Consider the following 144,179-nt stretch of genomic DNA (forward strand, 5'->3'; position numbering starts at 1 on the left):
ATGAGCTGGGGAGGCAAAATATAAGTTGATGATGAACTTAGAGCAGAACATCCTGAACTTATTGTTGTTAAATTGTCGCCCGTTGTTAGTGACTATCGCATTGGGAATGCTGAATCTGCAAATGATGTTCTTCCATACGAAGTCTTCTATTTTTGCCTCAGTAATGGTTGCCAAAGGTTCTACTTTAGCCTACTTTGTGAAGTAGCCAACTGCAACGATTGCATAATGAACTTTGCCATTCCCTGCAAGCATTGGGCCGATCAAATCAAGTCCCCATTGGGCGAAGGGCCAAAGGCTGATCATAGGAGTAAGCGGCTCGGGAAGGAAGTGAGGAATAGTTGCGTAGCGTTGACACTTATCACATGAGTGGGATATTTTAATGGCATCTTGGTGGAGTGTTGGCCAGTAATATCCTTGGTGAAAAGCCTTGTGTACTAGGGATTGAGATCTAGCATGATCTCCGCAGACTTCTTCATGTATTTTTCGAATGACAGTTTCCGCCTCTGTAGGCGTAAGGCATCTTAGGTATGGTAGGTTAAAACCCCGCTTGTAGAGTTGGTCATGAATGATTAAGTAACGGGTAGCCTTGTATCGAATTTGCTTAGCTTGGACTTTGTCATTTGGAAGGGTACTATGAGTAAGGAATCTATAAATCGGGGTAATCCAACTATCCCCCTGTTGTAAGTTGCACACTTCCGCAACCATAGTGCTTGGTACTGCCAACAATTCGACCTGAATTTTTCTCCCAATCTTGTCTTCCACTGCTGAGGCAAGGCGAGCCAAGGCATCTGCATGACTGTTTGTCGCTCGAGGAATTTGGGTGATCTGGTAGTGGAAGTGATTGAGCAACAATCGTATTTGTACCAGATATGCTGCCATGAAGCTATCCTTAGCGTCAAAGTTGTTGGTGACCTGGTTAACCACCAATTGGGAGTCACTGAAGATATCAATTTGTTTAACCCCAAGATGTTTGGCCAAACGTAAGCCTGCTAGGAGGGCTTCATATTCGACCTCATTGTTTAACATCTTGAATTTGAAACGAAGAGCATACTCCATTGCCACTTTGTCAGGGGTCATAAGGACTAGTCCTGCTCCACAACCCTGTTGGTTGGATGAGCCATCAACATATAGGCTCCATGTTGGGGATGTTGGTTCTGTTTTCTGAGCTTTTGAGGGTAATGAAACCACTTCTTTAGGCGTAGAAACAATGTCAACAGGATATGTGAAGTCGGTGATGAAGTCTGCCACTGCTTGGCCCTTCTCCACTAGCTTTGGTTGGTAGGAGATGTCAAACTCACCCAATGCTATCGCCCATTTAATCATTCCACTGGAATCTGTCGAAGAGGATGATTGGTAAGCATGATGATGGAGTGTGCTTGGAAGTAATGGCGAAATTTTCGAGCAGACATAACCAATGCTAGAGCCAATTTCTCAATGTTGGAGTACCGTGTCTCCGTATCTTGTAAGGCCTTGCTAGCTTAGTAGACAGGTCGTTCGACATTACCATCTTTTTGAATGAGAACGGAACTTACTGCTGAAGCCTATACCGACAGATAGATAATGAGAGTGTCACCAACCTCAGGTTTGGAGAGCAAAAGGGCTTTACTCATGTAGTCTTTGAGGGTCTTGAATGCCTCAGCACATTCATCAGTCCATGTAACGTACTTCTTACTTCCCTTAAATGCTTTGAAGAAAGGAGCACATCTGTCTGTGGCCTTAGAGATGAACCTAGTTAATGCTGCCACCTTGCCAGTAAGGCTTTGGATGTCTTTTGAAGTTATCGATTCCTTCATGTTGAGGATTGCTTTGATCTTCTCGGGATTAGCCTCAATGCTTCGTTGGCTTATCATGAAGCCTAAGAATTTGTCAGAGCCTACGCTGAAGGCACATTTATTGGGGTTCAACCTCATTCGATACCTCTTCAGAATGGTGAAAGTTTCAGATAGGTTGGTGATGTGTTGTCAGCATGTCTGCTCTTGACTAGCATCATCAACGTAAACTTCTATGCTCTTCCCAATCTGTTCGGTGAACATTGAATTGACCAGTCTCTGATAAGTCGCTCATGCATTCCTTAGGCCAAAGGGCATGACTTTATAGCAATATAGTCCCCTGTCAGTAATGAAGGCTGTGTGTTCTTGGTCTGGAGGGTTCATGAGGATTTGGTTGTATCATGAGTAAGCATCCAAGAAGCTCAGGAGTTCACACCCTGCTGTAGAGTCTATAAGTCTGTTTATGAGAGGAAAAGGAAAGCTATCATTCGGGCATCCTTTGTTTAGGTCGGTGTAATCGACACACATTCTCCACAAGACCTTTTGGAGTAGGAGACTTTCCTTGGTCGGATTCTTCTTAACAAGGACAACATTTGCTACCCATGTTAGATAATTGACTTCATGGACGAAGCTTATTCCTTTGAGTTTTTCAACTTCTGCCTTCATTGCCTCGTATCGTTCAGCGTCATAGGATCTTCGCTTCTATCTCACTGACTTGGTCTTGGGGTCAATACTTAAGCGATGACAGATGATATCGGGAGAGATGCCTGATATGTCCTTGTATGACCAGGCGAAGACCTCAGTGTTCTCTTGCAAAAAAAAGATTAATGCCAACCGAATAAGTGGTGACAAGGTGGTGCCAATCTTCACCATGCGATCCGGATAATCTTTTGAGATAGAGACCTTCTCCAACTCTTCAGCGGGTTGTGCTTGCTGGGTGAAAGAGTTATCTCGAGGATCGTTGGGTTGACTGTTGCCACCGTGAAGATCCAAGTTGGCTTCATCTAGGCTGGTCTTTATGACTTGGTCATGTATAGAAAGGGTTTCCTTGGGCACAGACAGGTAATGTTGCTTGACCGAAGTGTTGTAACATGATCGTGCACTAAGTTGATCTCCTCTGATGTAACCATTGCCATAGGGAGTTGGAAATTTCATCAACAACATATGTGTGGAAACCATGGCCTTGAGATCATTGATGCCTGTGTGTTCCAAGATGACATTGTATGTCATTAGGCAATCAACCACCAAGAATTTAGTGGTAATGGTAGCTGTGTAAGGGCCTATACCAATGGTGAAAGGTAAGTGTATACTCCCCAAAGGTTGCACGATATTACTGGAGAAGCTTATCAAATGGGAAATCGAGCGATCGAGCAAGTGTTCAGCTACATTAAGTGCCTTGAAAGCTTCAGTAAACATGATATTGACTGAAGCCCCCTTGTATACCAGGATTCGTCGTACTTCAAAGTTGGCTATGTGAGCTTCCACGATTAGTGGGTCATTGTGAGGGTAGATGATACCTTTTTCTTCCTCAAGGTAGAAACATATTGGATCCCAGTTTGGCTTTTGATGCTTGCCTCCCTTGATGTCTTCCACGTGAAACACTTGGTGGTCAGACCTTAAAGCTCGTTCACTATTTTTCATGGCCCTGTTGGAAGATTTAGATATGGGTGTGCCACCACTTATGGAATATATCACATTCACTTGGCGTTGGTTACGGTTACCCCTTGAAGGGTGAATGAGGAATTGATCAATTTTTCCTTCAGGTGTCAAAGCTTCAATATGATCACGAAGGGTGATACACTTCTCGTCGTCATGGTCGTTATACTCGTGGTAGCAGCAAAACGTGTCTGTGTTCTTCGTGGACTTGTAATCCGGGTGCCTCGGCTTTGGCTTTGGTATCAGGTGTGTTATGCTGGGGTAAATGACCACGCATGTGGCATTCAAAAGTGTGTATGCCACATACCTCGAGGTAGGGGCTGTCCTGACACGTGCTTGACCCACTGTGTTGACTGCCTGGGGTCGGGGATTATCGTGGTGATACCCTTGGTTATCGCGGTAGTGTCTCTTACTCCTTTTACTAAAATGAGACTGGTGAGGATGGAAATCTTTCCTTTTGCCCTGAGATTGATATGTCTGTTAACTTGGCAAAGTATTAAGTAAGGCAGGGGGAGGCACCACTGCCGTTTGGAAGGTTGAGGTCTTCTTATTTGGTTGGATCTGGCTTCCACTCCCTACTTGCTAATAAGGGGTGGCTGTGGGGGGTTTCCCTTGATATGTCCTTGCCTCGGTAGAGGCATGGTTGTAAACATGTGCCATCACCTCAGAGTAAGTCTTCCAAGGGTTGGCATTGATCATGTACTTGAAGAAACAATCACGTAGGCCTGCCGTGAAGGCCTTGAGGGTGGTCTTGTCATCTGCCTCAACACAGCGAGAATACTCATGGATGAAGCGACTGGCATACTCTCGTAGTGACTCGTCCGGCTTCTGGCGAATAGTGTACAAGTCATCTGCAGAATGCAAGCGATCGGTCGGGAAAATGTGTTGAGAAACAAACAGTTTTCTCAATTCCTCAAATGAGTCTACCGTCTGAGATGGAAGACGGTAATACCAGTTTAGAGCTCTGCCAAAGAGGGTGGAGAGGAAGAGAAGACATCGCTCTTCGTTGGTGTGCATCCGGTATGCCATGGTGGACTCAAAGAGGTTAAGGTGTTCAATTGGGTCCTCATTTCCAGTATAGAGTTGCAAGCCAAGCTTCTGCTTTGTCTTTGCTTGGAGGGGGTGTCGAGGATCCTCCATGTAAGAGGGCCAGGCCTAGGTTGGTTCTAATCAGGTATCTCAGCTTGTCGTTCAGCCTTCAACTGGTTTACTTCCTTAAGAAGCTGTAGGATATGAGGGTCCTGAGTGGAGTCATGTACCATTGGAGCTTTCTTTCATAAATCTCCATCTCCTCTTGGAAGTAGGAAGGTTTGATCAAAAGCATGTGATTTTTCCCTGGACTCGCCGTACTGACTTTCAAGGTATGTCTGTCGAAACATCTCTGAGTCCCCTATACCTTCGTGTTTCTTTAGGACTTGTTGCCCCTTCCCTAAATTGGTAGCCGGCTTGGGACGTGGAAGGGGACCGAGTCTTTCAAAAACTCTTGGGTTATTGATCTTCGAGCTTATGTGGAGGGGATTCTCTCGACGTTGCTTTAGGAAGTCTCGGCAGTCACGATAAACAGCTTTCGATCCTTCCAACCTTTCTGCAAGGAGGTGTCTTCCTATAGTAGGTCTCCTGCTTCGGGTCGAAGCAGCTGGGTTGAAAGAAGTCTCATGTTGATCAATGTTTTGATTATTAGCTCGCTCCTCATCAGGGATACCCATGTCGAAGGAAGGTGACCCTCCTTGTTGGGAGATATCCAGATGATGGTTGATGTCAACAAAGGTAACGAGTTCGTGAGTTTGAGTACGCCTAGTTTCATGAAGCTTTTCAAAAAGCTTCTCATACTGCTCCTGGAGGACCTCATGCTTTCTTGCTATCTTGTTGTTTTGAGATTCAAGCTCATCGACTTTAGCTTGAAGAGCAACCCTCTTTCCTTTTTTCTTTCGTTGCTTCGCACTAGGTGCAATAGGGGTGTCATTCTGTGTGCTGTGGCTTCCTTCGCTCCTCATGTTGGAGAGGGATGCCTGGTCAAAAGAGAGTGTACGAATGGTGGAAACCAGCTTAACAAAGTTGAAGAGAGTGAGAATAAGTGTTGTTCCCACAGACTGCGCCAAATGTTGATGCACAAAATCAGCAAGGACTTTGGTATAACAGAAAGTGTTAAGTTTGTGACCTTCGCTAGATTGCTCCGGTCACTAGTTTGGATAAGTAAGTAAATGGATAGGGACAGGGAAGCAAACACAAAATGTACGTGGTTCACCCAGATTGGCTACATCCACGAAGTAGAGGAGTTCTCATTAATTGTGAAGGGTTTACACAAGTACATAGGTTCAATCTCTTCTTTAGTGAGTACTAGTGAATGATTTAGTACAAATAACATTAGGAAATATTGTGAGAGAATGATCTCTATTTATAGAAGAGAGTTTCTAGTTTCATTCTGACATTGACACGTGTCGTGTTGTGATTGGCTTCTGATGTTAACACGTGTCGCGCTATGATTGGCTTCTGATGTTGACACGTGTCGCGCTGTGATTGGCCTCCTGGTTGGAGGGAAACTCTTCTAGGTCCTTGACGGTATAACGTTGACCGGTGCTCAGTAGTTTTGGGATTGGTCAAATATGGTACAAACAAAAGGCTTTTAAAATCTTGACATGCGTTAAAAACCTCGGTCAAACGAAGGTATTTGTTGGGCGAAGGTTTCCTGAAATATTTAATTTTTACGAAAAATTGGTGGGAAAATAAAGTTTGCTTGACGAGTTTTGGAATATTTTGCCAAGCAACCTTTTTTTTGGGTACAAATTAGAGAACTTTTGAGGTTTGCCCCAACGGATTGAGTAATGTAGCTGACAAATCTATTTATGTTTGGCCAACGATCTGCACCTAATTCATTGGCCAAAGTTGAAATTTTTTTTTCCCTTACTTTTTTTAATATAGTTTCAAACGGTCAATTACCGTCCTTCAACAAAATCATCAATGTCAATTCAATGTGTGATTTTACTATCAATTACCGTCCTTCAACAAAATCATCAATGTCAAAGAATATATTATTTTTCGTCCAATTCAGTTATTCGACTGGTCCTTAGCCTTCCTCAAATTGGAGCATATTCAACTTGGGCAACATCTCATCTCCAGATAATTCTCTTGGTCTAGTTCAATAATTTGTTGTCCCATCAAATGTTTCAGGCCTGTTAAGCCACTAGTGATCCTAGGGGAGCCATCTTCGATGACCCAAGTAGCATACCTTCCCAGCATTCAAAAAGAACGATGTGCCCTCATTGCATGTTGGGCAATGCCATATACCTTTTGGTGCTCCAGCACAACAACATATCATAAGTTGGGAAATCATTAATTGTCCACATAACAACATCTCATAGAGTGAACATTTCTTCTAGGGGAGCAAGTTATAAGGAAGAACGACCACCGGCCAAATGATGTGCTCATTTGAAAATTTTCCAAACGAATTGAAGCCGTTAGAAGCAAGTCCAAGTCTGACATTCCTTTGCTTTGTGGCAAAATCGAGGTAGATTCCATCAAATTGTATCCACGCTTCGCCGTCAGCCAGATATTGCAACACATCATCATCATCAACCGGTTTGTCCTTATGCCACCTCATATCACGTGCAATACGGGTCAACATGTACAATCTCGGTAATCTTGGTGTTAGGGGAAAATAACGCAACACCTTATCCATAATCTTGTTTTTTCGATATCTCAGCTCATTGCAATTGGGACATTTATCTAACTTCTCGAATTCATGGTAAAACAATAAACAATTGTTCATGCATGTACATATCTTGTCTTTTCCCAACACAAGATCTTTCAAGACCTTCTTCGAGTCAGAATGCTTTTGCAGGAAATGCATTTGGTTTTGGAAGCAAACATTTAAAAATCCCCATCAACATATCGTAGTTCTGATTGGTCTTGTTATTACACTCTAATTTCATGTTCATCAAGTCTACGACGGCTGTTACGACAAAAAAAATCTTCATAATTGGGTTTCAATTCTCGCTCAGCTTCCTTCAACAATTTATCGTACTTCTTGGGGGTTGTGGACGGCTCTTCGTCCATATTGATCACAGCATTAGAGAAAACATATGTCCATCACTTGGTCGTCATTAACACGACCAAATGAAGAGGGTTTATGCTTAACTATCTCACTCTCAGAAGACTAAAGTGTGTATCATCCCTTTCGAATTTATTACATGAATTTAATCAACATAATTAATTTCATATAAACGGTTATGAAAGTTTAACAAATTTCACACCACGAATTCCTACACTAATGCTGCACAAATTAAATTCATCTTATCTACATATATTCAATAACACAAACTCAAAATTTCACATCATACACGATTTCCACATTTATCAATATCACAATTAAATAAACTCAAACTTACTATTTATACTTAAGAGACAAATACATTAATTTCCTTTAATTTACTTCCAATCCAATCGCAAACCTACATAAATCAATATTAATTAACCACACATCAAAGACAAAATTTGTTTGGACCCAAATTTACATCATCGGCCCGTGCGATCGAGGCCATTGAATGTAGGGGTGGGTTCAAAAAACCGAAAACCAAACCGAACCGAAACCGAAAAAACCGAACCGAACGAAAAAACCGAACCGAATTGAAAAAACCGAACCAAACCGAATTCTTTTGGTTCGGTTCAGTTTTAGTGATCTAGAAACCGAACCAAACCGAACCGAACCGAATTAATTAAATTAAATTTTTTATTTAATTATTTGTTTTGGGTATTATTTTCTAAACCCAATTTGTAAATTAAAATGTGCTAAACCCAATGTGTTGCCAAACTTTAAGCTCAAAATATTAAAAAAAAAAGGCCTATAAAAACTCTAAACCCTAACCTATTATTTATCCCCCATATAAGGTTCCGGAACCAAACCTCCTCCTGAAGTACCTACATCCATCTCCGTAGCACTGTCTACTTCTGCCCCAGCTTTCTTTTCCAAATCTACTCTCATATCACATGTAACAGAATCCATAAACATTTATTTCGGGTAGATTACTTGGGTAATTTGTGATGGAAAAGAATCCAAGACACTAAATAAATCCACCCACGCATTACTTTTTTACTAATCCAGTTGTCAACATCCAGTTACAAGCAAACAACCTTGATCTTTGAACAACATCATACAATTTAACTTTTCTAAGTCATTTGTACGATTTTTGTGTTGTGAGGTTGTTAGTTTGGACTTTGGAAGACTTGATTGATGATTTTAGTTCAACTTTAAATGCTTAGTTTCATTGTCTTTGATTCTAGTTAGAATGCTTATGTTATGATTGTGTTGGATATGTTAAAATTTAAAATTTCAATGTTTTTCATTTTTTGAAAAAAAAAAAAACAAAAAACCGAAACCGAACCAGAAAAAACTAAACCAAAAAAAACCGAACAAAAAAAAACCGAAAAAAAAATGAACCGAACCGAACCGAACCGATTTAAACCGAACCCACCCCTAGTTGAATGAGCATAGCTCCTAACCATCGGATGAAAAATGAAGATAATTTTGTTATTATTGAAAGATAATATTATGATTTTTATCATAATAATTATCGTTTAGCAAATTATCTTGATATTTTCTTATACGGGAAGCAGTACAATTCAAATAGACTTAGGACTCCTATTATCAGATTGTACAGCATGGTGATGGTGTATTACGATGAGGTTTGAATGGTCAAGATGCATGGTTTGAAGTCAAGATAACGATGCAAACTAGAATATCATTGGTACATGGAATTTGGATGACAGAGATCCATGGCATTTAAATATTATAACCAATCTTTGGATTAGATTTGTGTTCTGCAAAGATGAAAGGAGCACACGACATTGACCCGAGGAATCTTGACTTTGAGGGAAATTATCAAAAAGGTTCTTTATCACAATATCCTGACGCTGAGAGTTAGAATGGAACTAGAATACTTTATTTCAGTGGCTAAGCATTACAAAATCTATAAATAGAGGTAGTGGTAACGACAAAAAAGGACTTCCAATTCAACACATAACTGCCCTGCACAAATTCTCTCAACAACCTTGAGACTTTTTCCTTTTTTTTTTTGCCGACACACCTTCAGTTTGGATAAACAACACTGTGAAGGCAACCGGTGATATCTTCAGTCTGCATAGATAGCACTGTCACCATAGAACCAGCGGGTTTAACAGCATCTTTAGTCGGCATAGATAGCACTGCGTCGAGGGTGACTGGTTGTCTATCCAAGTCTCGATCGAATAGGATTTTCGAATCCTTATTGGTCGAGGTCATCTCATTAGCCTTCTCGGCGGAGTGAGGTGCTACAAGTTATTACATTCGGCACATTGAAAGCCGAATTTGATATTGAACTTCGCAGAACTAGCAGCCTTGTCTTCAGGCTCTAGAACCCGAAGGCCGTTTCTCAGCTTCAGTCGTGAGATTTAAAAGTCAGCAGCGCACCTAACGCAACATAACAAATTTTACTCCTCGGCCGAGCTCGCCCGACGAGTTGGCACGCCCCTCATACAACCGAATGACGTAGTTAACTTACTAATTACTGGGCTTGTGAGCCACGTAGGCTTGGTAGTTTTTAGGGTCAACATTTTGGTACGCCTAGTGGGACCCAGCGCTAATACTATGAAGTTCATATGATATATCAAGATTCCAATCTGGCTCAACGTAGCCGATTGTACGAGCTCTTAGCATAATTGAAAAAACACAATGAGGAATGTAAAAGATCTTTGGAAGTGGAAAAAGTTCTTCGTGGCGTAAGAGCCAGGCAAAAATCATTCGCCTCCATGTTGAGAATAGAAGCTCCTGTTACCCTACAAGAGCAATGGATAAACGAAGACAGGGCTTGATTTAATGCCTGGCTATCAAGAGAATATTTTCCTTATGTTTTCGACTACCAATCAATTCCATTTAAAGAATGGTTGGTTGAAAAGACCAGGGGGCAATTTTTTACTCCGGCCAAAACCAACATTCGGCCTAAGAAAATTGTCGAGACGGCCGAAGCAAAACCTAGGCCACTTGTTGTTTCGGTCGAGACTGAAAGTATGGTAGACCTAGAAGAAAAAATTCAACTCCCTGAGCTATATACAAAAATTGACTTGGAAAAAGATTCGTCAAAGGAATGCTCCAATGAAGAACGAGGCCGAGATATTGGCCTAGCCCAAGAAACTACGCCAATTGATATGATTATTGGCAATAAAGCCTATATGGAGAAATCCTGTTCCGCTAAGTTATTTGAATTAAAAGCCAAAATTATGCCTAGGGGGCATAATAATTGTTCCACATATTCGGCAGCCGAAAATGCAAAATATTTTGCCGAGTCAAAAATATTTGAGAAAATTCTTTATTCGGCCTAGAGCGAAATCAATTTGAAAATTTTGATGAAAAAAGATATCGGCTTGGAATAAAGCATCGTTGGCCTCCTCCTCTTTATTAGTTCAGCCACTTTCGTTTTTTCTTTTGTTAAAAAAAAAAAGAATAAATTATTTTCTTAACCATCCGGCTTTTTAGGCCGATGCATAAGAAAATAAGGGGCAACATAGATATAATCGGCGGTTTAAATTTTTTTTTAATCTCGCCAAGGATGAGCATATATAAAGGAGCTGCTTGGTGAAATTTGATACTCGGTGCAGAAGAGAGAAAAAGTAGGAATTGTGGTTTGCTTCTCGGTGATCATGTCTTTGATGCATTGACTGGAAAAAAAAAACAAAACAAAACTTTCGGCTGTCTAGGCCAAGGCCGAGAGTCAGGAAGATGCTATGGTGGCCATATAGGTGTTGGCAAATTCAAGGTTGTGTATTGCCAATGCCATTCAATGCATGCTTGCAGCTTGGAGAACAAGAGTATAGCCAACTATTTTCGAGCTCGGCTAGCATGAGCTGGTGTTCGGCACTGGTTACCATAAGGCCGAGCTGTCAAGAATGGTTTGTCTCGGCCCCAATTGTCGACATCAGCCCAAATATCCGCTCTTAGCTTTTCTGGGCACACACACATATATGTATATAAAAATACATACATAAATAGGTAGTAGGCTAGCCTATGGACATGAGGCGTAAGGAATCATGATTTGCTACCAAGCTAGTGAGGAGTCATGATTTGCTTTCAAGTCAAGTCATGTCAGAAATTGATTCCAGAGCTATCAGGCTATGGCAGGGTGGATGAGGTGTTCTTTAGGCACAATCACAAGGAAGAGCAGAATTATTTTCTTGAGTCTATGGACACTTTTCTTCCTCGGAAGGCGGCCCACTCGGCGAGATGCTCCAGTACATTCGCGTAGTCGGCTGGTGTATAGCCACTCGGTTGGTGGATTCGGCCAGTTATTGATGTGACTTCGACTGGTTGTGGAGACACTTCAAGCAGTTTATTTTGTTGGTTTTCGGTGGTTATAGCTTAGTTTCAATGGTGCTGAAATAAAATAATGCTTGTGAGATAGAAGGCACTCGGCTGGCAATTACGTATGATCGCGAAGCATGCCACTTCGACAAATCATTTTGACCGACGATGGATCATGTTCGACAACCTTAACGTCGTTTCACTAATACTAACTTGGTGGGGATGTTTGGAGACATGGTCATCAATGGCATCAAATATTGCTTTTGGTCTGAAAGCTTCGACCAAAGGTTTGGGATACTCTACCATAGATTTTGATTCATGAGAGATCAAGTACACTTTTTGCGGAGTTAGTATGTGTTCGTTGGATTCATGTGGCGGTTGCAGAAGTTCAAATACAAGAATAAATTTCCTTAACCATTTGGCCTTCGTGCCGAAACTCAAGGAATTTGGGGAGGGAGGCAATGTTTGGACCCAAATTTACATCATCGGCCCGTGCGATCGAGGCCGTTGAATGAGCATAGCTCTTAACCATCGGATGAAAAATGAAGATAATTTTGTTATTATTGAAAGATAATATTATGATTTTTATCATAATAATTATCGTTTAACAAATTATCTTGATATTTTCTTATACGGGAAGCAGTACAATTCAAATAGACTTAGGACTCCTATTATCAGATTGTGCAGCATGGTGATGGTGCATTAAGATGAGGTTTGAATGGTCAAGATGCATGGTTTGAAGTCAAGATAACGATGCAAACTAGAATATCATTGGTACATGGAATTTGGATGACAGAGATCCATGGCATTTAAATATTATAACCAATCTTTGGATTAGATTGGTGTTCTGCAAAGATGAAAGGAGCACACGGCATTGACCCGAGGAATCTTGACTCTGAGGGATATTATCAAAAAGGTTCTTTATCACAATATCCTGACCCTGAGAGTTAGAATGGAACTGGAATACTTTATTTCAGTGGTTGAGCATTACAAAATCTATAAATAGAGGCAGTGGCAACGACAAAAAAGGACCTCCAATTTAACACACAATTGCCCTACGCAAATTCTCTCAACAACCTTGAGACTTTTTCCTTTTCTTTTTTCACCGACACAAATTCAGTTTGGATAAACAGCACTGTGAAGGCAACCGGTGATATCTTTAGTCGGCATAGATATCACTATCACCGTAGAACTAGCCAGTCTCGCAACATCTTTAGTCGGCATAGATAGCACTGCGTCGAGGGTGACTGGTTGTCTATCCAAGTCTCGGTCGAAAAGGATTTCCGAATCCTTATTGGTCAAGGTCATCTCATTAGCCTTCTCAACGGAGTGAGGTGTTACAAGTTATTACATTCGGCACATTGAAAGCTGAATTTGATATTGAACTTCGCAGAACTAGCAGCCTTGTCTTCAGGCCCTAGAACCCGAAGGCCGAGAATGTTCCTTCCTCGGCCGCAGTTGCGAGATTTAGAAGTCAGCAGAGCACCCAACGCAACATCAACAAATTTTACTCCTTGGCCGAGCTCGCCCGACGAGTTGGCACGCCCCGCATACAACCGAAGGACGTAGTTAACTTACTAATTACTCGGCCTGCGCGCCACGTAGGCTTGGTAGTTTTTAGGGTCAACAAAATTAATCAACAAATAAAATTAAACTAGACTTCAATTAATTCGGAGAGGAAGAGATGGAGGAAAGTGTGTGTGTGTGTGTGTGTGTGATAGAGAGAGAGAGAGAGAAAGAAGGAGAGAGAGAAAGAGAGATGTGGGGAGAGGCAACGGCGGGGGAAGAGGGGAGAGGTCGAGGAAGCAGAGAAATGAAAAATTGGGAGAAAGAAGATAGGCACGGACCTAAATGGTGAATTAGGGTTTGCTCGACGGAAGTACTCATCGGGCAACTGCTCTGATGCTGTCGAGTAAAAGCCTTTCCGCTCGTTTACAACACGTCAGCAAAGTCCTTTACCCAACAAACAGAAACAGTTTGTTGATGAAATTGTCCGTCGGGAAAATAGTACTTAGCAGACAAACTGTGGTTTCGTCCGACAAGCCTCAATGCATTTCATGCCAATTTTTTCTCTTGGCGCCAAAAACTTGCCCGACAAATTCATTCTTGCCTTACTACATTGTTTTGTTTCCTATAAAATTCCAGTAAACCTTAAGTGTTGACCAAATTCGTCGTACGAACGGGCCGTTTCGTCGGGTAAAAGATTGTTAACAGACGAATTTCCTTCCGTCAGGCAGGATTTCGTAGGGCAAGTACTATTTTCTAGTAGTGTATATCAAGACTTTTGGAATTTATATATGTTTTGTTTCACCAAAGGTTAGACCTTTGAAGGAGGAAATAGAAATCAAATTAATACACATATATAACCATCTTAGAATGATCCAAGTTGGATTATCTGATAATTTCTTATTTAGTTGAATGCGAATCAGTACTGCACGTTCACACATGGCTGATGGCTCTTCCTTATAAGCCGTCCTTATTCACAAATAACACAATCACAATGATTACATATATAACATGCCAAACAATTAGTAAGTAAACATTTTACTACATATGTGTATACAAGAAGATGTTTACTTACTAAGACCTTGACATGTTATATATGTTGTCTGCATGCATACGCATTCTAGTTAGCTAGCAGCCTATTAAATTACATATTATATAATAACTGGTTTACGTTTAAACAATCTCTCAAATAAGTTTATATGATAGACATTCTTAGATCTACTTCGCATTATATTTTAAAAGACCATTAAAAAACATTCATTGACTACTCAATTAAATGGGTGTCATTATAGTCTTTTAGTTGAAGTAATGTGTTAACACTACTAGAATTTTGACTAAAAGCCACCCTTTTCATTGGTGTCTATTGTCGAGTGTGGACACTCTAATTGGTGGCAAACCTCAATGGCCACCAAGCAGCCACAAAACTAGAGAACATGTCCTATGTAGAGGACTTTATTGTAACAATGGCTACCAATATTGCATTGGTGTCATCTGCAAAACAATGCCACCCTAATTCACATTGGTGGCAAAGTTGCAAAATAATATTAAAAAAAAAGGATGCCCTATGTGGGCACCTAAATTGGAGTATCATATTTCTTTTTCTGTTTTTGGTGAGAAAACAAATTAACTCCGCATGTGTAAGTTTATCTTACATTGCCAGTCCCAAGCCCGGATAAAGAAGGAGGGGGAGGGCGTCAGGTAGTCGACAGCCGGCACTCCACAGTTACGTCGAATCTTTATGACAATGAATCCAGAACGAAGTCACGCTAAAGCTAGGACGTCACCCATAAGTGGCGCGCTGTGTAGTCCGAGCACAGTGATAAGTGAGCAAGGGTCGCTGTATCTCCATCGGCACCTGGATGCAGTGTTAAATGAGCAAAGGGGCCATATAAACTTCTTTTCGAACGACTCCACTCAAAGTTGTTTGGGAGCATATGCTCCTATCAACTTTACACAGGACACACAAAAGAAGTACTTTGATCCTATTAGACGGGGGATGGTGAAGAAGCTAGGACAGAAGGGTAGAGTTCAAGAGAGTAGAATGAGTTTAGGAACGTGGAATATAGGAACCTTAACGGGAAAATCTATGGAAGTAGTGGAAGTTATGGTGAGGAGAATGATAAATATTATGTGCCTACAAGAAACTAAGTGGGTTGGTTTTAAGGCAAAGGATCTAGAAAACTCAGGGTTTAAGCTTTGGTATTCGGGCACAAATAGAACGAGAAACGGTGTTGGCATCATTGTGGACAAAACCTTAACACAAGATGTTGTAGATGTCAAGAGGGTAGGAGATAGAATCATGGCAATCAAGATTGTAATAGGACAAGAACTCATCAATGTGATTAGTGTGTACGCACCTCAAGTAGGGTTGGATACGAGTTCGAAGGAGAAATTTTGGAAAAACCTTGGAGACTTGGTGCAAGGAATTGCTCAGACGGAGAAGTTATTTATCGGAGGAGATTTAAATGGACACGTGGGCAGGGAGACAGGCAACTATGAAGGTTTTCATGGTGGCCATGGTTTTGGGAAGAGAAACGAGGATGAGGAAGCTATCTTGGATTTTGCAATGGCATATGATCTCTTTTTAGCCAACACCTTCTTTAAGAAGAGAGAAGAACATGTGATCACCTACAAGAGTGGGTCGTCAAAAACACAAATAGATTTTCTTCGAATGTGGAAAGGGGATCGTATAACTTGTAAGGATTGCAAAGTTATACCGGTGGAGAGCTTGGCTAATCAACATCGTTTGTTGGTAATGGATGTACATATCAAAAGAGTGAGAAAAAAGAACAAGACTTGGAAGTGCCCAAGGACTAGATGGTGGAATCTAAAAGGAGAAAAACAAGTCATTTTCAAAGAGCAAGTAATCACCCAGTGTGTGTGGGATAGAGAGGGGAAAGCTATCCTAATGTGGGATTCCATGGCTAGCTGTATCCGAAAAGTAGCAAAAGAGGTATTAGGAGAGTCCAAGGGCTTTGCTCCATACCAAAAGGAATCTTGGTGGTGGAATGAGGAGGTACAAACAAAGGTGAAGGCTAAGAAGGAATGTTGTAAAGCCTTATACAAGGTTATGACCGATGAAAATGGTGAAAGGTATAGAAGAGCGAAGCAAGAGGCGAAGAAAGCTGTGAGAGAAGCTAAGTTAGCGGCTTATGACGATATGTATAAGCGACTGGATACCAAATAAGGAGAGTTGGATATCTATAAACTAGTTAGAGCAAGGGAAAAGAAGACAAGGGACCTAAACCAAGTGAGGTGCATCAAGGATGAGGATGGAAAAGTTCTTGCTACAGAGAACGCGGTCAAAGACAGATGGAAAGGTTATTTTCATAATCTTTTCAATGAAGGACATGAAATGAGTACTTCTTTAGGGGAGTTGAGTAACTCAGAAAAGTGTAGAAACTACTCATTTTATCGTCGAATCAGGAAGGAAGAAGTGGTTGTAGCTTTGAAGAAGATGAAGCATAGAAAAGCAGTGGGCCCAGACGATATACCGATTGAAGTGTGGAAAGCCTTGGGAGAGACAGGTATAGCATGGCTCACTGACCTTTTCAATAGGATTTTGAAAACGAAGAAGATGCCAAACGAGTGGCGAAAGAGCACCTTGGTGCCTATTTACAAGAATAAGGGCGACGTACAAAATTGCATGAACTATAGGGGTATTAAGCTAATGAGTCATACAATGAAGCTCTGGGAGAGAGTCATTGAGCATAGATTGAGGCAAGAGACACGGGTTTCGGACAACCAATTCGGGTTCATGCCAGGGCGCTCAACCATGGAGGCAATCTATCTCTTACGAAGATTGATGGACAGATATAGAGATGGGAAAAAAGATTTACACATGGTCTTTATAGATTTGGAAAAAGCGTATGATAGGTTCCCAAGAGACATTCTTTGGAGGATTTTAGAGAAGAAAGGAGTACGAGTAGCATATATCCAAGCTATAAAGGATATGTATGAAGGAGCAAAGACTACCGTAAGAACTCATGAAGGACAAACCGAAAGCTTCCCCATAAATGTAGGATTACATCAAGGCTCATCCTTAAGTCCTTACCTTTTTGCGTTGGTAATGGATGAGTTAACAGGACATATTCAAGATGATATTCCATGGTGTATGCTTTTCGCAGACGATATAGTGTTGATAGATGAAACTCAGGAATGGGTAAATGCGAAGCTTAACCTTTGGAGAGAAGTGTTGGAATCTAAAAGTCTTCGCCTAAGCCGATCAAAGACAGAATATATGGAGTGCAAGTTCAGTACAAATGGAGGCCAAAATGAGTTAGGGGTGAGGATCAGAGATCAGGAAATACCAAAGAGCGACCGTTTTCGCTACCTAGGATCTATCTTGCAAAAGAACGGAGAATTAGATGGAGATCTCAACCATAGAATACAAACTGGATGGATGAAGTGGAAGAGTGCATCTGGCGTGTTGTGTGATCGTCGTATGCCACTGAAGCTTAAGGGAAAATTTTATAGGACGGCAATAAGGCCGGCGATGCTATATGGCACAGAATGTTGGGCGGTAAAGTATCAACACATACACAAAATGGGTGTAGCGGAGATGAGGATGCTTCGTTGGATGTGTGGGCACACGAGAAAGGATAAGATTAGGAATGAGGATATCCGAGGTAAAGTAGGAGTAGCCGAAATTGAAGGAAAGCTGAGAGAAAATCGGTTACGGTGGTTTGGACATGTGCAAAGAAGGCCTACTGACGCTCCGGTTAGAAGATACGACTACAGGACAGAGGTTCAGGGCCGAATGGGTAGAGGAAGACCTAGGAAAACTTTGGAAGAGACTCTAAGAAAAGACTTAGAGTACTTGGATTTAACGGAAGACATGACACAGGATCGAGCACAATGGCGTTCTAAGATTCATATAGCCGACCCCACTCAGTGACTTGGATTTTTCAAGTCTCCAGTCGAGAAGTTTTCCCAACTCGGGAAATTAAGGAAACACTACCTCAACCTACATGCTCCACTCACAAAGCTTCAACATACAAGCTTCAACAAAAGAAAAATTCAAAGAACTTAGTGAAGAAGGCTTTGGTGTATTTAACACAATACGTTGAAATGAAACAAAGCTTATTTATTGATATCTCAAATAAGGTACAAATATGTACATATACATGAGTCATAATAAACAAACAAGAGGGAGCCTTCACAAAGGTTGCTTAGGAAAAGTCTCAGCAGTCGGTAGAGCCCCAGAAAGAGAAGGCACCGGAGGGGGATCATTCGGAGCCTCAGTACTGGACAGCACCCTAGAAGGAGGAGGCATCAGAGGTTGATCATTTGGAGCTTCATTATGCAGTACAGCCCCAGAAGACGAAGGCAATAAATGCCTTTGGAACAAACCCACAAACCTCTGATGATCATGTAAAACTCTGACCATCAGATTCCTTCATCTGGTCTAGCTTCCTCTTCATGTTTGTAGCATAGTTATGTGCGAGCCGGTGCAACTGTTTATTCTCATGCTTGAGCCCTCTAATCTCCTGTTTGAGATTCATCACTTCAGCCGCCAATGATTCAACTTGGCGGGTTCGAGCAAATAGGCATTGGGCCATATTAGACACAGAACCTGCACACTGAACACTGAAAGCCAAAGAATCCTTAACAGCCAACTCATCAGACCATTTGGAAAGTAGTCTGTTATCTTTGGGAGTGAGAAGGTTCCTGGCCACCACTGCAGCGGTCATATCATTCTTCATCACGGAATCCCCAACGGTAAGGGACCAGTAGGGGATAAGAAGGATGGGCGCCATATGTTGTCTGGAGAAGGCGTGGCTGCCTCTTCAACAAGGTTCAAGTCAAAACGACGGTCGGAGGGGCCAGACATTTTCAAAGGTGTTGAAGAGAGAAGAGGTCGGACAAATCAAGATCTTAGAAATGCAAGAAGGGAGCTTCTACTGGTGGAGATTCAAGTGTGCTTTGGAACTTAATACCAGCCTCTATTAAAATCTGCACTCGATGGAGCTTCAGAAATCGAAGAGGCGCCTGCTCAAAAATCGAAAAGGCGTTTGCTTTCTCAAAAGCTGGGCTGCTCAGAGACCACGAGGGCCGATCTCAAGAATCGAAGAGGCGTTTGCTTTCTCAAAAGCTGGGCTGCTCAAAGACCATGAAGGTCGATCGCAGAAATCGAAGAGGCGCTTGCTTTCTCAAAAGCTAGGCTGCTCAGAGACCACGAGGGCCAATCTCAGAAATCAAAGAGGCACCTACTTTTTCAGCCTTGTCAGCACCTGTCACATGCACACTCAACTTTGCAGAAATTACGGGCATTCTGTCGAAGATTTCTGGTGAAGTAGAAAGCACGTGAATATTACTGTTCAATCATCCACTTTCCACACGCAACATCAGCTCACGGGTACCACAGATAACTTTGCCAAAAATCTCTGACAAAGTTTAGATACATGAAGCTTGCAGCTCCCATTACATCGCTATAACCAAGAAGGGTAAAAGATTAGCAAAGAAATAGCACTAACAAAGTTTAGACACATAAATTTTGAAGGTCTAGCTACCATATTATTACCCACAAGGGTAAAGGAATAGGACCACTGCTGGATAATTGGAAAGTCTCTGCGTGTCAACCTCTGTGCTCCGTGGCAAGGTAAACTAGCAAACAGGCCTAACGTTTACTCACATTTGAGAAAACACTCCCAATAAGATTGCTTGCTTCAAGATCGAAGAGGCACCGTCCTCCGAATCTCGAGAGCCAGACTCCCAACATGATTACTTTCTCAAAAAGCGATGAGACACCACTCTCCGAATCTCGAGAGCCAAACTCCTAGCAGGATTGCTTTCTCAAAAATGGAAGAGGCACCGTTCTCCGAATCTCGAGAGACAGATCCCCGACAGGATTGCTTGTTCGAAAACCGAAGAGGCACTGCTTTTTCAACTTCGAGAGCCCCTTAGATAAAGCTTGTCTGTAATCCTCACACCGCTTTCTCAACTTCGAGAGCCAGATCTCCTTGGATAAAGCTTATCTGTAATCTTCACACGTAACATCAGCTTTCCAGATACCACAAACCACTTTTTCAAAATGCTCTGACAGAGTTAAAACACGTGAAGCTGGCAGCTCCCACTACCGTGCTATGACCAAGCAGGGTAAAGGAATAACATTACTCCTTATTGTTAAGGAGACTCCTATATATGTCGACCTTCATCCTCAACGGACAGGCAGACTTGCAAAAATGCTCAACCCTTCCTCAAATCTGAGTGGGCACTCCCAACGAAGCCTCTCGAAATACTCAGCTTTCTTTCCCCCCGAGAATACCTCTACAAACAAGCTACACCAGAGTAAGAATATCTCATATCATCAGGGTTAAAAGCAAGAGTATCCCATATCATGCTTTTTCCCTGTCTTTTCCTTTGGCCTTGTTCTTGCCTGCAAGACAAGGAGAAAGTGAGCAATCAGTCAGCACTTGGAATCAAGCTTCCAGTCCGAAACTAACTGCCTGGAACCCCTTACCTGATTACTTACCTGGCATTGCTCTCGAGTACTCATCTTCAACATCTTATGCTTCCCGAGAAGATACCATATCTGCCTGAGGAACAAATAGGGCAAGTGAGAAGGATACAAGGAAGCATGTGGAAACAAGCGCAACAGAACGCGTGCCGATACATCCACTACTTTGTCAACAGCAAAAGTATCCCATATCAGCAGGGTTGAACGTATTCTAGATTTGATGGACTTGTTTTGACCCTCAAATTCTTCAGTCGGCCTTATACTCTGGCGGAAACCAGAAAACCCTCCAGCCCAGTTCAAGAATAAGCCTGTGGAAAGTTACTTCTTCAAAAGCAAAAGTATCTCATATCATCTTTTCTCCTTTTCTTCTCTTTATCCTTCATGGTGCCTGCAAGATAAGGAGAAGGATAACAATCAGCCGGAACTCGAAATCAAACTTCTGATCTGGACTGATTGCTTGGAGCTCTGATTGCTTACCTTGTCTGTCACCTCTTTCAGCAGATCCCCTAGCTCGGCGACTTGGGGGACTCCTACTACATGGTTTGTATCGCGTTTGACCAAGCCTGAAACTACAAGTAAGCGTAAAGTGAAATTGATACATTACCTTGTGCATCTCCACCAGTTAAAGATACCACCCCTGAAGGGAGGAAGAGTACTTCCAAAGAAGATGCCACATATACCTATGAGACAGATAAGGCAAGTGAAGACGATACCACACTTCGGTACTTAAAAGTTTCGTGATTACGAGATCATTCTCCCACAATATTTTCTAATGTCATTTGTACTAAATCATTCACTTGTACTCACTAAAGGAGAGCTTGAACCTATGTACTGTGTAAACCCTTCACAATTAATGAGAACTCCTTTACTCCGTGGACGTAGCCAATCTAGGTGAACCACGTACATCTTGTGTTTGCTTCCTGTCTCTATCCATTTACATACTTATCCACACTAATGACCGGAACAATCTAGCGAAGATCACAAACTTAATATTTAAGATGATATTCTTTGGTGTATGCTTTTCGCAAACGATATAGTGTTGATAGATGAAACGCAGGAAGGGGTAAACGCGAAGCTTAACATTTGGAGAGAAGTGTTGGAATCTAAAAGTCTTCGCCTAAGCCGATCAAAGACAGAATATATAGAGTGCAAGTTCAGTGCAAACGGAGGCCAAAATGAGTTGGGGGTGAAGATCGGAGATCAGGAAATACCAAAGAGCGACCGTTTTCGCTACCTAGGATCTATCTTGCAAAAGAACGGAGAATTTGATGGAGATCTCACCCATAGAATACAAGCTGGATTGATGAAGTGGAAGAGTGCATCCGGCGTGTTGTGGGACCGTCGTAGGCCACTAAAGCTCAAGGGAAAATTTTATAGTACGGCAATAAGGCCGGCGATGCTGTATGGCACAGAATGTTGGGCGGTAAAGCATCAACACGTAGGTGTAGTGGAGATGAGGATGCTTCGTTGGATGTGTGGGCACACGAGAAAGGCTAAGATTAGGAATGAGGATATCCGAGGTAAAGTAGGAGTAGCTAAAATTGAAGGAAATAGGAGAGAAACTCGGTTACGGTGGTTTGGACATGTGCAAAGAATGCCTACTGACGCTCCGGTTCGAAGATGTGACTACGGGACAGAGGTTCAGGGCCGAAGGGGTAGAGGAAGACCTAGGAAAACTTTGGAAGAGATCCTAAGAAAAGACTTAGAGTACTTGGATCTAACGGAGGACATGCCACAAAACCGAGCACAATGGTGTTCTAGGATTCATATAGCCGACCCCACTTAGTGGGAAAACGCTTTGTTGTTGTTGTTGTTGTTGTTGTTGTTGGTGAGAAAACAAATTGTAATATCATTAAAATATAAGAATACAACTATAAATTTGCATAACTGACATTTTATACAATTTTGTACAAATGGTGGAAGCAAACTTTAAAAAGTCTTCGAACCCTTTGTTTCCAAGAGCTCAATCATCTCAATAACTTGAATCTGATCATCAGTTGCAGCCTGCACCCAAAATCAAACCCACAAATTTTGTAAGAATAACGTTTATCTCAAGTCCAACTGTTAAAGTGATTAGAGTTGAGGACAACACTGAGATATGATCATATAAATACCTGGGACAAGTAGATTTCCAAGGGGTTTGCAGTCATAACTTACCATACAAAAATCTCCACAAATTTGCTGCAACCCTTCTGCAACTTCAACTACAAACATATTAAATTGACAAGTTCATGAATATGCAGACCACCTTCAACCTTGAAACAACAAATGATCTCCCAATATGCGTGGGTATTCAAGAATAAGATAAAGAAAGCATAGATACCATATTTATGACTAATGGGCAGAAGACAAGATACAAACAAAGCATTTACATATGAATGAGGGGGAACAGAAATAAGAATGAAATATCAGTGAAGAGCGCGCGTATACTCACACATATACAACAACAACAACAAAGCCTTTTCCCACTATACTCACACATATAAATGCATTAATATTTTCTCTTTTATTTTCAGAAACTCAAAAAACCAGGAAATTCCAATACAAGAGTTTAGGATAGAAACATACAGTTCTTTCGAGAAGGAAAGCAGCCCCTGCACCTAAAGTGGCTCCAATTGAATCTGCAACAAAGCCAATAGGTAGCCCAAAAATATAATCACCACCAAGCTGAAACATTAAAACGAGGAATCACAAAAGGGTGCAAACTTGCAATTAAATAAAAAATAAAAAATTTCTTTTTTGAAAATCTTCCTCTCTGTTTCTCCCTAGACCATGAATTGATATTGCAGAATATAACAGTAAAAGAAAACTATAAGTGAAGTATGCAAAAACATATGCTAGATCATTAGTCCACCAGAATTAAAGTGGAGTAGCAACAATTGCTAAGGCATCGGACAAATGCTTACAATAAGTACTAAATGTTATATATTTAACACTTGTAGGATTAGACTGAATGCAAAACATATATATAAAGACATTTAATACACAAGTAGCTGTACAACTAGTAAGTAGACCAAAATGCTTAAAGTAAGTACTGAATATAAGGATTAGATTGAATGTAAGTGGTATTAGGATCCCATCTTAAGCGGAAAATTTGCTCCGGCTACAAGACAGTCCATTTCATCTGCCTTGTCAAGAGAAATCCCAAGCTTTTCTTTAAAAAGATCTGCGTAATTGAATGCCCCACCACCTGCGGCCTGCTCACCATTGTCATGAGTCAATAAATTAGCTTGTATACATGCCAGAAAACAGTGATACAATGGCCAAACCAAACAGTTGGTATTACCATAATAACGCACTTCGTGCGCCCAGAAGCTCCATGTTGTTGGGAGCCTGAAATCATCTACAACCATAAGCAATGACCCAAAACAGAAAATGATAGCTACAACTACTGAACAATCAGCTATATTCAGGGCATATATGATCTTCTTTCGTATTTCATTTTCAGAAGTTTAAATCTTCTGAAACTACAAAACTTTTGCAGTAAAAAATATGGGTACTAATTACTTAAGCTGAAGTAGTTCATTTACCTATAAAAATGGTAGTTTGAACTTGCAATCCCAGATTTCAACATGAACACTTAGTTTAACAAAACAAGGTTAAAAAGTCTCAATTAGTGAAAAAATGAATCTTCCCATATCCCAAGTTGATTGAAACGAAAAATGATACAAATGAATCAGGAGATGGAAAGCAATCAAATACTTTTTAAGCATTAAGCATACCAGTAAGGCGAAGTTGCTTGGATCGAATGAAGTCTATACAGTCATTGATTTTCTAAGTTCCAAACTTTGCAAAATGGAGCTTCCCTTCAAGAACAGGACGCCCTCTATCGCCATTAGAAGCTGCTAAACTCTCATTGAAGAAGACGAATCGTCACTCTTCGTTGAGAAATACACCAATTTTATCAGAGAACCTGCCAACAGACAAAACAATCGAAAAATCATGAGAATTTGAGCAATTGGACTCCAAAAATTAAATAAAAAGCCAGGGTTTTGAAATCTCTGTAATTCCAACGTTCCTAATTTCCATTTTGGGTCGGCTTCCTCTTGATTTGAGCTTTTATGTTGGAAAAGAACTTACACTGAAGGACAGCCCAAGAGGAGAGGATCATCTTTACCTATTGGGTCGAGGTCTCCAATTCCGGCAAGCTTGGCCGTAAATTGGCCGGAAAACCCGCGGTTACCGTTTCTTAGATCTGAAATTGAAATAATTCAGCTTCGAATTTGTTGAAACTAACTTGGGAGTTGGAAAGAGGACGGGAAGAGGATTTTGGAGGTACAAGTTGACGGTCGTTGGTGTTCTCATCATCGTCGTTTGTCTTCGACTCCCATTGTCGACGCTGTTGCGTGAAGAGAAGAGGGAGAGGAGAGATAGAATGAAGCGAAGGAGGCGTTGGACGTTTGTGAATGGGAGAGAGAGGATTTAGCTTTTTACACAAAAGCAAGACACCAATCTCAGCTTAAAAGACACCAAAAATAAAAGGACACCAATCTCAAATAGGAAGGCCACTCGTATTAGTGGCATTAACTAAAAAGACACCAAAAAAAGCCAAGAGTGCTATCTTTATGTCTATGGTCACCAATTGCAAATAGTGTGTAAATATTGTTGTCCTATTGCCATAATTCTAGTAGTGTAAAATATTTTCTTAACTACAATTAGGCGTCTTAACTGTTGTGACATATGTTCTTATCAACATTGTGATTGTGTAAATTCTAAGTAGAGATAAAATAGGAATTATTTGGAATCTAGAAGATCTTTCCTAATATACTTTGTATTACTTGGAAAGCAAGTTTCTCTCCTCCTTATTACTATAAATAAAGGCACAAGAACTGAGGAATTAATACACAATTCCTCAAGCCTATTCTCCACTCTCTTGTCTCCCTTTGTCGCTAGCTCTCCTTCCTATGTCAGTTAAATATAGGCCACAACACGTTATCAGCACGCTCTTCATGCTGTGCTAAAGAGAATTTATTCGTCTTCAATTAGGGGAGTATTACGTTTCAATTATTTTTAATTGATTAAATTTTGGTTTTCTTGAATTCATATACTTTTATTGATTCAATTTAATTTTTTTCTTATGTTGAGCGTGACACAAGCTTTAAAGATGGAAAGTCAACGGTTTTTATCTTGATATTTTTGCAGCCCTGATAGCATAAACATTCACCATAATGCATGACCCAACTTTTCGTTTTTCGAATTGTAGATTCTACATAAATTGTGTATGCATTATATTCATAATTATAAAATTATATGAATTGATATTGCATGAAATTAAACTATATATATATAATTGAATTAAATTAAACTTTAAAAAAAATTAGGGTTTCAAGACCCCAACTAGTGAGAAATGCAGCTGCGATGCATTAGAGCACAGCTCTGCTGTGCTGAGAACCCAAGAAAACGATGCCAATTGGCGTCATCCCCAACCTAGAAAGCCTTGCCAGAAGCTGAGCCCACAGCTTTGCCATTCTTTTTCTGGACATCACGACCTGCAGTTGTGTCCCCTTGGGGGTTTACTCCATCATCTTTGACGACGTCCCTTGAATTTCCCGTTGAAATTCATCGAAATCAATAGTTTCCTACATCAAATCCCCTCGATTCTACCTTTTTTTCCAACATCGAGGATTCTCCTCCGTCGTTAAGACCGGTTCTTCGATGAACCACCATGCATCGCACCTCACTCCTGAGGTTTCTCGACCAAGATTATGTTGCTAGAAACGCTGGCTCCAGTTTTCTTCCTTGGTGAACCCACCCACATCGTTGGGATTCTTAATTGGACCCTTTGGGCCTGGATCACCTCGGCCTACGATAGGGCCTGCACTCAAGGCCTGCTACCCCTCGCGCTCAGCCCACATGATACCAGCCCAATTGGGCTCGGTGTTCACATGTCCACGTCGCAGGAGAACTTATTCCGCTTGTTTATTGAGGATTCCCTGCATCGTAGCACACTGGATCGCACCCTACTTGGGCCTTCCCATCTGGGCCTGCGTCTACAGCCCTTATCTGTGCACATGAGCCTGGCTTTTCCAGCCCAATTTTGGGGCTTGGACATCCTATATATTTGTTTTTAGAATTTCAGCCACTAGTGGGCTTTGGTCCATTTTAGGCCACCAAATTTAATCACTTAATTTTTTTTTTTTAGGCTTTGTTGGGTTTATATTTTTTGCCCAATTCTTCCCATTGGCCCGATGACTAATAATTAATTAAATCACCAAATATTGTTGCCTACATGCATTTTTCAATTGCTATATTTTTATGTCTTGTATATATATTGCGTTTGTTTGCAGGTACTATAAACCTGAAGTTCATACTTACGAACTCGAAGTTTTGAAAAAGTGCCATAGAAACCTAAAGTTTCTTAACGCGCAACACTCATGTTGAGACCTGAAGTTCTCCATGCTTAAATCTGTTTAAAACCTGAATGTTCTAACGTTAATGTTTATGGAATTTTTATTTCTTAAAACACCAATCACATTCTTGTTTCCGCCATTCAGCGTATTGTTGAACCATAATATGTTCGATTTCACTGATTTGAAAGTTTCGAACAAGAAACTACTTTATGTAGATCCAAGACGTGACATCCCCCTTGACAATAACTAGTTGCGAAATCATTGTAGTCAGTTATGGTGTGGAAGAGTTAAATAAGCCTCTGCCATGATCTTTATTCGAAAACTTATCCTTGAAGCATATCAAATGGAAGTACTTCACGGCCGAGGACTCCATGGCTCTTTGACTCGCTATGGCCTGTTTCAAATCATGCAAAGATAAATTCTTGCCCAAAGCAAAACATGATTGAAACATGTACTTCCATGAATAGGTAGAATTCTGAAGTTTATATCGTATCAAATTTTGACAGGAAGAAAATCTTTCTCGTCATTCTATATCTACATGTTCTTAAAGTAGCAGTATAGAGAACAGAAGTTTACCAAATTCTCATATCTGATTACAATCACACTTGTGAGAGAATGGTACCCCAGTAATTCGGCTGGGAGCTACCGAATGGTATAGACCCAGTTTCGGCTGGAGTGTACCGAATGGTGGTGCCTTACTTTGGTAGGGGTACACTGACATGCATGTTTTGCCTCGACAAAGGTACACCAACGGGCATGCTCTGCTTTGGCAGAGGTGTACTGAACGGTATTGCTCTGCTTAGGCAAAGGTTACCGAATAGACCCTCTAGTTTTGGCTGGAGCCTACCAAACCCAAGTCTAGATCTGTCTCTCTCTCACAATCCTATTTCGAGTTTGTTTTACAATATATGGTAGAATTAGGCCTGGGAAGAGGTGGTATCATGCCCGAAGCATGATCCCTAACACCTAACACTTCAAGAATAAGGGATACTATTCCAAAACCTCAGCCTTGCAAAATCTTACTTTGTTTTGAAGAGTACCATTCCAGTAGTTAGTCTATGAGACTAATTTTGCTCCACCTAACACATTTGTCAAGTGAAATTTGGCATGGAAGACCCTATTAGCCGAACCCCCTTGTATGTTTGGTTTACTTTGTGAATAATTTATTTTGTTCTTGGATTTAAGATTGTTGTTTGGATGTCACTATTATTCTCGAATAAGAGTTAATTAACGAAATTACCACATGTGACTATAATTAACTCATGCTTAGGTATGTTTTGTGGGGAAGTTAGTAGTCTGGTTATATGCTAACTTCATACCTAATCATTTTCTGACAGCCTTTCAGGCTTATCCAACCTGATTGTGGGGCATGGCACTGCCCTATATTGTCCAATGGTACTAATTTTACTATAAAGGGAAGCCTTATACTCATTCGTTTTGGAAGAATGCCTTTTTTAGCTTTAAGGATGTTCGAGAGCATTACTACCATATTGAAACCAATGTAGAAAATGGAGTAAAATTCCTTGGCATATTACCATATTGCACTTCCTATGAATATAGCCAGAAGCATATTCTAGAGAATATGGAACACTTAATGAGTGGATTACACCCATTCAAGCCCACTATGTGGCTGGCCAAAAGCCCGCGAATTTTCACTATGGATATACATTTGGGATATCTAGGATGATCCGTGATGCGCTGTTTTGGGCATCATTTTGCCAGAAGTAAAGACATCATACCTTGACGCATATTATACCTTAGCACCCTCCATCTTTTCTACAAATGATTCAAAAGGGGACATTTATGGATTGATTCAACCACCCTACGAATTATTTAGATACTTTATAGTATTGGTTGATGCTTCTACACATTGGTCACACGTGTGGCTGTTGTCCACAAGCTGCATTCCCCACACTGGTGGCTCAGATTAACAAGCTTAAGGCTCACCACCTTGATTATCTGATTAAATTTATTTGATTTGATAAGTTGGAGAAATTACATCAAAAACTTTCGATGGATATTGCATGTCGATTGGGTTTTGAAGTTGAACATCCAATACCCTATATTCGTACCCAGAACAATCCCGAAGAAGCATTCATTGAACGCTTTCAAATAATTATGCGATCGATTGATCATACCTACCAAGTTCTCGATCTCTACTTGGGGCTATGTAATATTGCAAGCACCCATATTGGTCCGCCTGAGGCTCATCATGACCCAATCTTATGAAACACGTGTTAGTTGGTTACTATAAACGAACCCGACATATTGCATCTGTGCGTAGTCTATATGCCATTTTTACGTCGCCTTTACGTACAAAAGAGAAAAAGGGTCCTCAGGGAAACATGTAAATCTATATTGGTTAAGATTCTCCTTCTAATATTCATTACTAAGAATCTTTGACAGGCGATCTCTTTACCGCTCATTTTGCGGATTGTCACTTTTATGAGACAGTCTTCCCATAGTTAGGGGGAGATAAGAACATCAACGTTCCTAAAAGAACGACGCTACTATGTCTCATCTCGATCCCAATCTAGATCATTAGAGTATAACTAAACACTTCCTTTGTTCTAGCAAAAATGACAAGATCACGTATACCAGCTACAAATATGTCTGCAAAGATGTGTACTAAATGTACGACGGACTTTCGTCCTGAAAGCAGGAACGCCACTATTGTGGCTGACCTGTGTACATTGGCGGCTAGCCAATCAATCTGTCCTACAACATAAGTGTGGTAGATCAATCGGTTAAAAGTGAAGGAACATGGCATGATCAAATCCGCCCCTCGATTGCTATCTCAATCCTTTTCATCTTATGAGATTAAATCTGGATTACTCCCAAGACCTGAAGTTCTTGGATTAAATCTGGATTACTCCCAAGACCTAAAGTTCTTGGTCCTGTATACCAGTTTGGATAAGATATGGAATTGGAATGAGGTTATCATAGATGATGTTTCATTTATATGGTAACTACCAATATAAATGAAAAGCGACGATAACAAACCACTTTTCGTTGATTAGTGTCGACGTATAACTGATTGGTCAACTACAAGAATCAATCTATGATGAATGAGATGAATGAAATAATGCGATATGATGTCTTGTAGCGCAAGGCTTCTCTCATACGCCATGTGATTAATTGCAGCATTACAAACGTGGTTTAGTATCTCTAGGATCCTAATACGAAAACTACATGGAGTTTCCAAAGAACTTACATGTACTGATTCAAATAGTTCTAGACCATAAGAACACCCTCTCAGTTCTCAAGAAGCCTTCACTTTGCTGATGCAGAACTATCCAGGCGAATGTGGTATACCCGTCTAAGTGAATATTTGATCAGTTAGGGATATATGCCCCTGTGTGTACGAAATCCAAAATTTCTAGAGTTGAGAATACTGACTCGCACCTAAAGTCGGACTTTAAGATGAATGATCTTGGGAAAACTCGACATTACCTCGACTTGAAGTTCCAAGCTAGTTCTGATGGTATTTTGGTCCACCACTCGAACTAGACCCAGAAGGTGTTACGTCTAAGTATACCTTGATCATCTGTATGCTAGATGCAAATGAGACCTTTATGGAGGGTATGAAGCATAAGGTTCCATATTGGAACGTGAGGCAACCATATCTAAGTACCATTGGCGTTTGTTGTACTTAGCTCAATGTACTAGAATCAGACATCTTATGTGTTGATAATCTTTTGGCATGAAGTAGCATTGTGCCTACACCCCACCACCAAATTTGGCATTAAACATGTTTTTTCGTTACTATAGATTTGGGCTTATCTATCCCTATGCATCTCAAAATAGATCACACCTACTTGATCTTTAGAATGATGCCTACCTTGTGGGATTCACTGAATCAGACCATCTGTCTGACCGCATAAGGTATGTTCCCACATTGTTATGTCTTTGCCATTAATGAACACCGCAATATCTTGGAGGTCAACTAGATAGACCTTTGTTGCGAAACCTTAGAATTGTTCCAAGACTTACTGTATCTCATCACGTGAGAGATATAGTTGACAACTCTTGTTGAGCATATTCAAAATCTCTACGATTTTCATCCATCGTTAAGTCCCAATAACAATCTATGAAGATAACGCTGTATGTATCGACCAGATCATGATACATCCAACAAGTCAATACCAAGCATATTGTGTCTACATCAACATCAGCATCAGAAGATTGAAGTCAAGTATTTTGATCTCTTACAACCTTACCGACCTCTACATGACGTCATTGTCGAAATCTACCTTCCAAAAACTTGTCCAAGGAATTGGTATGCGTAACTTTTTAATTTGCGATGCTTGTAGTTTCATTTGGAAGTTTTGTCAAACTCAGGGGAGTATCCAGAAGTGTACTCACTTGACCTTAATGTACTATTTTTCCTACGATTAGGAGCATTTTTCCCACTAGGTTTTTGCTACCTAATTAGGTTTTGACGAGACACCCATCCTGGGTTGGTTATACCTTTGTGAGCTCTTCTACTTGCGTCCAAAAGACGTATAGTTTTGACTTAATGCAACTTCTCACTTTTCTCCTTAGCCTATGGATTTTTCTCCCACCTTGGGTTTTGCCATAGCAAGGTTTTGTGAGTTTTACTACCCATGCATGCTTCCTTTTGTTTTGAGACTCACATTCGCTACTTGTGCCGACTAGATGAGACGACTTCATCTATTACTTCTACATTTGCCTGAAGATCTAATGTGCCATCTACTTGAGTATTTGCACACTCAAGGGGGAATGTTGTGACATATGTTCTTATCAACATTGTGATTGTGTAAATCCTAAGTAGAGATAAAATAGGAATATGTTGGGATTTAGAAGATCTTTTCTAATATACTTTGTATTACTTGGAAAGCAAGTTTCTCTCCTCTTTATTACTATAAATAAAGGCACAAGGACTGGGGAATTAATACACAATTCCTCAAGCATATTCTCCACTCTCTTCTCTCCCTCTGCCTCCAGCTCTCCTTCCCCTGTCAGTTAAATATAGGTAACGTTTTAAATTTGTCTTAATGAAGAACTAAAAAAAATAAACAGTTTGAATAATTGAAACAGCATTCCAAAAGGGGCCTAACAAGGTATCCTTTAAATAAGATTAATTAGAGATTCCTCAATAGAAATTGATACATACATATAATAGCGCTCAATGGTAAAACTCTGAACATAAAATCAGTGATTTGAACCGTTCATCTCCCTACATCCTCTAAAAAAATCAAGTTTTTGAAAAACAAAATTTGGTAAGAAAAATGGAGTGTAAATGTAAACGACAATCAATGGTTAAATTCCAGTATATATATATATTAAAAAAAATTATTTTAAACTAATAAATAATCACATGTAAAATATAATACAAAATTATTATATAATACCACACACACACACACACATATATATTTTCATGAGTTTTAAATTTTTCTTATTTTTTAAGACAAAATTTGTAATTGATTAATGAAATAGAGATAGATAGTTAATAATATATGGAATGGGACATTGTTGAATATTTTTTCTAAAGGGGTATAAAAAAAAAACTGAATTGTTGCAGGCCTATTTGATTGAACGATCTAGAGTTTAGAGAGAGAGGGGGGGCCTGCCATTATTAGTGAGAAGAGAGATTGATTTAATTGTGAGGTGTGTTTGATTAACCCCATTGTGCTTTTATTTATAGTAGTAGGAAGGGTAAAACCTTTCCCTTTAGGATTACAACATGTAATAAGTAATCTAGTCCTAATAGGAATATAGATTCCCTAGGATTTACACAATCACATTCCTATTCTAAATATGACTGCAACACTCCCCCTCGAGTGTGTAAATACTCAACAAATCATCGCATCAGATCTTCAGCAGATAAGGTAGAATAGTTGATGAGGTCATCGGCACAACGGGTGATCGCGAGTCTTAAATTTAAGTGAAGTATGCATTTGCAAAAACTCACAAAAACATTGCTATGCTAAAACCCAAGATAGGCAAAAACCCATCGACTAAGGAGAAAAGTAAGAAAATATGCATAATGTCTAAAACACTCGTCAAACTGGACAAAGGTAGTGAACTCATTGATAGGAGCATATTTATGCGACTTAATTGACTTGTTCTCGTGTGTGGAGCCAAAAATATTCACAAGGCGACACGTGGGTTTTTTGGACAAAAAGGACAAAAATACCCTCGAGGCATACCAGGTCTCCTACACGCGAGCAGTGGAGAATCATCCATCAACCAAGTCAGAAGTACCCAAAATGGGTAACAATTCAAAACCTATTTCATATATGTTTTTACCTCATTTTTTCCTTATTCAATTAGCCATTTATTTCAAACATTCCATAACATCCTCAACCAATTAATATAATCAATATATTAAAGGCTAATTACATCACAAAATCACCCCAAAATCACACCAAGGGCCGGCCATTCCCATCCAAAAAGAGCCTATCATATTCTCTACCTTTTCCACCATTTTCCCTTTTTAATTACACTAATTAGCTAGCCAATTAAACCCATAACCATCAAAACATTCCTTTATGTTTAAATTAGCCAATTAATCATAATAAATTGGCTAATTAAACCTAAATTAAACCTAAAAACCCTAGCCACCTCCTAACTCTATAAATAGGCACCTATTCTCACCAAAAAATCAATTCCAACACTTTGGCAAAAATCCCAAAATTCTCTAAACACTCTTTCTCTCTAAATTCTAACTTTGGCATCGGAGGTTCTTCGGCCAAAGCCCCCCCCATTCATCGTGGGCGCGTGAGGCTTTTGGCCTTAACCTAAGGTGCTAGTTGTTTTGTAGGTGCAAAATCGTCCAAGATCGAAGAGGAGAAAATTTGCATCCACAAATTGGTGCTTTCATTGAGAGTTGAAATCCATACTCGTAGAAGACTCTCGCACAAAAAGGTTTTTTTCTTTATTTTCTAGTCCATTTGAATATTTTTCATACGTTCTTATTATTAGAATTTTTTACTTGCAAAGGTTCTTTGATAAAACGTATAAGCAAAATATAATGGCTAGAAATTTAGAAAATTCCACAAGTGAAAATTCTAATGTTCAAGAAATGGGATTGCGGAGATCCGTGAGGCTAAATGCGACAATAAGGGGAGCGGCATCATCATCACGAGCTTCCACCATGGGAACCACAGTGGTGGCTACCTCGGTAGCCACCCGCGGCGAGGTCTATGGTGCCTTCACCACGGCCACCATGGGAACCACCGCGGTGGCTACTTCGGTAGCCACTCGTGGCGAGGTCCATGGAGCCTTCACCACGGCCCGGAGATCCGTGAGGCAAAATGCGACAATAAGGGGAGCGGCATCACCACCACGAGTTTCCACCATGGGAACCACCGCGGTGGCTACCTCGGTAGCCACCCACGGCGAGGTCCATGGTGCCTTCACCACAGCCACCATGGGAACCACCGTGGTGGCTACTTCGGTAGCCACTCGTGGCGAGGTCCATGGAGCCTTCACCACGGCCCGAGCCATGCCATCCAAGGCTCACGGTACCAAGACCACAATCCAAGCCGTGCCATCCAAGTTTACGTGGACCCAAGCCCAAGCCTCGCATTCACATGCACCGCGCATTGAGCAGCCTGCTTTCGTTGAGCAGCCCACTCCCATGGCCCAGCCTGCTCTTGTGACCCAGCCTACTCCCGACGAGCAGCCCACTCCCGTGGTCCAGCCTGCTCCCGACGAGCAGCCCACTCTCGTGGTCCAGCCTGCTTCCGTCGAGCAGCCCAATCCCGTGGCCCAACCTGCTCCCGCCAAGCAACTTGCTCTCGCGGCCCAGCCTACACCCGCAAAGCAACTTGCTCTCGCAGCCCAGCCTGCTCCTGCCAAGCAGCTTGCTCTCGTGACCCAGCCTGCTCCCGACGAGCAGCCCACTCCCGTGGTCCAGCCTGTTTCCATCAAGCAGCCCACTCCCGTGGCCCAGCCTGCTCCTGCCAAGCAGCCTGTTCTCGTGACCAAACCTGCTCCCGACGAGCAGCCTACTCTCGTGGTCCAGCTTGCTTCCGTCAAGCAGCCGACTCCCATGGCCCAACCTGATTCCGTCGAGCAGCCCATTCCCGTGGCCCAGCCTGCTCCTGCCAAGCAGCCTGCTTTCATGACCCAGCCTGCTCCCGACGAGCAGCCCACTCTCACTGCCTATCTTGCTCCAGTGGCTTTCCAAGCAGCCCAAGTCGGCCCAAGACTATCTCAACCATCCGGACCTACCATCGAACCGGGGGCATCTCACCACATTTTTTCGCGGGTTTGACATTTCCCAACTCAAATCTCATGCTCGAAGTCTACCACCCTTTCACCGCCCAAGGAGGCGCATTCCTTCCAAGCTCTTCCAATCCAAATGGCGAACAACACTTGTCTCGACAAGTCATAGAGTTGACGAGCGCCCTTGCACAACAGACAACCTTGGTGAATCAACTTTTGCAACACATTAGGATCCAACGTGCCCTAGACGAGGTATCCCGAAGTAGGACAAGGGCAGACGGACATTTCCAGCAGCGTCCCGGCAAGCAGCCACGAGCCGAACGTTTGGGCAGTGTACATTCCCGTCTTAGAGCGCGAAGGAGCATGCACTATCGACTAGGCCCACGGAGGAGCATACATTCACGGTTGGGGTTATACTCCGATAGTCAACATGAACAACCTTCCGGGCAAAGTGTCTATTTGCAGCTAAGCCCACAAGGAGCGTCCTCCACCTCACATCAGAGTAGGCAACACGACGGACGGAGAGAAGCAGTCACTCAATCCAGCTCAAGTTCAACCAGCAGCATGCGAAGAACTCGCTCGCCTACTAGGAACGCATCACATGCACTGCATCCGCGACATAGACGAGCCAAACACATGGAAGAGCAGCCTAGACCAGCAAGTCATGACTGGGGGCAGCCGAGAGCTCCGCTACCCCAACAAAGGCAAATTCAGGAAGAAGTAGAGAGACTCTTGACCAAGCGATTGCATGATTTCCAACGTAACGAGGTCACCGACGAGGCACTACGACGGAACATAACCAACATAAGCAGGTCACCCTTCACGGAGGAGATTGAGCAGGCAGAGCCTCCACGCGAGTTCAGCATGCCACATTTCACATCTTTCAAAAGGGATGAAGACCCGGAGAGACACTTAAAATGTTACCAAAGTGCAATGATCCTTTATCGAAACAACGATGATCTCATGTGCAAGATATTCGCCACCACTCTACAAGGCGAGGCGCAAGATTGGTTCTACACCCTGCCGCCACAATCCATCCGGAATTTCTACGAACTTTCTTTGGTTTTCACCAAAGAATATTCATCCTATCGCTCGATAAAAAAGAAGTCTGACCATTTGTTCGACGTCAAGAAGAACCCAAAGGATTCGCTTCGCGACTATGTGAAGAGGTTCAAAGTAGAGAAGGCAAAAATAGTCGGATGCAACGACTCGATAGCTAGAGCAGCCTTCCAAAAAGGACTTCCAGCAGACCACCCGCTATTCAGAAAATTGATCATGAAAGAAGATCTAACTCTGGCAGACTCTTTTGCTTTAGCAGAGAAGCATGCACTTTGGGATGAGGCTCGCCAATGCACATTCAAGGACTTGAAGAAGTACCCGACATCACCTCCCTAGAAGCAGCGGAGGACTTATTCGCATGTTTGACGGTATCTAAAGTAGCAATAAGCTCTACCATCATGCGAGAATAGCTGGGGGCTCGACTACCTGTATTCTACAGTTACCTGCAGTCATCATCATGACGCACTATTCCGCCGAATCCAAACCGACGACGATAAAGGCGTAGACCCTAGCAGATGCAAAGTTTTCTGACGGACATAACAACTCGGCCCCACGATGCCCCGAAGGCAGTCGATCACACTTTAGCCGCACATATTCCCTCAATGGAGATTTCTGGCATTCGCATGTCAACGGCGCATCCAACTACAAAGGCTCGCGAGCAGCCGTGGTTCGTGGCAACCGACTACTTCACCAAATAGGTGGAAGCAGAGCCCATGATGACCACGATTCAGACGGACATATAGCGCTTCATATGGAGGAACATCATGTACCGATTTGGCATCCCTTAATCCATCGTCACCAACAACGGCCTGCAATTCGTGGGCAAAGATTTGGCGAAGTTCTTCCAAAAATATGGCATCAAGCAGCATATGTCCATGCCGAGATATCCTTAAGGCAATAGGCAAGCCGAAACATCCAAAAAGATGGATCTCATCTAGGAAGGTCTGTACAAGCTCAGCAGAATAGGCGGCAAGAGTGATTATACCCCCGCTACCATGAAACGATAAAAAGATCGAAAAGTAGTGGAGCGCCTACAATCTGAAGAAGTACCATGTGTGACCTCCGACTACATCAAAGCTCGAAGACTTAAGAAGCTCGACGGGCACCACCTCACAAGTCGATGACTATCCAGTTGTTATGCAGTTCCTACCTTACAGCTAAGTTCTCGTTCGTTTCACTCGTTTTTCAATGAGGAATTCAGAAGTAATCACAACTTGGCTCGGCTGCATGCTTACAACAAGTGATCACTCCAGCACTTCAAAAGAAGACTGTGCCCTTCTTAGGGACCCATCGCAGGAATTGCGCCCCCCGAGGGACCAACCATGCTCTCCAGTGCGAGAGGGTAAACCAATTCCCTGACACTCATATGGGTCGGCTCTCCAAGACGGGAGGATAAACTTTACACTCCGAATATCCAGACGTGGATGAGCCTGGCTGCCCTAGTATAACTAGATGCACGATGGCTTGCGCCGGGATTCCTAGAAGTAGCCGCAATGGTCTTTTTCAAGACTTAGCTAACTGAAGGATTTTGGGTCTCTTGGCCTAATCCGTGGGGAACCGGGCCCTAGAGACGGAGAGGGCACATTACGCAGTACATTCGATGGACGGCTGCCCTGGAATCCTAAAGCTGCTACCGAGTGCACTAAGGTAGCCTACGGATTTCGGAAGACTGCCTACGGCTTGCCCTTCGAGCAGTAAAGCCGCGCTAGACTTACACAACCGCACATTCTTGTGAAAGGTTAAACAAGCTAGCGCGCATATACGAAGTTTTATCCACTGCCGACATGCTACGTAGTCGATAAGCTTCACCTCTGCCAAGCGCGGAACAACCTACACCAAGTCCTAAAGTGTTGTGATACTTGCTACGCAACCTACGGAATTGAAGAAAGTCAAGGTTAACAGCCTAGTGGTTACGCGGACTTGTCTTCTTCTGTAAGTAAGGCATCCGGCTGCCAACCCTATGGCTAACAACTTTGCAAAGTTCTACACCAACACCTACAGCTGCATAGGCTACGCGAGCTTGTCTGCTTATAAAAAAGTAGCATGCCTGCCACTGGTCTATTAAGTCTAAAGGTTAGGGCATGAACAAAAGAAGTGAAGATGAAGAAAAACGAAGGAAAACATGTTTATAAACAACTAGCAAAGGTCGAAGGAGTTCAAGCAAAACAAGAGCTACAAGGAAAAACAAAGAAAATCCTAAATGCTACCTAAAATACTACACTACAGCAGCTTGGACATCCCACGACTACTCGGTCGCCACACCTTCAACAGCCGTAACACTCTTAGCAACGGCATCATCCGGCGCTTCACCCCCGGCTGCCCCAGTCTGGGCACTAACTTCTCCAACTACTTCACCAATGGAAGCCTTAAAAGTAAAAGCAAGCAAGTCTTTCGGAGAAATAGAGAAGGTCTTAAAACCTCAAGCTCATCATTCTCACCCTTCAGCTGCTCATTCTTCTTAAGCAGACTAACACAGACGCGCTGCAGCTCATCCACTCCCTTCTTAGCATAAGCAGCGAAACGAAGCTCAGAAATTGCAAGCTTAAGATCTTAAATCTGAGGCGAATCAATCTCAGCAGCAAAGGGAGCAGGCTTTGGCGCCACTTTAGCAGCAGAGTCCACCTTACCACTCTTCATAATAGCAAGTCTCTACAAAGGTGAACCGGACTTGGCTCCCAAAGAACGTCCTGGTACAGACTTCGGCACTGGGGGCATGATAAAACCTTTACGCTGAGCAATCTTATCCACAATTGTACTAGCCATTCTCAACATGGAAGACGCCACATGCTCAGATCTAGCAGCCTTATTTTTCTTCCCATTAGAAGAAGTCATGTCAATCATATACCTCTCGGTAGCAAGCGGACCCTCATGAGCAGCAGAAAAAGTCTTCAGTTTTTTCTTAACTAGGCATCTCATGAGCAGGCGGGGAAGATCTCTTCTTTCCATCTTCATTCATAGTAAGCTCCACGACAGCGATCAGACGAGCCAATGCATCCGCCTTGATCCTCTTTACCTCATCTTTCTGGAGCAGCCCACCTTTCTTTCAGCAAAGAAGACTAAGCAGCCAACGACATTCATGGTACTCAGCAAGGGAGCTCAACCCAGCATTCCAGCAGGTAGAAGGCCTGCATGCCCAACATTCCAGCAGCCCATGAGACCGGCAATCTCCTTATTTCTCTCAATCGCCAGCCTGGCCCGAGTCAGGTCCAAGAGCCCAAAGGACATGAGCCATGCGGCTCGCCTAACATTGTGCCCTAGCGCCACAATCCTCGACCCCAGCTGCACAAGCTGCCCTTGGCTCAAGCCAAGCCAAGCTGCCCAAGCAGTGGTCCCTGCCACGACATCTCCTCAGCTCATGCCGAGCCAGCTCCTGGCCCCTGCCAGCCGACGTGCCGCACCACCTCGACGGCTACCCCGCAATAGCACTATCCAAGAATAAGGCAAGAAAAATTAAATTTTTCTTACATTGGTGCGGCACGAGGAAGACGAAGAAAGCAACGAAAGACGGTCCTTTGCACGGGCAAGATGTATAAGATTGCTAGAGGAGGGGGAACAAATATCCTCTAAGCTATCTCTCTCTTGTAGGGTAGAATAAATCGCTCTCCAAAGTTGATTTAATAACCCACTTAAGGTGGACTTAAATAGGCTTTAAGAGAAATTTATTTCCCTTTCCTAGAAGGATCTAATTTCCTATTAAAGAGAGAATCTACATCAAAATAGGAAGCAGTCCTAAGTTTCCTAAAGCAAGAAAATCTCTACACCTGCCGCCCTTTTCTGCGAGCAGCCCAACAGGTGTGGGGGCATTTGTGGAGCCAAAAATATTCACAAGGCGACACGTGGGTTTTTTGGACAAAAATGACAAAAATACCCTCGAGGCATACCAGGTCTCCTACACGCGAGCAGTGGAGAATCATCCATCAACCAAGTCAGAAGTACCCAAAATGGGTAACAATTCAAAACCTATTTCATATATGTTTTTACCTCATTTTTTCCTTATTCAATTAGCCATTTATTTCAAACATTCCATAACATCCTCAACCAATTAATATAATCAATATATTAAAGGCTAATTACATCACCAAATCACCCCAAAATCACACCAAGGGCCGGCCATTCCCATCCAAAAAGAGCCTATCATATTCTCTACCTTTTCCACCATTTTCCCTTTTTAATTACACTAATTAGCTAGCCAATTAAACCCATAACCATCAAAACATTCCTTTATGTTTAAATTAGCCAATTAATCATAATAAATTGGCTAATTAAACCTAAATTAAACCTAAAAACCCTAGCCACCTCCTAACTCTATAAATAGGCACCTATTCTCACCAAAAAATCAATTCCAACACTTTGGCAAAAATCCCAAAATTCTCTAAACACTCTTTCTCTCTAAATTCTAACTTTGGCATCGGAGGTTCTTCGGCCAAAGCCCCCCCCATTCATCGTGGGCGTGTGAGGCTTTTGGCCTTAACCTAAGGTGCTAGTTGTTTTGTAGGTGCAAAATCGTCCAAGATCGAAGAGGAGAAAATTTGCATCCACATCGTGCACTTATGTTATGTTTCATTAGCTATTTTAGTGTTTAAAGTTACTTTTGTGTGTTTTCAGATTCTAAAGGCAAAATATGCATTTTGGAGCCTTTTGGAGCCTTTTAGAGCAAAATGGAGCTTGGAATGATTATCACATGCTTGGAGCAAAATGAATGGATGAATTGAAGACTTGAAGAAATTAGGATTCCTAATCAACGAAGGATTCCTAATTGACGAAGGATTCCTAATTGACGAAGGATTCCTAATCGACGAAGGATTCCTAATCAACGAAGGATTCCTAATTGAAGATGGATTCCTAATCACATGAGGATTCCTAGAAGAACAAGGATTCCTACTCCAACAAGGATTCCTACTTGAAGTAGGAAAGTTAAGCCAATGTTTCTTATTTTGGTTTGACCTTTCCTAATCCTAATTGTCCCTATGTTCCAGCAACTTTGAAGGCCTTTTAAGCATTCTAGGACACAAATTACACATTCCTTGCACCATTCAAGCCACAAACATCCCCATTCATAAAAAAACTCACCATTCACGCCAGAAACTGAACTCCATCTTCAACAGCCTCATTCCTTCACCATTCACCATATTTTCTGACCCAAAACCACCCTAGCCGCACCACCCATCAACCCTAAACACTTCCATACATCCTCCATCCATTCTAAATCATCCAAGAACCCAAGAACCTACCCATATTCCCTGTGCCGCAGCAAAGGAGAGGAAGAAGAAGTACTTGGAGATTCTAGCCGTTCAACATCGAATCGTTGGAATATTTAGGTGTTCTCTTTCTTATATTTACAATGTATGAATCTGTTTTCTTTTGTTCTGTGAACATGAGGAACTAAGCCTTTTGGCTAGAGGGTTATTCAATACCATGATTATGCTTGCAAGATGAATTGATTACGTCTAATTGTTATTTCATGAATTGTGAATGCAATTTGCTTAACCGTTTGATTGATGACTTATTTTTGTGTGTTGATTAAGGTGGCCAACTTAGTTTTCATGCAGGAATTTGAAGCTAAAACATAAGGAAGTTTCACCTAATAGTTACAACTTTATGTTTGCAAGTAGTGGAGGTCGCTTACAAACGATCGCGTTAAGTGAATTCTTGGCAAACGTTTCATGCTTTTCATAGTAACAATTGCCTCGTCAATGCTTATAGTTTTCATGAAGCTTAATGATCTTTGATTGTATCTTTATTGTGCTTTTCACGTAAGGAACTTTTAGAGAATGTTTTGAGTTGTTGCATGTGCATTCCCATCCAATTCACTAACTTTAGGAAAACTTGAAGGTTAAAAAAGTGCTATCACAGTTAACCTAGGGCGTTGAGATTCATAATTCATTGAAAGAAACAATTGGAAATGAAAGTTGAATGCAAGTGTATCATGTGTGGAGAAGAACCCTCTAGTTGATCTATCACCCATCAATTTACTTAACTTTGTCTTAAAATCTGTTTACTTTGTTTGTTTTAATTAATTTCGTCCAAAATCAAACCCACCTTATTTCTTTGAGTCATATTACTTAGAACTTGTCTTAGAATATGTTTTTAGGTGTTTTAGGTCATTAGGAAACCAAAATTCGTCCAAGTTGTGTTAGAGTCTCAAAACTGCCCAGAAAGTGGTTTTTAGGCAGTTTTGAGTGTTTGTTTGCTGTTTTGAGTCTTTTGGTTTGTTTTAGTGTTTTAGATATTAGTTTTGCATTCTTTGAGTCTAGTTTAGTATTTTAAACTTTGTTTTACAGATTTGAGTCAGTTTAGAGTGTTTTAGCAATCCCTCCTAATCCCTGGTTTAAGAACGATCCCTACTTATCCATACTACAATTGTCAACAAGAGGGTTAATTTGTGTGTTTAGTTAATTTACGCAGCACTCATCGGAGTATGATTATCCCAGGATGGGTGCCTCATTAAAACCTCATTAGGTAGCAAAAACCCAGTAGGGAAAAATGCTCCTAATCATAGGAAAAAGAGTACATTAAGGTCATGTGAGTATGCTTTTAAATACTCCCATTGAGTTAGACATAACTTCTAAATAAGAGAACTACAAGTGATTTAACTCAGATAATTTACGCATACCGACTCCTTGGACGAGCTTCTGAAATGTAGACTTGGGCAATGACTTGGTAAAGAGATCAGCCAGTTTGTCCTGGGAATAGATTTGCTTGACTTCAATGTTCTGATGCTGCTGCTACTAGTGTGAGTAAAAGAACTTCGGCGCTATGTGTTTGGTGTTGTCTCCTTTGATGTATCCCTTCTTCAGTTGCTCGATACATGCTGCATTGTCTTCAAAGATCATTATAGGAAGGTCAACGATTGATATAAGACCACTATTGCTTCGAATATGTTCCATAACTTCTCTCAGCCAAAAGCACTCACGCGATGCTTCATGTAGGGCAAAAATCTCAGCATGGTTAGACGAAGTCGCAACTAGCGTTTGCTTGGTAAACCTCCAGGATATAGCGGTGTCTCCAACGGTAAAGACATAACCCATTTGAGAACATGCTCTATGTGGATCAGACAGATATCCAACATCTGTGTAACCAACAAGGCGAGTATCAATCCAAGGGCCATAGGGGGCGGCAACACCTGGAGATTTACGGGTATTGAACAAACCCAAATCCGTAGTACCTTTGAGGTAGCGAAAAATGTCTTTAACACCATTCTGCATGTGGGCGCATTGCTGTATCTAGCCAATAGATTCACAGCGAATGAGATGTCGAGGTCTAGTGCACTGAGCTAAGTACAATAAAGCCCCAATTGCACTTAGGTAAGGATCGGGTTCCAAAATCTCTTCCTCATCCTCATTTGGACGGAAAAGATCTCGTTTAGCATATAGAGTCCGAACGACCATGGGTGTACTCGAAGGCTTCGTTTTATCCTCGTTAAAACGTCGCAACACCTTTTGGGTGTCATTCGATTGATGTACTAGGATTCTATCTGAACAATGCTCGATCTCCAAGCCTAGATAGTATCGAGTTTTCCCAAGATCCTTCATCTCAAATTCTGATTTCAAGTGTGTAGCAATTTCCTCAAGCTCTGCAGGAGTCCCAATGAGGTTCATGTCGTCGACATAGACTGTAACAATTGCAAATCCGGAATGTGACTTCTTTATGAACACACATAGGTATAGTTCGTTGTTTACATAACCCTGACTTGTCAAATATTCACTCAGACGGTTATACCACATCCGCCCGGATTGTTCTAATCCGTAGAGTGACCTCCTTAACCTAATTGAGAGAGTGTTCCATGGTTTAGAACTATTTGAACCAATCAATGGAAGTCCTTATGGAACTTTCATATAATTTTCCGTATCTGGATCCCCATAGAGATACGCAATTACCACGTCCATAAGCTGCATATTCAGTTTTTTGGAAACTACCAAACTGATTGGGTAGCGAAACGTTATAACATCCATTACAGGGGAATATGTTTCCTCATAATCAGTCCCTATGCGCTGAGAGAAGCCTTGCGCTACAAGGCGTGCTTTCTATCGCAGTATTTCATTTTTCTCATTACGCTTCCTCACGAAAACTCACTTGTAGCCAACAGACTTCACGCGTGGTGGTGTAAGAACGATAAGTCCAAATACCTTACGTTTCGCGACCAATCGAGTTCGACCTGGATTGCTTGTTTCCAGTTTGACCAATCAGTTCTACGTCGGCATTCATCGATGGAACGTGGTTCAATGTCATCATTGAGCATGATGTCAGTAGCTACTGAGTATACGAATGCATCGTCAACGATCATCTCATTCTTATTCCAAACCTCATCCAATATTGTGTAGTGGACCGAAATCTCACGATTCTCGAGAGGCCGACATGTTTCGTCTGAAGTATCACCGTAATCTAGAATAACCTCATGCGTTGGAACGGATGAGTAAGCGATGGTCGGATTCAAACTAGGGTCACTAGTTGGTGCCATTTTCCTCTTCCGGGGTTGTGAATCCTTTGAACCAAGGGGTTTGCCACGCTTCAGGGTCGGAGTAAATGATTGGCTAGCCGTAAATGTACCTTGCCATGTGGAGGGTGCGACCTCCCTATCTTCAAAGACGGTCCAGCCTTTCTAGGCAGGTTGTTGACGTACATAGGGTACATCTATCCTTTCAGGTGTGTTTGCAATGGGTATGTGTGATCTTGTCACCTTTGCTAGATTATTAAAAGCATCCGGCATGCTTTGAGCAATGCTCTGAAGATCTATAATTCGACAAACATTAGTTTCAGACTGGGCAATGCGGAGATCTAAATGAGACATAATGGGAGCATACCACGATAATTCGTGGTGTTCTACGATAACGTTAGCATGTTTATCTCCCCTTAACGACGGGAAGACTGTCTCATCAAAGTGACAATCTGCAAAATATGCGGTAAAGAGATCTCATGTCAAGGGTTCTAACTAGCGAACAATTGATGGCGAATCATAACCAACATAGATTCCCATTTTTCTCTGAGGACCTATTTTGGTATGTAGCAGTGGTGCTATTAGTACATAAATGGCTTACCCAAACACCCGTAAATATGAGACATCAGGCTCATATCCAGTGACCAATTGTAACAATGAATGTGGTTGGGTAGCAGTGGGCCTCAAGCGGACCAATATAGATGCGTGCAATATTGCATGGCCTCAGGCAGATACCGGCAGTTTGGTTTTCATAACCAAAGTCCGAGCTATCAATTGAAAGCACTTTATGAAAACTTCTGCCAGGCCGTTTTAGGTGTGAACATGGGGCACATGATGTTCCACATTAATCCCTACTGACATGCAATCAACGTCAAAAGTCTGTGACGTAAACTCTCCAGCATTATCCAGTCGAATCGACTTAATCGGATAATCAAGGTGGTGAGCCCTTAGCTTAATGATTTGAGCTAGGAGTTTAGAAAATGTGACGTTGCATGTGGACAACAAGTAAACATGCAACCATCGTGTCGATGCATCAACTAACACCATAAAGTATCTAAATGGTCTGCAGGTTGGTTAGATTGGTCCACAAATGTCCCCTTGAATCCTCTGAAGAAATTTAGGGGGGTTGTGAATAATCTTTGTATATGAAGGTTGAGTATTCGACTTCCTTAAATAACACTATTTACATGGTGGGAGTCCAACGTAGGGATGTAACTTATGCCCGTGTGAAGATTTGAGGATACGGCACATCATGTCACGTCCAGGATGTCCCAAACGATCATGCCAAAGCAACATAGTGTCCGGGAACTCAGGCATAAGGCCAGCCACACTATGGGCTTTTATGTCGTGAATGGTTGTGACGTACAACCCATTCAGCAAACGTTCCAACTTCTCGTGAATATGTTTCTAGCCATATTCATACGAAGTGATACAACGAAATTCAGAACCATGATCTTCAGTGGTTTCAAGATGATATTGATTATCTCTAATATCTTTAAAACTTAGCAACGTTCTTCCGGAACGTGGAGAATAGAGTGTCTCCTTAATGGTTAGAATTGTACCATTAGACAACATGATACGTGTCTTTCTGTATCCTTTAATTAGGTTGGATGAGCCTGAGCCTGATAGAGTTGTCAAATGAGCTTTCTTGGGTATGAAGTTAGTAAAATAGTGTCGTTCATGCGTGTTGTTGCACTATCTGCCATACAACTAACTTCCCCACTAGACATACCTAGAAATAAATTGATTAAATCGGTCACATGTATAAATATAAGTTATTTCATTCAATTAAGCAATTTGAGAAAATAATATCCATTCAAATAAGAATCCATAATTCAAAACAAACCAAAACCAAACAAATTATTCCAAATACTTAGAAAAATTGTTCAAAATTAAACCATAAACCTAGCAAAATTAGGGGGGTAGGGCCGGCCACTCCTAGTGGGTTCGGCCACTAGGGGTAAACACCCTAACAACATGTCTAATTTATTCATTCATAGGTGCTGACGCCTCCTGGAAATATGATATCTCCATTGATGTTGTTGCATCTTCTGGATGATCCACCTGTGCAAACTTAGACTCATGACGAGAATGATATTTGGCAATAGCCTCAGGGGAAGCTTGACATACACATGACTAATGATCCCTTGATCCACAATGATAACACATGTCCAGTTCAATAAAAGCAGCCTGAATTGGAGCTTTGCCCTTGTTCTTGAAGTTTGTGACCTTAGGGGCGAGTAGTGGACGTTGCTGGGTCATATTTCTTCCTTTAGGTGCGGCACTCTGTTGACCTTGGACCCGTGGTTGGGCTTGCTGCCCATTGCCATGGCCATAATGATTCTTTTGTCGTTTATGGCTGCTAGAATAGGTCGCATGCATTTCAGGCACGGCGTTCGAGCCATTGGGTCGAGCTTGATGATTCTTCATCAAAAGCTGGTTCTGCTTTTCAACGAGAAGTAAAACAGATATCAAACCCGAAAACTTGGTGAATTTATGTGCCCTATATTGTTGTTGCAGGATAATATTGGTGGCATGGAAGGTCGAATAGGTCTTCTCCAAGAAATCTGATTCGGTTTATTCCACTTTGCAGGATTTCAACAGAGAACGAATTATACAAACTTCAGAGTTATATTCATTCATGGACTTGAAGTCCTGGAATCGAAGATGCTACCAGTTGTGTCTTGCTTCAGGCAAGTATATGTCTTTCTAATGATCGAAATGGTCGGCCAGAGCAAGCCAGAGGGTGAGTAGGTCCTCCTAAGTAAGATACTCAGTCTGCAGTGCATCATGAATGTGTCTTAGGATGAAGATCATTGCAGTAGCCTTCTGAACTTCGTCAACAAGTTTGTTGGTGATAGGTGCCTTGATGGTGGCTTTAATACCCTTTGCAGTAGGATGGAGCTTCACGTCTTCAACCCACTTCAGATAGTTTCTTCCAGAGACTTCTTGAGCGGAGAAATCGAGCTTGTTCAAGTTCGACATGTCCCTAAAACGGAGGGAGAAAACGTGATTAGTCATATGGTAAGCCATAGACATATATCGTAGAACATACATGTTCTATAGACATGTAGTGGTTTAATTTATGCATGAAAACTACGAGTTTCATGTGGTATGTTTTGAATAAAAACTTCGGGTTTCAAAGGCACTAAATTTGAAACTACAGGTTCAATTTAGTTTTGTGAACAATTAGTTCATAATGAGATGTTCTTGCAAGAAACACAGAATGAAATATACTATCTAAGTGTAGTGGATTTGAGGTTCTTCGGGAACTCAAGTGTGAGAGCTTCGTTACTATGAAAGTATGTGACAGTTCAAAGTATAAAAATAAATTATTGAATCGTTAATGTCCAAAAGTGATCTTCAGGTCAATAATTTTGGATTTATTATCAGATTAATGGACTGCATGTCACTTTTAATTAATTTAATAAATCAGGTCATACGGGGTTGATTGTATAAGCTAAATAATATTAAAATAATATTATTGGATCGAAAATATAGCCCCAAAATAATTTTGGGCTTGGTGTGGTGTCGTGGGTTAAGAGGCATGAGTTTGGGTGCCTTAAGCATAAGGCGAGGCCCAAAGGACTTTGGGGGTGGACTACAGGCCACGGGTCCAAAGAAAAAATAGGCCTAAAGGCCTTATAGGAATAGGAGGAACCCCAGCCGTAGCTGGGTTCTTCATGTGGACCGAAAAAAAATAGGGGTCACGAGCAAGCCTAGGAAAACTGGGCTGGAGGTTGCATGTGCGCGGGACAAGACCCAGCCCCATGGGCTCGGTGACGTAGACCTATGGAAAAGACCCAGCCGAATGGGCTGGTGGAATCGGCTGCGGGTCGAGGCAACAGCAAGGTTCAGCAAGCAGGAAGGCGTGGAGACATTGGTATAGGTAGGGCTGCAGGCCCGTGGTAAAGAGACTCAAACCAGGCGCATGTCCTGGTTGTTTACACAGTGCCATAGTGGTGCGGTGGGTGTGCCGCACCATGTCCAAGTTCCCCTTTTTTCTTTTTCTTTTTCAAAATCCCTTAGGGTTTAGGAAAAACCCTAAATATGCTACTAATTTAATATTGTACTTTGACTCATAAATTCCACATAACAATTTAATTGTGCGATGCATGAAACTTATACAATATATATATATATATATATATATATATATATATATATCGAAAGGAAAATATAAACATAGAAGGGTCCATGCATCATGGGGAATGTTTTCATGCTTCGTGGACGTTTCAAATATCTTCTTTTATTTTAAGCGTACCTGATTAGCAGAAAATGAATAAACCTTTGAATTTGGTGGATGATAGCCTCCTCCAATGATGCTTCAATTCCTCAGCTTCTGGCAAGAGAATGCTGATAATGTGTTGTAGGCCTTTGATTGAACAATCTAGGGTTTAGAGAGAGAAAGGGGGCCGGGCACTATTAGAGATAAGAGAGATTGATTTAATTGTGAGATGTGTTTGATTCACCTCATTGTGCCTTTATTTATAGTAGTATGAAGGGTAAAACCTTTCCCTTTAGGATTACAACATTTAATAGGTAATCTAGTCCTAATAGGAATATAAAATACTTTCCCAAATTCCCTAGAATTTACGCAATCACATTCCTATTCTAAATATGACTGCAACATGAACATCCAAGATCAGCTTTTTAACAATTTTTGGTGAAAATATCCAAAAAGACAAAGTAACAAAGCTAGCTTTGGAAATTGGGAATCGGTGCTTTAGTAACTCTGTCGGTCATCTCCAACCAACCCAGCTAAATGGGTCATAGGGCCAAAACTAGTTTGAAATGACACAAAAACCGTCTCAAACTGAAGGCTAGATCAAAGGGCTTGTGGGCCCCATAGGGCCAAAAAACCAAAATTATGCCCACGGGCTGGCCATTTCCAGCCAGCCCTCCACCCTAGCCCACTTAACAGCCAATGGCTACCTGGAGTTAGTATGACACCAGCTGCCAGCTAGCAACAACTAGCTAACGTCAGGTTATCGTTGGAATTTGATTTGTTTTTCCTATAAATATCTAAGCCATTCCTACACCATTTCTCACATCATTTTCATGATTCCATACTATCTTACCTCTTCCAATAATCGTTCCTTTAATTTTTTCAGTAATTTTCAAATGGCCACATCTACAATGAAAGGAAAGGTTTGGACCTGAAAAGAAAATAAAGCTCTTTGCAGGGCTGATAGATGGGTCTCATAAGATAGTGTCAATGGTAGTTCTCAAACAAGTGAAGGTGTTTGGACTCGTATATCCAAAAAGTACTATGAGTTTCTACGAAGGCACCACTCCACCGAACCCCCGAAACCACGAGAGTTGTTTTTCAAAATGAAAAAAACATCTTCAACCAAGTTTGAATAACACTTGAATCTGGAGGGTTACTCATGTTAGCAACACGTGTCACTTGAAATTTTATCCGAAAAATTATTGAGATTATATAAAGATAAGAATTAGGAGGCATATTCATTTGGCGACAAATGACACTCAAAATATGTCCGAAATTATTATTTTAATATGTAGTTTAATTTAATTAACCATATTAATTCCATTAAAATAATAAATTATGTTTGGCCTATGGCCCTTTGGCCCCTTGGTTAGAGATGGTATAAAATATGGCCTTACATTGTTCATTAAAATATAATTTCTTGTAGGACCATAAGGCTAAACATAGCCCTTTTGCCCTCATTTGGTTGGATATGGCCTTATGTGCAAACCTATTTTCCAAGAAGCGCTAAGGCCTTTAATGAAACTTTCAAATACACAAAATGACCTTAAGAAAATAAATAATTTACACATCATACCAATTGGAAAGACATCGCCGGCCTTAACTGGAATGACATCATCGCCGAACCCTCCACGACATCGTTCAGTACTCCCAGCTTCAACAATCACCATTCTTGGCCCTTGATTCCATACCCTATGACGTTGTTTCTACCTCTGGCCTTCCTCTCATCCCTCGTTTGTCCCCTCTCGCTCCCAACTGACAAAACCAAGCCGAGAAACACCATATCTTTTTTGGCAAGACCATATTCGAATTCGAATTCGATTTTGGCAACGTGGACTTGCCCAGATTGCATCGCCAATAAGTTATTTTCTATACATCTAATTTGCCTTAAATTTGAAGCTTCGACCCATACTCAAGTGACTAATATGATCCTTGTCTTCTTCTTCTTACCAAACTAGTCTTGCAGAACCCCCAACTTTTCAAACTGCAGATCCGTTCCTTGAAAATCACATCAAACTGTAGATCCACTCCTTTCCCTTTCCCTCTCCTGAAAAACATTTCAAAACTCAGTAAGTGAGATGAGAGGTTAGACGGAGAAATGAGAAAAGAGAGAGGTTCGGCGAAAAAATATTATCTGAATGACTCTGGAAATTCTAGAGAAAGATTATAAATAAAAAAAGTTATAATTAACAAATAAAATAAATCATTATATTGTTAGGATTTTGGCTCATCAAAGTTAGTTCTATTTTCTTTAATTAGAATTGTATTAGGGAAAGTAAAGCTGTACCGATTATTTTCCTAAAAGGACTAGGAAAGAATCAAAGTTTCCTTGTACAGTTAGATTAGGAATCCCAGAAGTTAAATTAAAATAGGTAAGAAAGTGTACATTCCTATTCATAAAATAGGAAACTTAATTAAAAAAAAAAAAAGGCATGTAAACCACACCCTATACTTATAAATAGGGTGCGGCAAGGTTAGGGAAAGTGTGAGAAAAACTAGAGACAGCCACTGGAAAGAGAGAGACAACCGCGAGAAAGAAAGGATTAAATATAGGGTTTGCAAAAATATTGTATACTTTATTATTAATCAAAGAAGTCAGGGTTTCTCTACCCAGGAAAATCACATAAGGACGTAGGCAAATGTTTTGTTGAACCAGCATAAATCTTATGTATTTCTAGCTATTATCTAATTTGCTAAGTTTAGTCTATTGTTGGATACATCAAAAAGCGTGATCCAAAGGAGAGTTAGAATTATAACATATATTACATCCAACATCAATACCCTTTTTAGTCATTTAACATAACCACATCAGTTTTATATAAAAGTTCATCAAACAGTCAAACATAACTTTTTTTGTTGAAAGAACTTTTACAAAAAATATTTGTTTCTAATAATTAAGGATCATCGAAAGGAATAGTCACAATCTTTAAAACCCTAAATCACATCAACACGAATATATATTAACCTGGCATTTGTGTCGTGTTTTCAGTCTTCGTGTTGTTTTGGTGTCATACTTGATATCTTAATGGATTGTATCGTGTAACACTCATTACAATGAACGAGTAATATGATCTGACCTAAACTCGACCCACTAATATTAACAATTAATACAACCCGACCTGTTACCCATCAAAGAAAAAATATTTTAAACCAATAGATAATCAAACGAACAACATAATACTTGTTGATGCATAAAACAGGAGGTCTTGGAACAACGTAAATCCGACCGTGAATTTGCAAGAAAGTAAATAACACAAGATGTACCGTGGTTCACCTTAATGGTTGGGCTACGTCCACACTGATATTGTATTTCTCTGAGATGTTGAAGAGGGAGAGAAAGAGAGCTTCTGAGGCTGAGAGAACTCTTCTTAATCTCAGAGGCTTGAGGGGATGAGGAGGCTTTGGGGATCTTAGGCCTAAGAATTGGCCTCTCCTAATGAGAAGAGTGAGGAGTCCTTTTATAGAATAAGGGCTCCTCACTTATTACATATTTGCCCCTTCATTTATTACATAATTACATTTGAGTCCCCCGAGTATTTATATGAGATCTAAATACGGAGGCCCTAAGTATGGTACAAATAGTAGTCCCCCAAGTCTTCAGTCAAGAGAGTCTTTTGGTTGAAGACTTGAAATTTAGTCCATATATGGGCCGAAGTAACTAGATGTCATTTTGAACTGATACTCGATATGAGGCGATGCTCAATCTGAAATGATGCTCAATTAGAAGTAGCACATGTTGCGAGGCTGCTCGGCTTATGGCTTATGTTGCCTTGGTTGGCTCGGCTTGTGGCGTTAAAGGTGAGGGAGTCCCTTTTATAGAATAAGGGCTCGCTCCTCAATACATAAGTGATGGGCTAGAGTTGATGCTCGTGGTGAGGTGGTTGCTCAGCTGGTGGTGATGCTCTCTAATGATGGTGAATGAGTTCTTTTTATAAAATAAGGGCTTGCTCCTCAGTACATGAATAATGGGTGCTCTCTAATAAACGTGAGGGAGTCCATTTTATAAAATACATGAATAATGGGTTCTCTCTAATGAAAGTGAGGGAGTCCCTTTTATAAAATAAAGGTTCGCTCCTCAGTACATAAATAATGGGCTAAGTCCCCTAAGTATTTTTCATGAGGCCCAGTTGAGACCCAATATATGGTACATTGTGTAGTCCCTTAAGTCTTCAGTCAATAGAGGCTGTTGGCTGGGGACTTTCAAATTCAATCCATGTATGGGCCGAAGTGGCAGTTGTTCGGAGGTGGTATTTGTATATCCTGCACTGAAGCTTTGTAGGTGAAGCTTTGCAAGTGAAGCTTTGAAGCTAGAGCTCTATAAATGAAGCTTTCGAAGTTGGAACTTTTGTAAATGAAGCTTTTGAAGCTAAAGCTTTGTAAATGAAGCTTTTGAAGCTAGATTAACATGAGTGATGCTCATGAATGTTTATGTTGATTGACATGAGTGATGCTCATGGATGTTGACATGAGTGATGCTTATGAACGTTGACATGAATGATGGTCATGAATGTTTATGTATGATTGACATGAGTGATGCTCATGAATGTTTATGTATGATTGACATTAGTGATGCTCATGTATAATTTTGGAGTACTGGAAGTACTTTTGATCACCTGGTTGGTGATAATAGCGGCAGGCTGTCGAATAATTTTTGTAGTACTGGACATACTTTTCATCACCTGGTTGGTGATAATAGCGGCAGGTTGCCGAATAATTTTTGTTAGTACTGGACGTATTTTTGGTCACCTGATTGGTGATAATAGAGGGCTTGGCTCTTTTAGGCATATGGGCCTTCGCCTTCCACGAAACATTCCAGCCCATTATTTTGGGCTTTTTTTTATTTTTTTATTTTATTTTTATTTTTTATTACCCTCTGATGGGGTTATACAGATGTCTCCGAAAGATAAGAAAAATAAATCACATCATTAAAAAACAAGACAAGTAAATCACACCATTCTGGTGGGGTGTTTATTCCTTGCTTTTGCAGTGTCCCTATGTGCTCTCGCAGAGGAAAGCCTCCCTTTTGCTTTCTGCTTTTTCTTGGTTTTTTCTGCTTTGCTTTCGCTTTTGTTTTCTACTTTTCTTTCTGCTTTCTGCTTTTGTTTCTCACTCCATTTTCAGACATCTTTTGTTTATGCTTTCTGCTTTTGTTTCCCACTCAATTTCTAGACATCTTTTGCTTTTTCTTTTCTCTTTCTGCTGCCTTAATGGTTGTAATTCCACTTGCATACATGAAAACGCATTGGCGTGGGCGTCGGTCCCAGTTCCCTCGTTGGAGACGACACCTTTCCGTAAATTCCATCATTCACTCTAGATGAAAATATGAGGAGAAGAGCATGTCCTACCTTCCAACAATAAAATTTTCCAGCTGGGCATGCAGATGTATCAGGCCCGTCAGTGCCGTCAGGGCAATCGCAGAAGTCGTCATTGAGCTGAGCCCTGCTAAATTTCTTCTCAACGTCCACATATCACATCACAAATTCCATCAACTCGTTCGCTCTGACTCAGTGATTTAGTGCCGAGTTGACTCAATTGAACCATGAGCTGGCTTAGGAAGATCGAGCTCGTTGAGTCCTACTACTGCCCGCCGCCCCCATCGCTGCTTCTTCTCCGAGAGACCTCCACTTTTACCGCTCCCAAAATAGGGGACTACTGGTTTTTGTAGATCCACCTTCGAGCCAGCCAGAGGAAGGCTGATGTGGGACATATGCCAACAAATTTATTAGGAGAACTCAGATCCTCACGTACCCATTTCAGATCCTCCAGTAGAAAATTACCGTTCTGCAAATCTAAGGTGTTTCTTGTATGCTTTTTAGGGAGTCGTCGATGTTACGGAAAATGGTGGCGAGGTTGAATCCGGTGTCCATGACGGTGTCGAGCCGGGCATTTTTCACGGCGAGAGAGTTCTGTCTTCCAAGCAGCTTCGCACTCAGCGACCTCGCGTTCCCGCTCTTCGATGTGGCTCTGCATCTCTCACTCCTTCATGATTCTATTTTGGATATCGGCATCCAGAGCTTCCTTGAGCTCTTGGACAAACTTGTCCACCACCAGTTTGATTCTCAGAGACATCTCATATTACCAAAGGCACGAGTCTAATTGCTGAACCCTAGCGCGCTCACTGAGTCATCGACACGGTCTCTATGTCGGTTTCGGGACTGAGGACGACGGTCCGGCCGGGTGGCGTTTGCCGAAGAATGAGACAAACGAGGATGAAATTGATGAAATTGTTCTTCCAGAGAACCAGGATGAATCAGATGATGATAAATCAAGCACTAGAGACTCATGTATCGTCAGATCTAAGAGTGACGGCTTGGGAAAGTGCTTGTCTGATCTGAATGAACTTGATGGGGTCCAAGGTCTCCCCGAACCACCCCATTGCTTCTGATTCTAAGCAGCGCCCTTGATGAACCACGGATCTACATTTTTCCCATTGAGAAGATATGGGTTTTCCCGAAACAGTTTCTGAACTCCAATAAGGTCGCCAGACTGAACGCAGCTGTGGATGGTAGTGGCTTGGCGGATCTCGATCGTTGATCTGGGCGTCAATGCATCATTCCCTCCTCTCCCTCCAGTGTACTTTTGGATGGTGGCGTCGGGAGGGAGATAAGATCGGCGACAAGAGGCCGGAGTTTGGCGTCCATGAGCTTGGTGCAAGTCTCACAGACAACCTTGTTGTCAGGGTCTTAGGCAAGGTATGGATCTGCAGCTTTCCTTCATTTTTTGCTGCTTCTGATTTCAGAAGCTTAGAAATTGAATGAGTTGGGTTCTGTTTCGTTTTGTCCTTTGACTTGGAAACGATGAGTACTGACTACGACTGAGGGGAGAGAGAAAGAGAAAGGTTGTTGGGTTTCAGAGTTTTTTTTTGTGATTTTGCAGATTGACGGTGGCGAGATTTGATGAAAAAAATGAAAAAGAACCGACATAGTTTTTTGTGTCGATTCCCACAGACGGCGCCAAATGTTGATGCACAAAACCAGAGGTCTTGGAACAACGTAAATCTGACCGTGAATCTACTTGAAATGTAAATAACACAAGATGTATAGTGGTTCACCCCAATATTTGGGCTACGTCCACACTGATATTGTATTTCTTTGTTTGTGAGAGGATTGTGAGGGAGAGAGAGCTTTGCTCTGAACCTTAGACCATTTGAATATGAAAGTGAGCCCCCCAATTGTGAGGGTGAGGAGGCCCTTTTACAGACTAAGGGCTCCTCCCCTTTTTACATATTTGCCCTTTCATTTATTACATAATTACATTTGAGTCCCCGAATATTTATACGAGGTCTAAATACGGAGGCCCTAAGTATAGTACAAACAGAAAACATGATGTTTTAGAGGATGCAAGAAGATGAATGGTTCAGATCTTTGATATTACCTTTAGAGTTTTACCATTAGTGAAATATTGCTCAAAGTTTATCATGTCTCTAGAAACTATTTAACATGGACTCATATTTTAGTTAACCGTAAATATTGGAATGTGATATCAACGATTCGAGCTGTTCATTTTTCTATATATGCTAAAGATAATTCTGAAAAACGAAATTCGGTGAGAAGAATAAAGCATAAACGACAAGCGATGGGTTAAATATAAATCCAAGGTTTATGGATTATGGTGTCAAATTTCGAAGTTGACCCATTTACGAAAGTTGTAAAGCTTGTCATTACAAATGATTGTATACTTATATATATATATATATATATATATATATATATAAATGTTTTTTCACACTTTTACAATAATGATGGGGGTTTGGAGGGTTTTAAAAACCTAAACGACAATGTAACTATCGTATACTTGTGGAGGATGTCATCACGGGCGTTTATATATTTTTCCCACAATTTTCACACTTGTACTTTAATTAATTTTTATCTATTTTGAACTCCCCTAAAATACTATTCATGAGGGTTTGTAGGGTTTTAAAAATTCAAACAACGATGTACCCACCTCAAAGAGTAGATGAGCAATCACGAGTTGCATATTTTTTGACATTTTTCGCACTTATAAATTAATTTGTTATAATGTTTAATCTCACTTTTAAAAGGACAAAATATTTATGAGTATGAGAGAAAGTAAAAAGCTTTGTTAGGTACTTTACTCAAAAATTGGAAGTCTGTCTGTACTAATACTATATTAGTTTATTTGAATTTTGGACAGTAGGTCAAGTGAAATTTATCCTAGTAATGATAATTAGATCCTTCATAATAAAATTAAATAAGTAAGTAAAACTTAACTTTATAACTTGTACAGAATAATAATAGAGTAATACATAATATAAAGTATATACTATGGCTATTGTATTTTATGGTAATTTTATTTAGTAGTTTAATTAAATCATCAACATAATTTTTTTCTTAACGGGTCGAAACTGGTCATCCATGGGTTACTCGCGTGTAAACCCGTTATTAATAGGTTCTTAAAGAATGACCTGATACTGACCCGATTAGTTATCGTGTTAATGCAAAACTCGTTAATTTCGTGTCATATTAACGAATCGTGTAAAAAATTGCCAGGTCTATTAATATTATGCTCAAAACTAAGCTACGATTCACATCACATATTGTTTAAGGTGTGCCGAATTTTTATATATCATGGTTGAGGTAGCAATAAGCTCCCTCCATCTTGTGACACATCCAAAATCAATTTAAAAATTGATCATGGGATTTACCTAATTTAGCAATAATAGAAGATAATGAAATTTAATTTGAGAATGCATTTGCCATTTGTCAGCAATTTGATCACGTTACTACAAAGACAAAATCTGGAAAAAGAAAAATGAAAAGTTGATGGAGGATTGATGGGTGAGTCATGAATGAGGTCCTAAATCTCTGACTCAGCCATGACCACGACTCGAATTGCTTGCCCACTTTCCTTTCTAGATGTTGCAATTTTCCTGCCGCTTCCTACCCATACATACATGATGATGCGATCGATGGCATGCATGCAATGCATACATGCATGGTCATGACATACATGGGCATACTTATGATGATGTGGTGGGTCCTGAATAGTTTGAAAAGGGTTTAGGGTTTTTAAGATCGGGTGGGCTCTGGGTATATTGAAGGAAATTTTATTGGAAATCATACTATTTATTTTTATACCCAATTGACTCTCTGCATGGAATCATACTTTGGTTGAATCATACGACTTACCTCAACCTTTAGTTTCCTAGTAGTGTACGCATAAAACTACGAGCAATCTTTTACAGAAAAAAAACTATAATTTTTTTGTTATTTAAAATTTAGAAGATACGTACTATTGGTAAGTTGTTCAATAATTAAACTCTTGTTGTGAATCTATTTTTGTAATTTAACATTAGTTCCTAAACTATCTCATTCATATAAAAAAAACCTACTCAATTATCTAATCTTTTCTTTACCGCATTTGTTGTTTTTTTTTTACAATTTCATTCCCAGAAACTTGGATACGAACAGAGGGGGAAAGTGGGGATGGCAAAGCTTGAGATTACAAACATGAATTTTAGTGCCACTTAAACAATTATCTAAATTATCTTCTTATAATTAAGAACTCTAAATACTTGTGTTCAAGGACCTTCCTTTCTACGTATAAGTTCCATCTTTGCTCTCATTGGTTCGTTTTTACCCAATTGATTTGTAACAGACATTCATATAACTTGGGTCACAAACCTACATATAATTACTTCGTTGTTACATCACTCTCTCGGATTCTTCGACCGTCACAAAGTGACAAACTTTTGAAACAATCAAATCATACATGAAAATTAGATAAAATATTCAACGCAAATTTGGTTTAAGATTTATTTGATAAACAGAAGTTTACAACCAGAAAAACCCAAGAGCCATGGTTAAATTTCACATGAAAAACACTTAGAATCGGATTCTCTCTCCTTCCGTTCATTTCTCTCATACTTTTTATTTTGTCTTTCTCTTTTTTTATAAAAGAAATTAACATAAAGTGTTGACCTGACTTAATTATTACTGTTCAAATATAAGAGGAAAAAAAAAGGAAAAAAAAAAAGGAAGAGAAAAATCCTAAACATAATGGTATTTATAAACAATATAAAAAATATATATAAGCTATTGGAATTTCAAGTTGGGTAGAAATAAAATTAATGAGTTTGGTATCGATGCATCGTCAGAATTATGTACTCTAGCCTCCGGACGAGACGCGACCTGTGGGTCCCCTCCGCGTCAGCTGCACAAAGCGCCGAGTTGGAGTTTGAATTTGCACGCCAAGGAGAGGAGAGAGTGTGGGCTAATTTGCCCCATTCCAATACGTCTCTTGCATGTTCTCAAACCCCATTTCTCAAAATTTCTTAGCACGAGGAAAGAATTTAATTGTTGACCTTGTTGTATAGATATTAGGATGAACAGTTAGGGTTCTATAAATTCTCTATTTATGTTTTGAGTTTAGAACATTTTTGTGCAAAATCTTTAAGAATAGATGTCATTTTGTCAATTGATACCTTAATTGTCTTATATTTCGAGATGGGATCATCTTTTAAAGTCATTTGATTAAAACGTAATGCAAGAATGTAATAATTTGACTTGACGTTCGCTATCATTTACCTACTTATAACTCGTTTGCTGAAAATGGCTTGGAAAATAGTATCAAGCTAGACCAAAAACCTTGAATGCTTTAATATAAAACCAAGATCTATGACTTTCAACCTTCAGCTAAGTAGAAAACCTCTAGACCATTAGACTTAAAATTTTGAAATCTACGTACTTTTCTTAATGACTGCATGCTTAATGAAAAGTGAGTAAAACATTGTTTTATTTGTCTTGGCAGCAACTAGTTTCGCCTGATAAATTGTCATCTCAGTCATTTGGTTGAAACTTTGAACTCCTTAAATGTTTTAGTTGCAGCAGCCGGCATTGCAATTGTCTTATTATCCGTACACAAACATGCTAATGAAAAAAAGTCCGAGCGTGAGATATGTTTGAAAAAAACAATTTACAAAGAAGATAAAGTTTGTTTGATTTTTGAGTAGATGATGACTGTAGAACCCTAATTTGGGGAGACACCAACGTGCGCATACTTGAGCTCTTTTTGACATTTGAATTCGATACTGCTTATTTTCTCTTCCTCTTATCTAATAATAAAGGAAAATAATAGTTTTTTTTTTTTTCTGTAGAATAATAACCGATTCCATTTTTCATGATGATAACTGGGACCTAACTACAAGATCAAGATCAAATTACCAAACCCTACAGAGCAATTATGAAGATCAAACACAATTGTTCATAAAAAAAAAATAAACAATAAATAAATAAAAGATCAAACACACTTTAAACAACATATTGCAAAAGCAATGAGCAAAAAGAAAATAATTATGCCTTACATTATCATTTAACTATTACATATCAAAATGAAGGGAAATACCCAGAAATAGGACAATTTCTTAATTTTGGGACAAAAATGGGAAATTTCGGATATGCACACGGCATGCACAACAATCGGACAGAAATATGATTTTTTTTCTACACCTTGAAATGACCAAATTGTCATCCCATATAAATGGGTTATCCATAAATTTTAGCCCTCATTTCTCATTTTGTAGAGAGATAGAGAGAGAGAATCTCTCGCCTAATTCCAGTTTGAAGAACCTTCATCCTCTAACCCACCAATCTTCTTCATTCAAACTCTCTATCTCTTTATTTCTCTCTCTCTCTCCTCTCTCTCTCTATATCTCAAATATGCATAAGAGTTGTCTCTCTAACCTATCCATCTTCTTTGATTTTTACCTTTTCATTGGTAGGTTTTCTGAATTGTGTTTGCTTAATTTTGCTATTTGATTGATGGATTTTCGGAGTTGAAGTGATTGGTTTGGTGTTCCTTAGAGGAGACCCAAATTCCTCAACTTTTATTTTTTATTTTTTTATCCTCTTTCTTATTTACATATGGGTTTTCATTTCTTCTGTCTTCTCCCTCCTTCTGCTTCCTCTCTCGATCCAAATTTACAAGCACTAAAATAGGGTTTGGCTTTTGCTTCAATTAAATGAAAAAATGTATTAAAGGTCAGTTGCCTTTTGGAGAAGAGATAAATTTGAGGGAAAAGAGAGAAATTAGAGTGGAAAGAAGAGAGAATGATATGGACGAAATTGTTTCGAGTACTCATTCGCTCTCTTCGTATTAAGTTCACTCATACATTGTATGCACATAACATATACATGACATGCACATGTTATGCTCATAGATATGAGCTCAATCCAAAAAGTCATAGTTCATAGCTAAAAAAAAACGCAAACAAATAAATGACCCTAAACTTTATATGAAGAATCGAAGATCCATTAATTTGAATTTGGTATCAAATTTGATTGGGTTCAAATATTTCAAGGATTTGAAAATTGCAGTTTGAATGGGCACGAAAAAACCCAACTTAATCAAAGGAAATTGTTTCACGAACTCGTTCGCTTTTTTTCGTATTTGCAGGGCCTGCCTCTGAATCAAAGCCAAAAGTAGTAAACTACGTTAATGCGAAAAGTATCAAAGATGTAAATTCACACCATATACACTATATGCACACCACATGCACATAATATGTACAGTACATGCATATGCTATGCACAGAACGAGAGAAACTTTAACAGCAACGTATTGGTACAATGGACAATTAAAATAAAATTGTTACGTATATAAGGTTACAGTGAGAGTTTGAAAAGTCTTGTTACGTATATCATGTAAGAATATGAACATGAGATTAGGTGATGTGGCATTAGCTATTTGAGACCAATTGGTATAAGAAAACCTTATAAGAAGATGTATACTAGTATTTGTCAATAGAGGATTCTGTTGAAGTTATGAACTGATATGGATTGGGAAAACCTAAGTTGTTTTCCATAAGGATTCTAATAGGAAATCCTCATTCCATTGTGAGAAGGGATATGTGTATGTATATATATAGCGGCCTCTCCTCTCATAGGATTACGCTATTTAAGAACTAAGCCATATTCTTAGTTTGAGTAATTAGCATCCTGACAGAGGGAAGAAGAGCTGATGTGCATTCAAGTTGATCGTGGATAACCATAGCTGCATCCAATGGAAGTTCTTCAGGTTAGTATACTTCAACCTTATATGGATTGGTGTTTTGTATTTTGTTTGGTTGTGATTCGTGTAACTGAATCTTGTTTGTGGTTTAGAGTTAACATGTGGTATCATAGCCTTAGATTCATGTTCTTAAATTCAATCAACAAAATCGATAAAATCCAAATAAATAAATAAATAAAACCGATGTCTTCAGGTTTCGAAACTGGTTCTAGACTTAAAATTGGGTCTAGGAAAAAAACGGTGTGTTTTAATAAAATATGATTGTTTAATTTTTTTGACCATTAGAACTCGAAACCTATCTACTTTTGGGGTTTTTCTTGGATTAGGAATACAACAATTTACCTTTTCAATTTTGAGTTTTATTGATCTAGGTTGTTCAAGTTGTTGTTGAGTCTTCAATATTTATTATAAATGTTTCCCAGCTGCTAGGTATTAATACTCATAGTCTTCTAAACATTGGATTGAAATTTGGATTTTGATCTTTCTTGTCTCGAATATATTCCTTTCATCAGCATGATTTGAATAACAAGCATCATGATTACACTTATTTCTACCTTTCAATCCCATGATTATGCATTTTCTCTAACTATCTGTCAAAGAAAGTTTAGCTTGGACCTTTTGCATACACCGCTCGCTTTATGCAGAAAAACTTGATGAAAAGAATTGTTTGTTTGAGACAAATCTTTTATATTGTTGAGATGGATGTCCATGATTACATAACAATTGATTCTTAATGTTCTAAAAAACTTTTATTCTATATGTGCTTATCAACCTTTTGTTGTTAAGATTATGTATATGGATAATAGTTTTGATTATATGATGTGCAATAAACTAAAGAAAGAAATGTGGAACCTTAAAAGTTCTTTTGTGATTTCATTGTGTTCTTTAGTGTCTTCCATATCAATGAAGACCCTCAATTTAGCTAACATTCCAATCCTCACTGGTGAGGGAAATTATAAGAAGTGGAGAAGGGACATAAGTTTGTTATTAACACTAAATGAGTTTGATATAGCAATTGAAAATCCCAAGCCTGTCATCAATGATCATAGCACTAGAGCTGAAAAAGAAAATTTTGAGAGATGGACAAGAGCCAATAAAGTGGCACTGTCTATCCCTAGAGAATGGTATGACTGATACAATTCGAGGAGGAATCAAGAAACATGATTTGGTTGTTGACTACCTTAATGCAATTGAAAAGAAGTTTAAAGAATCTGAGAAAGTTGAAGTGAGTCAATACATTTCTCTATTGACTACATACAAGATTAAGGGTATTGGTTCTATAAGGGACCACATTATGAACATGACCGATGTTATGGAAAAACTCAATTCAATGGATGTAAACATTGATGAAAAGCAACTGGTATTCATGATTCTTCAAGCGTTTCCCAATAAATATAGCTAGTTAAAAGTTTCCTACAACATTAAAGATAAAAACTAGGACATTGATCAGTTCATTGCACATGGTGTACAAGAAGAAACTCATCAAAAGCAAGAGAAAGGCAAAGAAATTGAGGATGTCAATTTTCTGCAAACTGGAAAGGAGAATAAGCTATTAAAAAATGAAGGCTCTTCTGGTTCTGGTAAGAATTCTAAATCATTTAAGAATTCTAATAAGGGTTTTGAACTTAAGACTAGCTTCTGGTTTTGTTTTACAATTATAGGATGTGCTCTATGTGCCAAAGATGAGAAGAAACTTAATTTCTGCTTCCAAAATTGTAAAAGATGGTTTTTCGTTTGTTGTTGATTCGGTTTTGGGAACTGCTTTTCTATCTAATAACTTGTGGAGTCTAGAATGCTTAGTGGAGTCAAATAATCACTCAGTATTGAATGTTGGTTCCAAAAGGATGCTAGAAAATGACACTTCTTACATTCTCTGGCACAAAAGGGTAGGGGATATCTCTAAAAAAAAAGTAATTAAACTTTCAAAGGTTGAATTAATTCCAAGATTAGATTTCACTATTGCAAATGAGTGTGTTGATTGTTTAAAGGGCAAAATGACTAATTTTAGAAAAATGGATGCTAAGAGAAGTCAAGGGTTATTACAAATCATACACACTGATATATGTGGTCCCTTTCCAATTAAATTTTTTTTATGGGAATAGGTATTTTGTCAATTTCATTGATGACTTTTCTAGGCTTGGATATACTTTTCTCATTGGTGAGAGGTCAGATGCATGTAATTGTTTTATTATTCAAAGAACTGAAGTTGAAAAACAGTTAGGGAAGGTTATTAAAATTGTTATATTAGATAGGGGAGGAGAATACTTTGGAAGGTACACTGAATCAGGGTAGCAAAAGGGTCCATTTGCTCTAAATCTTGAGAAGAATGGCATAACGGCACAATACACCACACCTAGAACACACCTCAACAGAATGGTGTGTCAGAGAGAAGAAATAAGACTCTCATTTGCATGGTTAGGAGTATGATATGATCTAGACTACTAGGTTTCTTATGGGGAGAAACTTTGAAAATAGCAAATTATATATTGAACCGAGTTTCCAATAAGGCAGTTTCAACAACACCATTTGAGTTGTGGCATGGGAGAGTCCCAAGTTTTGTCTACTTTCATGTTCAAGGATGTAAGGCAGAGGCTAAATTTTACAATGCTAATGAAAAGAAGTTAGATCCCAAAACACAATCATGTTACTTTGTTGGCTACTCTGAGAAGTCAAACGATTGCAGGTTCTATATTCCTCAAAACCATACTCGGATCCAAGAAACACATAATGCAGCCTTTCTAGAAGATCAAGGTGCTTCGTATTTGTGAAGGGAAAATTTTGTATTTGAAGATATGCATCAGATTCATGATAACCCTATAGCAATGGATTACACTCAAGTTCCATTATTTCCTCAACAATTGTCACCTGCAATTGAATATTTAAGTGAAGAATTAGGGACTCATGTTGATAACACTATGGAGGTTAAACAATTATCACAGTCTACAACATCAATCCCACCTTCAATTGAACTAAGAAAATCTACAAAAGCTCGAAAAGCTACTACAATAAGTGACTCTATGTACTTACAAGAAAGTGATTTTGATATAGATGACATTGATGATCCTCTTACATACACTCAGACAATTGAAAGTCCTTAATCAGTTCTATGGCACAATGCTATGAAGGATGAGTTAGATTCAATGTTCAAAAATCAAGTTTGGACATTGGTGGAATCAAATTCTGAAAATAGGCCAATAGATTGCATGTGGGTGTATAAAACAAAAAGGGATGCTAATGGTAGAATTGAGAGATATAAAGCAAGGTTGGTTGCTAAGGGGTTCACTCAAAGAGAGGGAATCGATTATAATGATACTTTCTCTACAGTTCCTTTAAAGATTCCATGCGAGTTATCATGTCTTTAGCTGCCTATTTTGATCTTAAGTTACATCAAATGGATGTAAAGACATATTTTCTTAATAGAGACCTACAAGAGGACATTTATATGAAACAACTTGTTGGATTTGTTGAAAGAGGGAAGGAAAATATGGCTTGCAAGCTCAATAAGTCAATATATGGCTTGCAAGCTCAATAAGTCAATATATGGCTTGAAACATGCATCAATGCAATGGTATTTGAAATTTGATCAAATTGTCTCTGCATAAGGTTTTGTAGAGAATAAGCTGGATGATTGCATATATATTAAGTTTTTAGGATCCAAATTCATCTTCCTAGTGCTTTATGTTGATATATTCATCTTGCTAGTTCATGTCCACAATTGCTTCAAAGCACTAAAAGAATGCTAAGTGATAATTTTAAGATGAAAGACCTCGGTGAAGCACATTATGTATTGGGAATAGAGATTGTTCGAGAAAGACAGAAGAGGTTTCTTGGTTTATCTCAAAAAGGTTACATTAACAGAGTATTAGTGAGGTTTAATATGGAAAACTACAACAATGGTCAAGTTCCAGTTAATAAAATAGATAAGTTCACGAAAAATCAGTGTCCAAAAATTGATTTGGAAATGAAGAAAATGCAGTCTCAACCTTATGCTTCATTGGTTGGAAGTCTCATGTATGCAACTATATGTACAAGACCAAATATTGCCTTTATTGTTGGCATGCTAGGTAGGTTTCAAGCAAATCCAGGTGAAGCACACTGGGTGGCAGCTAAGAAAGTCTTGCGATACTTGCAGAAAACCAAAAGTTATATGTTGGTGTATGTTAGAAGCGATTCTTTGGAACTTATGGGATAAATTGACTCAGATTTGACTGGAGATGTGGATGACAAAAAGTCAACAGGAGGTTATATCTTCATGCTCAATGAAGGGGCAGTTTCATGGAAAAGTGCAAAACAAACTGTCATTGCTACACCCACTATGGAGGCTGAATTTGTAGCTTGTTTTGAAGGTATGAAACAAACAACTTGGTTGAAGAATTTCTTGACATATTTAAAGATTGTAAATTCAATTTAGGAATCTATTAAGATGTTTTGTGATAACAACTCGGCTATATTCTTTGCCAAGCGTACTTCCGCTTCAAGGTTAATGGATGTGAAATTTCTTAAAGTCAGAGAACGGGTAAAGAAATGAGTTATTGAAGTCCAGCACATAAGCACTGCTATGATGCTTGATGGCCCCTTGACTAAAGCAATGCCTATTGGAGTATTTAAAAAACATGTTTCTAGGATAGGAGTGCTAGAGGGTTTTGATTAATGGGAGTAATCAAATGTGTTTCAAGAGCTTGGGATTGCAGCTATATGTGATTTGGAACAATGGGTGCAGTTCTGACAAGCTGAGGTTAATTTATACATAGCTAGTTTGCTAGTTTTATTTTGTGTTTTTAATAAAAGTCTTTGTCTTGAGACTCAATGCTTTAGTTTTAAAGTATTGTAGTTCTAATGATGGACTGAGTTAGAATTTAGATTCATTTGATACTTTGGAAAAATAGTTTGTTTGTTTTAAAGTTTATAGTTAAATGAATTTTATTTACTCATTAATATGTTCCTTTTCATTGAAGATTAATATGTGTTATAATCTTTTGAAAAGTGGGAGCATAATCTTGATTCTTTATATCAGCTTAAGTCATGAGTCATATTTGCAGATTGGATATATGTGAGCTTTGAATCAATACTGCATTTTGGTTGTAGTTTGAGATTCTTGGTTTCTGTATTTTGAAATGTAATGAGATGTTAGTCATGATGGTAAATCTTGAATAAGGCTGTGTGATCACTTCTTATAATTGTTGAAAGCCATGCCTGATCTTTGTCTCATTCTCAAGTGGGAGAATGTAAGAGAATATGAACATGAGATTAGGTGACTGGCATTAGCTATTTGAGACCAATTGGTATAAGAAAGCCTTATAGGAAGATGTATACTAGTTTTTGTCACTAGAGGATTTTGTAGTAATTATGAACTGATATGGATTGGGAAAACATAAGTTGTTTTCCATAAGGATTCTAATAGGGAAATCCTCATTCCATTGTGAGAAGGAATATGTGTATGGATATATATAGCGATCTCTCCTCTCACAAGATTACGCTCTTTAAGAACTAAGCCCTATTCTTAGTTTGAGTAATTAGTATCCTGACAGAGAGAAGAAGAGTTGTTGTGCATTCAGGTTGATCGTTGATAACCATGGCACCATCCAATGGAAGTTCTTCACGTTAGTATACTTCAACCCTATATGGATTGGTGTTTTGTATTTTGTTCGATTGTGATTTGAGTAACTGAATCTTGTTTGTGCTATAGAGTTAACATATCAACCACTGCTTAATCATGCACGTGGAAAACATGATACTCGTTGTCATTATTTCATGGACACGCATGACCTTAACGTCTTTTAAGCTTTTTCTTAATTTTGTTTTTCGCCGAGGCCAACTATGTTGTGGTCATACTCACTAAATTCCGAGGCACAACATACGTACATCATAACTAGTGAACATTTTCGCTTCTCATATTAAGATGTAGCCATGCACACCACATTCACATTACAGAAAAAAATTTACAAATTTTTGCAGTTGAACACTTGAACAAGAAATTGTTCCATCCCAGTTTTGTAGCACGTCAAAACTTAAAATTTATTCCACAACCCATACGCCCCAACATGAAAATTTAACTTCTAAGTATTAATTCATCTTACAAACGACCCATTTATTCCATAAATCATTGATTAAGGAACTTGGAACTAAACACCCTACCTTACAATGCCTGCCGAAGCTTTAGTCGCCAGAAAAAATGAAACTTTCCGGCCAAAATAGCAAATATGGTTCAAAACCCAACTCACTCTTCTCACCTCTCTTTAGACTTCCCTCTCTTTGAAATCGGAGCTTAGAGATCTGAGCTCAACCCAGAAACCCAGAACTTAGAGAGCTCTCTTGACATCCCTTTTTTTCCCAAATGAGAATAATGATGCAAGAGGTTGATGATTTTTAGTATTTATATGTGGGTATTTTAGTAATTTCGGTTTTGTGCATGGTATGCATAGCTTGTTCATGGCCAGTTTGTCCTATTTATGTCTCAAGATTATGAAATTGTCCCATTTTGGAGTATTTCCCAAAATTAAATAATAGGTTCCAGCCACTGTTGAATTTCATTAAGGTGTTGTATTTAGAATTGTGGGTTTTTTATCTTTTGTCTACTTTTAGGGTTTGGAGCTTAGGGTTTAAAACGACAACTTTTACCAACTTTCTTTGTACAAAAAGGAAAAGACAAAAAGAGGAAACAAGACTTTTACCTATCCAGTTTTAATTAACTAGTTAATTACTGGTTTGCAAGTTAGTATATTTAGAAAATAGAAAACTTCATTTTGATCTCGAAATAAGATTAACTTTTCAATAATACAGTATTGAAGATTAAAAACTAAAAATAATCATTTGACTCGTGTCCATGTCAGATTATATAGTCCATGTCATATTTTATTATTTTTCTACAAATTTATTATATTTTTAGTATCCCTATATTGCCCTTAGGTGCAGATAAATTTTTAAACATTTTGGAGTTATTGATCCCTCTTATCTCTTTGCATTCAGTTACGATTCAGCTTTCCATCTTCGGCATCAATGAAGTTTTTCCCTTTTTCTCTGCTGATGACGATGTTCACGCTTCATTTCTATATATTGATCCCGGAAATCAGTTTCCCCTTATTGGTTGGATTGTTTCATTATCAATTCATAGAAATCATCCTGATTTTCAGAATTCTTATATAAACTCTTGGGTCCAAAATCAAAGTGAAGCAGTTGTTGTGTTATTGACTGGTGATCCGTGCATTCTAGACTATTTTTCGTTTGGGTTTTCAGCACCAATTTTGACCAGTCCATCCATTCTGGGGTAAGTTCTGTAAACTGTAGAATGTTGTTCTTTAATTCTCTCAAATGTTTCAATTAACATTTTACAAATAGTTGAAGCATGGATTACCTTTGATTGAATTTGTGTTGGGGTTTACATGATCAATCCACAATGCATATATTGTGTTTGATGAATGCTCAAGTGAATTCCTTTTAAATGATCCCGCACATGCGAACTTGGTGGCATAGTCTTACTAATATGTGCATTAGTGACAGTTTTGATGGCAATTTGTACCAAATTCTTTAGTATATCATAACATTAGTTTTACTAAACTGTGCACAATCCCTTCTCTGTATGTCCCTAGTGCACCAAGTTCTATAGTATAATTTTACTAGAGAAGGCATTGTGATTGATGATGCATTCGTATCTTGTGTGAACAAATTGTGTACCTATGCATTCATACATTTTGTTTGCTTTCTTGCTTTTTAGTTATTTCAACAGCAGTATCTTTCTTAACTAAAGAAGTAATTTAGTTCACAATCATATTATGTACAGTACCACAAGTGAGGCACTAATAACAAAATTCAAACAACAATCATTTGTTCAACACAAGAAATACATTAAGTTGTCGGACATACTTTGTTTGTTCAGTTGCCTACTTATAATCCTTTTAAGTTGTTCTTGAGGACTATCTTTTCCACTGGTTGCTTTCAATTGTTTGTTTAGGAGATTTGACCATTTTGTCTCATTCTTAGGTACACATGGTTAGTTCATTGCACTCACTTTTGTTTTATGTTTTATTTGTTTGTAGGAGAAATGGAATTGGCTATCATTGGCAGATGTAACCACAATGCAAAGATGGATTCATACAATATGAAAACGCATCATGGTTTACAAAATGGTTGAAATGTATTAGGTATTACAACAAGATGGATTAAATAAGTCCTCAGGTGAATTCAAACCTAATTATTACTAACGATACCAACTTTTTCATACCAAATTGTTCAGACCTACACTATTGTTGACCCTAAAAACTACCAAGCCTATGTGGCACGTAGACCGAGTAACTAATTAGCTAACTACATCATTCGGTTGATGCGGGCATGCCAACTCATCTGCCAAGCTTGGCTGAGGAGTAAAATATGTTGATGTTACGTTGCGTGCGCTGCTAATTTCTCGATCTTGTGATTGTGGCCGAGGAAGAAACACTCTCGACCTTCGGGTTCTAAAGCTTGAAGACAAAGCTGCTAGTTCTATGAAGTTCACAAATCGTCGACGTCGGATTCAGTCACGATGATTATATTCGTAAGTGTATAAGCACGCTAAATCAACACCAGACTATATGGACACAAGTATTCAAAGTAGATGTACGTTTTGATCATAAATGTGGTTTGGCCGTCAGAATGCCGAACTCTAAATCCAACTTGTGAGTATCCAATCATAAAATAACTCGGCGTTCAACGCACCAAGTCTGGTGATTCGTAACACCTCACTTCATCGAGAAGGTTCGTGAGATGACCTCTGCTAATAAGGATTTGAAAACCCTTCTCGACCGAGACTTGGATAGATAACCAGTCGACCTTGACGCAGTGTTGTTTATCCAAACTGAAGGTGCTTCACGGTCGGCTGATTCTGCGGCCACAGTGTTGTTTATCCAAAGTGAAGATGTTCGCCGGTTACCTTCACAGTGTTGTTTATCCAAACTGAAGATGTTTGCTGGTGTCGGCGAAAAAGAAAATAAAAATCTCAAGGTTTATTAAGAGGTTTCGCGTAGAGTGAGTGTTTCCGCAGGGCAGTTTATGTGTTGAATTGGAGGGGGCTTGAATGATGCACTCCTCCCTCTATTTATAGTAGAAGATTGAATCAAAACTATACTCGGATTAGGACTCCTTACCCCGATCCAATTTTATCTCGACCAATCCTACTCCGATTAAGACATTGAATTCAACCCCTTATCAAGCCGCATTCATTCCCAAGTTTTAGCATCCTCATCCTGCCGAGACTCCTTATTGTATCAGGATTCAACTACCCCATCCTGATAGGACACAGCCGGACCCGGAGCAACGCTTCCGGGCCGAGAACAATTCTAAACTCGGCCCAAACCGGTATTTTGGGCCCAAATAACTATAAACATAATTATCTGAAAGTGTGCCCAAATTGAGTTTACCAAATTAAACAGACCCAAACATCATAACGTAAGCAATTGAATTCACAACCTAATTGACCATTCCCAAGTTTTAGCATCCTCATCCTGCCGAGACTCCTTATTGTATCAGGATTCAACTACCCCATCTTGATAGGACACAGCCGGACCCGGAGCAACGCTTTCGGGCCGAGAACAATTCTAAACTCGGCCCAAACCGGTATTTTGGGGCCAAATAACTATAAACATAATTATCTGAAAGTGTGCCCAAATTGAGTTTACCAAATTAAACAGACCCAAACATCATAACGTAAGCAATTGAATTCACAACCTAATTGACCATACCGAATCAAATGGACCAAAACGTACAAATCGTACCTATCTGACCATACCAAATTGATTGGTCCTAAATGACAGTACAAAAATTACAAAAAATAAATAAAAACAAAGGATGGCATTGCACAGCCAGCAAAGACAAGGCCATATCCTCATTCCCTTCCCAACTAAGATGCATAATATACTATTTTTTTTGGGAACTTTAACGAAAAACACCCGGTACTGTTCACTTTAATGAAAAACCATATTTTTACACTAAAAAGTCAATCCTGGTACTATTCACTTTACCCTTTATTTTGTCCTTATCATTAAAACTCAAAGTTTTTAAACCCTTTTCATTAGTTTTCCTATTTTTCAATGAGCTTTCATCCCCCTGCTTCACATCTTATTCTACTTGCAATTTTGCAATGTTTAAATCTCATTTATCTTTACGCTGTCTCAAATGAATTCATTTTTTTTTATAGTTTTGGACTTAATAAATTAAAATTGAGAAAAGATAAATGAAAAGAACTAATTGTATGTAGAGAAAATGACTGTAACGAAACTATATAGTGTACCTAACTAACCGTACCGAATGGAGATGACCTAATTGACCATACCAAATGGAGAGGACCTAAACAACCATACCGAATGGAGAGGACCTAATTGACTGTACCGAATAGATAGGTGATTATAGGCTAATCTACATAACTTGAAAAGGTTAATAGACTTAGAAATGCACTAAAAGCAATATAGCTTGATCGTTATGTCTAAACTTCTTCCTAATTGATTGAGTTAAAGAGACAATCCTTCTATGTCTCACATGGCAAATAACTCGGTTAGATAAAGGTACTTTTGTGTGTAATTTACTATATTGCACATAAATTTTGTTTTGATTGCTTTTCTTTTTTACTAGACAGTTTTAATTTGGCCTTTTCACCCTCTTTTGATTGACAAATAAAGTTTTGTTAAAATGCAGTTTATATTATGAAAAATGAGATCTCTTTTCGGATGATTTTTCGTTAAATATGTATTGAAATAAGTTAAATATAAATTTGAAACTACGCAATTTGGATACAAATACAGTAGATAATGATATGAACCTTTATACCAAACAAAATAGTATGACTTTGGCGTGTGTTTTTGTTTGTTCAACCTGGAAATTATTTGTTTAATAGTAGTCGTTTAAAATTTCAAATTTCAACTAAATAGACAACGTCTAGACATTAATATGACTTCAAAATAGTTTTTCGTATGACTTTCTAGGCATCATGAGATCCTTAAGGGTGCGTTTGTTGCACCGGATTATCTCGGACTGGACTAGTTTCAGGGACTAAGCTGAACTGGCTTAGAATAGACTAAGATGGACTAATTTAGTAAAGCGTTTGGTGCAGTGTCGGACTAAAAATCAGGATAATGAAAAATAGTGAAATTACAAATTTTAACGATAGAATTACATCCAACTCAACTGCAAAATGCCCACAGTCAAATCAAATGATAATTACATTAAACTCAACAACAATTGCTTGGAAACGAAAGAAAATATTGAGTTTTTGTGCATTGTAGCATTGCAATTTGCAAAAACAAACAGCGCTTTCCTACAACTTAGGAATTTAGAATCAGTACATCAAACTTTCTCACTTTTTGGTCTAAAATCCCTTTAAGCCTCTATAATTGAGAAATCTATAAACATTCAGCAACCCAAAATTGTTAAAAACTCAAACTTATCAGACCACAAATTTGGAGGAAGAAAATTTTGATTTCTTCTTCACAGCCTCCCAAAATCCATGAATAATACCATATTCATTCATCCTAATGTTAACATACAATTGTAACATCACTATCTGACTTTGCTAAATTTGATAGAGAGACATCCTTTGCACTTTGAGCGTAGCTTTCAATACAAAACAATTGAATTTTACAACTCCTGTTTAATGATTTCATCCAAAGAATTAAGTTACAACAATTGAATCAAACAACGACTACGATACAACATGAACGATACATTCATGGCACAACCAACACAGCAATTACCCCAAAGAAGCAACTCCAAGAATTGTGCTTCTTTGTACACTTACTGACGATGTTGATTGAAACATCACCAATGCTACTGCTTTTCTCTAACTTGGTGTATTAGTATAGTTTGCAGACTTTGCACGTCTAGTGGGGCAAACAGAAGAATATTGACAGAACTTGCATTTCCATCCCTCATCCTTAGGAGTGTAACTTGTTTCTCGCTCTCCTAACCAGAACTCAAGACAACCCTGTATTTGATTCTTGACCCAATCATAGTCGTATGCAAACTCATCTTCACCAAGTAACGAATGATCTTTCTGTAACTCATATCTGACTCAAAAATAGTCATATCAGTATCTTCCCAAAAGTTATTGTGACCAAGCAAATGTAAAAGATCTCGTGTATAAATTTTATACTCACCTCAATAGCAGCTGGTCATGTGTAGAGGGCAGCATGCTACATGTGTTTTTGTAGTATCTCACTATGTCATCAAGGGTCTGCACAACCAAGAGAAATTGTTTACCTATACAAATTACTAATAAACAAAACAAATTTTGTTTATGAAACAAATTTTTCACCTATGTCATCAGTGGTAATTATCTGAAAAATCTATGTCACACAATTTTGTTTATGAACTAATAAACAAAACAATTACTAAAAAAAAGCATCCTTAATATCAAGTGATTGGTTTTTGAAGCAAGTATAGTGATAATGGGAACATCAAACAATAGAAAACCCCGAAAATCCTGATTTCCTAGACTAAATGTATCAAATAATTCAATGGAGAAACTTTACCTCTGCTGGGAACCTTGAGTTAGCAGCCATCTCTCTGATTTCTTCATATAAGATACCATGAGGATTTAAGGAAAAAAAGTGAAAAATTTCTTTGATGGGAATTTATCAGCAACTAAATCATCCCAAATGTACTTGTAGCACATTAATTGAAGCCTGCCATAATAGAGTGTGACTTCATTCTGGTGCATTTCCTCATCAATGGCAACTTGGCAACAAAAAATCAGCCCAAAACAGAAGCTAATAAAGGTGCATACCTTCCATTTCTTCGTTGTGGTTCAACAGTAAGTGTATCTTTCACACGAGTCCTTGTGTCAACTAATATTGGGTTTCGGTTTGTTTCTGTAACAGGCATTCGAATCTCATCAATCACGCCCATCATCCATACCCCTTTTGCAAAACCTATTATGATATCATAAGAAAATATAGCCAATTATTGAAGGAAATGAGGTTAAGGAGATCAATGCTCCGATATCATCAATTCTAAACAGAGAATTGGCTGTAAGAATAAAGCCAAAGAAAGAGTGTGCCTATCTGACGTACCTATATATAAAGGTAGGATGTTTTTCTAAGACTTTCTCAATCATGTTTCATTTTTAGTACTGATGTTTCAGATATCTAGAGCAGTGTCTCATTAGGTCCCAAAAACTACATTGGATCACCATCAGCAACTAGTTGTGCTTATTTCATATTATTTCAATCAAATACATGACAAGCTTCAGTTAAAGGGCACCATAATCTTACAATCCAGGATTCATGCTTACATCCAACCCATACAAAATTTCCAAACAAAGGAACAGAGCTGTAAGCTTAATCCAGACATCACTCCTTACAGATGATATTGATAACCAATTAACTACTTTATGGAACAATAATGATCCATATGATCCATTTATTAATTGATTATAATGCTAAATAAGCCCTAAGAACGCCTCTATCTAACTCATTATGACAAAATTCCCCCCAAAGATAAATTAGTAAATAGAAAGATAAACCTTGGACCTCGCATAGATTGACAGATACAATATCAAGTAGCTCTATGCAGGAGGTTAAAAGCCACCTAAACAATGTATCAGGAGTCAAAGATTGAATCTAGAGACACAGATGAATTAACTTACAGTGGCAGCAAATGGAATTTGCAATTTCCCAGAAGCAGAAATCAAATCCGTACAACTACATCATAAAATACCCAGAAGCAGAAATCATTGAAGAACAAGCAATTTCAAAGCATAAGACCAACCCAGATTTCACAAAATCAAAGCAATCCAGATTTCACATAATCAAAACAACAAATGGAATTTGTAAATGACGAGTGAGAGAGAGACTGACGATTTCTTAGCCTGCTCAAGCGAGCGAGCGTGGCCGATGTAGTAAGTCGAGCGATCAGGACGATCTAGACGAGCATGACGAGTAGGGCGAGCAGGACGAACACGAAGAGCGAGCGAGCAGAGTCCCACTTAATGAAGGAGTTAGTGAAAGCGAGTCCCACTTAATACCATTAAACTTAGTCCTGCCAGCCAACAAACAGAGGATTACACTAAAAACTAGTCCAGTCCAGTCCAGTCCAGGTTAGTGAAGCCAAACAAACGTGCCCTAAGTGTAATACCCTGATAATTTTTAAATACGTGATTTAGTTATTAAATTCAAATTAATTGATAATTATGAAATCCAAATGAATGGAAATGTGAAATCCCGTTTCAAGATTTTATTATTAATTAAGTATTTTATTGTCGTTTCCTGAGTTACGACGTATTTATATTTACAACATATATTTATTTGGTAAATGAAAAAGATAAAAATACGCCTAGTTGGCTAAACAAAATTATACGGGGACGTATTTTATTCTTATATGTTTCGCCATATTTCTTAGCATATTTTGATAGAGGTAGATCCCATGAGCGCGTAGGCGAAAGCTGTTCGCGAATCAGAGTTATAATGAAGGAGAAATTAACAAGCAATGGCAAGGGTAAAATAGTAAAGTTAAGCACATTTTCTAGAAGGCTCCAGAAAATGTGGGAGAAGTTTCCTTTGGAGAGAAGCCACATGTGTGGCTGGCATTGGGGAAGAAAGAAGGAAATGAGAGAAAAGAGGGGTGCTGCCTAATCAAGAGGAGAGAAAATGAGGGAAATGAGATAGGGGGAATGAGCAGCCAACCTGGGTCATCACTTAACCCGTTTCCAAATCGTGACCCGCCCCCAGCGTTGTCCCAGCGATTTGATCATCGCCACCACCACTCCTGAACTTCTCTCATCATCACGAACATCATCCTCCCAAATTTGGCCCGATTTGATTATGATTTCAGGAGAAAAAAGAAATGGATCCGTAAGGGTTCTGAGTTTCCCGACGATGAATTTTTCGTCCCTGGTCACCACCGTGCGCACCACCACCACCAATTGACTCCCCTTGAACCCAGGAGTAAGGACCAAACAATATCTAGGGCGTTGGAGCATCAATGGAGACAAATCGATAACCACCAATTTCTAGGGTTTTCAGCAGATCGAGGGCAGTTTCAGGTGTTTCCTGGCCCAGTTTGACTTTGGCCTAGGTATGAAAATTCTTCCCCTTATTGTGTAGTACAAATCTATGAAGTTTGGTAATTTTTGGAGTTAGTCGGAAAATTGGGTTTCCGTTTGCCGAAAACTGCCACGTGTGATGGCATGTGGCCAGTGGGCTGACTTTGCCATTTTAAGCTAAATTCGATATTCTGATTTCATATTTGATATTCGCTTGATATGATTTGATTGTTTGGATCTAGTATTGAACATATCCACCACTTGCATATTTTTAGTAAACAATTTAAATTTGATGGTGAACTACAAATGGCTTGATCCCAAACGAGAGTGATTTAAGAGTCATTCATCAAATCCTGGGACCCCTTTTCAAGGATGCAGTGCCATCGTCCATCACCAACCTCTTCAAAGACCATTACCTAACACCCTTGCTGCAAAGGTTCGATTGGTCGAAGTGGTGCCTGACGAAGCCTTAAGGTGTCTAACCTTCGACCAATGCGACCTGGGTGGCGTGGGTCGAACGGATGGAAAAATTCTTCGGCAAAGAATGGGAAGCTCTTGGCATCCACGATGCCATTAAACTTTCGACCATGGAGATTGCCATGGAGAAAGAACTCCTTATGGCAACTCTGAGCTTCTAATGCTTGGCCACCAACATCATGATCATTCCCTTCGGCCGTATCACCTCCACCATCACGACATCTCAGCTATCCTTGGGACTTCTCCCTCTGGCATCCCAGTAGATACCGCCATTTTTGGGTGCCCGTCAAATCTCAACCTTAAAACATTATTCGATGAACGGGTCGTCAAGACGCTGAGTCAAGAAGGTCAAGAGCCTTCAAAAAAAGAAGTTCAGAAGTTGCACAAGAACTTCTTCAACTACAACACCCTCATCATCCATTTTGCTGGCTGAGGGGAGGAGAATTTGTCGAATGGAGAGCACGAAGCCTTCCTATTTTATTGGTACAACAAGTTTATATGTTGTACCAAGTCAAATAAGTGCTTGGTTGAAAATATGCTGGTGGCTGAAACCCTGGCTAGTGGTCACTCCTTGGAGCTTAGTCTAGCTATCCTCGCTAACCTTCTGCGCTGTCTAGCCAAAACGACCATCAACAAAATTGACCCACACCAGAACGGACCTCTCTTGGTATTCTAACTCTAGCTGTAAGTCTATTTTTTCCACATTTCGGCCAAAGATCCCCAACTTTCAGTCTACTACAGCGCTCGGTCTTCAGTTGGCATCTCGACTGGCGCCTCAGCACCGGGCCAAAAAAGTCTTCAAATACTTCTTCAGCCTAGATGTCCTCTTAGACGACGAATTTTTGATATTTTGTCGTCAAAAATACCTTTTTCCTATTAGGCTTCCAATATCTACATGGAGTGAAAATGAGGATGCTGGTCTTCATCAAAACTGGGGGTCGTTTGTGATAACACTTGACCTTGCCTTTGGCTGCGACACTCGCCGACCGAGCTGAGAGGTCTATCACCCTCACTTCGCTGCCCGACAGCTCGGCTACCTCAAAGGTTGCCTGGTGCCTTTACTTACTTCCTGCTCCCTCCTAAGCTAAGAATGCCTCTATGGCTCCTCAGAGAAGGAGTGCGGAGATACCGAGAAAAAGTTTTAGGAACAGTGCAAAAACTTTTGTCTCGACGAACTGTTCCTAAATCTCTCGGCACTAACACCTTCGGCGATTGGTGGGAAGGATATACTCATGACTTTTTTGGCACTTCGGTCGAAGACGTCGTTAACAGAAGTTTTGTTATTCTTCAAACATTTACTCGATTTTACTAACTTGACTTCGCTTTCTTAAGCAGTCGAGTACTGAAGCAAGCAGACGTGAAGCAGCTTGAACAACTGAAGATGGATAAGAGGAATCAGCAAGCTGAGGTCACTATAGGCTAGGTGAGGTGGTTGGAGTTGAAGGCCGTTCTTGAATCTCTCATTCCTTCATCACCCTAGAGTTATTTAATTATAAACTGATCGACCAATTCTACTTGTACACCCTTTTGCAAACTTAATGAAATGAACTTTTATTCCCGCATTTCCCATGTGACTAGATAGTATTTCTTTAAAAACTTCCCATTGATTGGCAACTTGTGAATCACACCAGTTCGATCCCTAAGATGGTATGCCCCATTGCCAAGAACTTTATGAATAACGAATGGCCCTTCCCAATTTGGCGACCATTTGCCGAACCTGGGGTCTTTAATTCCTACGGGTAGTATAATTTGCCAAACCAACTCCCCTTCGCCGAACGTTTTTTATTTGACACGTTGATTATAAGCTCGCTCGGTGATCTTCTTTTGTGCCACTAATAAGTTATAAGCATCAATCCAAGCTTTTTCTAAATCTTCTAACTCTTGTCTCATAGCCCGACTGTACTAGGCATTGAACAAACTACTTTGTTCGATTACTCGCAACGAGTTTTTACAGAGCTTAACCGGTAACATTACGTCGTGTCCATAAGTCAACGAGTATGGAGTTGTTCCAGTGGCTGACCGGAGAGAAGTTCGATAGGCATGAATGATGCGAAATATATAAGTCACACAAAGTAAACCCTCTTTTTATCAATTGTAGCAAAGTATGTAAGTAGGGATCGTTCTAAACCGGGGATTAGGAGGGATTGCTAAACACTTGAAAACTGACTTAAAAACGTAAAAACAAAGTTTAAAACACTAAACTAGACTCAAAGAATGCAAAACTAAAATTTAAAACACTAAAACAAACCAAAAGACTCAAAACAGCAACCAAAAGACTCAAAACTGCCTTAAAAACACTTTCTGGGCAGTTTTGAACTCTAACATAAATCTGAACGAAATTGGGTTATAACTTGAATCAAAACACTTAAAAACATAAACTAAAACACTTTCTAACTAATCTAGGACTTCAAAATAAAGAGGAGATTGGTTTTGACGAAATTGCAAATAAAACAAAAACTTTATAATTAAAACAGATTGTAAAACGAATTGGGAGTTTAAATGGATGATTGATTAGTTAGAGGCTCTTTCTCCACACATGACACGTATGCAAACGACTTGATTTCCAATTATTCCTTCATAGAACTATGAACGACATTGCCCCAAATTAGTCGTGACATCACTAGCTAACTCTCAGGTTTTCCTTGTATTATTGGATTGGATGGCATCATTCGACAACCCAAAGCATTCTTCAAAGGTCCCCTACATGACATCATAATAGAGATACGATCAAAGATCATTACGTTCAATGAAAACCATAAGCAATGACAAAACACTTGCAACTATGACATCATGTCACTCATGCTAGGAATTGAACTTAACGCGATTGTGACTATCAACCTTCACTACATATGAATATAAGTTTGTAACGATTATGTGAAACATCCTTATACTCTAGCATCATATTTATGCATGCCAATTAAGTGTCGACCCCTAATTAACAAACACAAATAAGTTATTTATCAAATAGTTAAGCCAATTGCATTCACAATTCAAGAATTCATAATTGGAATTTATCAAATCAAATTGCACACATAGTCATGGCTTTGAAATCACCCCTAACCAATAGGAGTTTAGCCACTCATGTTCATAGCAAAACGAAAGGGAAAGAAATTACACAATGAAATCATAAAACGAATTACACCTAGAATGCACCAACAATGAAGCTTGAACATCCAGGGGTCCTTCCTTCTTCCTTCTTGCTGCAGCACACAAGTGGTTTGGTGATGAGTTTTGGGGGTTATGGATGATGTAGAAGGGTGGAATGGTGTTTAGGATGGATGTATGGTGCGGCTAGGAGTGTTTGGGGTCAGAAACTATGGAGATTGGTCAAGGATGGGTGCAGCAAAGGTGGGTGAATGCTTTCTGGCGTGAATGGGAGTGAATGGATATTTTATGGCTGCAAAAAGGATGCTTATTTAAAGGATTTCAAGAATTAAAGCCCTAGGTTATTTAGGTAATCAGAAATTAAGTCTAAAGCTTCTAGAAATAGGAAACAAAATCAGAAAATTAAAGGAAAGGGCAAGGGATATGCGGCACAGCCTTAAAACACATTAGGAATGTGTTTTAATGCATAGAATCAGGAAAGACTCCTCTCCTTTGCACAGCAAGGAAGGGAAAAGAGCAAGGAAGTGCGGCAAAGGGTGATATTATGCAAGGAATGTGTGTTTGATGTCCTAGAGTGCTTAGGAAGCCTTAAAAGTTGATAACGTTTAGGGACACTTAGGAAAGGTCAAACCAAAGTAGGAAACCTTGGCTTAACTTTCCTACTTCAAGTAGGAATCCTTATTGGAGTAGGAATCCTTCGTTGATTAGGAATCCTAACTTCTTCAAATCTTCAATTACGTCCATTCCTTTTGCTCCAATCATGTGATAATCATTCCAAGCCCGATTTTGCTCCAAAATGCTCCAAAATGCATCTTCTTGCATCCTTTAGCCTTAGAATCTGAAAACACACAAAAGTGACTTTAAACACTAAAATAACTAAAGAAACACAACGTAAAAGCATGAGAACAAGCCAATTAAGTCGCATAAATATGCTCCTATCAATGAACACTTCGTTTAGCTTTAGATGCCACATACCAGGCCTTTCTCTCACCATTTTTTTGAAGAATACCAATCAAAACTTTATTACTTGTTTCGGCCTGCCCGTTTGCCTGCGGGTAATATGGCGTAAACTGTTCAAGTTGAATTTTCAAATTTGCCGTATAACCCTTAAACCTGTCGGATGTGAAGATCATACCATTATCTATTATAATTATTTATGGTATGCTGAATCTAGTCACGATATTTTCTTCTACGAAATTACAAACTTCTTTAGACGTTAACTCGGCATATGACTTCACTTCAACCCATTTGGTGAAGTAGTCCGTTGCGACAAGTATCCATGCATGCTTTGCGAACCCGGAAGATGGCCTAATTTTGCCGATTACATCTATGGCCTATCCTCTGAAAGGCCATGGGTTAGTGACTGAATGTAGTGATTCGGCCAGGACCCTCTGTATAGGACCATGAATTTGGCACTGTACACATCCTCGTGCGAACTCAAAATAATCCTTCAGTATACTTGGCCAAAAATAGATGTGTCGGTGAAGCAACCATTGCATCTTTCAGCCCGACTTATGAGCCCTACAAATTCTTTCATGAACTTCTACGATTGCTTGGCAGCCTCTTGCGATCTGAGGCATAACTGTAATAAACCATCCTCACATTTTCAGTATAATTCAATTTGGTATAATACTTAGTTTGTGGCATGGACCCTTGTTCGTCAGTCGTGTTTTTCGCTAGGGTTATCAATATATCGCATAATCGCCCTTCTCCAATCGTCTGGTAATGCCTCGACAACACAAACCTCAATAGTGTCATTCCGTTCTAACAACAAAGGTAAGGATATGACCCATGCACGGATCATACAATCACGTTGGAGAACTTGTTGATTAATCAAGGCCGAGTGTGCTTGTCATGACACAGGTATTTCTCGACTTAATTTTCCCCCCGTAAATTGTGCTCCGAAGGCTATTTGAGCTAATTCGTCGGCATCGGTGTTATGAACTCGTGAAATGTGTTTGAAAGTAACATGATCGAAAGATTCGACCAAATAACTAGCAACCATATGGTAGGGCGGCAGAGTACAACTCATGCAATGAAAAGTCCCATTGAGTTGATTAATTACAAGTTCAAAGTCACCAAGAACAAGGACGTAAGTCGCCCGCAAATCGTGTATTACACAGAGGCCGATGACAAGGGCTTCATATTCGGCATGATTATTCGTACAATCAAAATCGAGCTTGAGAGAAAAATACCAATGGTTATGAGTGGGGGATTGAATAACAATCCCAACGCCAGCCGAGACTGAAGTACTAGAACCATCAAAGTACATCGTCCAGTAATTATCACGTTTTTGGGTTTTATTATCAATTAAGTATTTTATTATCGTTTCCAGAGTTACGACGTATTTATATATACAACATATATTTATTTGGTAAGTTAAAAAGACAAAAATGCCCCTGGTTGGCTAAACAGAATTATACAGGGACGTATTTTATTCTTATATGTTTCGCCATATTTCTTGTCATATTTTGATAGAGGTAGATCTCATGAGCGCGTAGGCGAAAGCTGTTCGTGAATCAGAGTTATAACAAAGGAGAAATTTACAAGCAAAGGCAAGGGTAAATTGGTAAAATTAAGCACATTTTCTGAAAGGCTCTAGGGAAGAAAGAAGGAAGAAGGAAAGGAGAGAAAGGAATGAGTGCTGCCTAATCAGGAGGAGAGAAAATGAGGGAAATGAGATAGAGGGAATGAGCAGCCAGCCCAGGTTATCACTTAACCCGTTTCCAAATCATGACTCGATTCCAGCGTTGTCCCGGCGATTTGATCATCGCCACCACCACTCCTAAACTTTTCTCATCGTCACGAACATCATCCTCCCAAATTTGGCCCAGTTTCATCACGATTTCAGGAGAAAAGAGAAATGGATTCGTGCGGGTTCTAAGTTTCCCGACAATGAATTCCTCATCTCTGGTCACCACCGTGCCCACCACCACCACCAATTAACTCCCCTTGAACCCAGGAGCAAGGACCAAACAATAGTTGGGGCGTCGGAGCATCAATGGAGACAAATCGACAACCACCAATTTCTAGGGTTTCTGGCAGATCGAGGGCAGTTTCAGGTGTTTCCTGGCCATTTTGGACTTCGGCCTAGGTATGAAAATTCTTCCCCTTATTGTGTAGTACAAATCTGTGAAGTTTGGTAATTTTTAGAGTTAGTCGAAAAATTGGGTTTCCGTTCGCCGAAAATTAGCGCGTGCGGTGGCATGTGGCCAGTGGGCCGACTTTGCCATTTTAAGCTAAATTCGATATTCTGATTTCATAGTTGATATTCGCTTGATGTGATTCAATTGTTTGAATCTAGTATTGAACATATCCGCCACTTGAATATTTTTAGTAAAAAGTTTAAATTTGATGGCAAACTACAAATGGCTTGATCACGTTTGAGGGTACATAGGCAGTCTAACGAGGAGGTTAGATGCAGCCATAAAGTAATCGAAATAAATATTGTGAATGATTGTAATATAAGGAAATTTATTTTGGATAATAGCGTAAAGATTAACCATGACTTTATGTTTGGCCTATCACCATGATTAACTTCCGAATAAAATTTTAAGCCGGTGCATTAAACCTTAGCTTGGTTGATGAAAAAGTGAAAGAAAAACATCGTTTTATTTAGGGTTCTTTAGAAAAAGGCCCTCGAAACTCCTATTTTTCAAACAAAAACCCACATAATATTAAACATCCAAATAAAACCCAATTATTATCACATATTTACAACTTATGCCACAAAACTCTAATTATGTCAATAAATATTATTACTCACCCTAATTATGATTAGCAATTAACCCCATATGGAAATTTTACCTTTCTTGTATGATAAATATTAGGAATATATATATATATATATATATATATTTAGCCATGTTCATAAACAATTATGGGCACATTTTTTGTATGGAAAAAAAAATCCTTTGTACAATTAGTTATTTTGCATCAAATAATAATATTATTTGATAAAAACAACAAAGAATCAATTAATATTCTTTTATGTTGTAGGTAAATTATTTTACCTAGATTATTACATACATTAGGCAAATGGAGGCCAAAATGAGTTAGGGGTGAGGATTGGAGATCAGGAAATACCAAAGAGCGATCGTTTTCACTACTTAGGATCTATCTTGCAAAAGAACGGAGAATTAGATGGAGATCTCAACCATAGAATACAAGCTGGATGGATGAAGTGGAAGAGTGCATCCAGCGTGTTGTGTGACCGCCATATGCCACTGAAGCTCAAGGGAAAATTTTATAGTACGGCAATAAGGCCGGCGATGTTGTATGGCACAGACTGTTGGGCGGTGAAGCATCAACACGTACACAAAATGGGTGTAGCGGAGATGAGGATGCTTCGTTGGATGTGTGGGCACACAAGAAAGGATAAGATTAGGAATGAGGATATCCGAGGTAAAGTAGGAGTAGCCGAAATTGTAGGAAAATTGAGAGAAAATAGGTTACGGAGGTTTGGACATGTGTAAAGAAGGCCTACTGACGCTCCGGTTAGAAGATGGGACTACGGGACAGAGGTTCAGGGCCGAAGGGGTAGAGGAAGACCTAGGAAAACTTTGGAAGAGACTCTAAGAAAAGACTTAGAGTATTTGGATCTAACGGAGGACATGACACAGGACCGAGCACAATGGCATTCTAAGATTCATATAGCCGACCCCACTCAGTGAAGAAGGCTTTGGTGTATTTAACACAATACGTTGAAATGAAGCAAAACTTATTTATTGATATCTCCGATAAGTTACAAATATGTACATATACATGAGTCAAAATAAACAAACAAGAGGGAGCCTTCACAAAGGTTGCTTAGGAGAAGTCTCAGCAGTCGGTAGAGCCCCAGAAAGAGAAGGCACCGGAGGGGGATCATTCGAAGCCTCAGTACTGGACAGAACCCTAGAAGGATGAGGCATCGGAGGTTGATCATTTGGAGCTTCATTACGCGGTACAGCCCCAGAAGACGAAGGCAATAAATGCCTTTGGAACAAACCCACAAACCGCTGATGATCAAGTAAAACCTGACCATTAAATTCCTTCATCTGGTCATGCTTCCTCTTCATGTTTGTAGCATAGTCATGTGCGAGCTGGTGCAACTGTTTATTCTCATGTTTGAGCCCTCTAATCTCCTGTTTGAGACTCATCACTTCAGCCGCCAATGATTCAACTTGGCAGGTTCGAGCAAATAGGCGTTGGGCCATATTAGACACAGAACCTGCACACTGAACACTTAGAGCCAGAGAATCCTTAACAGCCAACTCATCAGACTGTTTGGAAAGTAGTCTGTTATCTTTGGGAGTGAGAAGGTTCCTGGCCACCACCGCAGCAGTCATATCATTCTTCATCACGGAATCCTCAACGGTAAGAGGACCAGTAGGGGATAAGAATGATGGGTGCCATATATTGTCTGGAAAAGGCGTGGCTGCCTCTTCAACAAGGTTCAAGTCAAAACGACGGTCGGAGGGGCCAGACATTATCAAAGGTGTTGAAGAGAGAAGAGGTCGGACAAATCAAGATCTTAGAAATGCAAGAAGGGAGCTTCTACTGGTGAAGATTCAAGTGTGCTTTGGAACTTAATGCCAGCCTCTATAAAAATCTGCACTCGATGGAGCTTCAGAAATCGAAGAGGCGCCTGCCCAGAAATCGAATAGGCGTTTGCTTTCTCAAAAGCTGGGCTGCTCAGAGACCACGAGGGTCGATCTCAGAAATCGAAGAGGCGTTTGCTTTCTCAAAAGTTGGGCTACTCAAAGACCACGAAGGTCGAGCTCAGAAATCGAAAAGGCACTTGCTTTCTCAAAAGCTGGGCTGCTCAGATACCACGAGGGCCGATCTCAGAAATCGAAGAGGCAATGCTTTTTTCAGCCATGTCAGCACCTGTCACATGCACACTCAGCTTTGCTGAAATTACGGGCATTCTGTTGAAGATTTCTGGTGAAGTAGAAAGCATGTGAATCTTACTGTTCAATCATCCACTTTCCACACGCACCATCAGCTCATGGGTACCACAGATAACTTTGCCAAAGTTCTCTGACAAAGTTTAGACACGTGAAGGTTGTAGCTCCCACTACATCGCTATGACTAAGAAGGGTAAAAGAATAGCAATGAAACAGCACTAACAAAGTTTAGACACATAAATTTTGAAGGTCTAGCTACCATATTATTACCCACAAGGGTAAAGGAACAGCACCACTGCTGGATAATTGGAAAGTCCCTGTGTGTCAACCTCTGTGCTCCGTGGCAAGGTAGACTAGCAAACATGCCCAACCTTTACTCACATTCGAGAAAACACTCCCAACAAGATTGCTTGCTCCAAAATCGAAGAGGCACCGTCCTCCGAATCTCGAGAGCCAGACTCCCAACATGATTACTTTCTCAAAAATCAAAGAGACACCGCTCTCCGAATCTCGAGAGCCAGACTCCCAGCAGGATTGCTTTCTAAAAAATCGAAGAGGCACCATTCTCCGAATCATGAAAGCCAGATCCTCGACACGATTTCTTGTTCGAAAACCGAAGAGGCACCACTTTCTCAACTTCGAAAGCCAGATCTCCTTGGATAAAGCTTGTCTGTAATCTTCACACGTAACATCAGCTTTCCAGATATCACAGACCACTTTTTCAAAGTGCTCTGACACACGTGAAGCTGGCAGCTCCCACAACCGTGCTATGACCAAGCAGGGTAAAGGAATAACATTACTACTTGTTGTTAGGGAAACTCCTATATATGTCGACCTCCATCCTCAACGGACAGGCAGACCTGCAAAAATGCTCAACCCTTCCTCATATCTGAGAGGGCACTCCCAACGAAACCTCTCGAAATACTCAGCTTTCTTTCCCCCCGATAATACCTCTGCAAATAAGCTACACCAGAGCAAGAATATCTCATATCATCAGGGTTAAAAGCAAGAGTATCCCATATCATGCTTTTTCCCTGTCTTTTCCTTTGGCCTTGTTCTTACCTGCAAGACAAGGAGAAAGAGAGCAATTAGTCAGCACTTGGAATCAAGCTTCCAGTCAGGAACTAACTGCCTGGAACCCCTTACCTGATTAATTACCTGGCATTACTCTCGAGCACTCATCTTCAACATCTTATGCTTCCAGAGAAGATACCACATCTGCTTGAGGAACAGATAGGGAAAGTGACAAGGATACAAGGAAGCATGTGGAGACAAGCGTAATAGAACACGTGCCGATACATCCACTACTTTGTCAACAGCAAAAGTATCCCATATCAGCATGGTCGAATGTACTCTAGATTTGATGGACTTGTTTTGACCCTCAAATTCTTCAGTCGGCCTTATACTCTGGAGGAAACCAGAAAATCCTCCAGCCCAGTTCAAGAATAAGCCTGTGGAAAGTTACTTCTTCAAAAGCAACAGTATCTCATATCATTTATTCTCCTTTTCTTCTCTTTATCCTTCATGCTGCCTGCAAGATAGGGAGAATGAGAACAATCAGCCGGAACTCGAAATTAAACTTCTAATCTGGGACTGATTGCTTGGAGCTCTGATTGCTTACCTTGTCTGTCACCTCTTTCAGCAGATCCTCTAGCTCGGCGACTTGGGGGACTCCTACTACATGGTTTGTATCGCGCTTGACCAAGCCTGAAACTACAAGTAAGCTTCAAGTGAAATTGATACATTACCTTGTGCATCTCCACCAGTTAAAGATACCACCCCTGGATGGAGGAAGAGTACTTCCAGAGAAGATGCCACATCTACCTATGAGACAGATAAGGCAAGTGAAGACGAGAGCTTGAACCTATGTCATTTGTACTAAATCATTCACTTGTACTCACTAAATGAGAGCTTGAACCTATGTACTTGTGTAAACCCTTCACAATTAATAAGAACTCCTCTACTCCGTGGACGTAGCCAATCTGGGTGAACCACGTACATCTTGTGTTTGCTTTCCTGTCTCTATCCATTTACGTATTTATCCACAATAATGACCAGAGCAATCTAGCGAAGATCACAAACTTAATACTTTCTGTTGTACCAAAGTTCCCACTGACTGTGTGCATCAACAATCCTGAAGTCCTTACCTTTTTGCGTTGGTAATGGATGAGTTAACAGGACATATTCAAGATGATATTCCTTGGTGTATGCTTTTCGCAAACGATATAGTGTTGATAGATGAAACTCAGGAGGGGTAAATGCAAAGCTTAACCTTTGGAGAGAATTGTTGGAATCTAAAGGTCTTCGCCTAAGCCGATCAAAGACAGAATATATGGAGTGCAAGTTTAGTGCAAATGGAAGCCAAAATGAGTTAGGGGTGAGGATCGGAGATCAGGAAATACCAAGGAGTGACTGTTTTCGCTACCTAGGATCTATCTTGCAAAAGAATGGAGAATTAAATGGAGATCTCAACCATAGAATACAAGCTGGATGGATGAAGTGCAAGAGTGCATCCGGCGTGTTGTGTGACCGTCTTAGGCCACTAAAGCTCAAGGGAAAATTTTATAGGACGGCAATAAGGCCGGCGATGCTGTATGGCACAGAATGTTGGGCGGTGAAGCATCAACACGTACATAAAATGGGTTTGGACATGTGCAAAGAAGGCCTACTAACGCTCCGGTTCGAAGATGTGACTACGGGATAGAGGTTCAGGGCCGAAGGGGTAAAGGAAGACCTAGGAAAACTTTGGAAGAGACCTTAAGAAAAGACGTACTTGGATCTAACGGAGGACATGACACAAAACCGAGCGCAATGGCGTTCTAGGATTCATATAGCCGACCCCACTTAGTGGGAAAAGGCTTTGTTGTTGTTGTTGTTGTTGTTGTATTACATACATTAGGCATTTTTTTGTTTGTTATCATATATGCTTGTTAAAAATAATTTATCTATATTTATATGTAAAATATAAGAAAATTAATTTTGAATCAAATAGCATTTATTTTGTAGGAAAATTAAAACAGTAGTTCCATTATTTTGGTAAAGTTAAATAGTGCCTAAATTATTTCGTAAAAATTAAACCAAGACAAATTATCTCCATTAAAATAAAACAGTACATATTCGACAAAAAAAAATAAATAATAAAACAGTAGATACATTATTTTCTTATAAGATTAAACAATAGGTAAATTATATTGTAGGTACATTATGTTTGTAATATAAAAAAAAATTGAAATTCATAAACAAAAAGTAGTAGATATTTTATTTTTTTAATCAAATTTCCTTTATTTGTAGGTGAATTATTTTCATGTATTATTGTCACAACCCGTCCCGGAAATGTACATTATTTTGTTATCATTGATGTGAAAATACTAAAATGCCCTTGAGCGTTTGTGGCATTGTGGGACTATGTGTGGTTGAGGACCAATGTATTAAATTCCTATTATTTTGAAACCAATTGGAAGTAAGGAAAATGGGTTGTTTTGATTGGTGACCCAAAAATCTGGACCACATATCCTGTCTCTCTCTCACTCTCCCGTGCTCTCTCTTCTCTCTCTCTCGGTTTCACTCTCTCTCCTTCGAAATGGTACGGACAAGCACCCAAGACCCTTGAAACTTCACGGATCGTGGCCAAAATTAGTACCATTGGGTTTGTGAGGACCATACGAGTTCAAAGGTACCTATTTCAGGTAAGAACCCGTTCAATATCACATTAAAAAATTCAAGCTCCGAGTTGAGCACTACTCACGAACTTTTAAATGGTTATGTTTTAGGACAATCCAAGCTCATAGCGAGCTTAGTGAGGTCCCAAGGAAGCTCGGAGTGCTTCGTTTGAAGGTTTTGGACGTCTGGATCGTGTGGACGAAGTTTGGCCGATTTTCTTGGAATTCTCTGGTGAGATCCTGTGACTTTTAGAGCTTTAAATTAGTATGATCGTGTTCTACAAGTTAAGAGCTTCATTTTGGTATAAATTGCATGAAAAATGGTGCAAAAACGAGTGAGAAAAAGGCAGTTGCAGGTCTACCCAGAATCCGGCACCGGCGACACTATTCCGACGTCTGGAGGTTTAAGAAGATGCGCGTGTTGGGCATGTGAGGCCGTGCCCTCCCCGGCGCGTGGGGGTGCGTGAGCCACCTAAAAATTTATCTAAAAATATCACGATGTTCGTGAGGTTGTGTACGTTACTATGGTATATTCATATACCCATTTTGAGCAATGTATAAGAATTTATTAGCTAGTTTTGTATATGTGCTTTAAAATAATGTTTTTATAGTTAATTCGCATATAGGTGAGGCCTATCCCGAGGACGAGCATATCCACGGGCGACTCGGGGGCTACGACCCTTCGACATACCAGTGAGTGGGCTTTTGTTTTCAATATATATCTATATACTTGATATATATTTCCAGAAATGCATTTTTAGTAAAGTATGCTTTGAATTAATATGCCAATTTCTTTTGTATTCTGAATATGCATTTCATGGTTGCATATATATATATATATATATATATATATATATATATATATAAATGTGGTGCTGTGGAGGCACATGTAAGTGTAGGTAAGTTATGTTTAGTTATGTGAGTCATCGATGATGTGATATGTGATTGATTGATGTGGAGCTCATAAAACTGCACCTAGAGTGATTGTGATTTAGCCAGAGATATGAAGTACAGACCTGTTTATTTACGTCACCTCCCGTACTATATGCTCGTATTGGATCCAACTTAAGTGCACAGCCTTGTTGTACAGACTTTATTTATGGTTCTGACTCGTAGGTGACTAGCGATTCATCGCCCGGCTATTATGAGATAATTATATTTCACCAAATCTTGTCGTACATACCCTCTTTTTTGGTTTCGACTTATGTGCAGTATATTGCCGTATAGGTCATTGTAGTGACTCCGCCCAGATTGACTTTTGAGCTATGAATTCAACCGTACAAACTACCTCAGGGGTTCCGGCTAACATATCATATTTCTATGAAATCCTTCTTACCCTGGATTGTTTACTTTGTTATATTTTTGCATGGCATACATATGAATATGATTATGTGAAACATGAATTGAGTTGATATATTTCATATCTAATTATGTATATGCTTATATCTTGATTATGGGAAAATTATACATGTTTTACAGCGAAGGGTTAGTATATTGATAAATGAAATGATTTTGTAAAACATTTGATTTTGCCCACTCACATTTTCTGTTTTGCGCCCCTCCAGGTTCTAAGTAAACTTGTTGTTGGTGGCTCAGGATTGTCAGCTGTTCTGACTTATCTAAATAATAGTACGACATTCCTGGTACTGTGTAACTGGTACTTGTCCTATGGACTGCACCTAGACTTTATGCTCTGATTAGGAGTGTTTACTGTTGTAACTAACTCCTATCACTTTCTGTTTAGTAATTCACTCTAGTAATCTGGTTTTTTTTTAATTATTCGTATAGTTGCTATCTTTATCACTTCCGCACTGTGCACATGGCTACGTCACCCCTCATGTGACGGCCAGCATACCTTGACCTCGGTCGGGGTGTGTCAGTTTGGTATCAAAGCTAGGTTTCGCAATCCTGTATATTTCTTGAATGTTCTAATCCTTGTGATGTCTTATGTCAAAACTATGCCGCCTCGTAGAGAGCCCCGTCAACCAGCTGAATCTAGTTTCCCTGATATTGCTCAATTAGGGGAAGCTATAGTTTCTGCCATTCAGTCAGCATTCCGTACTCCCCAGATGACACCTCTTGAGACAGTCCATAATTTGAAGGTGACTCACTTCATAGGTAATGGAGGTCATGAGGGGGCGGAAAAATGGTTGAATCATGTGGAGAAGACATTTCAAGTGATGCAGAGTCAGGGGAATCTTCCTCCTGATAGGTGGGTCGAGATGACTACCTGGTTTTTAGGAGAACAGCCTACATCCTGGTGAAGACAGGAGTCTTACGAGATGATCCCAGAAGAGATTATAGACTGGGGAGTGTTTAAGGAGCGGTTTCGGAAAAGGTTCATTCCTCATGCGTATATCGATCTTAAGAAACAGGAGTTTACTCATCTAAGGCAAGGAAATATGTCTGCTAATGAGTATTACAGGATGTTTACTGATCTGTCGAGATATGATCTGGAGGTTGCTGCTAATCCGGTAAAAATGTTTCCCCGTTTCAGTTTAGGTACTAAGAAGAAATGGCGTCCCATATCAACATCGACTCACTATGCCTCTTACCAGGAGTTTTATGAGATTCTACTAAGGATTGAGGCCTTAGAGAGCATGCCTAGTGAAAGTGAGGATGAGGAAGGAAAGAATGGGGACCAGAGACGAGATGACAAAGGAAAAAGGGCAAGCATTTCAGGGACCCCGCAAGACCCAGAACTTTAAGAGGAGTAGTGGCAGTTCCAGCTCTTCTAGTGGAGGATTGAGACTAATATGCAGAGGAAAGGTGGCAGGTTTACTGAAGGCCCTAGGTTCCAGAGGCAGAGAGATTATGGTGGTTTAAGTGGACCTGGTACTCCCTTATGTCGCAGGTGTAATAATCGGCATTTTAGAAAGTGTAGGAGGGGCAGTAATGGATGTTTTACTTGTGGACAGATGGGTCATAGGGCTGCTCAATGCCCTCAGAGTCAGCAGAGACCCCAGCAGCTTTCTTTCCCATCACCTGTACCTACCCAGTACGCTTCAGGATCTGGTGGTTATACTCAGACGAGACGAGGAGGTGCTTACCACTACCAGGGCAACGCCGCTCCTTACACCTCAAGACAGCAGCAGCAGTATTCTCAGGATCCTCAGTACCTGAGTGGGTACCCTCAGTACCAGGGAGGATCTATGTCTTATCAGCCTCATTCAGCCGAAAGATCTCAGTGGTATCAAAGGGGACAGCCCCAGCAAGGAGAGATTGCTATTAGTAGTGCAGGATCTTCGAGGCAGTCGAGTCAACAGAGGCAGGGACATCGTGTTCACACCAACAGAGGTCACGGTGGACGACAGCAGAACCATGCACGTATCCATAACATGTCACTGCAAGATGCCCAGAATAATCTAGATTTAATCATGGGTACGTTAAATATTCTTGGTCATTTTGCTAGAGTGTTGATTTAATCATGGGTACGTTAATCATGGGTACGTTAAATATTCTTGGTTATTTCTCATACATTTGCTCAAATGACGCAACCTCATCCTACACCTCTAGGGTATAATTTAGAATTTTCTATGCCTAAAGGGGATAACTGTTTTGTGGATCGAGTATATCCAAGATGTCCAGTGATAGTAGAGGGTATTATTATGTCGGCTAATCTTATATCGTTGGATATTATGGATTTTGATGTGATTTTGGGCACTGATTAGTTGCACTATAATAGTACCAAGATAGATTATTATGGGAAGACAGTCACATTTCATTGTCCTAGATTGCCTGAAGTTACATTTGTAGGAGAGCCTAGTGGGGTGAGGCATGGGACTATTTCAGCCATGAAAGCAAAGAGATTGTTGTCGAAAGGTTGTCAGGGATATTTGGCTCATGTGGTGTTAAATGATGATGCCCCTAGTAGTGTGAAGGATGTTCGTATGGTCAGATATTTTCCAGATGTTTTCCCTGAGGATTTGCCTGGATTGCCGCCAGATAGAATGGTGGAGTTTGTTATTGATCTGCTTCCAGGTATGAATCATATATCTTTGACTCCTTACAGAATGGCTTCTGCTAAATTAAGAGAATTAAAAGTGCAGTTGTAAGAGTTAGTGGATAAAGGTTTCATTCAACCTAGTACTTCACCTTAGGGAACCCTAGTCTTATATGTGAGGAAGAAAGATGGAACTTTGAGGCTCTGCATTGATTACAGGCAATTGAATCAGGTAACCATTAAGAACCGTTATCCATTGCCTAGTATAGATGATTTATTTGATCAACTCAGAGGTGTCTGCATATTTTCTAAGATTGACTTGAGGTCAGGATACTATCAATTGAAGATTAAAAAGGAAAATGTCCCTAAAACCGCATTCAGGACTCGATATGGTCATTATGAGTTTCTTGCGATGCCATTCGGGTTAACTAATACACCAGCAGCTTTTATGGATTTGATGAATCGAGTATTCTAGCCATATTTGGACAAGTTTGTTATTATCTTCATTGACGATATCCTGGTATACTCTAAGTTTAAGGCTGAGCATGCTAAACATCTGAAATTGGTGTTGAGCAGTTTGAGGGAACACCAACTATATGCTAACTTTAGCAAATGTGAATTTTGGTTGAAGCAAATGGCATTTTTGGGACATGTCATTTCTGCTCAAGGCATTCAAGTGGATTCTCATAAAGTAGCAGTTGTGGAGATTTGGGAGCAACCTCGAACCGTCACTAAGGTACGGAGTTTTCTTGGCTTAGCAGGCTATTATAGACGGTTTGTTAAGGATTTTTCAGTGATTGCTTTGCCATTGACGAGGTTGATGCGCAAGGAGGTTAAGTTTGAGTGGGATAATAAATGTGAACAAAGTTTCCAGCAATTAAAGTATTATCTCACTCATGCTCATGTTCTAGCGCTTCCAGATGATAGCGGTAATTATGAGGTTTATAATGATGCTTCTTTGAATGGTTTGGGTTGTGTATTAATGCAACATGGTAAGGTAATTGCTTATGCTTCGAGACAGTTGAAACCTCATGAGAAGAATTACCCTACACATGATTTAGAGTTAGCAGCTATCATCTTTGCTTTGAAGATTTGGAGACATTATCTTTATGGTGAGAAATGTAAAATCTTCACAGATCATAAGAGTCTCTAGTATCTGTTTACCCAGAAAGACCTTCATCTTTGGCAACGGAGGTGGATTGAGTTGCTTTGTGACTCTGATTGCACGATTGAGTATCATCCTAGTCGTGTAAATGCAGTGGCGGATGCACTGAGTAGAAAGACTCCAACCAGACTTAATGCCATTTATGATTGTCATGTTTCTTTTCTAGCAGATTTATGGCCCACTGGAGTGGAGCTAGGAGTGGAAGATCAAGGAGAGGCCTTGCTTGCTAATTTCCAGGTTAGGCCAGTTTTAATTGATCGTGTGCTTGAGACTCAAATGATTGATGAGAAGACTCAGGAAATAATTCAAGTAAGAAGCCAAGGAAAAAAGAAAGATTTTGAGATTCGAGAAACTGATGGCATGCTTATGTAGGAAAGTATGATGTATATGTCGAATAATGCATAATTAAAGAAAGAAATTTTGGAGGAAGCACATATTTAGGCATATGCGATGCATCCTATAGGCACTAAGATGTATCATACCATTAGACCATTTTATTATTGGCCAGGTATGAAAAGAGAAATTGCCGAATATGTGAGTAGGTGTGCCATTTGCCAACAGGTTAAAGCTGAAAGAAAGAAGCCATTTGGGTTGATGCAACCACTTCCCGTTCCACAGTGGAAATGGGAAAATATTACTATGGATTTTGTGTACAAGCTTCCTCGTACACAAAATGGTTATGACGGCATTTGGGTGGTAGTTGATCGGCTTACGAAGTCAACACATTTTATTCCAGTGAGGGAGAAGTATTCGTTAAGCTGATTAGCTAAGTTATTTATATCACAGATTGTGAAGTATCATGGTGTGCCAGTTAATATTCTCGAATCGGGATCCCAGATTTACTTCCAAGTTCTGGATAGCATTCCAGGAAGCTCTTGGTACGAGATTGCTTTATAGTACGGCATATCACCCTCAGACAGATGGACAATCTAAGAGGACCATTCAGACATTAAAGGATATGTTGAGATCTTCTGTGCTACAGTTTGGAGATAGTTGGCATGATTGTTTGGATTTGATGGAGTTCACCTACAACAACAGTTATCATTCTAGCATTGGTATGGCACCATTTGAGGCACTTTATTGGAAATCTTGCTGTACGCCTCTATGTTAGTCAGAGGTTGGCAAAAGAGTTTTAGTGGGCCCTGAGATTGTGAATGTGACTACTCAAAATGTTCAAGTAATTAAGTCTAACTTGAAAGCGGCCCAAGATCGACAAAAGAGCTTAGCAGACAAACATGCCACTGATCGAAAGTATGATGTAGGTGATTGGGCATTTCTGAAGTTATCACCTTGGAAAGGTGTTGTACGATTTGGAAAGAAAGGAAAGTTGAGTCCTAGGTACATTGGACCATATATGATCACCGAGTGAGTCGGTAAGGTTGCTTACAGGCTTGAGTTGCCTCCAGAGTTGTCCAAGGTACACGATGTGTTTCATGTTTCGATGCTTCAACATTATGTTTCAGATCCTTCGACATTATGTTTCAGATCCTTCACATGTGATTCCTCCTCAACCTTTGGAAATCGATTCAGACTTGACTTATGATGAGGAGTCAGTGACTCTGTTAGATTGGAAGGATAAAGAACTAAGAAACAAGAACGTACGCTTGGTGAAAGTTTTATGGAGAAATCATTCAGTGGAAGAAGCTACTTGGAAGACAGAGGATCGGATGAGGGAGATGTATTCACGATTGTTTTATGATTATTAGTGGATGTATTTGTTATGTCTAATTTCGAGGAAAAATTTTTATAAGTTGGGGAGATTGTCATAACCCATCCTGGAAATGTACATTATTTTGTTATCGTTGATGTGAAAAGACTAAAATGCCTCGGAGCGTTTGTGGCATTGTGGGACTATGTGTGGTTGAGGACCAATGTGTTAAGTTCCTATTATTTTGGAACCAATTGGAAGTAAGGAAAATGGGTTGTTTTGATTGGTGACCCAAAAATCTGGACCATACATCCTGTCTCTCTCTCACTCTCCCGTGCTCTCTCTTCTCTCTTTCTCGGTTTCACTATCTCTCATTCGAAATGGTACTGACAGGCACCTAAGACCCTTGAAACTTCACAAATCGTGGCCAAAATTAGTACCATTGTGTTCATGAGGACCATACGAGTTCAAAGGTACCCATTTCAAGTAAGAACTCGTTCGATATCACGTTAAAAATTCAAGCTCCGAGTTGAGCACTATTCATGAACTTTTAAATGGTTATGTTTTAGGACAATCCAAGCTCATAGCGAGCTTAGTGAGGTCCCGAGGAAGCTCGGAGTGCTTTGTTTGAAGGTTTTGGACGTCTGGATCGTGTGGACGCAGTTTGGCCGATTTTCTTGGAATTCTCTGGTGAGATCCCGTGACTTTTAGAGCTTTAAATTAGTATGATCGTGTTCTACAAGTTAAGAGCTTCATTTTGGTATAAATTGCATGAAAAATGGTGCAAAAACGAGTGAGAAAAAAGCAGTTGCAGGTCTGCCCAGAATCCGATACTGGTGACACTATTTCGGCGTCTAGAGGTTGAAGATGATGCGCGTGTTAGGCGCATGAGGCCGTGCCCTCCCCAGTGCGTAGGGGCGCGTTAGCCACCTAAAATTTTATCTAAAAATATCACAATGTTTGTGAGGTTATGTAGGTCACTATGGTAAATTCATATACCCATTTTGAGCAATGTATGAGAAGTTATTGGCTAGTTTTGTATATGTGCTTTAAAATAATGTTTTTATAGTTAATTCGCATATAGGTCCTATCCCGAGGACGAGCGTATCCACGGACAACTCGGGGATTAGGACCCTTCAACATACCAGTGAGTGGGCTTTTGTTTTCAGTATATATCTATATACTTGATATATTTCTCAAAAATGCATTTTTAGTAAAGTATGCTTTGAATTAATATGCCAATTTCTTTTATATTCTGAATATGCATTTCATGGTTGCATATATATATATAAATGTGGTGCTGTGGAGGCACAAGTAAGTATAGGTAAGTTATGTTTGGTTATGTGAGTCATCGATGATGTGATATGTGATTTATTGATGTTGAGTTCATAAAACTGCACCTAGGGTGATTGTGATTTAGCCAGAGATATGAAGTACAGGCTTGTTTATTTACGTCACCTCCCGCACTATATGCTCATATTGGATCCAACTTAAGTGCATAGCCTTATCGTACAGACCTTATTTATGGTTCCGACTCGTAGGTGACTAGCAATTTATCGCCCGGCTATTATGAGAGAATAGAATTGAGCATAATTATATTTCACCTAATCTTGTCGTACATACCCTCTTTAGTGGTTCCGACTTATGTGCAGTATATTGTCGTATAGGTCATTGTAGTGACTCCGGCCAGATTGACTTTTGAGCTATGAATTCAACCGTACAGACTACCTCAGGGGTTCCGGCTAACATATCATATTTCTATGAAATCATTCTTACCTGGATTGTTTACTTTGTTATATTTTGGTATGGCATACATATGAATATGATTATGTGAAGCATGAATTGAGTTGATGTATTTCATATCTAATTATGTATATGCTTATACCTTGATTCTGGGAAAATTATACATGTTTTACAGTGAGGGGTTAGTATATTGATAAATGAAATGATTTTGTAAAACATTTGTTTTTGCCCACTCACGTTTTCTGTTTTGCGCCCCTCCAGGTTCTAAGTAAGCTTGTTGTTAGTGGCTCGGGATTGTCGACTGTTTTGACTTATCTAAATAATAGTAGGACATTTCTGGTACTGTGTAACTAGTACTTGTCCTATTGGACTACACCTATACTTTATGCTCTGATTGTGAGTGTTTACTGTTATAACTAACTCCTATCATTTTCTGTTTAGTAATGCACTCTAGTATCTGGTTTTTTTTTAATTATTCGTATAGTTGCTATCTTTATCGCTTCCACACTGTGCACACGGCTACATCACCCTCACGTGACGGCCAGCATGCCTTGACCTCGGTCGGGGTGTGTCAATTATTATGTATATTGGGCACATTTTACTACTAATATATATGTGTGCAATAATTTACCTATATTATTATATAAAATATGGATGAATTTATTTTGAATCAAATAACATTTTTTATTTTATAAATTTTTTTTTTTTAGTTGAAACGATAGCAATTTTATTAATGTCAAGAAGACAACATACAATCATCCAAGAGGGTACCCTGGAGTAAATTATTTTGCATGTATCATTACATATACAGGGCAAATTTATTACTAATACACATGTCCAAATAATTTACCTATATTTTTTAAATATAGGTAAAAAAATTTATAGTGCTCTTTCAGATTTTCATTTGGTAAGAAAATGACAAGATTAAATTAAAATTGTCTAATTTTATGAAAATTTTAAAAACAATTACGAAATCTTAAGGAAAGTGTAACATTATTAGTTCTTTTTTGCCTTAACATACAATTTGTTTTGATATATTAATGCAATGATTTTAAACATTAAAACATTTTTTTCATTAATCTCTCCCTTCAAATCTGCATAGAATTAAATGTCTACATCAAAACTGTAATTAGGGGTATTTTAGGCATCTGAAAAATGCAAAATGTGTAAAGGCAAATAAAATTAATGAATCTGCTTATGTGGAGCCTAGTCATTGGGTTTTATTCAAATAAAAAGACTATGTCGGGTTTTATGTAAAGAAACTTGAGTTTCAGGGGCTAAAGTTATATTTTCAGTTTTATTTATGTTAATTAAGCAGCCACTAGTTTCGCCTGATGAATTGTTTGAAACTTTGAATTCTTCAATTGCACTGTATGTATTGAGACTGAAACTTTGAATTCTTCAATTGCACTGTATGTATTGAGACTGAAACTTTGAATTCTTTCATGCTTTTCTTTTTCACAAAGCATGAAAGACTTTTAGCAACCTTTGTTTTTTCTGTATAAAAAGAATACAAAGACTTTAGTATGTTGCCAACCTAGTTTCAAATTTCAATTACCTGGTATGCACGTTTGTGTATTTAATCTACACTATTATTAACAGAACATACCTTGACAGTCCTATTTCTAAAATAGCATTCACGTTCTCATTTTGTTTTACTCATAACTGGGGCAACGGGATATAATAAAGAGAATCGAATGATAATACTTCGGTAGAAAGCAACTAACACATCCTAGAATTCACTATGAAAAAAGAGAAAAAGCTCATGTTTATTGAGTAATAGTCGAAAAGATTACCAAACATAAGGCCAACCTATTTATAATGTAACTTAACCTTAGAAACCCTAGGAATTCAAATATAAAAGGAAAAAACAAAATATATAAATAAAAAAAAACCTAAAATAATAAAATCTGAATTAAACATGGTAAACAATGTAATTCACCCACCCTTGTTGTATAACAAGTCTTGTAGATCTCATCTTTCTCTTAGAATTCATATATTAGTGGCCCAAACAAACATAACAAACCAAAGTTGCGTCAATCCAAATAATAGGAAAAGTCCAAAACATCAACTTTTGGGATATAACAGCTGCAAATAACCTATTAACATGTGAATTACCAATTTTTCAATCACTTTTTTTTAAGGAAAACTAATGAAAATGACTTGAAAACTTTGAGTTTTAATGATAAGGACAAAATAAAGGGTAAAGTGAATAGTACTAGGATTGACTTTTTAGTGTAACAATGTGGTTTTTAGTTAAAGTGAACAGTACCAGGTGCTTTTCGTTAAACTTCCCTTTTTTATATAGATCACACTTCCTTCTTAAATTTCACTGATGTGAAATAACCTAATTTCTTTACTATATCATTAACAAATAACATTTACATAATAAAGAGAAAATAATAATTTAGCATAATATTAAAATAAATTAAACTTTTTTCCCATTTGTTTCAAATATCTATCTTCTCCATATGTTTGCATGTTTTGAATTGCTAGTAAGGTATAAAATATCGATGATATCGGTATAAAATATTGATGATATCAGAAATATCGGTAGTCCAAAAACACGGAAATTTCGATGGAAATATCGAGATATTATCGATATCGATAAAAATTGAATAAAAACCACGGAAATTGTAAGAAAAACTTGGAAATTTTTATTGAAACTTTGCAGGATGTTTATTTAGTTAATTATCTATTAGTTTATCACAAAAAATTGGAAGGAAATGCATTGCATGATAAATATAACTGATTTAAGTTGATTATATAGCGAGCTGACAAGCATTGTGAGTGTAGAAAACATGTAATAATTAATTAAAGAAGTTTAAACACACTATAATCATTTATATATAATGAATTAGTACAATATTTTACACGTTATACATTGCATGGTAAGATACATGAGTGACTTAACAAGGTCTAAAATATCGATGATATCAGAAATATCGATAGTCCAAAAAAATATCGGTAGTCCAAAAACACGGAAATTTCGATGGAAATATCAGGATATTATGGATATTTTAGACCATGTTTGCTAGTTTGTCTATGCATATAAAGTAAGAAGATAAAAATGATGAAGCTTTCAAAACTCGTAAAATGCCTTATATTTTTAATGTTTTAAAGAATACAATTAAATTAAAAAGGAAAAAAAAACAGTTAAAATACAAAAGCCAATACAAAATAAAACGACTTCACGTAGAGGAGGGAGTAGCTACTAACGCATAGGGGTGGATTTTTTTGCCAAATTACCATGCCAACCGAATTGCCAACCGTGCCATACCGATTTTGTGCCAAATGTTTCGTACCAATCGGTAATGGTACGGTATTGTACCGTACCGAAATTTCATGGTACGGTATTGGTAATGGATACCATTACCACGGTATTACCATACCATACCGAAAATACAATATAATATATAATTTATAACTTATATAATAGATAATTATATAACACATATTTATAATATTCCAATAATTTGAAAATAAAACCCTACTTATATTAGCATTGTTGTTGGTGACTTTGATCTCTTGAAATTGTGGAAATCAAACACAAAAGAGTTCTTAATTCTTTCACAAATATCCAAAATATCTTTGTAACCGCCACTTCTACTTTTGCTAGTGAAAATGCATTTACCCTAGGGAGGAGGGTTGTGGACCCTTTAGGGTATCATTTTATCCTAAAATAATGGAGGCACTAGTGCGTACTAGTGGTTGGCTTAGGGCAAATGAAGTAAACTTCTACAAGGAACCAACAGAAGATATGCTTCAATTTTACAAGGAAATGGAAGAAGAGAAAACAAGAAAGATATGCTTTAATTTTTTAGTAAATTTGTTATTAAATGATTTTCAACTTTAATTCTTCTTGCTACTAATTAATATGTTTTCTTTGTTTGTAATGTAGGCTTGACACAAACTCAATCTTCTACAAGTTCAATGTCTCCTCCAAAAGCTTCGACATCTTAAGCTTGAATAACTGATCAATGAATTCTACTTTTTGAAGTTTACTTCCAACTTTCATTTGGTTTGAAACTTTAATTTCTATTTGGATTGTTAACTTCTATTTGTTTTGATTCGTAACTTCTATTTGGATTGTAAGATTAATTTTCATGATGAATCTTGATGCATCTTTTGAATTATTATGTGTGTGAATTGTGAATGATGAATCATAGATGAATTTAATATATAATGTATGAGATAAAGGTACAAAAAAAAGTTTTTCCCTTGAATTGGGTTAAAAAAACAAAAACAGATTTTGTCCCAAAACAAAATGGTAATTACCATTGTCATACCATGCCAACCGAACTTTTGGCAATACCGAACTTCGGTATACCAAAAGTTTGGTACGATAATGGTAATAGATTTTACTAAACCGAAAGTTTGGTACGGTAATTGGTACAAGGGGTTTGGTACGGTAACCGTACCGAACCCACCCCTACTAACGCATGTCTATTTTTATTTTTATTTTATTCTTTTAAAATGTAAGTTCAGTCTTTTAATAATAAAATAAAATGCAAAAAAGTAAATTATCACAGGCATAAGTATGTGATAAAAGGCGCGCGCGCGCGCGCGTGTGTGAGTGTGTGAACTTTACGTGAATGTACAGCAACTTGCAAGCTTAATGCTTTCCGCCTTTAAAAGTCAAAATTTAATCATAAGTAAGTGCTTATGCGTAGGTGCGCTATCACTCCTTCCATACAAATCACAATTTCAATTCATGTGATCTGCAGGTAAGCATATAAGATTCCTTAACACCGTAAGAAGCCCATCATTGCACTTAAGTCGTTGTAAATGTGATCTTTCTAATAAAAGAAAATTAATGAAAATGATTTGAAAATTTTAAGTTTTAACGATAAGAACAAAATAAAAGATAAAGTAAATAGTATCAGGATTAACTTTTTGGTATAAAAATATGATTTTTCGTTAAAATAAACAGAAGTTTTTCGTTAAAGTACTTTTTTAATAAATCAAGTCTGAAAACTTTACGTGAATGTGCAGCAACTTGCAAGCTTAATGCTTTCCGCCTTTAAAAGTCAAAATTTAATCATAAGTAAGTGCTTATGCATGCATGTAGGTGCTATCACTCCTTTCATACAAATCACAATTTCACATGTGATTTGCAGGTAAGTATATAAGATTCCTTAACACTGTAAGAAGCCCATCATTGCACTCAAGTCGTTGTAAATGTGACCTTTTTAATAATAAAAAATTAATAAAAATGATTTGAAAACTTCGAGTTTTAATAATAAAAACAAACTAAAAGGTAAAGTTAATAGTATCAGGATTGACTTTTTAGTGTAAAAATATGATTTTTCATTAACAGTACCGGGAATTTTCCGTTAAAATTCCCTTTTAATAAATCAAGTCTGAAATGTTGAAAAAATGGCCATAAAAGTATTAATATGACTGATTTGAACATCGTTAGAATTAAAAGCAATTATGAACCTACAATTATTTAAACCGAACATTGCAAAGTATTTGCTAAATTTAGTCACCAGTCCTTCAAATATTAGCAAATAAATTCTCACATGCAACTAATCCCTCCACAGATAATCGGACAATACCTGCAAGTTTTAAACATTTGCAGTCATAATCTTCATCATCTGCGCAGGTAACTTTGTCTTCAACCTTCCCATGTATTCTGTTGAATTCAAAATTCACGAACTTTCTTACGACAGCAGGACAACCACAAGATCTAGATCATATTACCAAACCCTAAAGATGAGAAAATACTAGTTTTATCGTTCAAAGTTCGCAAAGCATGAATGAATTCTACCAACCTTTTTATGTATGAATAAAATAATTAAGACAAAAAGAAAACAATGTTAGGGAAATTATATTCAATATGCAATAGACTGATATCAACAGACTAACGAAAACAATGATATAACAGTACTTATATTACTATATAACAACTATTCCACTATACCAGATACAATATGTTATAACAATGAAATCGTTGAAACAAACAAGAAAATGATATGAATCGAAACAAATTGACTTGTTGAGTAGACAGAGTCTTGCGTATTGACAATGTCAGACATAATTTTGCCCTTCTTTGTGCTTGAAGTTCAATGAACGTCTATCTCCCAGGTTTTCCCTATCAAGATGTAAATATATAACCCCCACCCCCACCAAATTATTCAGATTTTACATCAGAGTATTATGGGGTTTAGTTTGGGATCCACAATTTTTACTCGATTTGTGTTATTAAATGCATTTCGAATCTTTGGCAGGAAGTGTTGGAATATAAAGGTTTTCGCCTAAGTAGGTCAAGGACAGAGTATATAGACTATAAATTAAGTGGGGACGGGGGTCCAAGTGAGATAGGGATGAGGATTAGAGATTAGGAAGTACCAAAGAGTGAACGCTTGCGTTATCTTGGACCTATCTTGCAAAAAAGAATGGAAAATTGTATGGAGATTTCAACCATAGAATACAAGCTGGATAGATGAAGTGGAAGATTGTATCAAATGTGTTGTGCAACCATTATATGCCACTAAAACTCAAAGAAAATTTTATAGGACGAAAATAAGGCCAGCACTGATTTACGACACAAAATGTTGGCTAGTCAAGCTTCAGCACGTGCAAAAAATGAGTGTAGCGGAGATGAGAATGCTTTGTTGGGTGTGTGGGCACACGAGAAATACATGATTAAGAATGAAGATATACAAGGTAAAGTAAGAGTGGCCGATTGAAGACGAATTGGGAGAAAATTGGTTAAGATGGTTTGGACATGTGAAACGAAGACCTACAAATGATGTGGTTAGAAAATGCGATTATGAGATAAAAGCTTAGGATTAAAGGGGTAGAGGAAGACCTATGAAGACTTAGAATGAGACTTTAACAAAAGACACGGAGTACTTGGAGTTAACGCAAAACTTGACGCAAAACGAAGCCCATTGATGTTCTGTCATATACTGGACCCCCTTTAGTAGGATAAGACTTTGTTATTGTTGTTGTGTTAGTAAATGCATGAGTAGTATGAAATTGGAATAATTTTAGTGCTCATACTTTAGTAAACACAATAAAGCCAAACATTGAAATAATTTCAATATTCATTTTATGTAAGTTAAGATATCGTAAATGTCAAAAGGTATAAGATAGTGCTATGCACACACCAATTTTTACTTAGGAAAACTAATGAAAAAGGTTTCAAAACTTTGAATTTTAATCAGAAGTCATCCTATAACTTTATTTAACGATAAGGACAAAAGAAAGGAAAAAAAATACAATAGAAAAATCCAATTAAAAGCACATGAAAAACAAGTGGGTATAACAAATCCTAAACGCCTCCCAGCATTGTCTTGAACCCAGACTAGCAGAGAACTCGATATTAGAGCACCGATGTTGATAGAAAAGTAAAACCAGTTGAAGAAGGATCCTTTCTTTACTTTTTCTGTTTTATCTGTATCATCAAACTGGTCCGCACTAAAAGACGAAGGAATAGGATTCTCTGCCATCTTATTTCCATTCCTTTCCCTCTCCTCCTCTCATCTCACAAATTGGTTTTTGTCTTATTTTGGGTATTAAAAAAATAACACAAAATGTTAACGTGACTTAATCGTAATCGTTCAAATAAGAGGGGAGAGAAGAGGAAAAAGACTAGGAGAAGAGAGAATCCTACACATGGCTTGATAGATAAAACGGAAACACATGGAATGTTCCCAGCGCAATCAGATGGAGTCTAAAGAAGAACACTCTATGTGGTGCTAAGAAACGGAAGAACATACCGAATCCACACATCCTGGAGGCTTCAATGCAAGAACTAATACATATACATATACATATACATACATATATATGTGCATGTATATGAGTGTAAACACGGAAATTCCTGCGATGAATGAGACAAGAACATGTGTACAAAATAATATTTGTATTAATGATTTAGGGGTTACAATCTCTTCTACAAATTTAGCCTCTGATTCTATCTTTGAAACGTGTAGATGTAGTGTTGTTGATCCAGGGGCCGTCGAGGCTTGATCTTGGACGAACAGTTGATGAATGATGAACACCTTCTTCAAGGGCCGTCGGGGCTTGATCTTGAATTGGTGGAAGTTCTTCAAGGGGCGTTGGGGCTTGATCTTGAAGGAGGATTTCACGAAGAACGAAGAGGGCTTTCTTGATCCTTCGGGATTTGCTTGAGAGCTTCAGAGTTTCGAGGCTTCAAAGCTTTGGTGTGGTATGAATTCTCTTCCAATTTGGGAGTAGAGAAAGTGTATGTAAAAAATCCTCCCTTGATTCTTTGATGGAGGAGCCTATTTATTGGCTTTGGGAATGAATCACCACCATCCATTTGTTTTGGTGGATGTTGTAGGTGAACTTGGGTGGATGTTGTAGGTGAAACTTGGTGGATGTTTGTAGATGAACTTAGTGTATGATGTAGGTGAAGTGAATGAAGGTTGTAATTTTAATACAATGGTCAACATTTATTTCACCAAAATTTCAATGTTTACAAATGTAATCTTAATGCAATGGCTAACATTTATGCCACCGAAATTTCAATGTCTACAAATGCCCCCACTTCAAGGCGCGTTGTATACATGTGCTTGTTACATGTAGAAGATGCGTTTTGAAGTCCCTTAATGTAGTTGTCGATCTAAGGGCCGTTGAAGCTTGATCTTGAACTGGGCTGGTAATTTCTTCAAGTGCCGTTGAGGCTTGTTCTTGAATTTTGTTTGAAATTTCTTCAAGGACCGTCGAGGCTTGATCTTGAACTTTGAATTTGGACCACAAGGAGCTTTACGTGGTAGATGATCTTTGGCTTTGGTAGTGAATGAATCGGCACGTATTTTGTTGCGCTTGTTGACTTTCCACAGCTTTGATCTTGAACTAGGCTGGAGAAGTTTTCTGGTTTCCTCCAAAGGACTTTCCACAGACTTAATCTTGAACTGGATTTGATTCAAGGGCGGTGGACACTTGATCTTGAATCGAACTTGTGATTTCTTTAAGGGCCGTTGAGGCTTGATGTCGAACTTAAACATGACCACGAGCAGTTTCAGGACACGCATGCTTTGAAAGATCAAGGAAGTTTGCAGCATTTTCATATGAACCCTGAGCAGTTTGGTCAACGGTATGATCTTCAAGATTGATGGGCTCTTCTTCCAGTTGGTGACTTGATCTTTAAAGATTATCGAGACTTTGCTCTTCGGTGACGGTGCCAGCGAAAGGTTGCTGAAGCTTCTCGAGCTCTTTGATTAGAGCAACGGTGTCTAGCTTGGATCTTTACTTGAACTCCTCCGTCTGGATTATGCGATTATGCGGGGAAGGGCTTCGTGCTACATGATTTGTTCCAGCTCGTTGTGTTGCATTCTTTTCTGCTTGTTTCTTTTGCATAGCTGAAGTGGTGTACAACCCTTTGCCTTTAAATGGTTCTTCGGAGCACCACCTCTCAACGACTCACTCATGCTTGGCAGCTTCAGTGCAAAGAGTCGATGTCAACAGATCCACTCTCCTGAAGCATTCGCTGAGGGAATTCGAGACATATCAGCAGTTAAAGATGAGCACTCGAGAGCAACGCTAGGTAAGTAACCAGGCAATCAGTTCCTGATCGGACGTTTAATTTCAGGTTCTGACTGATTACTTCTTTTCTCCTTGTTCTGCAGGCAAGAGCAAGGGCAAGGGAAATGATGAGGGGAAAGCATGATATGAGATACCTTTGTTTTCGACCCTAATGATATGAGATACTTTTGCTTTTGAAGAAGTAGCGGACGATCAGCACATGCATTCATTGCGCCTGTCTCCACATGCTTCGATGCATCATCTTCACCTGCATCATTTGTTTTCCAGGCAGATGTGGTAGACGAAGAGGAAGCATAAGATGTTGAAGATGAGTATTCAAGAGCACGGCTAGGTGAGCAATCAGGAAAAGTTCCAAGCAGTCGGTTCCAAGTCGAAAGGTTGATGCCAAGTGCCTGCTGATTGCTCTCTTTCTCCTTGTCCTGCAGTGAAGAGGAAGGATAAAGAAAAGGATAGGGAGAAAGCATGCTGTGAGATACTCTTGCTCTCAACCCTAGTGATATGAGATACCTTTGCTCTGGTGCCACTGGGTTGAAGAGGTGTTTCCAGAGAGTAAAAAAAAACCGAGTATGTTGAGAAGTTTTAGTTGCAGATGTGTTCTTGGCAAGGAAGAAGAGTCAGGTGTTTGTATTTTCAGGGAGGAATAAAGCTGAGTATGGTGAGAGGTTTGGTTGCAGATGCATTCTTGGCAAGGAACAAGAAGAGTTAGGCGTTTTGGATGTGTGCCTTGCCATAGAGGGTGAAGGTCGACCTATATAGGGGTTTTCCAACAGCAGGTAGTGGTGCGGATGTGGCCTTATCACCCACGCTTGTCGGTAGAAGTGCGATAGTTGACATAATGGACTTCACACATTTTTAACTTTGTCAGTGATCTCTGACAAAGTTGCACGTGATAGCCGAAAGCTGAGATTATGTCTGAAAAGTGTCGACAGAATTTACGCAGGAAAATCTGGGTTTTGAAATTCGGAGAGTGGTGTCTCTTCGATTTTTGAACAAGTGTTGTGCTGCCTCTCCTTTTTAAAGAAGTGTCAATTGTATTCAACGTGCACACTTTGAAGATTGAATGCCCGTGAAAAATTACCCCTGCTGCATTTCTGAGATTTTGCTTCATCCAACCTTTTTCTTTTATCATTTCTGAAAATGGCTTCTCCTTTCAACATTTGCTTAGATTTAAGTCTTGGGAGCGATGCGGGCGTGCCGCATCAGGGTGATATATGGTGCCCGTCTTTCATATCTTCTAATGGCCCTCTTACAGTTGAAGACTCCGTGATAAGGGATGCAACAATGGCTACGGTTGTAGCTAGGAACCTCCTCACTCCTAGAGATAATAGGTTGCTTTCGAGGCGGTTGATGAGTTGGTTGTCCAAGACTCCTTGGCTTTCAGTGTTCAGTGTGCGGGCTCTGTGTCCAACATGGGCCAACATTTACTTGCTCGAACTCGCCAAGTTGAATCATTGACGGCCGAGGTTGAAAGCCTTAGACGAGAGATCAAACGTCTCAAGCGTGAGAATCGAGAGTTGCGCATGCTTGCAAATGATTATTCGACGAGTATAAAGAGAAAGCTTGATCATCTGCAGGCGTCTAAAGGTCAGATTCAAAGCGACCATCAGAAGTTTGCGGCTTTCTTCCAGAGGCACCTTTTACCTTCGCTTTCTGGCATTCGACCAAGCATTGAGGCGCCAGATGATCAATATTTAGTGCCTTCTTCTTCTAGGATTATGCCGAGTGCTGAGGCTTCACGTGAGAAACCTTTGTGAAGTCTCCGTCTTTTCTCTTTTGCTTTTCTTTTCCTTTTTTTTTACACACTTGTAATTTCTTAGAGATATCAATGGACATACTTTATTTTATTCAGTATGTTGTGCAAAATACAAATAAAACGTATATCTGACTAAGATGTATTACTTCCCTATGCACCCACTTCCTTTTAGATGGTGACTAGTGCACCCATTTCCTTTTAGATGGTGACTGGAAGCATCATTTTGTCACCACCACCCATTTCCTTTTCCATTATTGACTTGCTAATAGTAATATACACTTGTGAGTGGCTTGATGATAGCACGATTGGGTTTCTTTGTGGGTGCTTGAATTGGCATAGGATATCATTCCTCTTTAGAAAAAATGTGAGCTCCATCTTTGTAATACGGCTTTGTAACCAAATCATTCCTTTAAAAAAATAAAGTATTCATATTTTGAATTTGCTTTTTATTCTTCAAAGTGTTTGTGTTTTTGTTGGTGATGTGACTGTACTTGAAGTTTTGAGGTTTCAAGTTGCCTACGTACCCTCGGTTGAAGAGGGATCAAGTCATAACGTAGTTCAAATGAGCGATGAAATTTTTTTTTTATGGTGATTTTGATGATGATTTTGATGGTGATTTTGCCGTACACAGTTTATGCTTTTGCGGGCCAGGAGCTTTGTGCCGTGTACTGTTTAGGCTCATGCAGGCTAGGAGCCTTGGTCGTCGCCTTTTAGGGGTAGTAGCGCTTCAAGAATTTGCCGTTGATGGGGCCGATCTTCAAGCCGTCTTCTGCCATGATTAAGTAGGCGCCGTTCGTGTAGACCTCTTGTATTACGTACGGTCCATCCCACTTTGATGTGAACTTGCTTTTTGTCTTATGAGTTGTGATGATAGTCCTTCGTAATGCAAGGGCGAGATCTCCATTTTGGAAAGACCTTGGGCGGACCTTCTTGTTGAATGCCTTGGATAACCGTGCTTGGTAGCATTCCAAGTGTTGTTGAGCTTCGAGCCTTCTTTCGTCGAGTGCTTCCAACTCTTGAAGGCGCAACTTTGCATTCTCTTCATCAGTCAAGCCTTCTTGTATAGCCATTCTTAGTGAGGGGATTTGACTTTCTAGCGGTAGGACAGCTTCCACGCCATATACGAGAGAATAAGGGGTAGCTTGGGTAGGAGTCCTATGCGTCGTCCTATATGCCCAAAGTACTTCGCTTATTCTTTCGTGCCAGTCTCTCTTTGTTCGGCCGATCACCTTCTTTAAGAGGTTGCACAATGTTTTGTTGAACGATTTTGCAAGACCGTTGGCCGGGGCATGATACATGGAAGACTTGTGCTGCTTGAACTTGTATTTCTCACAGAGTTCGTCTGCAAGTCGGTTGGAGAACTGTTTTCCATTGTCAGTGATAATGTAGCGAGGCACACCATATCGATGGATGATATGCTCTTTGATGAAACGGACAACGGTTTCTTTTTTTACTTCCCTTAGAGGTATGGCTTCAGCCCACTTGGAGAAGTAATCTGTTGCAGCTAGGATGTAAGCTTCTCCTGCAAATGACTTTGGAGTAATTGATCCTACGACGTCCAATCCCCATGCATCGAATGGCCATGAAGTAGTTGTAGGGTGTAATGGTTCAGGTGGTTGATGTATGAAGTTGGCATGGAATTAGCAGGCTTGGCACCTTTTGGCATGTTCCAGGCAATCCTTCACCATGCTTGGCCAGTAGTAACCCATTCTTTTGAGCTGGAAATGTAGCTTTGGTCCAGATTGATGCGCCCCGCACACGCCTGAGTGTGCTTCTTCCATGGCTTGATTGGCTTCTTCCTCACCTAGGCATCTCAGAAGTACTCATTCGAAAGAGCGCCGGTAGAGTGTTTCTTTGTAGTAGAGGAAGCGAGGTGCTCGTCGACGTATTTCAGAGCGGTGTCTAGAATTATTTGGAAGTTTTCCATGCTCTAAGTAGTCAATCAGCGGTTGTCTCCATTCTTCAACATCGACTAGAAGTACTGAGATGACATTTGTATCATCTAGTAGCATTTTGGTGACGAGGGGGATAACCCATCTTTGGCAAACTGGCACGTCTGCAGTTTCGTCTTCTCCTAGTGTCATACTCGAGGCTAGGTTGGCGAGAGCATCTGCCATTTGATTTTCTTTTCTCGGCACATGTTCTAGTGTTATGGCCTTGAACTTTTGTAACAGCTAAGTTGCCAGTCAGAAGTACGGAACGAGATCATCTTTCCTCACCTCATATTCAGTTAAGAGTTGACTAATTATGAGCTTGGAGTCGCCATATACCTCAAAGGTTGTGATTTCCATGTTGATCGCCATTTAGAGCCCGATGATTAGTGCTTGGTACTCAGCGACGTTGTTGGAGCATAATTCGCTTAGTTGGAATGAATAAGGTAGTATTTGCCTTTGTGGCGACATGAATACCACTCATGCCCCCGCTCCGTCTGCTCGTGCGGATCCGTCGAAGAACATCGTCCATGTCGAGAATATGTCGATGTAGAATACCTCATCGTCAGGCAAGTTGTCTGAGATTTTCCAATCGGCTGGGATTGGATGATCAGTAAAGAAGTTTGCTAATGCTTGTCCTTTGACGGCTTTAGCTGGGACGTAGATGATCTCGTATTGATTGAGAAGCAACGCCCATTTAGCTAGTCACCCTGTCAAAACTGGCTTGGACATGACGTATTTGACCGGGTCAGCTTTAGCAACCAAGTGGATGGTGTAAGCATGCATGTAATGTCTGAGCTTCTGGATGGCAAACACCAAGGCAAGGCACATTTTTTCTATTGGGGAGTAGTTCAACTCAGCGCCGGTGAGCGTTCGACTCAGGTAGTAAAGCGCTCATTCTTTCTGGAATTCATTTTCCTGTGCCAAGAGTGCTCCCACTGAACTTTCCTGAGCGGCGATGTACAATATGAGTGGTTTCCCGGGCACAGGCGCCCCCAGGACAAGTGGACTTGATAAATATTTTTTTATGCTTTCAAAAGCATTGTGGCACGCTTCGTCCCATACGAACAGAACATCATTTTTCATGAGTCGACTGAACGGTTAACAACGCCCTGCAAGGTTGGAGATGAAGTGTCTGATGAAGGCTAGTCGTCCTTGTAGACTTTTCAGCTCGTGCGGGTTTCTTGGCTCGGGCATGCTTTGAATGGCCTTGATCTTTGATTGGTCCACTTCAATGCCAAGGTGCTTGACAATGAAGCTGAGGAACTTTCCAGAGGTGACGCCAAACGCACACTTTAACAGGTTCATCTTAAGGTTGTATTTTCGCAGCCTTTCGAACACTACTCACAAATCCTTTAAGTGATCTGCTCTTTTCTTTGTTTTGACCACCACGTCGTCCACATAACATTCTACGTTTTTGTGCAGCATGTCATTGAAGATTTTCTGCATTGCTCGCTGATATGTGGCTCCAGCGTTCTTTAGACCAAAGGGCATCATCTTATAGCAGTAGATACCTTTTGGAGTGCGGAATGCTGTTAGTTCCTCATCTTCGAGAGCCATATGAATTTGATTGTATCCAGAAGAGCCGTCCATGAATGACAGTGCCTCGTGGCCAGTGGTTGCGTCCACCATGATTTCGATGATCAGCAAGGGAAAGCCATCTTTCGGGCAAGCGTCATTGAGGTCCCGAAAGTCTACACAAACACGTATTTGTCCAGATTTCTTAAGGACGATGACGATGTTGGAGATCCACTTGGGGTATTGCACCTCTCGGATGAAGCCTACTTCGATTAGCTTGTGAATCTCTACCTCGATTTGTGGAATGAGCTCGGATCGATAGTGCCTTTGAGTTTGCTTTATCGGTCACGTTCCAGGCTTAACTACAAGATGATGCACAGCGATGACAGGGTCAAGGCCGGGCATTTCCTTGTAAGTCCAAGCAAAGACGTCTTTGTACTCTGATAACAGTTGGTAATACTCCTCTACCTCGTCCGTACTTAGCAGCGCACTCACGAAGATAGGTTTCTGCTCCTCTTTTGTGCCTAAGTTAAGCTCATTGAGATCATCAACCGTGGATTGCCCCTCATCCTCGAGTTGCGGTGGCGCAGCAGTGACATCTTCTTCGGGGATCTCATCTTCTTTGCTTTCTTGGATCGTGATGTGGAAGACATCTTGGGATTCCTCTTCAGTGTCGTCTTTCCGGGTGTTGTAGTTATGAAAATCTATGCAAGCGCGAAGTTCCCCTGATTTTTTAAAGGCAACGTTTAAGTTCCTTCCTACGTCCATGACCCCTTGAATTAGATCACCTTCGATCATGTTGTCGATCTCAGCCTCATCCAGGCTTGAAAGTGTATTAATAATGGTTTCTTGCCCCTTTTTCGACTGGTGCATTTGTGAATACGACATAGGCTTCACGTGTAATTTCTTTGAAGTGACATGAGTCCTTCCTTCAACCTTGCTTGACTTGGAGCATGCCCCCAGCAGTTGAGGCGACGACTTTGAGTCAAAAGAGCCAAAAGCAACGTCTTCCTTAGGGGTTTCATCTCCTTTGTCTTTTTGGATCGTGACGGGGAAGATGTCTTGGACCTCCCCTTCAGTGTTGTCCTCTTGGGCTGGTTGGCATGAAGATTGTCCAGTGTGGATGATGGTACGCCTTCTTACTTTCAGTGGTCCATTTGTGTCCACCTCTAAGATTGCTTGGCGCTTCATCCTTAAAGGAATTGAGCTTCGAATGTCGCCTTTTTCTACTAGCATGTCGAGCTTTTCTTCCTTTGACGTTGTCTCCCTATTTCTAGAAAACTTCTTGTTGTCTTCAAGTCTTTCCAAAGCTGACTAACGAGGAAGGCAGCTAGCCGTGTTGCTTTGCTTCTTAGGTTTTGACAACCTTTAAAAAACAGAGCTTTGGGATGCTGGCCTGTTAAGTATCTTGAAGACGGAGGTTCAGTTTTGACCACCAATGCGATTAAATGCTGACGTTCTGGGTCTTGAACGATTCATCCTATTGAAGACTGACGTCCGAAGGGCGGATTTAGGCTCTTCTTGATCTGGTTCAATGATCACGTTGATGTGTTGAGTGCTAGCATTTTTCGCTTTGCTTGAAATCTTCACGGGTGCATTTAGTGTGAAGCCAAATCCAGCTTTGTTGTTGTCCACTCCGTAACCATGCTTTTTCAACTTCTTTTGAGTCTCGGTGAGGTCGCGTTCTTTATTGTTGACGGTGTCTGAAACCTTCTTTCCAGGATTCGAAGAAGAAGCGAAGTCGTGCCCAGCTATCGACATGAGTTTGTAGGCGTTTGGATCAAAACCTTCTTCGGTCCTTTGGATTGGGAGGAAGCTTGGTTCCACCCCCTTTGGTAGAGCTTTTATGAAGCCTTGTGGTAGTTTTGCAACCTTAGTGTCACCTAGCTGTGTCAGAGGCAAAACTGCATTCATCTTGAGTAACTTTACGTTATCCATATGCCGTTGTGCATCGGCTTTGTTTGCTCCAGTTTCAAACGGAGATTAACCATTCTTTCTTCTCGACATCGGAATGTATCGAAAGACGGATATGTTTGGTCCATTTGAGGGCGTCCTACTCCCTTTGGTTGTTGCATGTTTAGCCAGCTCATTATCGTCCTTGCTTGAAAACGGCATAACTTCTTCTTCTTACTTCTTCGGCATGGCTTGCTGCTCCTACTTTTTAGGTGTTGCTTTGCCCATGGATTTGATCTCTTTTGGAAGAGTTTCGGGCACCATGTCTTCATCCATGTAGAACTTGGCGTCTGTGAAATGTGATTCGGCTTCAGTGAATAGTTTGGTGTCGCCATAGATCACCTTCACTCCTTCTCGGTAGAATTTTAAGCATTAGTGAAGGGTGGACGGTACTACTCCATTCGTATGGATCCTAGGCCTTCCTAAGAGCAAGCCGTAGGAAGTTCTTGCATCAATAACGTGGAATATCGTGCTTGACTTGAGTTCACTAATAGTCATCTCCACTCGAATCATGCCCATCGCTCTTTGTCCTCCTTGATTAAAACCTTGGATTAGTAGATGACTTAGGGACAGTTCATCCGCTTTGATGCCGATTGTAGTCATTGTTGACTTTGGCATGATGTTTATGGCTGATCCACCATCCACAAGCATGCGGTTGACTTTGTGCTCCCTTACGTACCCAGAGACGAAGAGATGACGGTTGTGAGGCTTGGATCCTAGCAGCAAGTCTTCGTCGGTGAAATGGATTGCGTCCTCGATGGCACAACATGTGGCACATTCATTTGGCCGAAGCTTCAAGCCTTCGTTCTTGCTTTCTTGCACTTCGTGGTCATTGGGACTTTCCAAGACCGCTGCTAATGCTATTCGCATCTTCTTTGGTAATCGTAGTGCTTCCTCAATGCTAAAGTGTGTTGGCAGACCTTCTTCGAGCGTGAGAGTTTTTTCTCCCTCAGTGGTGATATCTTTTCCTTTTGAAGGTTCTTCCATTTCTACTTCGACCATGTGGCATGCAACAATAGTGCATTTTTGGAAGAAGTCATTCGGGAAGTACTTGTGCAAGGAGACAGGAATGCGTGGCTCTTGCTCCATAAGTTCCCCAGCATACATTGGCTTATCAACTTTTACGTTTCTTTTGGGCTTCCTACTGTTGCGGCAACGGTGTTTTCTCACTTGTTCCACCTTTGGTCTTGTGGCTTGTGGTTTTGGTTTCCTTGTTTTTTTGTAGGTCACCAATGTCCATCCTTCTTCATCATCGGTATGTGCATCTTGTTCGTTTACCCCCGGCGATGGTTGTGTAGAAGGCATCGTGTAGCTTGCACATTGATAGGAATGGTCGGGTGTCGCTTGGAGAGGCACGGGATCGAAGGATCCAAACGCCACTGTAGTAGTATGTGTTGCGGCTGTGTCTTCAAGGTCGAGCTCGATTCTCCCTTGTTGCGCTAGCTTCATAATGAGTAATTACGAAGCACTTGCCCACATGATGGCTCACGATACGATGGTACTTGCAGTACCTAGGATCGTTCGTTCGATTCATTTCTTCAGGGCGCTTGCACTCTGGTAACTCAATCACATCTGAGTCAGGAAAAGGGTACGTCTTTTGCTCCAACTCTCTCAAGGTGTTTTTATACTTGTCTTGGGTGCGAGGAGGCTCACTTCTCTTTGTCTCCTTTGCCTTGGTCTTGGAGGAAATCTTGATAAACGCAAAGGAGGTCTTGATAAGCGCAGATGAGGTTTTGATGGGGGTAGTGTTGACGGTAAAAGTTTCCTTGGCGCGCTTTTTTTCGGTCTTGTCTACACTCGGGGCGAACACCTTATCCTTCTTGAAGTGGGTGATCGGCTCATTCTTTCCGTGATTGGTGATACTTAGCTCCATGTCGTGGGAACGAGTTGCCAGCTCCTCAAACGTTCTTGGTTTTATGCCTTGGAGAATGTAATGTAACCCCCAGTGCATGCCTTGAACACACATCTCAATGGCAGAGGTTTCAGAAAGCCGATCTTTGCAATCCCGACTTAATGAACGCCATCTATTGATGTAGTCGACGACAGGTTCCTCATTCCACTGTTTCGTACTGGTCAGCTCCAGCATGCTTACGGTGCGGCGCGTGCTGTAGAAGCAGTTGAGGAATTCCCTTTCTAGCTGATCCCAACTGTTGATAGACTCGGGCTCGAGGTCGGTGTACCAGTCCAAGGCGTTGCTTTTCAGTGAGCGCATGCACTGCTTGACGAGGTAGTCTCCCTCTGTTCCAGCATTGCTGCAGGTTTCAATGAAGTGGGCGACATGTTGCTTCGGGCTCCCCTTCCCATCGAACTGCATGAACTTTGGTGGCTGATAACCCATCGGCATCTTCAAAGCATCAATCTTCTTGGAGTAGGGCTTTGAGTATAGTACAAAATCATGTAAGCTTCCTTCATACTGCGCCTTAATGGTGTTGGCGATCATCTCCTGCAGCTGCTGGATAGAGAGAGATCCCATGAGCGTCGCCACTTGGTCTGGCTTCAGCTTCTCTTCGACGTTCTCCACTGAATGCTCCTCATCCTCATCGTTTTCCTTATTTATTGGATTATCCCCTTGCTTGACTTTCCCATCGGGCTTTGCATCTAGTTGGTTAACGAGTGTTGCGATTTGCAGGTCTTTGTCCTCCACAGTCCTTGTGAGTTTTATGATCGCTTCATTCATCTGAGCCAGTTGCTCCTCAATTGAAGTCGCTCCAGTAACCATGACTTGCATAGCTATGCCGCTGCTTGAGTCGGCATCGGAAAGTAAAGATTCAGAGTACTTCCTTTAGCTTTCCTCTCTTGGCGCCCTGAGCGAGGCCAGGGTGATCACCGGTTCATGCCTCGGGTGCTCTTGTGCCTTCAGCGGAGTTGATGCAGAGGCGGCAGAAAGAGCTTTTGCCTGGCTTCGAGTTATAATGCCTGAAGTGACGCCCTCTGCCGTGATGACATTCTTGTTTCTTGCATCGGCAGCGAGAACAACTTAGGCCTTCTTTGACGCCATTTGTGCTTGTTGCGGATTCAAAGATAGAGATAACAGGTAGAAACTGTCCCACTGGGCGTGCCAAATTTGTAAACACGGAAATTCCTGCGATGAATGAGACAAGAACACGTATACAAAATAATATTTGTATTAATGATTTAAGGGTTACAATCTCTTCTACAAATTTAGCCTCTGATTCTATCTTTGAAACGTGTAGATGTAGTGTTGTTGATCCAGGGGCCGTCGAGGCTTGATCTTGGACAAACAGTTGATGAATGATGAACACCTTCTTCAAGAGTCGTCAGGGCTTGATCTTGAATCGGTGGAAGTTCTTCAAGGGGCGTTGGGGCTTGATCTTGAAGGAGGATTTCACGAAGAACGAAGAGGGCTTTCTTGATCCTTCGGGATTTGCTTGAGAGCTTCAGAGTTTCGAGGCTTCAAGGCTTTGGTATGGTGTAAATTCTCTTCCAATTTGGGAGTAGAGAAAGTGTATATAAAAAATCCTCCCTTGATTCTTTGATGGAGGAGCCTATTTATAGGCTTTGGGAATGAATCACCACCATCCATTTGTTTTGGTGGATGTTGTAGGTGAATTTTGGTGGATGTTGTAGGTGAACTTGGGTGGATGTTGTAGGTGAAACTTGGTGGATGTTTGTAGGTGAAACTTGGTGGATGTTTGTAGGTGAACTTAGTGTATGATGTAGGATTACATCAAGGCTCATCCTTAAGTCCTTACCTTTTTGCGTTGGTAATGGATGAGTTAACACGATATATTCAAGATGATATTCCTTGGTGTATGCTTTTCGCAGACGATATAGTGTTGATAGATGAAACTCAGGAAGGGGTAAATGCAAAGCTTAACCTTTGGAGAGAAGTGTTGGAATCTAAAGGTCTTCGCCTAAGCCGATCAAAGACAGAATATATGGAGTGCAAGTTCAGTGCAAATGGAGGCCAAAACGAGTTAGGGGTGAGGATCGGAGATCAAGAAATACCAAAGAGCGACCGTTTTCGTTACCTAGGATCTATCTTGCAAAAGAACGGAGAATTAGATGGAGATCTCAACCATAGAATACAAGCTGGATGGATGAAGTGGAAGAGTGCATCTGGCGTGTTGTGTGACCGCCGTATGCCACTGAAGCTCAAGGGAAAATTTTATAGGACGGCAATAAGGCCGGCGATGCTGTATGGCACAGAATGTTGGGCGGTGAAACATCAACACGTACACAAAATGGGTGTAGCGGAGATGAGGATGCTTCGTTGGATGTGTGGGCACACGAGAAAGGATAAGATTAGGAATGAGGATATCCGGGGTAAAGTAGGAGTAGCTGAAATTGAAGGAAAGATGAGAGAAAATCGGTTACGGTGGTTTGGACATGTGCAAAGAAGGCCTACTGACGTTCCGATTAGAAGATGCGACTATGGGACAGAGGTTCAGGGCCGAAGGGGTAGAGGAAGACCTAGGAAAACTTTGGAAGAGACTCTAAGAAAAGACTTAGAGTACTTGGATCTAACGAAGGACATGACACAGGATCGAGCACAATGGCGTTCTAAGATTCATATAGCCGATCCCACTCAGTGACTTGGATTTTCCAAGTCTCCAACCGAGAAGTTTTCCTCATTCGGGAAATTAAGAGAACACTACCCCAACCTACATGCTCCACTCAGAAAGCTTCAACATACAAGCTTTAACAAAAGAAAATTCAAAGAACTTAGCGAAGAAGGCTTTGGTGTATTTAACACAATACGTTGAAATGAAGGAAAACTTATTTATTGATATCCCCGATAAGCTACAAATATGTACATATACATGAGTCAAAATAAGCACACAAGAGGGAGCCTTCACAAAGGTTGCTTAGGAGAAGTCTCAGCAGTCGGTAGAGCCCCAGAAAGAGAAGGCACCGGAGGGGGATCATTTGGAGCCTCAGTACTGGACAGAACCCTAGAATGAGGAGGCATCAGAGGTTGATCATTTGGAGCTTCATTACGCGGTACAGCCCCAGAAGACGAAGGCAATAAATGCCTTTGGAACAAACCCACAAATCTCTGATGATCAAGTAAAACCTGACCATCAGTTTCCTTCATCTGGTCAAGCTTCCTCTTCATGTTTGTAGCATAGTCATGTGCGAGCCGGTGCAACTGTTTATTCTCATGCTTGAGCCCTCTAATCTCCTGTTTGAGACTCATCACTTCAGCCGCCAATGATTCAACTTGGCGGGTTCGAGCAAATAGGCGTTGGGCCATATTAGACACAGAACCTGCACACTGAACACTGAGAGCCAGCGAATCCTTAACAGCTAACTCATCAGACCGTTTGGAAAGTAGTCTGTTATCTTTGGGAGTGAGAAGGTTCCTGGCCACCACCGCAGCGGTCATATCATTCTTCATCACGGAATCCCCAACGGTAAGAGGACCAGTAGGGGAGACGAAGGATGGGCGCCATATGTTGTCTGGAGAAGGCGGGGCTGCCTCTTCAACAAGGTTCAAGTCAAAACGACGGTCGGAGGGGCCAGACATTTTCAAAGGTGTTGAAGAGAGAAGAGGTCGGACAAATCAAGATCTTAGAAGTGCAAGAATGAAGCTTCTACTGGTGGAGATTCAAGTGTGCTTTGGAACTTAATGCCAGCCCCTATAAAAATCTGCACTCGACGAAGCTTCAGAAATCGAAGAGGCGCCTGCTCAGAAATCGAAGAGGCGTTTGCTTTCTCAAAAGCTGGGCTGCTTAAAGATCACGAGGGTTGATCTCAGAAATCGAAGAGGCGTTTGCTTTCTCAAAAGTTGGGCTGCTCAAAGACCACGAAGGCCGATCTCAAAAATCGAAGAAGCGCTCGCTTTCTCAAAAGCTGGGCTCCCCAGAGACCACGAGGGCCGATATCAGAAATCGAAGAGGCACCTACTTTTCCAGCCTTTTCCAGCCTTGTCAGCACCTGTCACACGCACACTCAGTTTTGCGGAAATTATGGGCATTCTGTCAAAGACTTCTGGGGAAGTAGAAAACACATGAATCTTACTGTTCAATCACCCACTTCCCACACGCAACAATAGCTCATGGGTACCACAGATAACTTTGCCAAAGTTCTCTGCCAAAGTTGAGCACGTGAAGCTTGCAGCTCCCACTACATCGCTCTGACCAAGAAGGGTAAAAGAATAGCAAAGAAACAGCACTAACAAAGTTTAGACCCATAAATTTTGAAGGTCTAGCTACCATATTATTACCCACAAGGGTAAAGGAACAGTACCACTGCTGGATAATTGGAAAGTCCCTGTGTGTCAACCTCTGTGCTTCGTGGCAAGGTAGACTAGCAAACATGCCCAACCTTTACTCACATTCGAGAAAACACTCCCAATAAGATTGCTTGCTCCAAAATCGAAGAGGCACCGTCCTCCGAATCTCGAGAGCCAGACTCCCAACATGACTACTTTCTTAAAAATCGAAGAGAGGGTAAAGGAACAGTACCATTGCTGGATAATTGGAAAGTCCCTGTGTGTCAACCTCTGTGCGTCGTGGCAAGGTAGACTAGCAAACATGCCCAACCTTTACTCACATTCGAGAAAACACTCCCAACAAGATTGCTTGCTCCAAAATCGAAGAGGCACCGCCCTCCGAATCTCGAGAGCCAGACTCCCAACATGATTACTTTCTCAAAAATCGAAGAGACACTGCTCCCCGAATCTTGAGAGCCAGACCCCCAGCATGATTGCTTTCTCAAAAATCGATGAGGCATCGTTCTCCGAATCAATCGAAGAGGCGCTCGCTTTCTCAAAAGCTGGGCTGCTCAGAGACCACGAGGGCCGATCTCAGAAATCGAAGAGGCACCTACTTTTCTAGCCTTGTCAACACCTGTCACACGCACACTCAGCTTTGCAGAAATTATGGGCATTCTGTCGAAGACTTCTGGTGAAGTAGAAAGCACATGAATCTTACTGTTCAATCACCCACTTCCCACACGCAACAATAGCTCATGGGTACCACAAATAACTTTGCCAAAGTTCTCTGCCAAAGTTGAGCACGTGAAGCTTGCAGCTCCCACTACATCGCTCTGACCAAGAAAGGTAAAAGAATAGCAAAGAAACAGCACTAACAAAAGTTTAGACACATAAATTTTGAAGGTCTAGCTACCATATTATTACCCACAACTGTAAAGGAACAGTACCACTGCTGGATAATTGGAAAGTCCCTGTGTGTCAACCTCTGTGCTTCGTGGCAAGGTAGACTAGCAAACATGCCCAACCTTTACTCACATTCGAGAAAACACTCCCAATAAGATTGCTTGCTCCAAAATCGAAGAGGCACCGTCCTCCGAATCTCGAGAGCCAGACTCCCAACATGACTACTTTCTCAAAATCGAAGAGAGGGTAAAGGAACAGTACCATTGCTGGATAATTGGAAAGTCCTTGTGTGTCAACCTTTGTGCTTCGTGGCAAGGTAGACTAGCAAACATGCCCAACCTTTACTCACATTCGAGACAACACTCCCAACAAGATTGCTTGCTCCAAAATCGAAGAGGCACCACCCTCCGAATCTCGAGAGCCAGACTCCCAACATGATTACTTCCTCAAAAATCGAAGAGACACTGCTCTCCGAATCTCGAGAGTCATACCCCCAGCATGATTGCTTTCTCAAAAATCGAAGAGGCATCGTTCTCCGAATCTCGAGAGCCAGATACCACAGACCACTTTTTCAAAGTGCTCTGACAGAGTTAAAACATGTGAAACTGGCAGCTCCCACTACCGTGCTATGACCAAGCAGGGTAAAGGAATAGCATTACTACTTGTTGTTAGGGAGACTCCTATATATGTCGACCTCCATCCCCAACGGACAGGCATACCTGCAAAAATGCTCAACCCTTCATCATATCTGAGAGGGCACTCCCAACGAAGCCTTTCGAAATATTCAGCTTTCTTTCCCCCCGATAATACCTCTGCAAACAAGCTATACTAGAGCAAGAATATCTCATATCATCAGGGTTAAAAGCAAGAGTATCCCATATCATGCTTTTTCCCTGTCTTTTCTTTTGGCCTTGTTTTTACCTGCAAGACAAGGAGAAAGAGAACAATCAGTCAGCACTTGGAATCAAGCTTCCAGCCAGGAACTGACTGCCTGGAACCCCTTACCTGATTACTTACCTGGCATTGCTCTCGAGTACTCATCTTCAACATCTTATGTTTCCAGGGAAGATTCCGCATCTGCTTGAGGAACAGATAGGGCAAGTGCGAAGGATACAAGGAAGCATGTGGAGACAAGCGTAACAGCACACGTGCCAATACATTCATTACTCTGTCAAAAGCAAAAGTATCCCATATCAGCAGGGTGGAACGTACTCTAGATTTGATGGACTTGTTTTGACCCTCAAATTCTTCAGTCGGCCTTATACTCTGGAGGAAACCAGAAAACCCTCCAGCTCAGTTCAAGAATAAGCCTGTGGAAAGTTACTTCTTCAAAAGCAAAAGTATCTCATATCATCTCTTCTCATTTTTCTTCTCTTTATCCTTCATGCTGCTGCAAGATGGGGAGAAGGTGAACAATCAGTCGGAGCTCTGATTGCTTACCTTGTCTGTCACCTCTTTCAGCAGACCCCCTAGCTCGGCGACTTGGGGGACTCCTACTACATGGTTTGTATCGCGCTTGACCAAGCCTGAAACTACAAGTAAGCTTCAAGTGAAATTGATACATTACCTTGTGCATCTCCACCAGTTAAAGATACCACCCCTGGATGGAGGAAGAGTACTTCCAGAGAAGATGCCACATCTACCTATGAGACAGATAAGGCAAGTCAAGACGACACCACACTCCGATACTTAGAAGTTTCGTGATTACGAGATCATTCTCCCACAATATTTCCTAATGTCATTTGTACTAAATCATTCACTTGTACTCACTAAATGAGAGCTTGAACCTATGTACTTGTGTAAACCCTTCACAATTAATGAGAACTCTTCTATTCCGTGGACGTAGCCAATCTGGGTGAACCACGTACATCTTGTGTTTGCTTTCCTATCTCTATCCATTTATATACTTATCCACACTAATGACCGGAGCAATCTAGCGAAGATCACAAAAAGCGATCGTTTTCGCTACCTAGGATCTATCTTGCAAGAGAACGGAGAATTAGATGGAGATCTCAACCATAGAATACGAGCTGGATGGAAAGAGTGCATCCGGCGTGTTGTGTGACCGTCGTAGGCCACTGAAGCTCAAGGGAAAATTTTATAGGACGGCAATAAGGCTAGCGATGTTGTATGGCACAGAATGTTGGGTGGTGAAGCATCAACACGTACACAAAATGGGTGTAGCGGAGATGAGGATGCTTCGTGGGATGTGTGGGCACACGAGAAAGGATAAGATTGGGAATGAGGATATCCGAGGTAAAGTAGGAGTAGCCGAAATTGTAGGAAAGATGAGAGAAAATCGGCTCCGGTGATTTTGAACATGTGCAAAGAAGGCCGACTGACGCTCCGGTTCGAAGATGTGACTACGGGACAGAGGTTCAGGGCCGAAGGGGTAGAGGAAGACCTAGGACAACTTTGGAAGAGACTCTAAGAAAAGACTTAGAGTACTTGGATCTAACGGAGGACATGACACAAAACCGAGCGCAATGGCGTTCTAGGATTCATATAGCCGACCCCACTTAGTGGGAAAAGGCTTTGTTGTTGTTGTTGTTGTTGTTGTTGTTGGTCAACATTTATTTCACCAAAATTTCAATGTTTACAAATATAATCTTAATGCAATGGCTAACATTTATGCCACCAAAATTTCAATGTCTACAATGAGATGAAATTCAATAAGCACCCAAAAAATGGGAAGAAAACGCAAATTTGTATTTGTATTTACAATAAAGAACGCCCCATATGTGTGCATGAATATGTGTTCAGTTTTAAGAATAGTGTAGTTCCCGTGTTCATATTTAGAAATAGGGTAATATTCGCGTTTAGTTTCAAAAATAATTAGTGTTGAGTTTTCAAAAATAGTATTTAGTTTAAAAAATAGTGTAGTACCGTTAAGTTTAAGAAATAATGTAGTATTGTTCAGTTTTAGAAATACTGTAATACCGTTTAGTTTTATAAATAGTGTAGTACTGGTCAGTTTCATAAATAGTGTGTGAATGACACAAGACCTTTTTTTATTATTATATTAAACTTTTGTCATTTTCATTAAAGTTTAAGTCATAATAATTTTTTATTCAAATAAATTTAAGTTATTTTCATTAAATAAAATTACAGGATGATTTCATTAAAGTTCGGGAGGTGAGGCCGGAGGTGGAGTGAGATGGGCTCCAAAAGTCTAAAACATGAGCTCATTCCAAACTTTTTGGGCCAGGCCTTTTTACCTTTGGGCTTCATATAGACCTTTTTATTTTCTAGGAAGAAGGCCACCCGAACTAAAAGAAACTTATGGCGGCTTGTAAGCATGGGCCATTCACAAAAAAAATTATACAAGGCTAGGTCACAATTAGTCATATAAACTTGTAAGAGCAGGATTTGAAATTTCTCACTTAAAAATAGAAACAGAAATATTTTGAAATGTCGTATAAACTTGTACACATTTTTCAATTTGTTATATAAACTAAAATTTTGAAATTTGTTATCTTACCCTAACTCCGTTAAGTTTTCCATCCAAAATAAGTCATGTGCGTGGTACATGACTCGTGTTCAGGGTTATTTCTGTCATTTTGACACTCCACATCCTTCTAGTAAGTTGCATTTGATCAAAACAATTCTAGGGTTTCTAAAGCCCCAATTCTAGGGTTTCTTCATTTAGACATTTGGTTAATGTCATTTTTTTTTCTTTTTATGAAGACAAGGTTGTGAACTTTAACCAGTCTTTCCTCAGTATTTGGTCTTTTTGATTTTGAACATAATCACGCAATGGAACAATATTTTTATATGGTAACAATGAAATGATCATATGCACTGCATTCTCGTATGGTTGCTCAAAATATGCTTAAGATACATAAGTGGGTGTGTTCACTTAGTATGTCATGAAATCGAATTTTATATGGACTTTGTTATATGAGAAACGGGTTGAGGTTTGGTGCCAGAATTGGAGTTGTAGATGCATATACGTTGCTCGAACACAACGATCCGCATGAATACCATCGAACACAAAATTTAAAGGGTTTTACTAAAGAAAAATAAAGAACTTGTAAAAAGATCTTAAAATAATAGAAATAACCCTGAACACAAGTCATGTGGGAGGCACATGACTTATTTTGGTTAGAAAACTTAATGGAGTTAGGATAAGATGACAAATTGATGATTTTCGAAAAGTTGATATGACAAATTGCTTAAAATTTTAGTTTCTATGACAAACTGAAAAAGGTGTACAAGTTCATATGACATTTCAAAAAATTTCCCAAATAAAAATAAATATCACTAGACTATAGTAATAATGGTTGTAAGCATTGCTCTACTAAAAGTAAATATAAAAAGAATTTCTTTATACAACAATGTGTCTATCCCTATTATCACATTATTGTTATCATGTGCTCATTTGTTGGAAATATCAACACACTTGTATACATTCGGTGGAAATTTCACGGAACATTTTCTAGCCAATTGATTGAAGAGTCCTGCTCTCCTAAGGTCCTTATTTTGAAAACTTATGAGGTCTAAATACATATTAGCTACAAAATTATTTTAGTTTAGATCCAAAGTCTTAAAATGTTTGACAACCTACTAAAACAAAACATGACAACGAGTTTTCAAATGGTTTATGGATTTTAAGTTGGTTTTTCTTTATTAAGTTGTCAAATATGTTAAGCTTTTGAATTTAAACTAATATAATATTATGGTTAATTTGCATATAGACCTCACATGTTCTAAAAATGAGGACATTATGAATGCAGGACTGATTAAGTTGTATACATCTAGTGGAAGTTTCACTGAACATTATCTAACCAATTGATTGAATAAGTTAATGGAAAAGCCAACAACAAAAACAAAAGAAAGAGTGCATAAGGAAACTAAGGTCTCTCCTTGAGTGAGAGCAGCAACAAAACTAAGGTTTCTCCTTCAGCCGCCGGCGCTATTTCAGTTTAGGGTCGGTGGCAATCCCTTCTTTTCCTCTTTGCCTTCTCTTTTTGTACTTCTGTTACTTTTTCCCTGCTTTCCTTCATGTTCTGCTTTGCCTTTCCACCCTAATTGCCTCTTGCTGCCTCAGATCCGATCTTCCTTTTCCCTATCCATCCATCTGCATATTTACCTTCCATCTTCTTGTCCTACATCCATACCTTCATTTGCATGCCCCTTTTTCTGTCTTCCATGGATTTCATCCCAGAGCCGTTCTGCAATCACTTTTGACAGCGATTTGGTGCGGTCCTTCTATGAAAAGGTGCGTAAAGTTCGATGTTCACACTAGCTCGGGTGGCCACACCACCACCTTTTCTCTGTCTGCCTTTTTTTGGCAATGTTGCTAGTGGTAATTCCACGAGCTTCTTTGGTTTTCCTAACCTGGTGGTTGCTATCTACGAGATGCTATCTGATGAAGGACAGAATCTACTTTCTTTCCATCTCTAAGGTGCTATTTGGTTGGGCTTTCGGCAAGTGGTGGCTCGTGCTTGTTGTGGGAGTGCGACGCTTACAATGGCGTCAGTAGGAGGACGATGTTGGGGTTTATTTCAGTGTTGTTTTGTTTTGGGCTCTTGGGTTACTTTGAAGGTCCATTCTTTTGCTTGTGTTGTTATGGTATATGGGCCTTCTATTATGTAATTGTTTTGCTTTGTTAATAAAGTAACCCCTTAGACAAAAAAAAAAAAATTAATAAAAAATGTTTCAAAAATTTTGAGTTTTAACTATAATAAGTTAATAACAAAATAAAATGTAAAGTAAATAGTATCAAGATTGATTTTTTAATATAAAAATGTAATTTTTCATTAAAATAAACTGTACTATAAACTTTTCATTAAAGTTCCTAAAAAAAAAAATTTTAAAAAGAAACAAGCATAAAAAAGAAAAAGAAAAAGGGAAGTGCTGAAGTTATTTACCTTTCAATTTTCTTTTAGTCGGAGGAACTGAATTGGGCCTGAAGTAGCAAAATACTGCATTCAAATCAAACTTGATGGTCCCTCAGAGTCGGAGGCATCATCATTTGCAAATGCAAAACGACCCAAGATCTCCACTTCTTGTAGCAAACATGGGAGGGATTATTAGGAAACCTCCTGAAGAAACACACGCACTGTAGATGTTGACATGGATAAATATTCAACGCAAAGAAACTTGAATGGCATCAGCAATCTGTGGGAGGCCATTGACATTCTTCACATCTCGAAGTCGGAGCCACAACCATCCATCAGATCAGATGCCGGTGTTCCTGCTCTTAGACTCGTCGTCCCCAATCGCCGTAATCCTCTCCGTCATCCTCTTCCTTCTCCTATTTCGCTTTGCTATCCTCCTCTTGTTCCTCGTCCTCATCTTTTTTCTCTGCGCAGACCTCGTCCACCTCCTCTTTCGTCTTTGATTTAATGTAAAGTTTTGATCTTGAGTATTTTTATCAGTTTAAAGTGATGGGTGTCTCTTAATTTACAGTTGTGAATGGAATTTTTATTTATTAAGGAATCGGTTTTTGGTTTTGGATGTGCAGGTGAGGGTGGTGATAAAAGGGAGAGTGCAGGGTGTGTTTTACGGGGACTGCACTGTGCGGGATGCAACTGAATTAGGCTTGAAAGGTTGGGTTCGGAACCGGATTGATGGGTCTTTGGAACACTGCTTTCCGGGAACCCTGATGCAGTTAAAGAGATGGAGCAGAGGCGTCGCCGTGGTCCTCCATCCGCAGTAGTCACGGGGCTCGAGGTTGACAATCTTGCTTGCTTTATGCTCCTTAGTTTGGAGGAATCTTAGGCTTTAAGGGGAATACTGTAAATTATTCTGTTAAAGATAAGACTTAGAAATTGACAATCCGGGAACCCGATCCAAATCACGCTTCCCTCCTTCTCTAGTTCGAATTTTCATCCTCTTCAATTGGATCTTCATCCTTTGCTTGCCTCTGCAAACCCTAGGCCTTGGAAATGGCCACCTGCTTCTCATTCATCTGATTCTGCATCTCAGATTCATCCTTCTCCAACCATGAATCCAAGCCCTAACACCTCTAATACTACTTCAATCTCTTCTATTACAATTCAGAATATTGGATCTATGGTTCCCATCAAGCTCACAACTACAAACTACTTGATCTGGAGTGCCTTGTTTGCTCCGATTTTCCACCACTACAATCTCACCGGCATCATCGATGGATCGACGGCTGCTCTGCCTAAATTTCTTCTTGATGCCTCTAGAAATCGCATCTCAACCTTGAATCCAAAATACATGGCCTGACTCGAAAATGATCAGAATATTCTCTCTGGATCAATTCTACTCTTTCTTTTTATTTAATCACGAAATCATATTTTCCAATATGGTATCAGAGCTCTATCCAAGTTGAGGTTCAATCTTCTTCGAGACAAACTTTTTCTTCGAAAATCTCAGCTCAGTTTGAAGAGGGATATTAAGGAGAATATTGTAAAAGATTCTGTTAATGATACTTAGATATTGTTAAGTTTGTTATTTTGGGTTATGTTAGTTTTGGCTAGTTAGAGTGAGCTTTCATTACTAGTGCGCTTAAATCAGTTGTATATATGCTCAAAATGTAATCTTATTTCTTTAATCAATGAAATCATTTTTCCCAATGCTAAAGACATCCTTAGTCAAGCAACTTACAGTTTTTGCTGGTATATCCTCTTCCAAAGCTGTTGAACGTGCAATGTCGAGTTTATGGTGCGTTTGTTGCACCGAACTATCTTGGAGTGAATTGGTTTAGAATAAACTAAGCTGGACTAAATTAATGAAGTGTTTGGTGCAGTGTCGAACTAAGAAGTAGGACTGTAATATTATATTAATTTAATATAAATCAATTAATATTTTATTATATTAATATTTTGTTTCTAGAATCATCCTCGTCTCCCTCCCCTCCCTTTCTTTCTCTCGTTTCACCTCTGTATATTGTCCCCTCTCCCATCACTCTCTTTGTATTTCTTTTTTCTTTTTTCTTCAGATTTGGTATCTGTATTTTCTGGGAAAATCATAGTTGGTCAAGAAAAATCACTCAGAATCACTGCACCCATGCTAAAGTTTTCAATCTTGTTGTCGACAGAAGAATCTAGGTCACCATCAGACCTGTTTTTGTTGTCATTCAGGTCGACCCAGATGGCAAAAGACCCCAAATCACTGACCCAGATGCCAAAAGGGCATTGGGTTTACGGGACAATGGAGATCGGCGACAAGGGTTTTTGGTTTGGTCACTGGAGAAGGGAGGGTTGATGTTACTCATGCAGGTTCGCACAACGCTGCTTGTAGACGAGGGAGACAGGACTAGCAATCCCATAGTTTTTTTTTTTTTTTTGGGGGGGGGGGGGAGGGGGGGCTCACTATGACCTCTTAGTGTAGTCCCGCATGATAATAACAACAGACTGGACTAATAGTTAGTCCAATCTAGTCTAGTGGCAGTTAGTGAGGCAAACAAACACTCCCTTAATGTATAAGATCAGTTAGCATCGTAACATGATTGAATTGAATTCGCAATCCTGCCAAAGTGGAAGGGCATTTGTTCAAGAACATCACATGAGAAAATTTGAACAGATACCACTCAAGTGAAAAACAAGACGTTAATTATGTCGCTCGTAAGCAAAGTTTTAGTGATAAAATATAATCTAAGTTCATGAGCCTCGTTTTGATGCATCTGGGAATGATATGGGCAAAATTCAATACCTGCATCGCATCAGAATCTTGCCAAAAAGTTCGAGCAATTCAATTTCTGGATATAAACAAATGTTCAAACATGTCTCTAAAGAATAGTTAAGAACATGAAAAATTAATCAAAGTTAAATTACATTTGATTACTCTCATGACTCATCTCTATTTTTTATCATTATATCCTTATTAGTCTCATTCGGTTTATACCTTATTTGCACTATAGGCCCATATCCCATACGCTTTGAGCCGTTAGATTAAAAGAAGACCAAGATGATTTTTAATAACTTTTCTAGATATTATTATAGTTTTAATAATCATAGTACATTGGAAATTATCTTGAAAGAGCTTAAGAATAGGGCTAACTAAGGAGTCTAATGTTTCATGCAATACGGACTCATTTTGAGGTGATGGCTAGATATGTGGTGCATGCAATTATCTCTAGTAGTCTGGATATAATCACGTTTGAGGTTTGGACTTGATTATGAATTAAATAAAGTTTATACTTGATGAGTTCAAAGGAGATAAGGGGGATGGATTGGCCATGAGGAAATTGAAGATAATTTCAAGTATATCAACATAATATTCCAAGGAGTTGCAAAAGCCAGAGGACCTTCAACTCAACACATAAATCAATGTTCAATGCGAAAACTGTAACACCTCGTTCCAAAATATTTGTTATTTTCGGGAATATTATTGGTGACAGGCCAAACCTAAAAATCATGTTTAGTTGACAACCATTAATTATTTATTTTCTACTATATTCAATTTACTAATCCTTACATGAAATTCAAAACCAACCTTTAATTAAATAACCATAAGGTAAACATTCAAATTATTTACCAAATTCCTTTCTTTAGTACAAAATCACCACAAAGGATTTCTCTCAATTATTTAACTACCACCTATCGTAATCCTTTAATTATCTGTCTTGTTTACAACCATGACTCATAATTAAAAATTTAAACACCAAACTTACAAATTTATTCTCACTTTGTCACTATTTCCTTTTATAAAACACTTCCCATTCTAAAAATTATTTTTCGAGTTATTTAAGGTTGCATCTAACACTGTTAGATTGCCTACGTACCCTGGAGTGGGATCAAGTCTTTCGTAGTTCACAAAATCGGTCCAAATAATTGAATCACACCATATGTACATCAAATATAGATTCAGAGTATCGAAAATAGTGTAAAAGAGGCAGAGATGGCCCACTGGCCACGTGCCGCCATGGTTGGCAGTTGGCTGCCCCGACTTGCCGGAAAAATTCAACTATTTCTAAAAATTCTCAAAATTTACAGAAATGAAGATCTCGAGCCAACTTTATACATGTGGTCAAGTCCAATTTGGCTGGGAAAAGCTCCAATTTCCCTCAAAACCGCCGAAACCCTAGAAATGGGTGTCCTTGATTCGACTCCAAACAAACTCCAACGCCTCAACCATTGCTTGGACTTTGTTCCTGGGGTTAAGAAGAGTCTATTGGTAGTGGTAATTGAATCAAATCATTTCAGATTTGGTGGATTTCAAGCAAGGAAGGTCGCGGAACCCTCGGGTGTGTTCTTCCCAAATGCAAGACCAAATTTCATGATTTTTGGGGGGTTAATAGGGAGAGGGAAGGTCGTGGAGGGGTTTCCAAATGGTTGTTTGACACAATTCACCCGAAAAAGGGGTGAAATCCCGTCGGAAACATGTATGGCACCGAACCAGGTCGAGTCACCAAGGCCCGGGTCCCGATCCCCCGTGTCTTTTTCCTCTCCTTTTCTCTCCCGGTTCTCTCTCCCCATTGGTCCTCCCCCCTGATTCTTTCCCCCTTTTCTCCTTTCTATCTTTTCTTTCAATCCTAACCATCCATTTTTTGTTTCTTCCTTTCATCTCAGCCACACATTTGGCATGTCACATGGCTCCAAATTTTCTGGAGCCTTCTAAAGATGTTTAAAATTACCAATTTATCTCCGATTTTAAACGTTAATAACTTCTTCGTTCCAACTCCGTTTTACGAATGGTTTGCGCTTACGCTTTCGTAAGATCGAGCTCTATTCAAAATTATAAATTTTGACATCGAAAGGTCTACGTATTTTAAATAATTAATGTCCAAACTTTAAACCTCGTAACTAGTTTAATTTAAAACTAAAATTTTATGAATTAATATAAATTCTAAATTCTTTTCACATATTCATAATTATGAATACCCAATTCATATATTTAAAATTTTCAGGGTATTACAAAAACTTTGCACACCTTTTTTGTGAAATTGACTCACTAACCGTCAACACAAATTCTAACTGGATAGACGGGTTTGGGTTGGCAGCCGAAGGACGATGACCAACTGAATAGACAGGGTTTTCCATAAGTTACCACTGAAGGCGATTAATTAGATAGGCGGGGTTGGAGCTGTAGAGTTAGTTTGCCTTAAGAGTCTTGAGCAACTGGATAGACGAGGATTCTCTCTGAGTCTGTGGCTGGCTATTTATCCTAAGTCTTAGCCGGCGAAGAATCTTTGATTTTTTTCGCTAAAAGAGGTCACTTCATTAGACTTCTCGGCAAAGTGGGGTGTTCTATAATTGGTTACTCTCATGTCACATTCAGAGTTTAGTACACAGATAGCCGAATCATTTTTATGACTAAGACACTCATCTCCTTTGAGTATTATTGTCCACACAATTTGATACCAATTCGACGGACCTATATTTTTACCAATATAATTGAGGTTGCTGAACTCGGTACACAGGTTCCAAAATTTCATAGTGATTTGCATAACTTTGTCTCCAAGTTTTAGAACTTAAGGCTGAGAGTGTTCCTTCCTCAGTTGAAGTCATTCGATTTAGAAGTTAGCCGTGCATTTCACCACATCACCATTTTCAAGTTATTCGCCCAGCCTAGCTCGGCAATGAATTGGCACGCTTGCATCAACATTCAAGCCATGAAAGATGTAGTTAGCTCTTAGTTACTTGCCTCGCGTGACACGTAGGCTTTATAATTTTTGGGATCAACATTTTGACACGCCCGGTAGGATCCTTCGTGCAAATCTGTGAAGCCCATATGATATTTAAATATTCCAATCTGTCTTAATCAGCAAATTGGACGAGATCCAAGCTCAACAAACTCATTCAAAAGGGTGAGGAGGATAAAAGGGCATGGAGGTGAAGAAGATTCTTGATACATATGAAGAGATGAGAAAATCCTTCTCCCAAATGTTAAACCCGAAAGCTCATGTTACCTTACAAGAACAATGGGTAAAAGAAGACAAGGCCTGTTTTAATACATGGCTAGATGAAAAAAGCTTTCCTTTTGTTCTTGGGTACAAATCAATTCCATTTAAAGTATAGTTATATCAAAAGACCGGGCTCTTATCATTCTTAATTTCTGTTGAAAAAAGGGGAGGTAGTGTCTATTTCTGTTCATATTTCTTGAACTATCTAAAGCTGGTTCTGTTGCCAAATTTCTTAATCACTGTATTCATTTTCTTAATGGAGTGGAGAAACATATGATATGCCAGAAAAGTGAAAGCTAAATCTCAACCTCTCATTGGACAATTAAACATGCACATGGCTGTGTTGCCTACCAAATGCATATGAGATACCTGAGCAGATAAGCAATGGCTGGAAGGAAGAATGGTAGGCCTTCTTTCTGGAGAAAGTACTTTCCTCCCTACGAGTCATATAAAGTGCTTCTCAGGCCCTATCAATAACTGGTAGAAGAATGCAACATCAAAGATCAAACTAAATTCGACCCCATAAAAAGTGAGTGCAATGACATTGACAAGTCGATTGCAATACACATGCATCTGCCCAATCTTATAGTTTCTTGCTACTAGAATTTGGAGACAATCTTGGTAATGATTATGCAAATGATATGTGAGTTGGGTGTTTGTTATACTAGCAATGTCTTTCCGTAGAGGGGATTTATAGCATACAATCGGATAAATATCCAATATTTTTTTATAGCTCATCAAGAAGTATGAAGAAATGTCATAAGGGAAACATCCACAGGGCAAGCAAAGAATCTCTGTAATCGGATGACGCACTCAAACAGAATTCATTTGATCCACACTACAAGGACGGCCACTAGCTACCAATAACTAACAGTAGCTAATATTAGCGTTTGATTTTCTGGTAGATTCAATGGAACAGTAAAATGCACACACACACAGAGAGCAGAGCTTTCTTCAAGATTTCAGTATATTCAACTTGTTCACTAAGCAAAGAACTCAACAGGCATGATATATCGTTGGAGGAGTAAGAAACAACTTTACTCTCTCACACCATTACAAATCCATCACAACCATTCATTTCTAAGTCATCATGTAAGATGCTTGCACATGTCATGAGCTATGACTCATTCTAATCTAATCTAATCTAAATACCAATTGGAATATGATCCAAAGGTTTACATTAGATCCTACACTTTGTTATAATGAAACTACCACAGCAAATACATTTATACTCCAATACTCCCTTCTAAATGTTTTGCTGATTTCACACCAAGAGCAGTTCTCAAGTATTCGAATCGATCCTTAGGAAGAGCCTTGGTAAAGATGTCTGCCAATTGCTCCTCTGTGCTGCAATAATGCAGTTCAATTGTCCCGTCTTGAATGGCATCTCTTATGAAATGATACATCCGATTAATATGCCTGGTTTTATGATGAAACACTGGATTCTTAGACATGGCTATGGCAGAAGTGTTGTCACACAACAAAGGTGTAGCCTCCACTTGCTCTTCTCCAAAATCAGATAAAACAAACCTCAACCACATTGCTTGTGTTGTAGCCTCTGCAGCACTTACATACTCGGCCTCTGCAGTAGATAAAGCCACACTGCATTGTTTAACAGAAGCCCAAGAAAACACTCCTGAACCTAAACTAAATGCATAGCCTGAGGTGCTCTTCATGTCATCCAAGCTTCCTGCCCAATCACTATCACAGTAGCCTATCAACACAGCAGTTTTTCCTTTCACATATTCGATTCCAAAATCCAATGTGCCTTGCACATATCTCAAGACTCTTTTAGCTGTCCCCATGTGTTTCCTAGTAGGTTTGTGCATGAACCTTGCCAGCAAACATGATGCATACATTAGATCAGGTCTAGTAGCTGTCAGGTATAACAGACTACCAACCACTGTCCTGTACAAACTTTCATCAGCATCCTCACTTCCATCTTCCTTAGATAACTTGTCATCAACTGCAAGTGGTGTTTTTACTGCTTTACACTCTTTCAATCCAAATTTCTCAAGTAGTGACTTGGCATATTTCTTCTGATGAATAAATATACTCTTATCTGTTTGAATTATGCCCAGACCAAGGAAGTGATGTAACAATCCCAGATCTGACATCTCATATTGCTTCATCATATCCTTCTTAAATTCTTGAATCATTTCATCAGAGTTCCCTGTGTAGATAATGTCATCTACATACAGAGATACAATAAGCACACCTGCATCACTGAACTTTGTATACAAAGTAGCTTCACTTTGACTTTTCTCAAAACCAGATCGATTGAAATAATTGTCTATCTCATCATACCAAGCTCTGGGAGCTTGTTTCAGACCGTATAAAGCCTTTTTCAACTTGTAGACCTTATCTTCTTGTCCTTGAACTTCAAATCCCTGTGGTTGATCCACATATACTTCCTCATGCAGTGTACCATTTAGGAATGCAGACTTAACATCCAATTGAAACAACTTCCATTCCTTTTGGGCTGCCAATGCAATTAGAGTTCTAATGGTGTCAAGCCTTGCCACAGGTGCAAAGGTCTCGTTGAAGTCCACTCCGGGCTTTTGAGAATAACCCTTAGCCACTAGCCGTGCCTTGTTCTTCTGCACTGAACCATCCAGATTAAGTTTTGTTTTGTAAACCCATTTTACACCAATTACAGGTTTATCAAATGGCCTTTTGACCAACTCCCATGTGTCATTCTTTTCGATCATCTCAATCTCTGTGAACATAGCTTTTCTCCAGGCCTCATCTCCTGATGCTTCTTCAAAACATTCAGGTTCAATCACACAGAAATTGCACCTTTCATAAACTTCATTTAAGCTTCTGAACCTTAATGGAGTATGATCATACATTTGTGAATTGGTATGATCCATTTGCTCTTCTTGTCTTGAAGAAGAAGCAATAACTTGCTCATGTTGTTCCTGTAATAATTCTGTGCATTCAAATACTGCATCATCTTCAACAGCTTCAGCCTCATTCTCTTTGCTTCCATCAACATCACTTGGAACTGAGATGGACATAGTCTTCTTATTACCAGATTTCCAATCCCAACAAGAGTTCTCATCAAAGATTACATCTCTAGAAATAACAACCTTGTTAGTTTTAGGATTGAACAACCTGTAACCCTTTTCACACGTTCCATAGCCAAGGAATATGCACATTACACTTGTTGCATCCAGTTTCTGCCTTATCTGTGATGGAACCTGTGCATAACATAAGGATCCAAACACTTTTAAGTGTTTTACTCCTGGCTTTCTTCCACTGTAAGCTTCAAATGGAGTCTTCTTATGCAACACCTTGGTAGGACATCTATTGAGAATGTAGACTGCAGTGTTAACTGCTTCTGCCCAAAATTCAAATGGAATCCCTTTCTCCAACATCATGCATTTAGCCATTTCTACAATGGTCCTATTTCTTCTCTCAGCAACACCATTCTGTTGAGGAGAGTATGCCACTGTGAGTTGTCTTTCTAGACCAAGATCTTCACAATACTGAGAAAATTCCAGAGAAGTATACTCCCCTCCCCTGTCACTCCTTAATTTCTTCACTTTGAATCCACTTTGTAATTCAACAGTTGCCTTGAACCTTTTAAATATGCCAAATGCTTCAGACTTGTTTCTCAGAAAATAGACCCATCCCATTCTGGTACAATCGTCTGTGAAAGTGATGAAATACTTGTTTCCAGCTTTGGTAAGTGTTTGCATTGGTCCACATATATCAGTATGTATTAACTCCAATGGTAGTGCAGCTTTCCAATTTGTTTCTTTAGGAAAAGCATCTCTAGAATGCTTTCCAATAGCACATCCCTCACATACTGTGGAATTCATTCTGAGCTCAGGTAAACCAGTCACCATGTCCTGCTCTTGAAGTTGCATGAGAGCTTTCATATTTAGATGCCCGAGTCTTCTATGCCATATCTCAGCTGCTTGTTTAACATCTGCCCTCATAGCCATTTGTATTCCTGGTTGCAACTTCAAAGGAAAGCTTCGATTTCCCTTCATAGGAATTTTAACAACTAGATTAGAGCATGTAAAGTCTTCATAAATTCTGACTTCAATTCCCCCAAACACAAGATAATATCCATGCTCCATCATTTGTCCCACGCTCAATAGATTCTCCTTTAAACCAGGTACTAACATGATCTCCTTGATGTACCGTTTGCCTTGCTTAGTTGCAACCATTAACTCTCCTTTTCCAACTACATTAACCAACTCCCCTGTGCCCATCTCAACTTTGGCAGTAACACTTCTATCAATGTTCTCCAGTAAATCTTCTCTTCCTTTCATGTGATTACTGCAGCCACTATCAACATACCAAACATCTTCTCCCTTCTTTATTGCAGCAGCCATACACACATAGAACATGGTTGGATTGTTCTCCACTTGTTTGACATAATTGGCCTGTTGAGTAACCTTCTTTGACCTGCAATCCTTAACAAAATGCCCTGGCTTATCACAGTTATGGCACCTTGGTTTTCCCTTGAACCAACACTCTCCAAAATGAAGTTTATCACAGTACTTACAAGCATTCTTGACATTATCAGAAGATCCAGTAAATTTTCCTTGATGATGCACAGATTTGTTATCCCATTTCTTACTCTTTGTCTGCCAGTTCTTTGTGGGTTTAAAACTTTGATTGCCATTGTAATTGTTCTTCCTGGGAGCTATACTTAAACTAGCAAAGGCTTTTTCCGTACTATTTTCAGAGTGTCTCTCAATTCTTTGCTCAAACCCTTTTAGAGTGGCAACTACATCCTGCACATCAACTGTCTCCAAATCCCGTGTATTCTCAATCACAGCTACAATACTATCATAGGATCTAGGAAGACTAATCAATAATTTCTGCACTATTCTTTGATTTCCAATACCCTCATCATAACTTTTCATTTGCGTAATGAGATCAAACAAACGCACAAGATACACAGAAAATAACTCATGTTCACCCATTCGAGTATATTCAAAATCACGTCTTAAGCTTTGAAGTTTCACAGATCTCACCTGTTTATCTCCAATAAACTCTTGCTTCAGTATATCCCAGGCTTCTTTTGCTGTTTCCAGAATAGCGATTCGTGGGAAAATTTCATCGGACACAGAACCTTGAATAATCCCGAGAGCCTTAGCATCCTTGATCATGTTCTCCTTCAGCTGCTTTAGCTCAGCGGCAGTGAGTTCTTCGTCTTCTTTCTTCACCGGAGGATTATACCCCGTTTCAACCATATCCCACAGATCGTGAGATCTGAAAATAGTCTTCATCTTTATCTGCCAGAAATCAAAGTTTTCCCCATTGAAAATCGGTGCTCGAAGATCAGCACCACTCGATCCAGCCATATTAGACTTGTTATCGAGTTACCCAGTGATTTTCAGATTGTTCTTCAATCGCAGCAAACTCGATTCTCTGTCGAGTTCCTTAGCTGCAACCCTTGTCACAGATTCACGCCCAGATTGAGATCCAACCTGGCTCTGAGGCCATATTAGCGTTTGATTTTCTGGTAGATTCAATGGAACAGTAAAATGCACACACACACAGAGAGCAGAGCTTTCTTCAAGATTTCAGTATATTCAATTTGTTCACTAAGCAAAGAACTCAACAGGCATGATATATCGTTGGAGGAGTAAGAAACAACTTTACTCTCTCACACCATTACAAATCCATCACAACCATTCATTTCTAAGTCATCATGTAAGATGCTTGCACATGTCATGAGCTATGACTCATTCTAATCTAATCTAATCTAAATACCAATTGGAATATGATCCAAAGGTTTACATTAGATCCTACACTTTGTTATAATGAAACTACCACAGCAAATACATTTATACTCCAATAGCTAATGTGTGGCAAAAGATACAAATGCCACTATAATTAGGTCTTCCATCCTTAAATGTTTCCATAATATTTGAAATTAATTTGTCACTGTTCTTCAGTCTTCCATCCCTAAAAAGGCCGTTTTCCTTGTATGGCCATGAACTAATTCAAGGTCTGACAATATAGCATACTAAACTATCATAACATATTTGTCCAAAGAAAAATTACTAAAAAAACAGAAATGAAGCAAACCAAGAAACCACCCACTAACGTGGGAGTTTTTTTTTCGTTGTTGTAATTTTTTTTTAATAAACTAAATGTAAAGAGTATTGCTAAGGAGATTAAATTTGTAGGCTAAATTTGCAAACTAAACAATGTGTCACTAATAGATAATTAGCACGTTTATCAATGCTTAAGTAATAATCGAATCAACAATTTTCATGTTATTTAGTGTACAAAATTTTGTCTACAAATTTAGTCTTCCTCACATTATTCAAATGTAAAATATCATTGAACAATCATAAAGCAATTTGAGAACCTTCGCTAATTTCTAGTTGAATGCAGTCAGTACCATATAGGTAATGTTAGGGAGACTACATTTATAGACAAAATTTACAAATTAAATGATGTGTTACCAATAGGAATAAACACGTTTATCAATGCTTAGTGATAAACCAATCATCAGTTTCCATTAGGCCTGACAATTCCTAACACGACCCGATAACCTGACACGACACGACACGAAATTAACAGGTGTTCGGGTCGACACGATAACGAATCGGGTCGTTATCAGGTAACCCGATAAGCACATGTTAAGATAACGAGTTGGTTCGGGTATACACGTAGGTAACACGATACAAGATAAGCAGAATATTAATTTAATAATTTTATAACCCTAAAAAATACTATAATTATATTTATATATATATATATATATATTAAATTAACTATAATAATTATACCCCCAAAATATTAACTATAATAATTATATATATAATTTTAAATTAAATTTTATACCCCTAAAAACTATAATAATTATACGTACATAATAAATAGATTTAAATCTACTTAATAAATAAATAAATAAATATATATACCATTGAACTTGATGGGATACGAATTATACGAAACTAATCTCAACGATCCAACCGTCAAACTTGTTTGTATATGCTTCGAGATTGCATAATTAAAAAATCGCAAAAAACAAACATTTAGAGATCAAGTAACCAAACAAAACTTTTTAACGGTTATAAAACGAAAAATCACGATTTAACTGTTATTTTAACTCCGATTTTTATGATTTTTTATAGCTACACTCCTTGACCCTATATGAATACAATGAAGGAATTCGATCTTCAATTTAAAATATTTAAACTAGTGGATATCTTATGTTATACTTAATGAAAGTATAAATAAACTCTTAAGTGTTAGTGAATCTATTGTTTTGATGGAATACGCATTCTACGAAACTAGTTTCAACGATCCAACCGTCAAACATGTTTGTATATACTTCGAGATCGCATACGCCAAAAATTGCAAAAAACAAACATTCAAAGATTAAGTAACCGAACAAAACTTTTCGACGGTTATAAAACGAAAAATCACGATTTAACGGTTATTTTAACTCCAATTTTGATGATTTTTTACAGTTACACTCCTTGACCCTATATGAATACAATGAATGAATTTGATCTTCAATTTAAAGTATTTACACTAGTGGAATACTTAATGAAAGTATGAATAAACTCTTAAATGTTAGTGAATCTATTGTTTTGATGGGATACGCATTCTACAAAACTAGTTTCAACAATCCAACCGTCAAACATGTTTGTATATACTTCAAGATCACATACGCCAAAAATTACAAAAAAAAACAAACATTCAGAGATCAAGTAATGGGACAAAACTTTTCGACGGTTATAAAAAGAAAAATCACGATTTAACAGTTATTTTAACTCCGATTTTGATGATTCTTTACCGCTACATTCCTTGACCCTATATGAATACAATGAATAAATTCGATCTTCAATTTAAAATATTTACACTAGTGGATACCACAAAATCTTATGTTATACTTAATGAAAGTATGAATAAACTCTTTAAGTGTTAGTGAATCTATTGTTTTGATGGGATACGTATTCTACGAAACCAGTTTCAACGATCCAACCGTCAAATATGTTTGTATATACTTCGAGATCGCATACGCCAAAAATTGCAAAAAACAAACATTCAGAGATCAAGTAATAGGACAAAAAATTTCGACGGTTATAAAAAGAAAAATTACGATTTAAAAGTTATTTTAACTCCGATTTTGATGATTCTTTACAGCCACATTCCTTGACCCTATATGAATGCAATGAATGAATTTGATCGTCAATTTAAAATATTTACACTAGTGGATACTACAAAATCTTATGTTATACTTAATGAAAGTATGAATAAACTCTTTAAGTGTTAGTGAATCTATTGTTTTGATGGGATACGCATTCTACGAAACTAGTTTCAACGATCCAACCGTCAAACATGTTTGTATATACTTCGAGATCGCATACGCCAAAAATTGCATAAAAACAAATATTCAGAGATCAAGTAACGGGACAAACTTTTTCAATGGTTAGAAAAAGAAAAATCACGATTTAACGGTTATTTTAACTCCGATTTTGATGATTCTTTACAGCTACACTTCTTGACCCTATATGAATATAATGAATGAATTCGATCTTCAATTCAAAATATTTATACTAGTGGGTATCACAAAATCTTATGTTATACTTAATGAAAGTATAAATAAACTCTTAAGTGTTAGTGAATCTATTGTTTTGATGGGATACGCATTCTACGAAACTAGTTTCAACGATCCAACTGTCAAACATGTTTGTATATACTTTGAGATCGCATACGCCAAAAATTGCAAAAAACAAACATTCGGAGATCAAGTAATGGGACAAAACTTTTCGACAGTTATAAAAAGAAAAATCACAATTTAACGGTTATTTTAACTCCGACTTTGATTATTCTTTACAGCTACACTCATTGACCCTATATGAATACGATGAATGAATTCCATCTTCAATTTAAAATATTTACACTAGTGGATACCACAAAATCTTGTTATACTTAATGAAATTATGAATAAACTCCTAAGTGTTAGTGAATCTATTGTTTTGATGAGATACTCATTCTACAAAACTAGTTTCAATGATCCAACTGTTAAACATGTTTGTATATACTTTGAGATCACATACGCCAAAAATTGCAAAAAACAAACATATACCAAGTAGCGGGACAAAACCTTTCGACAGTTATAAATAGAAAAATCATGATTTAATGGTTATTTTAACTCCGATTTTGATAATTTTTTACAGCTACACTCTTTGACCCTATATGAATATAGTGAATGAATTCGATGTTCAATTTAAAAAATTACACTAGTGGAAACCACAAAATCTTATGTTATACTTAATGAGTATGAATAAACTATAATAATTATATACATTAATTTAACAATTTTATACCCCTAAAATCTTATGTGTTTTAATGTTTTGAAGTAATATTTATGTGGCAAAGTATGGCATATGCAAATTTAAGGAATTTTTTTTTTTTCTTAACGGGTTATAATGGGTCGGGTCATTTTACCCGTTGAGTAAAGTGGCCCGACCTGTTAAGGACCTGTTAAGATAATAGGTGTGACACGACACGACCCGTTAAGATAACAGGTGTTACACGAAAACAACACGAACAAGACAGACACGACCCGTTTGCTTGGCCTAGTTTCCATGTCATTTAATTTTCAAAATTTTACCTACAAATTTAATCTCCCTAACATTACTTCAACCGGATTATCTAGCACGTTTAATTCACCTCTTTGTTTATTATTTTTCATGTATTTTGGTCCAATATTCGTGTCAATTTTATGTTTCATATTTGATGTTGGGGAATACGATGGTCAAACTAAAAGTCCACCAGCACAACATCCGTGTCAATTTCGTGTCATCCCTAAAGTTTGACCGTCAGATCAAAAACCCTTCTGCGAAAGGACACGTGGAAGCGACCGAGCCCGCGTTTGCATTAACCAACATGTCGTCACACTGAAACAGAAACTTCGTTCTTTTCCCATTCGAGTTTCCTTCACGAAACCTACT

At 39.5% G+C, this 144,179-nt stretch overlaps 3 protein-coding genes, 1 long non-coding RNA gene and 1 pseudogene across 8 annotated transcripts; 2 read left to right on the forward strand and 3 right to left on the reverse strand.

Moving 5' to 3' along the window:
* Positions 1 to 17,479: 17,479 nt before the first annotated feature.
* Positions 17,480 to 121,125, reverse strand: LOC126593026 (uncharacterized). Its single transcript, XM_050258871.1, has 3 exons — positions 120,560 to 121,125; positions 84,711 to 85,813; positions 17,480 to 17,590 (listed from the first exon to the last, which is right to left on the reverse strand). Exons 1-2 carry the CDS (start codon positions 120,816 to 120,818, stop codon positions 85,398 to 85,400), a joined length of 675 nt encoding a protein of 224 aa, XP_050114828.1. The 5' UTR covers positions 120,819 to 121,125; the 3' UTR covers positions 17,480 to 17,590; positions 84,711 to 85,397.
* On the reverse strand, positions 22,550 to 25,199 carry LOC126593027 (uncharacterized; annotated as a pseudogene).
* On the forward strand, positions 61,720 to 71,657 carry LOC126593029 (uncharacterized). The gene is made up of 3 exons (XR_007612856.1): positions 61,720 to 62,024; positions 69,149 to 69,282; positions 70,052 to 71,657. It is a non-coding gene; the product is annotated as an uncharacterized LOC126593029 (long non-coding RNA).
* LOC126593028 (exonuclease V, chloroplastic-like) lies at positions 73,483 to 75,968 on the reverse strand. 4 transcript variants are annotated; one of them, XM_050258875.1, is made up of 6 exons: positions 75,836 to 75,968; positions 75,625 to 75,679; positions 74,764 to 74,908; positions 74,510 to 74,662; positions 74,135 to 74,211; positions 73,483 to 74,044 (listed from the first exon to the last, which is right to left on the reverse strand). In XM_050258875.1, exons 4-6 carry the CDS (start codon positions 74,537 to 74,539, stop codon positions 73,819 to 73,821), a joined length of 333 nt encoding a protein of 110 aa, XP_050114832.1. In that variant the 5' UTR covers positions 74,540 to 74,662; positions 74,764 to 74,908; positions 75,625 to 75,679; positions 75,836 to 75,968; the 3' UTR covers positions 73,483 to 73,818. The 4 variants fall into 4 exon arrangements, with proteins under 4 accessions (XP_050114832.1, XP_050114831.1, XP_050114833.1 ...); XM_050258874.1 differs by having other exon boundaries at positions 75,050 to 75,968; XM_050258876.1 differs by lacking the exon at positions 75,625 to 75,679 and having other exon boundaries at positions 75,836 to 75,965.
* A 7,160-nt stretch (positions 121,126 to 128,285) lies between the features above and the next one.
* LOC126591883 (uncharacterized) lies at positions 128,286 to 129,968 on the forward strand. 2 transcript variants are annotated; one of them, XR_007612542.1, is made up of 3 exons: positions 128,286 to 128,640; positions 128,729 to 128,763; positions 128,881 to 129,028. XR_007612542.1 is itself a non-coding variant. In XM_050257591.1 (2 exons), the coding sequence occupies exons 1-2, from the start codon at positions 128,521 to 128,523 to the stop codon at positions 129,073 to 129,075; spliced, it is 315 nt and encodes a 104-aa protein (XP_050113548.1). In that variant the 5' UTR covers positions 128,302 to 128,520; the 3' UTR covers positions 129,076 to 129,968. The 2 variants fall into 2 exon arrangements, 1 of the variants encoding a protein (XP_050113548.1); XM_050257591.1 differs by lacking the exon at positions 128,729 to 128,763 and having other exon boundaries at positions 128,302 to 128,640; positions 128,881 to 129,968.
* The last annotated feature ends 14,211 nt before the right edge of the window (positions 129,969 to 144,179 follow it).

This window comes from Malus sylvestris, chromosome 12 (assembly GCF_916048215.2).
Source record: "Malus sylvestris chromosome 12, drMalSylv7.2, whole genome shotgun sequence".
NCBI classification, from domain to species: Eukaryota; Viridiplantae; Streptophyta; class Magnoliopsida; order Rosales; family Rosaceae; genus Malus; species Malus sylvestris.

Excerpts from the sequence above, each read along its gene's own strand:
- LOC126593026 (XM_050258871.1), bottom strand. The coding sequence starts at position 120,818 with ATGTCTGGCCCCTCCGACCGTCGTTTTGACTTGAACCTTGTTGAAGAG. Across the intron at positions 85,814-120,559 it reads TCTCAGTGTTCAGTGTGCAG|GTTCTGTGTCTAATATGGCC; the intron begins GTTCTGTGTCTA and ends TTCAGTGTGCAG.
- LOC126593028 (XM_050258875.1), bottom strand. The coding sequence starts at position 74,539 with ATGGCTGCTAACTCAAGGTTCCCAGCAGAG. Across the intron at positions 74,212-74,509 it reads ACTCAAGGTTCCCAGCAGAG|ACCCTTGATGACATAGTGAG; the intron begins GTAAAGTTTCTC and ends TTGGTTGTGCAG. Across the intron at positions 74,045-74,134 it reads CATGACCAGCTGCTATTGAG|ATATGAGTTACAGAAAGATC; the intron begins GTGAGTATAAAA and ends TTTTTGAGTCAG.
- LOC126591883 (XM_050257591.1), top strand. The coding sequence starts at position 128,521 with ATGGCATCAGCAATCTGTGGGAGGCCATTGACATTCTTCACATCTCGA. Across the intron at positions 128,641-128,880 it reads ACTCGTCGTCCCCAATCGCC|GTGAGGGTGGTGATAAAAGG; the intron begins GTAATCCTCTCC and ends TTGGATGTGCAG.